This window comes from Salarias fasciatus, chromosome 11 (assembly GCF_902148845.1).
Source record: "Salarias fasciatus chromosome 11, fSalaFa1.1, whole genome shotgun sequence".
Classification (NCBI taxonomy): Eukaryota; Metazoa; Chordata; class Actinopteri; order Blenniiformes; family Blenniidae; genus Salarias; species Salarias fasciatus.
This window is the reverse complement of record NC_043755.1, coordinates 28,215,940-28,359,136: the sequence shown is the minus strand read 5'-3', so window position 1 is coordinate 28,359,136 and position 143,197 is coordinate 28,215,940. Positions and strand designations below refer to the sequence as shown.

The 143,197-nt window shown below is 47.9% G+C and overlaps 4 protein-coding genes across 6 annotated transcripts; 3 read left to right on the top strand and 1 right to left on the bottom strand.

Annotated features, from left to right (window-relative positions):
* The first annotated feature begins 11,206 nt into the window (after positions 1–11,206).
* cnot10 (CCR4-NOT transcription complex, subunit 10) lies at positions 11,207–40,931 on the top strand. Its single transcript, XM_030103519.1, is given in 20 exon segments — positions 11,207–11,395; positions 11,821–11,912; positions 12,417–12,578; positions 15,602–15,752; positions 27,627–27,763; positions 27,851–27,925; positions 28,024–28,107; positions 29,075–29,192; positions 30,443–30,592; positions 30,685–30,887; positions 32,889–33,010; positions 33,304–33,486; positions 36,605–36,685; positions 36,780–36,893; positions 37,006–37,136; positions 39,453–39,485; positions 40,022–40,149; positions 40,441–40,489; positions 40,492–40,515; positions 40,727–40,931. Coding segments are annotated over 20 exon segments (2,214 nt in total). The 5' UTR covers positions 11,207–11,379; the 3' UTR covers positions 40,888–40,931.
* A 3,835-nt stretch (positions 40,932–44,766) lies between these two features.
* tcaim (T cell activation inhibitor, mitochondrial) lies at positions 44,767–54,000 on the bottom strand. Of its 2 annotated transcripts, XR_003932449.1 has the most exons (12): positions 53,674–54,000; positions 53,348–53,458; positions 53,094–53,226; positions 51,269–51,398; positions 50,867–51,104; positions 50,585–50,707; positions 49,476–49,573; positions 46,307–46,398; positions 45,877–46,109; positions 45,620–45,751; positions 44,969–45,381; positions 44,767–44,822 (listed from the first exon to the last, which is right to left on the bottom strand). XR_003932449.1 is itself a non-coding variant. In XM_030103537.1 (11 exons), exons 2-11 carry the CDS (start codon positions 53,380–53,382, stop codon positions 45,156–45,158), a joined length of 1,440 nt encoding a protein of 479 aa, XP_029959397.1. In that variant the 5' UTR covers positions 53,383–53,458; positions 53,674–54,000; the 3' UTR covers positions 44,864–45,155. The 2 variants fall into 2 exon arrangements, 1 of the variants encoding a protein (XP_029959397.1); XM_030103537.1 differs by lacking the exon at positions 44,767–44,822 and having other exon boundaries at positions 44,864–45,381.
* LOC115397304 (glycerol-3-phosphate dehydrogenase 1-like protein) lies at positions 53,876–112,117 on the top strand. Its single transcript, XM_030103548.1, has 9 exons — positions 53,876–54,092; positions 71,520–71,665; positions 71,754–71,931; positions 72,021–72,161; positions 74,195–74,333; positions 109,941–110,053; positions 110,271–110,507; positions 110,735–110,841; positions 111,068–112,117. The coding sequence occupies exons 2-9, from the start codon at positions 71,622–71,624 to the stop codon at positions 111,162–111,164; spliced, it is 1,056 nt and encodes a 351-aa protein (XP_029959408.1). The 5' UTR covers positions 53,876–54,092; positions 71,520–71,621; the 3' UTR covers positions 111,165–112,117.
* A 10,687-nt stretch (positions 112,118–122,804) lies between these two features.
* On the top strand, positions 122,805–132,114 carry rwdd1 (RWD domain containing 1). 2 transcript variants are annotated; one of them, XM_030103551.1, is made up of 7 exons: positions 122,805–123,201; positions 126,679–126,744; positions 128,908–129,038; positions 129,270–129,413; positions 130,049–130,181; positions 130,281–130,343; positions 131,883–132,114. In XM_030103551.1, exons 1-7 carry the CDS (start codon positions 123,093–123,095, stop codon positions 131,993–131,995), a joined length of 759 nt encoding a protein of 252 aa, XP_029959411.1. In that variant the 5' UTR covers positions 122,805–123,092; the 3' UTR covers positions 131,996–132,114. The 2 variants fall into 2 exon arrangements, with proteins under 2 accessions (XP_029959411.1, XP_029959412.1); XM_030103552.1 differs by having other exon boundaries at positions 122,808–123,165.
* Positions 132,115–143,197: the final 11,083 nt, after the last annotated feature.

Sequence of the window (143,197 nt, the reverse complement as noted above, 5' to 3'; positions counted from 1 at the left end):
GCCGGCCCTGAATGGCACAATTACGCACGGGTCTGACGACGCATTGGTGAAGTGGGAGACACGGCTGGAGCGCTGCATTAATGCAGATGGAGATTATTTTGAAGGTGACGGTGATGTTTTATTTGAAATGTTAGAAATAAAAAGTTACAGTCAAATTCCGGGAACTTTTGGGTACACCCTCGTACAAATACGGTTTTAACCTGCATTTTCAACCGAGATGGCGGTTTAGGCTGCTTTCTATTGAGTAAAACGGGTTTCATATTGTCTACGGGGGATTATGACAGATCTTGCAACCTTCTCCAGCAGACTGCAGAGACACCGCAGGCGGTATGAATCACAGTGCTGCGGTGTACCGGACCGGAGCCGGACCGCATCCAGTGTGCATCGGGGGTAGTTGTCTTGCAAGTACAGTGGACTACCTGCAAAACACTCTCAGAGGCAGGATTTGTACATCCTCACTGTGCCAGCCCACTGCCACACGTTTTACCAGTCAGACAATGTTTCATAATTGCTCTGGTAGTGTGCTCTCCTGCAGTGTCGGTCCAGGGCATCACTTGTTGGGGGAATGGAGAGTTCTGGCAAGGCTGGCGAGGTCATACGGAAAGATTTGTATCTTGCATTATTTACATTTTTGGAAAATAACAGTGGCAACAGGTTTGTTTTGCCATGATGAGCACAAAAGACCTCTCTCTCTCTGGCACAGCCATCAATCTGGGCTGGGCTGGCAATAGTGACCTGTTGACCTGAAAGCCCTGCATTCACTCTTATCAGCAACCTCCCCCCCACTTCTTCTCTATAGGGCTCGAAAGGACACGCGATATCTCGCAATGCATTTTGGTCAATACAGGACAGTGCGTCCTCGTTCACAGTGTTTACTGCGTATGATCCCGTATCGTGCTGCGACAGACTGAATTAAACAAAAATGGACCGAAACAGAAAGGCGACGGACCGTACCGAGACCAGCTGGACAGGGTGTGTCAAAATTGGCACACCCTGGAGATGAGGCCGATACAAAGAGATGAACTGTCATCCTGTACTCCTGTGGTTCCTTTTCTAAATCTCCATTTTTCCACCAGAGAAATTTCAAATAATTGCGAGATTCAGGAGTGACAGAGAATTGATACAACATTGTCTTGATATCGCATATAATGGCTGCAATCTCTTTTTCTGAAGCGACAAAGAACTCCTACTAAAGGATTAATTTAATCAGGCCCAGTAAGCAGAGTGTTGTTCAGAGAAACACCATGGAATTTGGCTGAACAGTCGAATACTACTCTCAGTTTGGCTGGTTTTCTGGGATGATAGATGCCGTGATGTGGAAGGTTCTTTCTCTCCTTCAGTTGTTGCTGGAGCAGGTTCTGCGTAACCATTTTTAATTTGTTTCCTCCATGAGGGGCTGATGGGGCAGATTGGCAGCCTCATTTCCGTCACTCTGCCCCAGGGCAGCTGTGGCTACAATAGTAGCTTATCACTATCTAGTATGGAGTGAATGAATAATGCAATGTGAAGCGTCTTTGAGTGTCCAGAAAAGCGCTATATAAAACCAGTGCATTATTATTATGAATGTTTTGTATTGTTCATAATATTGTTTGTTGGCCTTCAATTTTTTCTTGACAGACTGCAGGCAAAGTGTAGCTAAACTCTTGTTGTTTGGTAAAATTGGGTGGACTGTTGCCCTTGAAAGGTAGAGGCATCTCATCATGGCCATCCTCTTTCTGTAGGATGTGGTTGCTGAGGAACTGTATGAACCGAACATCATCTTGGGTCACATAAGTAAGTTCTCTCAGTGAAGTCTAATTCGAGGGCCTTTAAAACATCTGACGTTGAAGGAGTTGGCAGCTCTTTTACTGTGAGCCGATGCACAAAGCTCTGACCTCGTCTGTCTAGGTGGGGATATGATGAACCTATGATACTCCATTCTAGTTCTGATCTCTGTGCAAATGGTTGATTTTTGTCACCAACGATAACCTCAAGAGGAACTAGTGCTGACGAACAGTCATATCCAATCAGGAGTCCAACATCACAGTTCTGAAGGGGTGGTAGTTTATCTGCTAAGTGTTTGAGATGAGGCCATTGCATTGCAGTTTCCATTGTTGGGACATATGACTTGTCGACTGGAATGAAGTCACGACTGTAGGCCTGATGCAGCTGGTTGTGGTTCTCGGAGTGGAACTCTCGAACTTGTAAATCACAGACATTCTTACTTGATATGATTGAGTCAATAGCTGTCATCGTGCTAAGTTTCAGTTTTACTGGTTGGGTATCAACATTTAGTTTGTCAAGTACATCTTCTAAGCCAAATGTTGAGTCACTCTGTGTGTCCAGTATTGCATATGTAAGTACTTCTCTGTGTGGCTCTTGCACTGTAGAAACAAAGACCGGAACAATGCTTGAGGTAGCGGAAGCACTTCGTGTTGCTGCATGGGACATGACTCTGTGTGTTTCCTGACTTGTACGATCTTCTGTGGGAGAGGAGCCACTGATTGTTGTTTCTACAGGCCTTTGTTTCCTGTCATCATGTAAGCAGGTTGGGTGACGACAACTGCATGTGTTGCATGTGTGTCGCCTCTTGCAGTCTTTGGTCATGTGACCCTTTGTCAGGCATCCAAAGCAGAGCCGATTTTCAATTATAAATGCTCTTTTGTCTTCACCACTTTTTGCTGCAAATGTGAGACATTTTGTAATGTTAGGAGTTTCACTTTTACATACAGAGCAAGGTGATTTTAGTTTACTGCTGCTTGTGTCTTGTTTTTCCTGAGTCAAACTCTTTGTTTGTGTATTTGTCTTGATGGATTTCACTTTTCTAGGCAATTTTTCATTTGTGGCCTTAAATCCTTTGATAATGAAGAAGCAATTGCGTTACAAACGATACGCGCTTCTTTGCTCAGGAACTCTGTGAAGCATGCAAATTCTGCATAGTTTCCAGTTGTGTCAAGTTCATCAACAACAATTCGACTCCACTTGCGCACAATCCAATCTGGTAGGTTTTGGAGCAACTTGTGGTTTTCCTCGCAATCATTTAGGATGGCCAGACCTTTCACGTGTTGGATCGCTTCAGCGCAACCTTGGAGGAAGTCAGTGAACTCTCTAGTGGGTCATTTGCATTGATTTTTGGCCATTTCATGAGCTTGTCTCGGAAAGCTTTTTGAATGATGAATAGGTTCCCATATCTGTCTTGTAAGACTTTCCATGTTCCTTTGTAAGCGTTCTCTGAATCCCTATAGAAGAAACCTTCCACAGCTTTGCGTGCTTCTCCAACAAGATAATTTTTGAGATAAAACATTTTTTCGCTCGGTGGGAGGGGTTTGCTGTCGATGAGGGTTATAAATGACATCTTCCAATCTGTAAAACTTAATGGGTCACCACTGAATGTTATTGGTTGAGGAACTGGCATGCGGTTCATGCTTAATGAGTTGCCAATTGCTTGGGCTAGACTGACAGATTCTTGGGTCATTGTCATTTCAGGAGCTGCACGGTGAGGTTGGAATGAGGCAGCATCTGGATTCAATTGAGGTTTGGTTTCCATTCTATTGTGAAAAGAGTTAGTTACATCATTAATGTCCTCAACATAGTTTTTGAAACCTTCAAAATTGCCATATGCTCTCACATGACCTGCTGCTATAGCAATATCCTTTTCTGCTTGCAACTGTTGCAACTTTGCTCTCTCTTGTTCCAACTTTTGTTGCATTTCAACCTCCTTTTGTTTCATTTCTGACAACATTTTTGCCTCCTTAAGTTTCCATTCACTTTCTAACTTGTGGAGATGTGCTTGCTGTGCTTGAATTTCTTTCATGGCCTTAGAATGTTCCAGCTTAGCAGCAAGTTCTGCTTGTGCATCTCTGCTGCTGTGGGTACTTGCTAAGCTGGAGTGGCTGCTTGATCTCTCTGATGACTCCGATGAACTTACAGTTTCAGTTCTGGTGTGGCCAAAGACAGATCCATACTCATCTTTGTTGAGTGTTTCTCCTACTCTTTCCTTTTCAAGTTGGTCATTAAAGTTGGTCGTGAGTTTGACCTGAGTGATGTGCCTGTAGGATTGTCTGTCTTTTCTATTGGAAGTGACATTTCTGTTTGTTTGTTTCACTGTTTTGAGTTGAGTGTGGGGTGGCTGTGGGTCAGTGGGGTGAGCGGTCGTCCCACAATCGGGAGGTTGTGATTTCAGTCCCTGTCTGCATGTCGAAGTGTCCTTGGGCAAGACACTGAACTTTGAATTGCCCCCAGTACTGACCGTCGCTTTGGATAAAAGCGTCTGCTAAATAAAATTGTAAATTGAATGTGCCCTTTGATTGATCTGTGCCTTAATTCACACTTGTAAGCTGTAGTTATCCTTTACCACAGAGTAATATTATGTCAGGCATTCATAGAATATGAACATTCAAAGGAATTTTTAGCATCAACAGTGACACCAAGCATTAATATTTAAAGCACTTCATCCTTCAACCTTTTCATAAACAGACATCTTATCAATGATTCCTTCACAGACACATGTACCAGTTTTTTCTGAATATTCAACAGTTTTTTTTTTGTTTGTTTTTTTTTTCCCCCTTGTCCTGTTCGGCAGCTGGGGCGTGCAATATTGTCTGATTGTAGCCTTTTACTTTCCGAACAGATTTTAATGTTAGCAGCAGGACGAGAACGAATCTCCTCCTGCTGCTGCCTTTATTTAAAGCTGGCATCCGGCATGGCTGAGGACAGGACCGGGACGGAGACGCTCAGAGAGCGAGAGACAGAAAGAGAGAGAGATAAAGAGAGGGAGAACGGGGGGGGGGGGGGGGGGGGGGGGGGGGGGGGGCACAACCTATATACAAATTCACAATACAAAACAGTGTTGTCGACGCACCACACGCAACCAAGAACCATCCCAAACCCCCAATCTAGACAACACCACAACAGAGCCGACAACCAACACAAACACTGACAGAACCATACATATATATAATTTTTTTATAATTTTTTTTTTTTTTCCCCCGTGATGAACCATAGTAGTGAACAGACTAGTAACTAGTAGTAAACTCGGGGCGTGCATCAAGAGAGGGCTACTACAGATCACCATTATTCTAACCACCACAAGAAGACAAGGTAACCCAGTATGTGAAGAGTGATTAAAGATCAGCGTGATCATGCAAATATGATGGTGATAGTGATGGTGATAGTGATCATGCATATATGACCTCTGAACCCTGAGAAGGCCAGAAGCAGGCCAGAGAGGCCCTCAGAGCCCAGACAGCCGGCGGTCATCACAGAGCCCGGATCCAAGCCGCCCCCCCAGGCAGACGCCCCCGCTCCAGTCCAGAAACGGGGCAGAGGAAAGCCCCGGCCGGGGACCCCGGCAGCCCCGGGGCCCGGGCCCCGCGGAGCCACGACCGGCAGGAGCCGGTCCACCCCGGGCGCCGGACGCCCGGGGCGGGCAGAGCCGAGAGCCCAAGGCCCAAGAGCCCAGGAGCCGACCCCCCACCCAGGCGGAGGGCCATGACCCCCCCGGGAGAACCGGCCCACACGGGCGGCTACCCACCCCAGGCCAGTACCCCCCCCAGCGCTCCGGCCACGCACCCCAAGATCCAGGGCATCACCCTCCCCCCCCCCCGCCCACCCCCCCGTCCACCCCCCGACCCACCCCTCCCACCCTGTCCTCTCCCACCTCACTCCCCCCGCCCCAACCCAACACTTACACCCACTCACTCACACTGACACACACAATCGCATGCACACACACACACACACACCACACACACACACACACACACCACACCACACACACACACACACACACACCACCACACACCCACACACACACACACACACACACAACCACTCATCCCTAAACCAAACACACTCACATTCTGACACACTCACACACACACGCCAGCAAGCACGCACAGTCTTGTATTTCTATCCTTGTGGGGACCGTCCATTGACTCCCATTCATGTCTAGCCCCTAACCCTGACCCTTACCCTAACCCTAACCCACACCACAACAAAGCCTAACCCTAAAGAAATGTTTTTGCACTTTTACTTTTTTCAGTAACAACAACATGGTCAAGAAAACACTGTTTCTCCTACTTAGGACCGGAAAAAGGTCCCCACAAGGCACGTCGTTCCACGTTTTGCTATCCTTGTGGGGACATTTGGCCCCGACAAGGATAGAAATACAAGAACATACACACACACACACACACACACACACACACCACACACACACACACACACACCCACACACACAAACACACACACACACACAGACACACACACACACACACACACACACACACACACACACACACACACACACACACACACACACACACACAGAGTCAACCCTAACCCAAACACACTCACATTCCCACGTCATCCAACCATCATGTCCTGTGGGAGACCCCCCCCGGAAGGCAAGGGAACACCGAACCCCACATCCAGGCCCCCCCGCCACCCACAACCGCCGCCCCCACCCCCAAACCCCACCGCTGCAGACAGGTATGCACCCCCCAGAGCCAGCAGCCCCCCCAAACCACAGCCGGTCCAAACCCCAGGCCCGTGGGGAAAACAACAGCCCCCACCCCCCGCCCCCCACTAGAAGGAATCTGGAAATGGGGGCGCAGAAGACCCCATTGCCCACCCCCATCCCCCTCCGCCCCCCTGGCTCGTGAGTGTAGATGGGGTATATGTTGTTTGTGATTAAATTTGAGGGGCAGAAACCACACCGTGCCGCGAGTGAGGCCAAACGAGCAGTCCCATCTACCTGAACAGCCCCCCCCCCCCCCGACACACCCAACCTGATAAGCCCGCCTCCCAAAGCCCTACATGTGTGTGCATGAGAGCGGGGGGAGAGGGGGGTCCGGGGATGCTGCAGCACCCCCGGAGCCCAGGAGCCCCCGGATGAAGGACAGGGCCCCCCCCCCCCCCCACCCACCCCTCCAGGACCAGGGCGGACAGCGACCATAGCCAGAGAGCCACCGACCCAAGAAGCACACACCCATCATGCATCAGGAGGAGTGGAGGTGAGGACAGACAGGGGGCAGCGGAAGGACCCAGACCCAGGGCCCACCACCCCCAGGCCCACTGGGGGCCCCCCCCACAGGGCACCACGCTCTCTCCTCACATACATAGCTCCAATCGCCCACACATATACACCCACACATACAGACATACATACTTACTTACAGATACACACCCACACACACATACATACACGCTCCCAGAAACACACCCACACATACAAACACACTTACACATACACAGTAACACACATACACATACATATCCAGATACACACCCACACACTCACGTACACATACATACACACCCACTCATACAAAAACATACATACATACTCACTCATACACACCCACACACATATACACATGCACGTACACAAACACCCACCTTCCCCCACCCCCTAACCCCCACAGCCCACCACCACCACCCCCCTATCTACCCCCCATCCGCCACCCCCCCACCCATCCACCCCACCCCCCTGTCCCCCACCCCGATGCCCTGGATTCCGGGGCAGCAACCAGACCCCAGGGCGCGCACCGAGCCAGAGAGTGGCAGCACGCCCGAGCCGACCGGCCCCCACAGCCAGGACGACCCCCCCACCCCAATGGAAGGGGACAGCCCCCAGGCACCAGGGCCCAGGGCCCCCAGCCACACCCGCCCCAGGACACGCCGGCTACCCGGACATGAACCGGCACCCACCGACCCCGGCCCCCCGGAGCCCCGGCCCCACTGCCGCCAGACAGCCCCAACAACCGGCGGCCCCCCCACCCCCAATCCAAACCAAACACGAAGACAGCCCCCAGCGAAGCAGCCCAGATCCCGACCCCAAGACAGCGCCAACCACCCGCAGCCATCAGGCCCCCCCCACCAACAACCGACCCTCAAAGAGGAGAGGCCCTCATCTTCCCCTTACATGAAGTGATGGAGCTGATCACAGGGGACCAGAGGGAACCAGATTCAGCTGATTGATCCTCTGAACAGACAGACATCGTCTCCAAGCTGATATGATCTAATAAAAGACTCTTAAACTGCCCGTTACTCAGATTACTTCTGGATTTCCAATTTACAAGGATAGTTTTCTTTGCGATGCACAAGATGGTGAGAACCATGTAGACAGAGTTTATCGACATGTTAGTTTCACCCAGATCACCTAAAAGGCACAGTGTGGGAGTTGCAGGGATGTTGCAGTGAACCATGTTGACAGGTCTTCACACACCTGAAGCCAGAACCTCTGCACTGGTGAGCAGGACCACAAGGCATGGAGGGAGCTGTCAGTCATGTTATCATTGCAATGTGAACAGATATCAGACTGTGATAGACCCATCTGGAACATCCTTCGTCCTGTGTAATGAATTCTATGCAGAATTTTGAATTGTATTAGTTGTATATTTGAATTCTTTGTCATTTTGAAAGTATTTAAACATATTTGTGACCACGCATTTTGGTCAAAGCTGTTAGATAAGTCAGCCTCCCATTTTAAGGTCGGAAGGAAGATTTCATCTTCTACCTTTGATAATATTTTATATATCTTTGATAGCAACTTTGGGGAGCTGAGGTTTAAGAATTCTTCGACCCCGAGAGGTAGCTGTCCCTGCAGTTGATTAAAGGTATACTTTTTGCCTATGATAGATTTAAGTTGATGATATTCTAAAAATGCTGTGCTGCTGATTCCATATTGTGAGATGAGAGTATTGAATGATAAAAAGTTGCCGTTTTCAATGATATGTTCAAGCTGGCTGATTCCTTTATTTCTCCACTGAGTGAAGTTTATCATCTTTTTGTTTTGCAGGATGTCCGGGTTGTTCCAGATGGGTGTGAGTTTACACGGGATCAGAGAAGATTTGGTTAGCTTTAGAAAGTCCCACCAAGCCATTAAAGAGGAACTGATGTTGACACTTTTAAAACAGCGATGGGATTTGATGGTGGGACTGAGGAATGGCAGGTCAGAGATGACTAGATCCTCACATAATGCTGCTCTACGTCCAGCCATGGCTCATCTAGATTGTTAGGTTTAAACCATTTGGAGATATATTGCAGCTTGCTGGCTATGAAGTAATTACTGAAGTTAGGCAAGTCTAGTCCACCTCTGTCTTTAGTCTGTTGTAGCGTCTTTAAACTGATACGTGATGGTTTATTTTTCCAGAGAAATTTAGATATGTATGAGTCCAGTGATTTGAACCAGCCAGACGATGGTTTGGTTGGTATCATTGAAAATAAATAGTTAACCGTAGGTAAAGTCATCATTTTAATGGTGGCAACCCTCCCCATAAGAGATATAGGTAAGCGTCTCCACCGTAAGAGGTCATCCTCTGTTGATTTCAGTAACGGAACATAATTTAATTTTGAAAGTTCTGATATCCTTGGAGAAATGTTTATGCCTAAATATCTAATGTTTCCAGACTGGATTGTAGCATTGGGTATACTTTGTAAATCACAGTTTATAGGCATGGCTGTAGTCTTAGACCAGTTGATAGAATAGTCAGATATTAGTGAAAATTTGTCAATAAGTGTGATTGTCTGGGAGATAGAAGATGGAGAGTTCCGCAGGAAAAGCAATACATCATCTGCATAAAGACTTGTTTTATGTTCTATCTTATTGTTAGCCAGGATCCCTCTGATGTCTTTATTTTGTCTTATAGCAGCTGCCAGAGGTTCGATAAAGATGGCAAACAGTGAGGAGAGAGTGGACAGCCCTGTCTGGTTCCTCGCTGCAGACAGAAGCTTGGAGAAGTCTGCTCGTTAGTCTTCACACATGCAGCTGGGTTGTTATAGAAGATTTTAATCCAGTCTATGAAAGACGTTCCAAACCCAAATTTGTTTAATATTCCAAATAAAAATTTCCAATTTACTCGATCAAAAGCTTTTTCAGCATCTAAAGAGATAATTATGGATTCTAGATTATGTATTGTAGAGTAATCTATTATATTAATTAATCTGCGCATGTTAGTGGATGAATGTCTACCTTTAATGAACCGTGTTTGGTCGGGATGTATTATGAGAGAGGTTATCGTTTCTATTCTCCTGGATAGGGCTTTGCTGATTATTTTGAGATCTACATTTATTAATGAAATAGGAAGATAACTGGATAGAAGTGTGGGGTCTTTCCCTGGTTTAAGTATTAAAGTTATTTTGGCTAAGTTCATATTTGAGGGTCCTGTTCGTTTGTTTTTTATTTCCATTACCATTTTATGAAAAGTGGAATATTCAACAGTTTGAAAAGTGCTCGGAACTGGTTGTCTCACGAATTTTGTTGACCTCACAATATTGTTGATATCAAAGTGCCGTAAGTTTGCATGTATGTGTAATGGTCCTTTTATCATCCTCTTCTTTTCTTGGCATCAAGAGTCTCTTTGCCGTCTGTAGTTGCACCTCAAAGTTGCAGACAAGGATGGCAGGGCTGGTGTAGAGACGAGTTTTCTCTGTAGCGGCCCCCTTGGAATCTCCCAGACGACATCGATGAGCAGAGAGTTTCAAGAGATGTTTTTTTTATTTCTTCACAAGGAGGAATTACAATGAAACCCATGAACACCGTGAAATCTACAAGAAAGAATAAAACAAACCAACACCTCTTTTTAGTTTCACAAAAATAATATACAACTGATTTTTACACAAATCCAAACAATCCATACAACTAGATACATTTTCCAGGGTTTTACCAACTCAATATATGCATGGCCATACCAACAAATAAAAAAACAACGACACCCCCAAGCAAAACACCTCCCCATTCACCCACAATAGGTGATATACACTTTTCACACCTCGTTTCTGCTTTTCCAGGCGCCGGTTTTTCAGCCGTTTGTTAATTATTTTCGGATGTTTCAGATTCTTAGGTCGATCTCTTCCGAGCAAGCGCCTCCGCGGAGCCATAGCAACTGACGCTTTACAAAAAAGAAAAAGAAAAAGCTCAACGGAAGAGAAACGGTGCCCTTCAAAATAAAGGCATTTACAACTACCATAGAACCACGAGACTGCATAATATGCCAGCGATTTCTAGTCTGCCTGATTCACAGAAGAAGAAGAAAAAAATGTGGTCAATAGAATTAAGGTGTAAGGATGGAAATCAGTGGTATTAAAACAAAAAGCAATCTGTCATTGTGTCTGTTTACTCGTGAATTATAAAGTGGGGGGATTAGTAAGGGAGGCGGAAGTGAATGTTGGATCCCAGTCCAGACCAGCAGGTGGCGGTAATCCTCCGGAAAGCTGCCCACAGCCGCCATTAAACCAAAGAAGAAGGAACTGCGGAGCGGACACATTTCAAATCATCATTTTCTGTCTCCATCTGTTCTCATTCCGTCTCTTCGTCTCTTCGTCTCAACTCCTACCCATCGAGTTTTGTCTTCAGCCGGCCCTCCAAACTGTTTCCTTGTTGAAAATCCAGAAGAAATGGCTGAAAACACCGGTGAGTAGCCGTTAGAGCTAGCTGCTCGAGCTAGCTTCAGCCCCGACACACTCTGAGACACAACAGTCTGCAAATGAACTTCAAATGCTGGACTCCGGTGGTCTCCGCTGTCCTCCGTGGACCGTCTGCAGTCCACTGTGGACCGTCTGCAGTCCACTGTGGACCGTCTGCAGTCCACTGTGGACCGTCTGCAGTCCACTGTGGACCGTCTGCAGTCCACTGTGGACCGTCTGCAGTCCACTGTGGACCCTGTTCTGTCCTCCATGAGTTGTCTTCTAACCTCTGTGATTCCGGTTCTGGTCTCTGCGGACCAGGTCCTGGTCTCAGGAAACCACACATCTTCATCCTGTCTCTGTTTTTCAGTGGAGGTCCTTCTGTCTGTGAAGCAGATGGGAGGAAGTGTTCAAACAGTGTTTTCATTCCAGAGCCCAATGAGGGGAAGCAGGACAGCTCCACGTCTCCCAGGATGAGTGACCAGGTGAAGGAGCTGGCAGCCAGCGCACACCAAGCCTTCCAGGTAATTCCTCCTTCTCAACATGATGGTTCACTTCATTAAAGCTGAAACAGCGTCCCAATGTGGGAGGAGAGGAACTGATCGAACAGACAGGAAACATTTTATCTGTAGTTCTTCAAGTTTGACAAATCAACCAAAGTTACAGTTTTGGTGAATAGAGATACATTCTGAACCTTTCCCATGTTCAAGATGTTCTCATTGTCCAGAAGAAAATATTACCTGGAACCCAGTGTGCCATCAAACTCGTGAGAATGTTTAGTTTTTAATACACACACACACACACACACACATTCAGACCCACACACAGCATGAGAGCAGTGCGCAGATTTACCAAGTGTTCTAGTTTTGTTTTTTTTTTTTGTTTTTTTTGTTGTTGTTTTTTAACCACATTTGGTACCGAGTGTGTGCACTGTCATACACTCACATCTGGCATTCAGGCTTTTTCTCCCATATTGTGTCAGCTGCCATGAGAGAAACATGCAGAGACAGGTGATGGTGTATTTCCAGGCTGGAAACTACCAGGAGTCTCTGAAGCACCTGGACGCCCTGCAGGAGCTCCACAAAGACGACTATAAGATTGTCCTGAACAGAGCCGTGGTGGAGTTTTACCACAGTGGACAGACCACCACAGGCACGCTGAAACAGGCCCTCACATCCATCAACAGCCAGGTGAGTGGCACACAGTGAGCCTGTGTTGTCTCAATCTCTCATCTGCTGTGTCTGCTGTATGTCGTCCTGCTCTACCTGCTCTACATCATCTCTGTCTACCTGCTCTACATCATCTCTGTCTACCTGCTCTAAATCATCTCTGTCTACCTGCTCTACATCATCTCTGTCTACCTGCTCTACATCGCCTGTCTACCTGCTCTACATCATCTCTGTCTACCTGCTCTACATCATCTCTGTCTACCTGCTCTACATCATCTCTGTCTACCTGCTCTACATCGCCTGTCTACCTGCTCTACATCGTCTGTCTACCTGCTCTACATCATCTCTGTCTACCTGCTCTACATCGCCTGTCTACCTGCTCTACATCATCTCTGTCTACCTGCTCTACATCGCCTGTCTACCTGCTCTACATCGTCTGTCTACCTGCTCTACATCATCTCTGTCTACCTGCTCTACATCGCCTGTCTACCTGCTCTACATCGCCTGTCTACCTGCTCTACATCGCCTGTCTACCTGCTCTACATCGTCTGTCTACCTGCTCTACATCGCCTGTCTACCTGCTCTACATCATCTCTGTCTACCTGCTCTACATCATCTCTGTCTACCTGCTCTACATCATCTCTGTCTACCTGCTCTACATCGCCTGTCTACCTGCTCTACATCGCCTGTCTACCTGCTCTACATCGTCTGTCTACCTGCTCTACATCATCTCTGTCTACCTGCTCTACATTGCCTGTCTACCTGCTCTACATCGCCTGTCTACCTGCTCTACATCATCTCTGTCTACCTGCTCTACATCGCCTGTCTACCTGCTCTACATCGCCTGTCTACCTGCTCTACATCGCCTGTCTACCTGCTCTACATCGTCTGTCTACCTGCTCTACATCGCCTGTCTACCTGCTCTACATCATCTCTGTCTACCTGCTCTACATCATCTCTGTCTACCTGCTCTACATCGTCTGTCTACCTGCTCTACATCATCTCTGTCTACCTGCTCTACATCGTCTGTCTACCTGCTCTACATCGTCTGTCTACCTGCTCTACATCGTCTGTCTACCTGCTCTACATCATCTCTGTCTACCTGCTCTACATCATCTCTGTCTACCTGCTCTACATCGTCTGTCTACCTGCTCTACATCGCCTGTCTACATGCTCTACATCGCCTGTGTACCTGCTCTACATCGCCTGTCTACATGCTCTACATCGCCTGTCTACATGCTCTACATCGTCTGTCTACATGCTCTACATCGCCTGTCTACCTGCTCTACATCATCTCTGTCTACCTGTTCTACATCGCCTGTCTACCTGCTCTACATCGCCTGTCTACCTGCTCTACATCGTCTGTCTACCTGCTCTACATCGCCTGTCTACCTGCTCTACATCATCTCTGTCTACCTGCTCTACATCATCTCTGTCTACCTGCTCTACATCATCTCTGTCTACCTGCTCTACATCGTCTGTCTACCTGCTCTACATCATCTCTGTCTACCTGCTCTACATCGTCTGTCTACCTGCTCTACATCGCCTGTCTACCTGCTCTACATCATCTCTGTCTACCTGCTCTACATCGCCTGTCTACCTGCTCTACATCGTCTGTCTACCTGCTCTACATCGTCTGTCTACCTGCTCTACATCATCTCTGTCTACCTGCTCTACATCATCTCTGTCTACCTGCTCTACATCATCTCTGTCTACCTGCTCTACATCATCTCTGTCTACCTGCTCTACATCGCCTGTCTACCTGCTCTACATCGCCTGTCTACATGCTCTACATCGCCTGTCTACCTGCTCTACATCGCCTGTCTACATGCTCTACATCGCCTGTCTACATGCTCTACATCGTCTGTCTACATGCTCTACATCGCCTGTCTACCTGCTCTACATCGCCTGTCTACATGCTCTACATCGTCTGTCTACATGCTCTACATCGCCTGTCTACCTGCTCTACATCGCCTGTCTACATGCTCTACATCGCCTGTCTACCTGCTCTACATCGCCTGTCTACCTGCTCTACATCATCTCTGTCTACCTGTTCTACATCGCCTGTCTACCTGCTCTACATCGCCTGTCTACCTGCTCTACATCGTCTGTCTACCTGCTCTACGTCATCTCTGTCTACCTGCTCTACATCGTCTGTCTACCTGCTCTACATCGTCTGTCTACCTGCTCTACGTCATCTCTGTCTACCTGCTCTACATCGTCTGTCTACCTGCTCTACATCGTCTGTCTACCTGCTCTACATCGCCTGTCTACCTGCTCTACATCGTCTGTCTACCTGCTCTACATCGTCTGTCTACCTGCTCTACATCATCTCTGTCTACCTGCTCTACATTGTCTGTCTACCTGCTCTACATCGCCTGTCTACCTGCTCTTTATTGTCTGTCTACCTGCTCTACATCGCCTGTCTACCTGCTCTACATCATCTCTGTCTACCTGCTCTACATCGCCTGTCTACCTGCTCTACATCGCCTGTCTACCTGCTCTACGTCATCTCTGTCTACCTGCTCTACATCGTCTGTCTACCTGCTCTACATCGTCTGTCTACCTGCTCTACATCATCTCTATCTACCTGCTCTACATCGTCTGTCTACCTGCTCTACATCGCCTGTCTACCTGCTCTACATCATCTCTGTCTACCTGCTCTACATCGCCTGTCTACCTGCTCTACATCGTCTGTCTACCTGTTCCATGTCTTCTCACTCTCCCGTACGTCATCCGACTCTACCTGCTCTACGTTGTGTCACTCTACCTACTGCCTGACGGCCGTTTCACCGTACCAGCCGCTTGTCATCTCACTCCACCTGCTGCCCAACTTTCGTCTCACTGTACGTGCTGCTCATCATCTCACTCTATCTGCCACATGTCGTCTCACTCTACCTGCCGCACGCCGTCTCACTCTCCCTGCCGCCCGCCGACCGTCTCACTCCACCTGCCGCACGCCGTCTCACTCTCCCTGCTGCCTGCCGGCTGTCTCACTTAAGCTGCCGCACGCCGGCCGTCTCACTCCGGGTGTTGTGCTGCAGGTTCACTCCTCGTCGGAGGACGTGGACGGCCTGGACGACGTGGAGAACAGCGTGCTGTACTACAATCAGGCCGTGGTCCACTTCCACCTGCGGCAGTACTCCGAGGCCATCTCCATCGGGGAGAAGCTCTACCAGTTCCTGGAGCCGTTCGGTACGTCCCGTCGTCCTCGGACCGGGAACACGCCTCTGTCTTTTGCTGGCCGCCGGGGCTGGAGAGGCGCTGGCGTGTTCATATCAGAGACGACAGACGTGTGCTGTGTGGACATTGTTTGAAGTGGTCTCATGAGGAGGCTCACTTGCTGGTCCTGGCCCACGCAGTGTGGCCTGTGAACGGCTGTTAGGCGTCAAAGACCAGAAGATGAGGGGTGTCAAACATGAGGGCTGTGGCCCAAAACTGGCCTGCAACAGGCTCCACTCCAGCCTGCCTCTCTGCACCACAACAGTTCAGCGATGAAGGTTATTGTGGACATGGTCCGGGTCTGTTGGCCTCCAAGTAGAACATACTTGATGTCGATGGTTCAGATCAGTGGTTCCCAACTGGTCTGGCTCCCGGACCCATCATCAGCATTCTGACAAGCCGTGACCCAAATCAAGGAACATTTTCAACTTCACAAATGTATTGGATTACATGATGGTGTAGTTTGAACCAGAATATCACAGAATGCAAAACAAAAAGATGAACCAAAATGACTAAAAATACCAAAATGACTTCAAGTGGTGATAATAGAGAGGGAAACATTCCCTTTAATGCTCAATTAGCTGCATTTTAATTAAATCCAAAACGCTTCACTTCAGTAACATCAGCTTTTTTTCCACAGACTTAACATACACAATGATGAAATAAAAAGTGCAAGCACTGAGCAGCAGTTTCAAAGAGAACTCAAAATATAGTTCAGTTGTAATAGCCACTCACTGAATATATAACAGTTTCCTTTTAAAACCAGCCAGTCTCTTATTCAAGTACTAATCATAAGGTTGACATAACAATCAGAACATTTTAGTAACAATCATCTTTAACAGACTGATATACAGTATATATTAAAACAACTCAAATTATGTAGTCTTAAAGCGGATCTATTTTGCTATTTTTCAGTCACGTCATATAGGTCACAGAAGCCCAAAAGCATAGTGTATAAGCAGACCTGCCAACCTGTACGCATTTTGCGTAGCAGGTACGCAATTTGACATAAAAATACGCTGGTACGCTCCGCCTCATTAAACTACGCAAAAAGCTGCAGACGTCTGTGAGCGCTGTTACAAATGCGGACCGTGGACACGATGCAGCAGCAGGGCTCTGAAGTGTCACGCATTTCGGTGTGTTGTCACGCAGTCACGGCACACATTGTATTTGTCACGCTGAAAAAAATACCGGTAAATTAGGCTGGTGCGCTGCAGATATGAAACCGGGAGGAAACACGTGTGCTACCCTGTAGCGCTGCGACGTTCAATGAACGAGCTCTTTTAAGTGAACGACGAGGGCCGGTTCACAGCTGTCTGACAGCTGTTCCTTTGTGCAAATTGTCCACGCTTCCTTCCCGTGTCCCTCCTGAGTCCAGCTGTCACCGCTGCTTTCGTGTAAACGACCGAGTTTCAGTTTTCCGCAGCAGCTCCAGTCACCTGAACGCAGCAGCTAGCTAGCGGAGGAGGAGTGTCGTGTAACCGGAGAGGAGCCGGTGTTTAGGAATAACTGATTCCCTATTAACTGGCGACTGGGTTTCTTTCACGTCCCTTGTTGCTGATAGATGTTAAAAACCAGACAAAAAGCCGTGTCAGACCTTAATGAGTCTGATTTCAACATCTGCTGCTACTAGCAGCAGCAGCAGGAAGCGCTAAAGGAAGTCAGTCACCAGGTAACAAGGAAACCAGTTCATTTGAAACACTGTATTGACCGCTTTATCAGAGGTTTTAGCAATGAAACACACACACCATAAAATGGTCGGTTAAAGGACACGTATTTTGAAGCTGTTTTCTGGGGACAATGTGCAAGGTAAGCGACAATGTAATGTGTATCAGAAAAACATCTCTTAAATCTGTCATTAACCAAATTTAAGAACCACATGGACACTTATAACTGACAGTGACACCCACCCAACCCAACACGCCCCCCCCAGACGACGACTGTCCCCAGCAAGTGGTGCTCAAAAAAATGTCACTAAGGTTGGCAGGTCTATATAAGTTTATTTGCCCCAAATTGATCCAAAGTTCGGAGTTTGAGCGGTCTAAAAAGTGACTCTGAGGGTCAGAACCGCCTGTTTTTCATCACCTACTTACCGGGATGCACTTGAATGCATCTGGCCACGCCCGCTCTATGGTGGGGGCACAGTCAGAGGCACGTCCCCTCCACCGTTTCAGCTTAAGTTTCAGTTTCATTTTCAAAAATGTGGTGTAGCAATACAAGGAGGAAACAGACAGTTTTCAAATTCGAACGTCTTAATTAGAGGTCGACCGATATGGGATTTTCAAAGGCCGATACCGATTTTTAAAAAAATAAACATTCAGCCGATGGCCGATATCTAAGGATGATTTTAGAAGCCAATATTCAAGGATATGCTTGTATATAGTGCTGCACGATTTGGGGAAAAGGTGCGATTGGCGATTAGGTGGACAATATTGCGATTGTGCTGCGATTTAATAAAAAAAGTTGGTTCATCATGAGTCTACAGACTTGCTTGGTTATCACGGGGAATAAATCAAGGAAAAAGCAGAGATGGATTACTGAGGATTTTAATTGTGTGATAATTTTCAAAATATCCAAACTTACTGTAAACAAACAACAGTGTCCAGCACAACAGAACGGTTCTGTTTTTATTCAAAATAGCAGAATTATGCATTGTAAAAACTAAAAAGGCACATCTCTGTAAACTGAAAACAGTGAAGTATCTTCTGTGTGATACACACACTGGAATGATAACACAGACCTTCACCACAGAGAGGGCTGGGCGCTACCACAAAGTCTTATATCACGGTATCAGAAATTTCACATCACGGTAACGGTATCTATCACGGTATGTATTTTTCCTCTGTAAATTCAAATAATTGCTTAAAAATAACCAAACTGTCACATTTGCTCCTGAAAACTCAGCTCTGTTTTTCTTTCATGTTGTGATTTTTTTTAATAATTGAAGTTATATAAACCGGAGTTTAAAAAACAAAACGGGACAATCGTCTTGTCTCTGCGTCCGCCATGATGGCTCCACCTCTCCTGGATACGCTGGTGTTGTTCGCGAGCGCACCCTGTGCTGACCTGACCAATGAAACGCAGCGAACAAACCCCGCACCACGTCGGGACACGCTGTGAAAATGCACAAACGCACCCAAACAACTGCGCTCCAGCTGTCCTGTTAGCGAGTGCAGACGACTTGCAGCAGACCTCTGCTCTCTCTCCAGGTTAGGGTTTCTTTTTTTGTTTTTTTACACTTTTTTTAATAAATGCACAATTGCACCCCTCTTGCGATTACGTAATTGCACGTGCTGACATTGCAATTGCAATCGTGATTGCGATAATCGTGCAGCACTACTTATATATATATATGAAAAAAAAAAACGATTATGAAAGACAAGTGAGCCACTAAAAGTGTAAACATGTGTATGTTAGAAATTAAATACTACTATTACAATAGTAGAACTCCTTAACATTTATTTAACTTTAAACTGAACACAAAGAGTACAATAATATCAAAAAAGTAACCTGAGTGACATTTTGTTTCAGTGCAAATACCTAAACAATTTAAAGTTTTTTTTTTTTCTAAAACACTTAAACTTTATAAAATAAATATATAGAATCACAAAGTAACCTGAAAAGTGATTTCAGTGCAAATTGTTGATTCAAGCATCTTGACTTCAGGTATCGACCACAGTGTAAAGCACACTACCCAAATAAACTGTAAACTGAAAAGTGGTTTTAATGCAAATTGCTCATTCAAGTATCAAAGATAAACAGGTTTGATGTGTTCATTTCCTTTGTAGCATCTGCTGCTCCCATGCTGATTGTGTTGCTACAGATATTGCACTTGGCCTTCCCCGGCGTTGGCTGGGTAAAATGAGCCCATATAGGGTTTTGTTTGTGCAGCCATTGCTTGCAAGAAGAAAAAAAAGCAAAAAACAAATGATTAAAATGAAAAAAAACAACATTTAGCTCGTGCCATCAGTTTTTCCAAGTCAATGGACAACTGTGTGAAAAAATAATGAATTTAAACATTTAAATGACTGTTTAATTTGATGTCCTATATTACTATTCCTACATTAAAATTATAATATAGATAATATAATATAGTCAATATTAAGCTTTTTTACCCCACTCAGTATGTGAATGTGAGTAATCTTACACAACATGCGTTTTTCACACAGATTTTCTTAACTACTATATTCCATTTCAGGATCAAACCAAGACTAATAAGTAGTGCTGATATGAATCTTAGTTTCCATCACTGTTCTGAATTAAAGTTTATGAACTGATTGGGAAGAAACGGAGGACACCGCTAAAGGTGTGACTGGATACTTGCAGCTGGCTAATTATGACTAATTATGAATATGCAAGGAGGTCTCGATGCATAATCTACACACAGATAACTTTAGCAAATTATAGTGGACATATTTTTAATCCAGGTACTAAGATGCAACAAGTGGATCTGATATAATGTACATATTCTCAAAAATGTTTTTGCAGTACTCAGTCATGCTCTTTGTATGTCAGTGCCAATAAACATATCGTCAGTCTTTTTGTTGTTAAAGCCTTGCTATGTAGTTAAGTTATATGCTGACAAACTTGCATGCATGATGCAGCTTGAGCCTGACGCTGAAAGTCAAATGGCTAACTTTTGCAGTTTGATAATCACCCAGTAAAGACTTTAATGGACTAAATCAACATTGCATATTCTTTCTTGCCAAGACAAAGCTCTTACCATTTGTTTTAGTGAGCAGATTGGGAACGCAGTCTAGCTGGGGCTCGCTCCCCTCAGCTTGGCTCCGCTCCACAGTTCCACTCTGAACCCGAGGTCCTTCCATCAGGACCGGCAGCTGGCCATATGGGTGCCTGATCAAAAATCGGCTTTTTATTTATAAACATCGGCCGATGCCGATGTTGAAAAAAATCCATCTACCGGCCCAAAATATCGACCGATCTATCGGTCGACCTCTAGTCTTAATGAGGCTATGGCAACGCATACTAATAGTAGTAGTTTCAACCACCTATCCACCCCCCCCTCTTGATGTTCCTCTTGATGACGTAGACAAAGTAAGATTTCAGAATCGCGTGTTTGAGTGTATATTTCCTTAAAAGTGGAGTGCGCAATTGAGGGAGGTGACTGAATGTTTCACTTCTGGGGGATCATACAGAGGCTCTGGGAGGCAATGTGACTGTAAAGACTCCTTTTTAAAGTGAATTTTGCATAATATGACTCCTTTAACAGAGGACCCTCCCTCTCGGAACCCACACAATCAACACTGCAGCACTGTGAGAAAAAATAAATTTCCTCAGTAGCAATTTTTAATCCAGAAACTCATAATAAACAAAAAGTGCAATTCGAAATGATTCAGGTTCTCAAATGAACTTTTCTTCTGATTACCTTATCAGTAGGTAAATACTAAAAAGCAATTGAAATAAACTAAGCAGCACTTGTTTCCACCATAGGTGTAACACTGATGTGACAGAGCTGAGTTTGGAGGAATTAATGGGGGAGCTGGGCATGTTTTCTGCTCCTGACAGGAGTCTCAGTCTGGAGCTCCAGTGGACCAGTGGACACAGCAGCTCTGAGGTCCTGCTCAGTGTCCAGTGTGTTTCCTGCTCTGTCTTCAGCTGAACCAGAGCTGAGAAGCCACACTCACAGAGAGGCAGTGCTGGACGGCAGGAGAGTGATCCTCGCTCATCACAGCGCTGCAGCAGAATAGCAGAGGCTGGCCTCCGCAGGACAGCGCCACCACCAGGCTCTCTTCCTTGCTTGGCAACGTGACGCTTTCCAAGTCAATTCCGAAGGGCTCGCGTATCCAGTCATCCCTCCGTTTCTCGGAAACGTAGTGATTCAGCCGCTCCAGAGGTTTATACAGATGTGTCCTGATCGTTTTGCACACCACATCTTCTCCTCCCGTGTCCATTTGCTGTCCCTCAGGACAGGCGTTTGGGAACATGTCGGGCCGTTTTGTAGGAACAGGACTTGCCCGTAAGGAGATCTTTTTTTTTGAAAGCTTCGATTTTGTCATGTTGTTCAAAAAAGTTGTGCCGTCTCCCTACACAGACACATTTAATGGATTTACCTGTTCAAACACATCAGCGACATGAGCAGCGTGTGTGAGCCACACACTGTCACTGAACAGGTCTGCAAGAGGCCAAGAGAGGCTGCCATTTCAGCTCGTGGTTCTAAAAACGGGACAATACCTTTCCCCTCGAAGGCCAGCGCATCGCGGCATGATACTACAGCTGTACATGCTCACTACCAAGATCCTGGCACAGTTTTTGAAAACATCAGGTGTTCTTTGCACTCCATGTACCATGAAGCAGGGTGCCATGTCCTCTGCCGCTCGTGCCTCCCGATGCAGAAAACACTGGTTCCATGTTGCATTGGGAGCTTTCTCGAGGTTTTTCCTGTCATGGAGGCAGCACCATCAGTTGTGATAGCGACGCCCACTGAACTCAAACACAAGTCCACAGAGCCCAAAATGTCTTCTGCAGCCGTAGTAGTAAGGAGCTCTCTTACACAGAGAAATTGTTCAAGTAAGTCCCCGTCCCACACCTGTCTCACTGCTTTGCCTTCATGCCAGCTGTGGTCTGTTGTTTGATGTCCTCCGACATGTCTTCAGTTTGCCTACTTATGCTGTCATTTGACAGAGGTGTAGTTTTAAGTTTATCAACTGCAGATTGATCCAGAACCTCTCGGACCATGTCCGTGGCTGCAGGGAGGATGAGGTCCTCTGGTGTGGTGTGGGGCTTTTTTAACTTGGTGGTCCGATGTGCCACCTGGTAAGATGCACGCAACGCCTGTTGTTGCTTCCAGCACGAAGCAGTAAGACACTTTTGTGATGTCCTCAGGTCTTGAAGTCGTCTTCTGAAGTAGTCCACAGGTTTGTCTTTGAGAGCGGGGTGTTTTGTTCCCAAATGCCGCCTCAGTTTTGAAGGCTTCGTGCTTTCATATACCAGCATCTCGCTGCACAAAACACTGTGTTGTGTGTCCTCCTTTGTCTTCAAGATGTGAAAAACCATATCTCATATATTCTTTGTTGTACCGCCGTTTCGCCACGGTCAACGTATGTAAACATATTTCGCCGGTCTTTTTCCATGGTGTGGAATGGCGGGTGTATACTCGCATTACAGAGCATTATCGCCACCCACTGTTCAAGAGTATGAATCACACTCAATGTTTTTCCTGGCATTTTTTTCCCCAGGCAAAGGCCTGCAACCCACTGAAAACGGGTCTGCGATCCACCAGTTGAGAAACACTGGTATAGATGGAACCTCAGCCTCTCCTCGTGGAGTAGCAGGATGGTGCACGGCCTTTTTCTGGACATCCTCAGCACGAGCGTCTTTGGCTGGAGCTCTGATATGTGTATGAGTCTGCTCTCGGGCTTCAGCTGACGTTTCTATTTCTAAGCCTCATTTAACCACACGGGTTCACTTTCATGAAGCTGATACAAGAGTGTGAATCAGCTGGAGCCCACACTCTCCCAGTTGTTCACTCAGGCATGGGGACTGCTTTAGGATGCCTTCATAATTCCCTCAGCCACAAATGGTGAACAGTTATCTGAAGAAAGCGTCAGTGCCTTTCATATTCCATCAATCAATCAATCAATTTATTTTTGTATAGCCTAGTATCACAACAGCTCAAGCTTCAAGATGTTACATTGGTCGGTAAAAGTAAAAACAGTGAATAAGCATAATGGTAATATGTCAATATTTACAGTAACGAGACAGAACGAAGCAACCACCGCCTTCGACCCTCACATCCGGCAAGAAAAAACTCCAGAAACCCAGTGGGAAAAGAAGAAATCTTGGGGAGAACCACAGTATGGAGGGATCCCTCTCCCAGGGACGGACAGCTTTGGCAACAGCTAGCATGAGACAATAAGAAGTAAAGCCTAGGACTATGTTGAGGACAGTCCGTTGGACGGTCCAGCACAAGAACCATGGATCCCAGCAGTAGAACCGAAGCCAGTCCGCGGGCAGGACCGACAGGACTATCCTCCCGGTCCGGACGGAGCTTGTTCGTAGGCCCTCGTAATAGTGGAGTCAGCAACTGAAACTGGAGAAGACTCCCCCTCGAAGGGGGGGACAGCAGGTGAAAAGCAATGAACGGACTAAAGGGAAGAACATTCAGACATTAGAGGACAGGGCTCAGTGCACCGTACTTCCCACAGCATTCTAGCTCCTAGGGCAGCTTTGTGGATACTTGACTGTTTAAACTAGTATTTAGTTAGTATAGTTTGGTTTAGTTTGGTTTAGTTTGGTTTGGTTTAGTTTAGTTTGGTTTAGTTTGGTTTAGTTTAGTTTGGTTTAGTTTGGTTTAGTTTAGTTTGGCTTGGTTTAGTTTAGTTTAGTTTAGTTTAGTTTAGTTTGGTTTGGTTTACTATAGTTTGGTTTGGTTTGGTTTAGTTTAGTTTTATTGCCCGAATGTTCTGAGAACCTTAAAGAGGACGTTGATCGGCCGGTTTTGCTCATTCGTATTTAATTTCTAGCCCCCCCTAGAGGGCTTATACAGGATAACCGGCACTGAAAGCTTCTTAGATCTGTGTCTTTTACTGCGCCGCTTCCTTGCTTTTCCTCCTTCCTCCGAAAACGCTCTGTTCAGTTGACTCCATCCCAGTCTCATCATGTGCGCATTCCACTCGCTGTGATTGGTCAAACCCACTTTGCTGGTATGGAAGTCAAGATAACTGACAAGCGTTGCCATATCAGCTGTTTGTGAAATGGAACATTCCTCAGAAATCCAGCCTGAACTTTTGAACATGTTGTGCCTCTTCTGTGGAATCACTTCCATTTAATTTCGCGTTGCGTTCAAGAACCTCCTCGGCGGTGTGGCGCATTCAAAGACAGTTGGTGACGACTGCTGGCTCTCCTCTGGGACTCAGGCGTGTAAACAGCTGATTGTAAAAATATTTATTTGCGTCTACAGTGTTTCCTGCAGGATAAAAGTTTAGCCAGGGGGGAATGTGTGTGTGTCGGGGGGGAGCGATGCCGAGCAGCGCGCTGCTCACACGGAGTGTCCAAGCGGCCGCCGCTGCTGCTCCACAGTGCGCAACTGCTAATTAGCCGCAAACGTGGCGCTATTTCTTTTTTTTTCCTGTCCGTTGTCCGGGTGCTGCAGAATTTAGCGCGGGCCGGGCGCCCGGACTGAAAAGGTCTGGCAGAAACCCTCATGGGACGATTGTATTTTCACTGACCTGCTGCAGTGACGCTGCTCTGATAATAAACCTGCTACGTCTTGGTGTAGCACACGATGTGCTGTTATGCTAGGATAACTCCGATGCACCACAGACATGCTGCACTGTGTTTTCGTTTCAACTTGCAGTGATCCCACACTTTGCATCCCAAAACGCTTACTATCATTATTATTATGGTAGAAAACATTCACCCCTTGCCCCGTGTGGCAGATAACCCCGCTATCTACTCGCCAAACAGAAAATTCATCTGCCGTTGCAGACAGAGACTGGAGTAAGGATCGACTGATATGGCTTTTTTAGGGCCGATGCCAATTATTGGTACTTATGGAAACCGATAACCGATATGTTGAACCGATATTCATTTGCAGCAAAAATGAACATTTTGGCATCAAAATGTAGCTGTGGGTGGGACATTGTTCCACAGCCCAGAGTAGTGACTTAGTAGTGAAGTGACTAGTGAAGAGAGATGTGATGTGCTCAGTGGAAAACACTTCTTCTACATTCTTTATACTCAGGCCTTTTGTTTTCGTTCAGTTTATAATTGTGTGATTACTTTATTATTATTGTTATTATTATTATTACTGATACATGTAATTATATTTATCACACACACACACACACACACACACACACACACACACACACACACAATAATGCAGTCATCTCATCCATAACTTCCCCAAAACTCCAATATTCAGCTGTCTGTCGCTGCTGATGACACAACTCTTTCCTTCATTTTCTTGTGTTTTGTCCCTTGTATGTCCTGTACTGTAGGAATAAAAAATAATAATAAAATAAACAATGGAGAATCCTGGTTGAACTAAAGTTGTAGGCTACTGTAACGCTAAAAAATATGTTAAAATCAATGTTATCACTAATCGATGCGCGCCCCCGTGGGGGGAGTCATTTTTCGGCAGGCAGTCTGTTCTCGGCACGGTAACCAGTCAACCCCCGGTCGCCCCGACCGACTCGGCCCCACGCGTCTTCTGTCACGCACTCACGCCACACATTGAAAACTGGGGGAAAAAAATCAGCGGTCGGTCTGTGACAGGCGTGTTTGATTCCTCCCGGTTCCACAGCAGCACCAGACACATTTACCGGTAATTTTTTTTTCAGTTTTCAATGTGTGGCGTGAGTGCGTGACGGAAGATGCGTGGGGCCGACTTGACTGTAATCCGCTGCCGGTTGACTGCTGCCGGCCGACCGCTCCCAGCGTCCCAGCAAGCGGGCCGTCCGCCGGCGTCGGGCTGTGCAGCCGCGTGCCGTGCTCTCCGGTTGGGAGACTTGAGGACAAACTGTGTGATTCTGGTGACTGACGGGTCAGAGGCGGAGAATCTGCCTCAAGCTTCATATTTGCCGTTCTTTGGAAATGGCTAGCTTAGCTACAAGCAAGCAGAAGTTGTTTGCTCATGTGATCACATCACAATGCATTATGGGAGCCGTAGTCAAGACAACTGACTGACAACCGAGTGGTCTTTATTACCGTATTTTCTGAAAAAAAGGCGCACCGAAATATAAGGCAGACAGTTGGGCTTTGAGACAATTAGAGGCTTTTAGGTGCGCCTTATAGTGCGGGAAATACGGTAAAAAAAAAATTTTTTTATCGGATATTGGTGGGAAAAAAAGGCCGATGCTGATTATTAGAAAAATGCCCAATATCGGCCGATATTATCGGCCAGGCCAATAATTGGTCGATCCTTAGACTGGAGTATTTGTCTTCTTCTGACCCGGAAAAAGAAATAATTTCCACTGCTGCCTGGTGACTTCGTCTTCAGGAAAGCCAAATAAAACTGCCTTTCCAGGATATCCAAATAAACATTTTCTAGGAGCCAAGTTCTCTGGATCTAACACCAACACACACACCAGGCACAGAGAACCAGGGCCGGGTCTCAGTATGACCATATAAGGAAGCCGGATCACATCTACATCACAACGGTCCGGCTAGAAAACCCTCAGTGAACCAGAGCCTTCACAGCCAGGCAGAACTGTTTTCAGGGCTTGTGGGCAAAGACATGAACCGCATTACTGGACACTTTGGTGTCGTTTCACATTGGTATCAGACTATTTAATAGTGTTTACAGGTTTAAAAAAGGAAGTCCACTGATCAACGTCCCCTTTAAAGTGTTGAGTGTTTTCTTGAAAAATGTTTCAATAATAAATGTGCTTTACTCGCATTAGTTTTCTGATTGTGGTTAGTGAGCTGCTCCGGAACAGCCTCATCAGCAGGTTGCTGAAAGCACTATGATTAATTCAGCTGTGATTTAACACCAGTGTTCAGGATTTCCTTCTTTATTTTGAAGTTTGGCCATATTGGAGCTCTTTCTCCACTTCTGTGGAGATTCCCTCAGATTTCAGCTCAACCTCCCCCAAAACAGAAAGGCCCCGGCCCAAGCCGGTATTCGAACAGAGGACCTTGTTACTGTGAGGTGAGAGCTCTAATCACTACAGACTCGGCGTCTGAACCGTCCATGGCAAACCACGCTGCCAAACGCCTGGAACTGAAGAGGACAGAACTGCACTTCTGCTGCAGGTGGAACGTCTTCGCCAGAGTCTGTCTGTCTCTCTCTCTCTGTGTCTCTCTGTGTCTCTCTCTGTCTCTCTGTGTCTCTGTCTCTGTCTCTGTCTCAGTGTGTCCTCTGTCCGTCCCCTGTCCCTGCAGAGAGGTTTGCCCAGGCCGTGTGCTTCCTGCTGGTGGACCTGTACCTGGTCACGTTCCAGCCTGAGAAGGCGCTTCACCTGCTGGCTGTGCTGGACAAGCTGTCCGTCCAGGGGAGCAACAAGAACGGCAAAGGAGAGGTAGTGTTGGCGTGCTGACCGACTCCCGTCCGTCCAGCTGAACAGGCTGCACAGTTCAGGAAGATCTCATGTGACTGTTTCCCTCAGAGCAACAGCTCAAACAAAGACCAGAAAGCCGAGTTTGCTGCCATGATGGAAGCGGCTAAATCCAGAATGCACCAGGTGAGAGGGGCTGCTGCTCTGGCTGCTCTGGCTGCTCTGGCTGCTCTGGCTGATGCTGTCGGCCTCTGCTTTGCTCTCACCGCCTGTCTCCTTCACAGTTCAGAGTGCGAGCCTACATCCAGATGAAGTCCTCCAAGGCCTGTAAGAGAGAGATCAAGTCGGTGATGAACACAGCAGGGAACGTGAGTCTGAGGCGGGCTCCTGGCTGCTGCTCCAGCCCCACCGCTGTCCACACACTGCCGGCATTCATGTCATTGAAAGTTACACATGCATAAATGATGAGGATGTTCCCAGAAAGCCCTGATTTGGTCTCTGGTGTGCCGTGAAAGGCTCCTGAGGCGTCAGTGGTGATTTAATGGAGCCTGTCTGGTGAGAATTGATTGATGGCATGATATGCTCAAGACGGCGAGCCAAGAGTGTTTGAAACATTTCCAGTAAGTTGTAGAAATTTCCATTGAAAACATTAGGCACAAGAGAGCTGTTTTCCTCAAATTCAGTTCTAGATTAGTGATGACCTTTCTACTCACATCGTCTATCATGTCAGTGCTCTGATTGGCCGTCTCACTGCTTGGCCACGCCTGTACACAATGCTGTCATGTGGAATCACGTGTGCTTTCAGCAAATGGGCATCAGTGCAGAAACCGACGACACGAGAAAATCAGCAATGTGGCGAGGCTGGGTGGGGACCTGAGAGCGAGGCTGCCTTTGTCCGGCTGACCTGGTGACCCAAGGGTCTTGTTTGAAGTGGAGGTGAACCTCTCATGTGCCCTGAGCACGGTTCACATTTCAAGAGTCAAGAAGCCTTTATATCCCCCAGAGATGAGTGGCTTTTGTTCTGTCAGTCAGCTGACGGAGCGGTTATTGCCTGCTCCACTTCTCAGTGACGTGTTGAGCTCAGGATTCAGAAGGTCACTTCATGTTGAGGAAGACAGAACTGTGATCCAGGTAAAACTAACTTTGAGACAGAGCAGTCTGTTCTGGAAGGATCTTCAGACGTGAGTGCAGGTTCAGTGTGTCGGCCATCTTGGATGAGGACCCTCGGTGTGTTTCCACTTGGCTGGGTTGATGACAGACAGCAGCATGTTGAGATGTAGCAGTGGACAGCAGGTAGTGTCTACTCTGCTGACCTCTGCTTTCTGCCTTCTCCAGTCTGCCTCTTCACTGTTCCTCAAGAGTAACTTTGAATATCTGAGAGGAAACTACAGGAAAGCTGTGAAGCTGTTGAACAGCTCCAACATGGCAGAGCACGCTGGACCTCTGAAGACTGGTAAAACTTCCCCTTCCTCTCGGCATGCTTCACACAGCAGAGTTACTCTGATCATCATGTACCAGATGAACCCAGCTATTTGACTCTCACAGTTCCTGTTTTGTGCATGAGTTGGCAGTTAAATGTCTGATCTGCAGCTTGCAATGTGAATGCTGAACTCCACTCACAGTCTGACTGGAAAAACTCAGGCTGAAGTGGAGCTTAGGGCTGGTCCCAAATATCCTAATATTCGGTCACTATGATGACATTTGGCGAATAATTTTGTGATCCGAGTATTCCCCCCAACACACACACACACACACACACACACACACACGCGCAGTCTTGTATTTCTATCCTTGTGGGGACCGTCCATTGACTCCCATTCATGTCTAGCCCCTAACCCTGACCCTTACCCTAACCCTAACCCACACCACAACAAAGCCTAACCCTAAAGAAATGTTTTTGCACTTTTACTTTTTTCAGTAACAACAACATGGTCAAGAAAACACTGTTTCTCCTACTTAGGACCGGAAAAAGGTCCCCACAAGGCACGTCGTTCCACGTTTTGCTATCCTTGTGGGGACATTTGGCCCCAACAAGGATAGAAATACGAGAACGCGCACACACGCGCGCGCGCGCACACACACACACACACACACACACACGGTGTGCGTCCCATGCATGCACACACAGAACTGCACGTTCTCGGGGAGCTTTTCCGTTGCTCCAGACAGTTGATCTACCCCTTTATTACAAATTATTTACAGAAAATGAGGCACATACATTGTCAGTCTGTTATCATTTAGTATATTTAGACTTTTTTTTCTGTTTCTGAATTGCGTGGCGGCGCTGGAGCGATACATTCACTTCTGTCAGCAGCCTTCTCCTCCCTCCAGACAGTCTGCTCTCTCCATCCAGCAGTGTCTCACTCTCTGGGTGTCTTTGTAGATGGAGCTACAGCCTGATGGCTTCACACAGTCTCTCTTCAAAGTAGCGTCCGAAGTGTCTTGTTTGCTGCGGCGCTCTGGACCATGCGTATACCGGCGGCTCACGCCCAACATTCGGATAATTGTCATTACTTAGGCCTTGGGCCAAATATTCAGAGGGCAAAAACAGCTACTGGGACCAGCCCTAGTTGAGCTTCAGTGTTTTGCTGCAGCTGATCACATATGGCTTCAAGTAGTGTAAGGTCAGAACCATGTCTGAGATGAGGTCAAATGTCATAAATGTCTGCCTTCTGTTGATGTGTCCTGGCTTTTGTCCTGCAGGTGAATGTGTTCGCTGCATGTTCTGGAACAATCTGGGCTGCATTCACTTTGCAATGGGGAAACATAACTTAGGCATTTTCTACTTCAAGAAAGCCCTGCAGGAGAACGACAATACGTGCGCACAGCTGGGAGACGGCAGCAGCGGGCAGTGTAGGTCACCTTATAAATCAGAACAGGCTGACCACGGGCCTTTGGGAATCTTCACTGATCAGTCCTACTTCTCCTCTCTTCTTTTCCTACAGCTAAGAAATTTACAGGCATCCCTATGTGTGCTTTACTAGCCAACAAACGCTACGAGCTGCTGTATAACTGCGGCATCCAGCTGCTGCACATCGGCCGGCCTCTGGCTGCCTTCGAGTGTCTGATGGAGGCGGTGCAGGTCTACCACTCCAACCCCCGACTGTGGCTCCGTCTGGCTGAGTGCTGCATCTCTGCTAACAAAGGGGTACGTGGACATTAGTGCAAGCTCCTCCTGCAGACTGGTTCTGGCCCTTGGACCATAATAAGAGGTTCTGTGGGGGAACAAAAATTGTGTGTGATGACTGTAAACCAGATGTGTCGAACTCCAGTCCTAGGGAGCCGGTGACCCTGCATGGTTAGGTCTCTCCTAGTTGTAACACAGCTGATGGCAGTGAAGGCCTCCTGATTGGGCTTTTCTACAACCCTGAGGACCACGCCAACGTCAGAGGTGCACTGCAGCAGAAAGAGAGCAGCAACATGCAGGGTGCCGGCCTTTTAGGATTCAGTTTGGTACCCCTGCTGTAGACCCTGTCATGGGTCTACCAAGATGAAGAGGCTATCGTGGTACCACTAAAATGGTAAAGCTGGCAATGTGAACCAGTCTTACTGACTCTACAGCTGCTCTATAGTGGCTCTACAGCTCCTCTATAGTGGCTCTACAGCTCCTCTATAGCGGCTCTACAGCTCCTCTATAGCGGCTCTACAGCTCCTCTATAGCGGCTCTACAGCTCCTCTATAGCGGCTCTACAGCTCCTCTATAGCGGCTCTACAGCTGTTCTATAGTGGCTCTACAGCTGCTCTATAGTGGCTCTACAGCTCCTCTATAGTGGCTCTACAGCTCCTCTATAGCGGCTCTACAGCTCCTCTATAGCGGCTCTACAGCTGTTCTATAGTGGCTCTACAGCTGCTCTATAGTGGCTCTACAGCTCCTCTATAGCGGCCCTACAGCTGCTCTATAGTGGCTCTACAGCTGTTCTATAGTGGCTCTACAGCTGCTCTATAGCGACTCTACAGCTCCTCTATAGCGACTCTACAGCTGCTCTATAGTGGCTCTACAGCTGCTCTATAGTGGCTCTACAGCTGCTCTATAGTGGCTCTACAGCTGCTCTATAGTGGCTCTACAGCTCCTCTATAGCGGCTCTACAGCTCCTCTATAGTGATTCTACAGCTCTATAGTGGCTCTACAGCTCTATAGTGGCCCTACAGCTGCTCTATAGTGGCTCTACAGCTGCTCTATAGTGGCTCTACAGCTCTATAGTGGCTCTACAGCTGCTCTATAGTGGCTCTACAGCTCCTCTATAGTGGCTCTACAGCTCCTCTATAGTGGCTCTACAGCTCCTCTATAGTGGCTCTACAGCTGCTCTATAGTGGCTCTACAGCTGCTGTATAGTGGCCCTACAGCTCCTCTATAGTGGCTCTACAGCTGTTCTATAGTGGCTCTACAGCTGCTCTATAGTGGCTCTACAGCTCCTCTATAGCGACTCTACAGCTCCTCTATAGCGACTCTACAGCTGCTCTATAGCGGCTCTACAGCTCCTCTATAGTGGCTCTACAGCTCTGTAGTGGCTCTACAGCTGCTGTATAGTGGCCCTACAGCTGCTCTATAGTGGCTCTACAGCTGCTCTATAGTGGCTCTACAGCTGCTCTATAGTGGCTCTACAGCTCTATAGTGGCTCTACAGCTGCTCTATAGTGGCTCTACAGCTCCTCTATAGTGGCTCTACAGCTCCTCTATAGTGGCTCTACAGCTGCTCTATAGTGGCTCTACAGCTGCTCTATAGTGGCTCTACAGCTGCTCTATAGCGGCTCTACAGCTGCTCTATAGCGGCTCTACAGCTCCTCTATAGTGGCTCTACAGCTGCTCTATAGTGGCTCTACAGCTGCTCTATAGCGGCTCTACAGCTGCTCTATAGTGGCTCTACAGCTGCTCTATAGTGGCTCTACAGCTGCTCTATAGTGGCTCTACAGCTGCTCTATAGCGGCTCTACAGCTGCTCTATAGTGGCTCTACAGCTCCTCTATAGTGGCTCTACAGCTCCTCTATAGCAGCTCTACAGCTCCTCTATAGTGGCTCTACAGCTGCTCTATAGCGGCTCTACAGCTGCTCTATAGCGGTTCTACAGCTACTCTATAGTGGCTCTACAGCTCCTCCTAGTCCTCTGGAGTCCACGAGACATGATATGAAAGTAGTTGGTGTTTCATCTGCAGGGCTCAGAGCAGGAAACTAAAGGTTTGCCGTGTAAGAAAGGCATCGTTCAGTCTATCGTGGGCCAGGGATACCATCGCAAGATCATCCTGGCTTCTCCGTCCACTCAGAACTCTGTGTACAGGTCAGACACACACACACACACACACACACACACACACACACACACCTCATTGATCTGAAAGAGATGTATTTTACAGCACATCTTAAGTCAAATAATTGAGTTTAAATTAATGTAACATTTAATCAGTACATTTAATCATAAACTGATTCTGTGTGTGTGTGTGTGTGTGTGTGTGTGTGTGTGTGTGTGTGTGTGTGTGTGTGTGTGTGTGTGTGTGTGTGTGTGTGTGTGTGTGTGTGTGTGTGTGTGTGTGTGTGTGTGTGTGTGTGTGTGTGTGTGTGTGTGTGTGTCAGTGAGGGTCAGTCTGCTGCCATTCCAGTAGCCAGCATGGAGTTTGCAGCCATTTGCCTGAGGAACGCTCTGCTGCTGCTTCCTGATCTCCAGGCCGCCGACAATAAGACTGAGAACGGATCCAAACTCTCCAGCAGCCAGTCTGGAAGCACCGAGAGCGGCAGTGAGAACAGTGATGCCTGCAGGTCTGGCCGTCTTTGTCTGTCTCTGTCTCTCTCTCTCTCTCTCTCTCTGTCTCTCTCTGGTGCATGCTGGGAGTGAGGGCTGCACAGTGACTGAGCAGAGTTTCTCCAGGCAAAGTGAGTTTACAGACTTGTCTCACCTGTTCCAAGTGTTCCAGCCCTCCTGCAGCTCAGTGGGCTGTGTGGAGTGAGGTTTGGCGGCTGAGAGCTTTCTGGACCGGTTCCTGCTCTGGAGGGTCTGTGGTGCTGCTAGCAGTGTTTTCTGTAAGCACCATGGACTACACCAGGCTAACCAGGAAGCACGGTTTCAGGATGGAACTGGATTTTTCTTGCTCAGTGGAGGAGTGTGTCCAGGCAGTGGCAGGGATTACTGGAGCAGCCAGCATGGTGTCAGCTGCCGGGATGGACGGAGCTGTAGTGATGTTAGCTGCTGAGGAGGAACAAGCGAACACCGTCACCTCAGCTGGTGGAGATCAGAGACCAGCTGGTTCCTGTCCTCCTCTGACCACACCGGCTGGAAAAGTTCCTCCACACATCAGAGATGTGGACATCATTAACGCCATGTCCAGGTTTGGAAAGGTGGTGTCTCCTCTGAGGACGCTGTCCTCCGGCTGGACGGACCCTGAAGTCCCACGTGAGCTGCAGCAGGAGCTCTCCATGGTGCTGAAGAACAACAACCAGGATCTGAACCTGGTCCAGAGTCACCTTGGAGGGACTGGGCCACACTGTTTGACACTATGGACAACATGAGACGCTTCAGATGTGGACAGGAGGGACACTAGAGGAGAAGCTGATGGAGGAGGGGAGTGGAGGAGGTGAAGAGGGAGAGAAGAGCTGAGGAGGAGGTGACAGAGAGGAAAGAGGTGGTGGAGGAGGCAGAGAAGATGAAAGGAGCGGAGGAGGAAGGACTGGAGTGGAGGAGGAGGTGACAGAGGGTTAAGAGGTGGTGGAGGAGGCAGAGAAGACAAAAAGGAGCATAAGTGGAGGTGAACAGGAACAAAGGCGTGGAGAGAGTACTGAAGGTGGAGGTGGAGGTGGAGCAGAGGTGGAGCAGCCTCTCTCTCTCTCAGGAGGGTCCTGTGGGTGGAGCTGCTGGTCTGGACTCTCTGGAAGGTGGAGTTCTGACTGGAGGACAGGAGGAGGCGGAGCAACCTGTGACCAATGGAGTGAGGGTGGAGGTGGAGATGGAGGAGGAGGGGAGCAGCAGGATGGTGCTGCCAGATAAAAGGAAACAGGAAGAAGTGGGTGGAGCTAAAGAAAAGAGTCAAGCTAAATTAAAGGAGGTTGATGAGACTGATCAGAGTTCAGCTGAGGAGGGTGGAGGAGGGACCAGAGACTCTGGAGGAGGGTGGAGGAGGTCCAGGCTGGTGTTTATGGGACAATAGAAATCAAACCATTCTTGGAAAGAAGCAAGAATAAAAAAGGTGTGAAGGCGGAGGATGACTTCCCAGATCTTGAGGATTTTCCATACTTTATTTTTTATTTTATTTAACCTTTATTTAGCCAGGAAAGTCCCATTGAGATTAAAAACCTCTTTTAGAAGAGAGTCCTGGGAAAGTGAACATAAAGGAAAATGAAGGGTGGAGCTGACGGAGCAGGAGATATACAGAATGAAAAAAAACTGGTGCAGAAAGTGAGAAAAGAGAAAAAACAAAAAGAACAGAGCAGTTCCTGTGACAGCTTCATGTAGAGGATTCCACCTGCTGTGGAGGCTTTGAACCACGGAGGGAATCTGACATGAGAACTGATTTAACAGCTTGTGAACATGACAGTGGTTTTGGAAATGTGAAAGAATATTAAAGTGTGTTTGAAAAGTCTCTTTCCCTCTGCCTCTCTCTCTCTCTCACTCGCTCACTGTCTCTCTGGATCTGGTCTTGGCTGGTGTTGACTGATGTTGTCTGGTTGGTGGTGTTGGGTGGTGTTTGGGTGGTGTTGGATGGTTTTGGGTGGTGTTGGGAGGGTGGTGTTGGGTGGTGTTGGATGGTTTTGGGTGGTGTTGGGTGGTGTTGGATGGTGTTGGGTGGTGTTGGATGGTTTTGGGTGGTGTTGGGTGGGTGGTGTTGGGTAGATGGTGTTGGGTGGTGGTGTTGGGTAGATTGTGTTGGGTGGGTGGTGTCGGGTGGTGGTGTTGGGTGGGTGGTGTTGGGTAGTGGTGTTGGGTGGGTGGTGGTGGTGGGTGGTGGTTGAATGTTGTTGGGTGGTGTTGGGTGGGTGGTGGTTGAATGGTGTTGGGTGGTGGTTTTGGGTGGTGTTGGGTGGGTGGTGTTGGGTAGATGGTGTTGGGTGGTGTTGGATGGTTTTGGGTGGTGTTGGGTAGATTGTGTTGGGTGGTGGTGTTGGGTGGTGTTGGGTAGATTGTGTTGGGTGGGTGGTGGTGGTGGGTGGTGGTTGAATGTTGTTGGTTGGTGTTGGGTGGGTGGTGGTTGAATGGTGTTGGGTGGTGGTTTTGGGTGGTGTTGGGTAGTGGTGTTGGGTGGGTGGTGGTGGTGGGTGGTGGTTGAATGTTGTTGGGTGGTGTTGGGTGGGTGGTGGTTGAATGGTGTTGGGTGGGTGGTGGTTGAATGGTGTTGGGTGGTGGTTTTGGGTGGTGTTGGGTGGGTGGTGTTGGGTGGTGTTGGATGGTTTTGGGTGGTGTTGGGTAGATTGTGTTGGGTGATGGTGTTGGGTGGTGTTGGGTAGATTGTGTTGGGTGGGTGGTGTCGGGTGGTGGTGTTGGGTAGTGGTGTTGGGTGGGTGGTGGTGGTGGGTGGTGGTTGAATGTTGTTGGGTGGTGTTGGGTGGGTGGTGGTTGAATGGTGTTGGGTGGTGGTTTTGGGTGGTGTTGGGTAGATGGTGTTGGGTGGTGTTGGATGGTTTTGGGTGGTGTTGGGTAGATTGTGTTGGATGGTGGTGTTGGGTGGTGTTGGGTAGATTGTGTTGGGTGGGTGGTGTCGGGTGGTGGTGTTGGGTAGATTGTGTTGGGTGGGTGGTGGTGGTGGGTGGTGGTTGAATGTTGTTGGGTGGTGTTGGGTGGGTGGTGGTTGAATGGTGTTGGGTGGTGGTTTTGGGTGGTGTTGGGTGGCGGCTGTGTTCCGGCTGTGTTGCCTGACTGACCTGGTGGATGCTGTGCTCTGTCTGGCAGTGGGAAAGGCCAAGAGGCCGACAAGTTTCTGTCTGCGGCTCCATCGGCTCCTCTCAGGAAGCAGGAGCTGGAGAACCTCAGGTAACCTCACTGCTGCTCCGCCTCCTCCGCCTGCTGCCCCGCCCCGTGTCACCTCCTGTGTGACCTCCTGTGTGACCTGCTGTGTGACCTGCAGGTGCTCCATCCTGGCCTGCAGCGCCTACGTGGCGCTGGCTCTGGGGGACAACCTGATGGCTCTAAACCACGCTGACAAGCTGCTGCTTCAGAGCAAAGTTTCCGGATCCCTCAGGTCAGACCTGCAGCAGCCTCGTCCGTTCCACATCCTCTGGATGGAGCCCAGCCCAGTACCGCCCCCCACCGTCAACCTGGCGTTCTCATCCAGTCCGTCACTCTGTGGTCAGGTTTCTAGGTCACCTCTACGCTGCTGAAGCCCTCATCTCATTGGACAGAATCTCTGATGCCATCGCCCACCTCAACCCAGAGAACGTGGTGGATGTTTCCATGGGAGTTCTCCCCAGTGAGCAGGACCAAGGTCAGTGGAGTCTGGAGTCCCTTTCGCCCTGGAAAACCCCAATATAGAAATGTGTTAGAGGTCGACCGATATGGGTTTTTTGGGGGCCGATGCCGATGTTAAAGTGGAAATAAAAGTATTTTCAACATTCTTATGTTCTAGTAAGGTTTTAGGAACAAGTTATGTGAGGGCCACATTGGGTTTGGAGGGTGCAACATTCTGCACGTTGTTTTCTCTTTTAAATGAAGCTTTAGGGGACGTCTGAATGGCACAGTGAAGGGCTTCCCAAAAATGTGTGTTTAGTGAGTTTTTAGGATGTGGTGTAATTTTGCAACTTCGGGCAGAATGTGTCTATAATCAGGCTGTTTCACTGGGGCCCGGCCGCTAGGGCTTTTTTGAGGCCAGTGCCGATTCCGATATTTGACAGAAAAAACTTCCGATGTCTGATTTATCCACCGATTTGGAATATATGGTCACAAATAGTCCGACATTCCGATTACTGCATAACAACACACACAGTGAGATGCTGTAACAGCCTGTCACGTTGCAGTTTCTGCCAAAGTAAAACTCCGAGTGGCATGACAGCAGGACGGTTGCTGCCCACAGACAGTAATGGTCATCATAATTAACCCCCCACCCCCGCCGTTCACATTGCACTGCATTAAAGCGCCGCAGTCAGGACACAGTTGGTGAAGTGACAAACGGTCGTTCTGTACTTTGAAGCATTTTACGTTATTTCTGCAGTTGCTTACTGGCTTTAGCCTCTGACCTAATGCTCTGCTACGCTGGCGTAAGTATAGCGATGTTGCTGCTAACACAGCCGGGGTGCAGGCTAACTTCAGCCAGGTCAGCGCAACTTTAGCGATGCAACGTAAATAAAAACCATGAACACGGCACGCCACTCGCCATGACACATGGCAAAGGGAGTGAAACTGAAACAGAGACAAGAGTCTTTACCTGTGAGCACGCCCCGCCCCCCCACTCTGGCAGTGCTTCCTGACTGTAGCAGCGGTAGTAGGCAGGTGAGGACGAAGGCAATGAATGGAGTCAGAGCTCCTTCTGGTGGGCAAACGGTGCAAGGACATTATTCTGCACGACTCCGACGCTTCACACATTTACTGTTTTATGAGAAATGAAGAATATATCGGCGGTCAGTCGGCAAAATCCCGGCCGATGAGAATTATTTTGAAAAGGGCTGATATCAGCCGACGTAATCGACCGGCCGATGAATCTAGTTTGAACAAATACAAAACGACCAGAGGGTCATTTGCAGAATTGAGAACTTGTTACCCAGTAATAATCAATATCAGGAATAAGAAGCTCAAAACAGTCACAATTTTGATGCCATTTATTTAGACAAAAAAATCTCAAAAAAACTATTTCCAAAACTCAGACTAATTCTCTCTCAGAGTCCCTCTCCCATCAGTGATGGAGCAGAGAACAGCTGTCCTGGTGGCATTCTCCAGAGACTAAAACTAGAATGAGTACCTGTCGTCTCCAGACTGGTTTCTGTTGAAATACATCCTCCTCTCACTTATCCGTTCACCCGGATTCACACAGTCATGTCTGGACAGCCTGTTCCTCTCTCTGCTTGCTGATCATTGTCAGCTGTCCCTGAAAAATGCAGTGAGCCTCCCCGAAGACACGCAGAACCGGTTCCTGACTTTCTGCCAGCTGCAAATGCAACGAGCCGCTGGTTGGTCAAAGAACTAAATCCTGAAAACAGGAGCAGACTCGGCGGAAAGGCCTTTTTTCCCACAGTTAACTGATAAATACTAATACAGAAAAAAGCAACCATAAATCATTTATTCAGTATTTAACTTTTTTTTTTTTTTTTTTCATAGAAAACATCCAAGATCATTTCTGTCAGTATATCTGTTCATATGTGGGCATGTGAAGAGCAGCGTCTCCATGGAACATGCCGGGCACAGCTTGAATTTCTGCTCTGACACACCCAGTGCTGTACGGCTGCAGCAGAGAATAACACTCCAGATCACAGGAAGGCCCGCCTCTCAGAGTCCATACACATCCTGGATCATCATTACAACCATACGAGTCATTTTACTCACTTTAAAGCTGAGAAATCCAGTCAGAGAAGACAGCGGGATGGGTCTGAAGAAAGGTTTGCGTTCATGGCCTCAGGCAGTGATTCTGTGGGGCTGGACCACATGTTCACCCACTGACCGTCAACATGTGGTCTTCTGGGAAAGAAACATGTGCTGCTGGCTTTTCTGTCCCAGGACACCCTGGGTCTCCCGGGGTCCGGGCCTTTGGCAGTCTCTGTGGAGTCTCTGGCGTTTCCTGTCCGTGTCTGAACTGAGCTCTGTTTGTCGACAGGCTCAGACAAAGGAGACGAACCTGCAGAGTCCTGTGAGTCTGACCCCTGACCCCTGACCCCCCTCCAGCTGGACCTGGACGTCAAGGAAAGGCTCTGATGCACTGTGTGTGTGTGCTGTGTGTGGTGCGTGCTGCGTGCGTCCGTGCGTGTGTGTGTGCTGTGTGTGCGCTGTGTGTGTGGTGTGTGCATGTGTGTGGTGTGTGTGTACGCGTGTGTGTGCTGTGTGTGCGTGTGGTGTGCGTGTGTGTGTGTGTGTGTGTGTGTGTGTGTGCGGGTGTGTGGTGTGTGCGTGCGTGTGCTGCGTGTGGTGTGCGTGTGTGTGTGTGTGTGTGTGTGTGTGTGTGTGTGTTTGTGTGTGTGTGTGTGTGTGTGTGTGTGTGTGGTGTGTGGTGTGTGGTGTGTGCGTGCATGTGCTGCGTGTGCGTGCGTGCGTGCGTGCGTGCGTGCGTGCGTGCGTGCGTGCGTGCGTGCGTGCGTGCGTGCGTGCGTGCGTGCGTGCGTGTGTGTGTGTGCTGTGTGCTGTGTGCTGTGTGGTGTGTGGTGTGTGGTGTGTGTGTGTGTGTGGCAGCAGGGAAGCAGCCCCCCCTGTGTTACCCCAGCAGCGTGACATCTGCTCGGGCCATGATGCTCTTCAACCTGGGCAGCTCCTACTGTCTCCGGAGTGAGTACGACAAGGCTCGCAAGTGTCTCCATCAGGTAACCGTGGAAACCTCGTCTCAGCTCCCTCTAAGGCAGGGGTGTCCACAGCGGGTCCTGGAGGGCCACAGTGCCCCCCCCCCCCCCCCCCCCCCCGCTTCAACACAGCTGACTCTCATGAGCAGAAAGCCAGATATCGAGCCTCACCGCCCCCAGCTGTGTTGAAACACTGAGAACACGGAGAACAGCAGGGCTCGGCCTCCTCCAGGACCCGCTCTGCCCCCCCACCCCCCCACCCCCCCCCCGGGTTCAAGGCTTCACATCAACACTGCAGGGTTTGTTTCCCACCAGGCTGCTTCCATGGTGAACACCAAGGAGATCCCCCCGGAGGCCATCCTGCTGGGGTGTACCTGGAGCTGCAGAACGGTACACACTGCACTCTCACACTCCAGAGGGAGGGTCTTCAGGTACACCCCCTGCTGGGGGGTGTACCTGGAGCTGCAGAACGGTACACACTCCAGAGGGGGGGTCTTCAGATACACCCCCTGCTGGGGGGTGTATCTGAAGCTGCAGAACGGTACACACTCCAGAGGGAGGGTCTTCAGGTTGAGCTGAGCCGGCCTCCATGTGTCCTCAGGCAACACTCAGCTGGCTCTGCAGATCATCAAGAGGAACCAGCTGCTGCCCCCCCCCCTGCAGAGGCTCTCCCCCGACTCCCGCAAGAAGACCCTGCAGACCTTCCAGCTGGTGCAGCCCATCCAGCTCCCTTCACCTTTCACACAGGTGCAGAGGAAGTGAACACACACATTGAGGAATCGTCTCAATAAATGTTTTCTGCACCACCTTGAGTTTGTCTCGTGTGTCAGACTGAAGGCCTGCAGTGGTCTTCTTCTCAGTCCGGGTGGCAGGCTGTTGGAGCAGGTCCAGGGTCCAGGACAGGGTCCAGGTCCTTCTCCCGCTCTCACTGCAGGTCCACTGCTTCCTTCAGGAGTCCTATCAGGGTCCACCGGAGCTCCGGGGAGCAAGGCACATGTTTCTCCACTTGGACAGGAGAACGGCAACACAATGCCCGGTGTAACCCTGGAGGACAGAGCGTCTGGAGAACGGTGTGTGTGAGCCCGACCCTGGAGGACAGAGCGTCTGGAGAACGGTGTGTGTGTGAGCCTGACCCTGGAGGACAGAGCGTCTGGAGAACGGTGTGTGTGAGCCTGACCCTGGAGGACAGAGCGTCTGGAGAACGGTGTGTGTGAGCCCGACCCTGGAGGACAGAGCGTCTGGAGAACGGTGTGTGTGAGCCTGACCCTGGAGGACAGAGCGTCTGGAGAACGTTGTGTGTGAGCCCGACCCTGGAGGACAGAGCGTCTGGAGAACGGTGTGTGTGAGCCTGAATCCAGGACAGAAGGACCAGCTGAGCCTGATGGGAGCAGGCACGCTCTGCTGGCCTTCACAGTCCCAGCTGGGAAAGCTGGATGACTGCACTTCCTGTGCAGTGATCAGGGTCTGATTGCTGAAGTGTTGGGAGGGTTACTTTAAAGTTGTAATCTGGTACAATTACAAGTTGTCAAATGTAATCAGTAACTTTAATTACAGTGCTATTGTAATTCTGGTATATTCTCTGATTTTCAAAAGGTTCTCTGGGAAACATGGAGAACTTGAGGTGTACTAACTCCAGGGTTCTCTGGAGAACCTGGAGTGTCCTGACACCGCGGTTCTCTGGAGAACACGGAGAACCTGCAGTGTCCTGAAGCTGATTAGAAAAGCTTCATCAAACCTTGAAGCCTTAGCCTGATGGAATGACATGCATGCGGTCAGTCTGGCTCAGAGTCCTGCACCCGCTGCTCCGTGGGTTCTCCAGGGTTAAAGTTGGCGTACTGGTGCCTAGGGGTGTAACGATACACAAAAATCTGGGTTTGACAAGACCCTCGGTTCTGAGGTCACAGTTCGGTTTCGACACAGTACGGGAACAAAATGCAAAAGCTAAATGTTCCCGTTGTTTATTTGTAAACAAATTACTGTAACGACTTCCTGTTTTATACAAACAGGAAAATGAAATAAATGCAAAGTGCTACCTGGTAAGAAGTTAAATTAAAGTCGCAAGCGGCGTCAAAAGGCCCTCGCCCGCTGCTTACCTGACCCGCCTCATCAAAAAGTGTTTAAGCTTTGGTTTGGATTGGAGTCATTATGTAGGAGTGGCAGCCATTCATCATGCACCAAAAAGGGCAAAATTTGACATCAATTTTGCAGCGTTGCCACGCGGAAACCGTGGACTAAAGATTTGTGATTTGGATAACTTTTAATTGTCTACTTGTGTAGATGGTGTCCACCAAATTTCAGCTCATTTGGAGAAGCGCGCGATCAAAACGAACATTCTGTACGTCGTCCTGGAAAATGATGACTCCGCATTTTTTAAAATTCAATTCCAGATAGCTGCTTTCCTGCTGTTCTGAGCGCGGGGTCACAATAATATTTTTTGTTTGTCCCGACAAGGCGCATGTGTATACCGAATTTTGTGGCTGTACGACAAAGTTTATTGCGGACCCCCTCCCATTGACGCAATGCATTTTGATGTTTGCAGGTGGCGCTGTAGAGATCCCAATATTGAAACACATGTTAACAAAAAATTTTCGCCGAAACTGAATTTTGTGCAAAATTTGGTGAGTTTTCGAGCATGTTCAGAGGGTCAAATTCCAGTTTAAAGAGCAGAAGAAGAAGAAAGAATAATGTTTTTTGCAAAAACAATATGCGTTTTTTTTTTTCCGCCGTTATTTCGCCCACATGTTATATATTTTCGGAAAGGTCTCGACAAGCCCGACGCGTCTATGAGGTGTTTGAGAGTGTGAATGTCTGTGGTCGAGCGCTACGCGCTCGACAAGTCATGTTTGTGTGTGAGAGTGTGTGTGTGTGTGTGTGTTTTTGTGTATGTGTATGTGTGAGTGCATGTCGGTGTGTGTGTTTGGACATGTTGGCCTATGTCTTGTCATTGTAGTGTCTTGAGTGCGTGAAAGTCGTCGTCTATGTTGCAGAAACAAAAGGCCCTGTGCCCTTGGCTGGCCAGGGGCTCGGGCCTGATAAAATTCTCAAACAACAAATGTATGAAACATTAAAAAAATAAGTTCCTTGTAAAGACTTTTTACAAGGAAAAGCCCTCTGCTGGTTCAAATCCTATTTATCTAATAGGTACCAATTTGTTCACGTTAACCAACAGTCCTCACCGTGCTCCCAGGTCAGTTATGGGGTTCCTCAAGGGTCCGTGCTCGGGCCAATTTTATTTCTGTTATATATGCTTCCTTTAGGGAACATAATTAGAAGTCACAATATCAATTTTCATTGTTATGCAGATGACACACAATTGTATTTATCTATGAAACCTGATCAAACTAATCAAATAGACAGACTCAGTGACTGTATCAGAGAAATTAAATCCTGGATGACTACGAACTATCTCCGTCTGAATCCTGGCAAAACAGAGGTCATTATACTAGGCCCCCATAAACTGAGAGAGTGTCTATCTGAAGAGATTATCACCTTAGATAACGTCAGTATATCCTCCTCCTCTACTGTGAGGAACCTCGGGGTCTTATTTGATCAGGATATCTCCTTTAAAGCACACATCAACCTGGCTTGTAAAACAACATATTTCCACTTGCGCAACATAGCTAAAATAAGAAACATTTTACCTAGAAGCGATGCAGAAAAACTCATCCATGCATTTGTTTCTACTAGACTGGACTACTGCAACTCCCTTCTCGCAGCCTGCCCAAAAAGTGCATTAAAAAACTTTCAGTTGGTTCAAAATGCGGCCGCCAGATTATTAACAGGAACTAGAAGAGGTGAACACATTACTCCCGTTCTAAAATCTCTTCACTGGCTTCCTGTCGAGTTTAGAGTTAGATTTAAAATCCTTCTCCTCACTTACAAAATCCTAAATGGGATGGCTCCAACCTATCTCCAAGATGCTTTAACGCCTTATCAACCAATCAGAGCACTTCGCTCTCAAAATGCAGGGTTACTGGTGACTCCTAGAGTCTCTAAATGGACACTAGGTGGAAGAGCCTTTAGCTATCAGGCACCGTTTTTATGGAACCAGCTTCCAAGTGGTGTCAAAGAGGCAGACACAGTCTCCACATTTAAGGTTAGGCTCAAGACGTTTCTCTTCGATGCAGCCTATGATCAGGTCAGCTAGGGATTCTAAACTAAACTAAACTAAACTATCTAAACTATACTAAGTAAATACTAGTTTAAATACTAAACTATCCACAAAGCTGCCCGAGGAGCTAGAATGCTGTGGGAAGTACGGTGCACTGAGCCCTGTCCTCTAATGTCTGAATGTTCTTCCCTTTAGTCCGTTCATTGCTTTTCACCTGCTGTCCCCCCCTTCGAGGGGGAGTCTTCTCCAGTTTCAGTTGCTGACTCCACTATTACGAAGGCCTACGAACAAGCTCCGTCCGGACCGGGAGGACACTCCTGTCGGTCCTGCCTGACTGGCTTCGGTTCTACTTCTGGGATCCGTGGTTCTTGTGCTGGACCGTCCAACGGACTGTCCTCAACATTGTCCTAGGCTTTACTTCTTATTGTCTCATGCTAGCTGTTGCCAAAGCTGTCCGTCCCTGGGAGAGGGATCCCTCCATACTGTGGTTCTCCCCAAGATCTCTTCTTCTCCCACTGGGTTTCTGGAGTTTTTTCTTGCCGGATGTGAGGGTCGAAGGCGGTGGTTGCTTCGTTTTGCCTCGTTACTGTGAAATTGACATATTAACATTATGCTTATTCACTGTTTTTATTTTTACCAACCAATGTAACATCTTGAAGCCTCTGAGGCAGCTGTTGTTGTGATACTGGGCTGTACAAAAATAAATTGACTGATTGATTGATTGACACACACACTCTTCAGTCTTGGCTGGCTTCAGATCCCACCGCCCATTCTCTGAAGTCTGGATGAGGGGAATCTCTGGAGGTGCTGGGTTCTGTCACATCACTTCTGGAAAAAACACAATGCTCCCAGTGGAACCACCACTGGTCCTGGAGCAGGTCCGCTTGGACCCGGCCCACCCGCGGCCGGCCCTGGACCCTCAGCTCTTCCAGTCCCAGGGGATGCACAGGTCCCCGTCCTGCATGACGGAGTAGAAGTGGGACACGCAGACCTGCAGCCCCTGCAGCAGCGGGCTGCGCTGGTCCAGCAGCCTCCGGCAGCAGCTCAGCATCTGGACCGGACCAACGCTGGGGTCTTTGGACAGACTGCCCAGGGACAGGGACCGGAGACACAGCTGGACTGCAGCGTCCTCCTCTGCCTGGAGCCTGGACACAGGAACCACAGGAACCAGACAGTGAGAACCCTGCTCCCATATGCACACACACACACACACACACACACACACACACACACACACACACACACACACACACACACACACACACACACACACACACACACACACACACACACACACACACACACACACACACACACACACACACACACACACACACACACACACACACACACACACACACAGACTTGGAGATGTGAACCCACCGCTTGTGGCGCTGCGTGCGCTGCCGGGCCTCGGGGGCGTGGCTCTGCAGGAAGAGCTGCAGCCTGGAGGGGTCAGAGGTCGTGGGGATGATGAAGTGCCCCATCTCGTGAAGGCTGCTGGTGGAGCGGTGGCTGAAACACACACACAGATGTAGTGTGTGTGTGTGTGTGTGTGTGTGTGTGCGTGTGTGCGTGCGTGTGGCATTTGTGTGGGTGCGCGTGTGCGTGTGTGCGTGTGTGTGTGTGTGTGCAGTTACTTGTCCAGCATCACAGAAAGGCCCTGCAGGCTGCGTGGGTGCAGGCGGAGTGGGGGGCCCAGCAGCTTGCTGTGGAATGTTCTCAAGGTTCTGTAGTGTTCTGCGATGGGCTGCACCGGGCCCTGCCACTCGGACTGCAGCACCACGGCTCCGCCCAGCAGCAGGCTGATCCGCTCCGTCAGCCAATCCAGCTCCTGCTGCAGGCGGAGCAGGCCGGGCAGCTGCTGGAACAGCTGCAGCGCAGGGGTCAGAGGGCACGGGGTCAGAGGTCATGGGGGTCAGAGGGCAAGGGGGTCAGAGGTCATGGGGTCAGAGGGCACGGGGTCAGAGGTCATGGGGGTCAGAGGGCATGGGGACAAGAGGGTACAAGGCGTGGAGTCAGAGGGCACAGGGCGGGTCAAGGGTCAGAGTGACCACCGAGGCTGCATACTTTGCTCCACTGGTGGTGGACGTCCATGGTTCCCAACAGAACGTGTCCCGAGGCGTTCATCCCTGACTGGTCAGCAAACACCAGCGTGAGTCCTGCAGGAGAACCAGGAGCACATTTCGAACAGGAAGCTTCTTTCACCAGAAAAACACAGAACAAAGACCCAAGAACCATTAAACATAGAACCATAGACTCGGGCAGGGGTCGGCAATTAGATTTGGCGGCGGGCCACTTTTTTGGGGGGGGGGACTTCAATCGCAGGCCGAGGGGTCTCCGGCCCGTGCGCGCATCCATCTGCGGACTGACATGTCTGCCTCTTACGAAGTGTTTCCACCTGACGTGTTTAACGTGACTGCATTCGCGTGACAAATGACACGGCGCCGCGCTAAACACACGAGTTTTATCGCTGCTGTGTGAATTCATTTGCGGGACGCGTCACGCTGGAACAAATATGCAACACGGAACATCCAGCAGAAACATCACAGCTCCTCATCACGTCTCCTGCAGCAGCAGTGGACAGGACTCTTCTGTCCACAGTCCTGTGTGCGCCCGGCTCTGTGTGTGTGTGCGCACGCATACTGATCGATGGTGTGGGTTTTGTTCTTTTTCATTTTTATGACTGTTTTTACTGTTCAGCACTTTTATGAATATGAGAGGTGTTTTCACAAATAAAGATTGCGGTGGAATGGCTCCGCCTGCCACCGTCGCTGCTCTGTATCTGGCCTGAGGAAGTCAGCTCCGGCTGCAGCGAGGCGCCGGATCGCTTCAGGCTGCCTGCTGCCCTCCGGAGGCGGTCTGAGCTCGGTGAGTTCCACCGTCTGCAGGAGCTGCGCCCGGACGGCCGGTTCCAGCGCTGCTTCAGGCTGACGCTCGGTTTCCACCAGAAGCGGTGAACAAGTGAGATCGAGCACGCCGCTCGCCTTGGCATCACGCCAACAGTTCTGCGTGGTCGAAGCCCTGCTGCCCTCCGTCAGCACGTCCGTGACGACCTCCACGCTGACAGGCTGTCCTGGCGCCAATCCGCTTGAAAGGTTCAATTATTTCAACTCTTGCCACAAGCGTGGAGCGGTGGAGCGGCGGGCTTCGGGCGGTGAGACGAGCAGGACAGAAGACGCGTGCGTGCATGCGTGCGTGCATGCGTGCGTGCATGCGTGCGTCCGCTCGAGGGCCCGGCGTAATGCGTGCGTTTGTGCGCACGTGTGTTGGAATCCTCTCGCGGGCCGGATTGGACGGTTCAGCGGGTCACTTTTGGCCCACGGGCCAAAAATTGCCGACCCCTGGTCTAGAGCATAAACAGAACCGTCGACTCCCGTCGCACAAGCCGACGTAAATTTGGAGGAGTCGTAGGATATTCCTTCTCTCACGCGAAGCCCTGACGGCGCACAGCCTTCATCCAGCATGTGGATGTTCCGTTTTTCTCCGTGAAAACATGGAGCGTTGTCTGGTTTCATGGAGGTAACGCGCTCTCTTCCCAGACTGACCGGGACACGCATGGCGGCGTCGGGGCTGCCGCTGCCTGAAGCTTTTTGCACTTTATGTTGTGAAGTTAAATTTAACGGAAACTCGAGGTGTTAGCCTTTGTCTTGTTCAGGAGGACTGTTGGTGCTTTTGTCTTGCTTACGTCTGCGTTGGAGCGTCTGCACACCACACGCTTTCTCCCATGGTACATCTGGGCTCAGCGTTCTATGCATGCGCACTGATCCACACATCCTCCAGAAGCTTTTCCGGCTCCAGACTGTTTATCTAATCACCCGGCGCCCGGGCGATTAGATACCTTCACTTCTGTCGGCAGACCTTCTCCTCCCTCCAGACAGTCTGCTGTCTCCGTCCCCCAGCGTCTCTCTCTGGGTGTCTTTGGAGCCTGCTGCCTTCACACTTTTCAGAGTGAACGTCCGCCTCGTTTTGTTAGCTGTGGCGCTCTGGCGCGACCTGCACCTACGCAGCGAAGTCTGGGTGCAGCGCGGACGTCCGGATCGATCCGCGCTGACTGTAGCGGACTGGAATTCATGACGATTTTTACGCGACAGGGCCGAATGGGGACACGTGAAGCCTGGACCAGGCTGGACGTCGCAGGGAACTTTAATGCAAGCTGCTGACTGCTGGACAGCTGTGTGGTCGACTCCACCAACACTTCACTGACCGATGAGTCGACCAGAGTGAACTGAAGAGGTTAAAGTCCAAGGAGAGACCCAAGAGTCCTGGAACCAGGAGACATCCAGAACCAGAGAACCAAGAACCACACAACTCAGTGTGTGGCCCCTGATCACAGGGCTGCTGGTCTGAGAGGTCTCTGGTGTGGGGGGGCTCGTGGTGTGGGGGGGTCTCCTGGTCGGGGTGGTCTCTGGTGTGGGGGGGCTCCTGGTCTGAGTGGTCTCTGGTGTGGGGGGGCTCCTGGTCGGGGTGGTCTCTGGTGTGGGGGGGCTCCTGGTCGGGGTGGTCTCTGGTGTGGTGGGGGGGCTCTGGGTTGGGGTGGTCTCTGGTGTGGGGGGGCTCCTGGTCTGAGTGGTCTCTGGTGTGGGGGGGGGGGCTCCTGGTCGGGGTGGTCTCTGGTGTGGGGGGGCTCCTGGTCGGGGTGGTCTCTGGTGTGGGGGGGCTCGTGGTCGGGGTGGTCTCTGGTGTGGGGGGGCTCGTGGTGTGGGGGGGGCTCCTGGTCGGGGTGGTCTCTGGTGTGGGGGGGCTCGTGGTCGGGGTGGTCTCTGGTGTGGGGGGGGACTCCTGGTCGGGGTGGTCTCTGGTGTGGTGGGGGGGCTCTGGGTTGGGGTGGTCTCTGGTGTGGGGGGGCTCCTGGTCTGAGTGGTCTCTGGTGTGGGGGGGGCTCCTGGTCGGGGTGGTCTCTGGTGTGGGGGGGGGCTCTGGGTCGGGGTGGTCTCTGGTGTGGGGGGGGGCTCCTGGTCGGGGTGGTCTCTGGTGTGGGGGGGGGCTCCTGGTCCAGGTGGTCTCTGGGTCGGGGTGGTCTCTGGTGTGGGGGGGCTCCTGGTCTGAGTGGTCTCTGGTGTGGGGGGCTCCTGGTCTGAGTGGTCTCTGGTGTGGGGGGGGGGCTCTGGGTCGGGGTGGTCTCTGGTGTGGGGGGGGCTCCTGGTCGGGGTGGTCTCTGGTGTGGGGGGGCTCCTGGTCTGAGTGGTCTCTGGTGTGGGGGGGCTCTGGGTCAGAGTGTTTCCTGTATGATCAGTACCTTGTAAGTTAATCATGTTATCAGGGTTCTGCTGAGACAGTCTGCTGAGACTCTGAAGCTGGCAACATCTGTGAGACACTCCCCAGCTCCTCTGCCACCTGGAACAGAGAGTGAGACACTGGCCAGAGAGTGAGAGGGAGTGAGACACTAACTAGAGAGTGAGACACTGGCCAGAGAGTGAGAGGGAGTGAGACACTGACCAGAGAGTGAGATGGACTGAGACACTGACCAGAGAGTGAAACACTGGCCAGAGTGAGACGGAGTGAGACACTGGCCAGAGAGTGAGAGGGAGTGAGACACTGGCCAGAGAGTGAGACACTGACCAGAGAGTGAGATGGACTGAGACACTGACCAAAGAGTGAGACACTGGCCAGAGAGTGAGAGGGAGTGAGACACTGACCAGAGAGTGAGGCAGAGTGAGACACTGGCCAGAGAGTGAGACACCAACCAGGGAGTGAGACACTGACCAGAGAGTGAGACACTGGCCAGACAGTGAGGTGGAGTGAGACACTGACCAGAGAGTGAGAGGGATTGAGACACTACACTGACCAGAGAGTGAGACACTGGCCATACAGTGAGGTGGAGTGAGACACTGACCAGAGAGTGAGACACTGGCCAGACAGTGAGGTGGAGTGAGACACTGACCAGAGAGTGAGACACTGGCCAGACAGTGAGGTGGAGTGAGACACTGGCCAGAGAGTGAGGCACTGGCCAGACAGTAAGGTGGAGCGAGACACTGGCCAGAGAGTGAGACACCGACCAGAGAGTGAGAGGGAGTGAGACACTAACCAGAGAGTGAGAGGGAGTGAGACACTGGTCAGAGAGTGAGACACTGACCAGAGAGTGAGAGGAAGTGAGACACTGGCCAGAGAGTGGGACACTGGCCAGACAGTGAGGTGGAGTGAGACACTGGCCAGAGAGTGAGACACTGGCCAGTAAGTGAGAGGCAGTGAGACACTGACCAGAGAGTGAGACACTGACCAGAGAGTGAGAGGGAGTGAGACACTGAACAGAGAGTGAGGCAGAGTGAGACACTCCCGAGTTCCTCAACACACACATCGGAACGTGCCGCTGTGACTGCCTGCTGCCGATGAAGATGATAAAGATACCTGATGTCTTCCAGCTGGAATGTCTCCATCAGCTGCGTCTTCAGCCGGCTCAGCTCCTCTCTGCGAGGGACGCTGTCCCGCAGCTTCCGGGACGCTTCGGCCTCGTTGCTCCTCAGCCAGCAGCTGGAGGACCAGGGTCACCCAGTCAGAACCAGGTTCTGATCCTTCATCCTGCATCAATTCTGCCCACGTGTCTGTCGTCACCCCCCCACTATGAAACTTGTTCCTCCGTCCCCCCCTTGTCCCCGTCACCCAAAACCCCCGCACCCCTGACCTCCTGACCTGAGGGTGGGCTCCACTCTCCTGGTCTGCTGCAGCTCCTGCTCAGGGTCTCTGAACCCAGTGAAGGTGTAGTAGCTCTTGTCCCACTTGATGGGTCTGTAGAAGGGTGTCCCCCCCCGGGGGGGTCTCTCACTGGGACTCTTCATGTGGTCCACCGGGAGGCTGCAGAATGTCAGGACGTTCTTCACCGTGCTGTGGACATCCTGCGAGCGCAGCGTGAAGCTCACAGCGCGAAAACCTGAGGACAACTGACAGGTCAGAGGACAGAGACACAGGAGGGGACAGATGCTACCTGAGGACAACTGACAGGTCAGAGGACAGAGACACAGTGAGGGGACAGATGCTACCCGAGGACAACTGACAGGTCAGAGGACAGAGACACAGGGAGGGGACAGACGCTACCTGAGGACAGGACGCTCTCTGTGTCTCTGACATAGAACGTGAGCTTCATGGGCTGAACAGACCCAGAAGAGTTCTTCTGCAGGTTCTCCAGGTACCCATTCAGCCTCTTCAGGGAGTTCTCATTGACCTCCTGGGACACAGAGGGACACAGAGGGACATGAAGACCTGCACAGCTCCACACAGCAGCACTTCAAACGTTTGTAACCAAGTTCTCCAAATGGATGCAATCATTTACACTGACCCCGCTGCTTCACCTATTGCCAGTCCGGATCCTTCCAGCTGAAGGTGGGACGGCCATCATGAGGCCAAACCTCTCTCGTTCAAACGCATGCTCAGAAACACCTCGTCCTTGATCCACAAACATCCAAAACTCCTCTTTTCACTTTGACTGATGAGTTTATCAGCCTCTCAGTTTTTCTGGTTACTTGGATAAAAGTCTACTGCTGCCTGTTTCCCCAGGGACTCATCCTGCATACTTGCTTTGTCCATTCCATTTAAGGTTTCTCAATCAACGTGCATCCACGCAGACATGTGAAGCATGGACGGCCCTTTAGGCCTCATTCCCACGTACGCGGTCACGGCGCGGGGCGGACGCGTAGACGGCGTGGGCGCTGGAGCAGCGTGTTCAGGCATCCCTTTCTCACCAGTGCGGTCTGCGTGAGCGGGTTGTCCGCGGCAACGGGCTACTAGTGTAATATGTCTGAAGTAACTCCAGAGGCGTTTCGGGAGCAAAAGGATGTTTATTCCCAAGAGCAGCATCCAAAAACGTGCATCAGCATCGGCAGTCAAAAACACACAACACAATGCGGCTTCCGTAGCTCCGGCTTAGACTGCATAGACCTATAGATATAGATCTCTAGATATATGTATCTAGACACGCGCTCCTCTCAACTCTGCCAAATAGTAAATTGAAACGGAACATATATCTGCATATATGACAACTAGGACCTGTCTTCATTGTTTTCAATGGGACCCGCTCCAAGCCGAGTGGAAAACCAGACGGAGCAGAGCTGGAAGCCTCTGGTGAGACGGTCTGTGGGACAGGAGCTCAGTGCTGCAGGGGAAGCCTGGTTGACACGAGATGTGTGTTTATGCCGCTGGTTTCAACGGGACGCCGCGCACAGCCCGCTCAAGTCCGCGCAGAAAAATAGACTTGATTTCTATTTAGAAATCGCCGCGCGGATTTGAACGGGCCACGCGCGTGGAGTGTGAAAGGACTGATCTGTCTGCATGCAGTTCTGACTTTAAAGCGCAGACGCCGTGCAAACCGGACAGATCGGCGCCGCACAGCCACGGATGTGTGAATCAGGCCTTAGAGTCAGCCGTGGCGAGAAGCCCTGTGAAAGATTTTAAATGATATCAGGTGGAATCTAAATAATAAAAAGCTCACAGTGTTGGTTCTGCTGGACCTGAGTGCCGCTTTCCACAGTAGACCATCATATTTTAATAAATAGACTGAGCTACCTGGTGGGCCTCTCTGGTACCGTTCTTCACTGGTTCAGTTCTTTTCTCACAGATCCATGTTTTAACGCAAGTATGGGAACGTGTTCCTCAGGAACCCATGAAATTAGGTGTGGGGTTCCCCAAGGCTCAGTTTTAGGTCCCATTCTTTTTAACCTCTACATGCTTCCTCTTGGGGACGGCATCAGTTTCCATAGCACCCCACTGGTGGTGTTTCCCATGATGCTCAGTGCCATGCCATGTCTCCCAAATGTAAGTGACGAATATGTGTGTGTGTGTGTGTGTGTGTGTGTGTGTGTGTGTGTGTGTGTGTGTGTGTGTGTTGGGACCCCTACCCCCCAACCCGTTCTCAGGAGACCCCTACCCGTTCTCTGGGGTGTTGACCGAAGAAATCCGGATGAACTGCAAAGTAAAAAGGCCGCAGAGCGTTGACAGCCTCCGCTCCAGAGATCGCCCTCTGCAGGACAGAAGACAGAACCACATGGTCCCTCTGCAGCCTGCAGAACAAAAACACAATGTTTCATGACAACACACACACACACACACACACACACACACACACACACACACACACACACACACACACACACACACACACACACACACACACACACTTACCGAGCAGTGCAGCGCAGCAGCATGTGGGCAGACATGTCTGCTCAGGAGCCAGGAGCTTTAATCCAACTCAGTCCATGAGTGTAATCCCAGACAGACGGTCCTTCTGCTCACCTGTACAGGTAATATGCTCGGGTCAGACATGATGTGTCAGAGAGACAGCGTGGACACCGAATAAAGACAGTGTGGACACATAGTGAAGACAGATGGGTTTCAGGGTGAACAAGGTGATCTCCGTCTGATCAGCTGATCGTTCAGATAGTGATCGCAGCGCTCCAGAGACACACCGAGCTTCCTACATATCGCCAGATCCGTGATTCACAGCTCACCTTTCTGAATGAAGGTTTTCCCATGGTGCTTTCTTCTTTACTGTTATTTAATAGGTCGCTCCGTTACCTGCAGGATGTTTGTGGACTTCCGGTTGCGTTTCCGCCAGAACTCTGGCTCCCCTTGTGGTGTGGAGGACATGCTGCACTTTGAAAAGCAAGACCTGAACACCGCACGAGCCGCCGCTGTGATGGACACGTCCTACAACTCCCAGCAGGCCCCGCGCGGACCTACGTCACCACGAGGAGACGCTGCTACGCAACTCCCGATGGTCCCGGTCGAACGAGCAGAGCCGAGAAGTCTCCTGCAGGGTCCTCCGTCCTCCTCCGGCCTCCTCCGTCCTCCTCCGTCCTCCTCCGGCCTCCTCCGTCCTCCTCCGTCCTCCTCCGTCCTCCTCCGGCCTCCCCCGCCTCTCCAGTAGGTAATGATCAAATGCTGCAAGAACACAAGAAAGAGCACGAAAACAACTTTGAAAAGAGCCACGAACAATCAGAATAGCTCCAATATTAAATGTTTCTTCACTGTCACACTTTTGTCAGTTCATCTGTAGTTCTAAACATATTTAGGGTGTTTTTAGCTCACTTTTTGCTTCTCCTACGACGTTATTCCTCTCCTACAGCGTCCATTACAATTACATGCAAATTGCCAATTATGCAAATAAGGTGATGGCGTCATCTAGCGACTTTTAGGACAGCCAATAGCGACTTTCCTTACTGGGGAGTTGGCAACACTGCGTCGTGAAAAGTGACTGCCTGCCGAAAAGCGACTGTCCCCGACGGGAACGCACTGTTGTGTTATCGAATAAAGCTCGCGAGTCCCACTGTGTTTTTGCGTCTTGTTTTATTGGCCGTAACCACGACAACAACAATACAAACTCCCGCTTGGGGTCCTAATGCTATTCGCCCGCGTCGCATAACTGACTCATTAGAGGCTTTTGTAGTTTCTTAACACAAACCATAAACAATGCAATAACACCACATCTCCCTTTTCTAGAATCAATGGGTAGACCGCCATTGATTCAAACACACCTTGAGGATGATTCTGCCTCGTGGTTGAAAGGTCTGTTTCCTATTTAACCTGAAGAAAACAACACCATAATATTGAATAAACATTTTTTTTTTCACTTTAACAGACTGTAGCAAAATGTTTAGCAGACACATCTTATGTAAAATAAGACTTCTTCATAACAAAGTATTCTCACAAGAATAAGAACTTTTTTTTTCCTTCTTCATCTTTTCATCTTTTTATTTATTTATTTATTTATTTATTTATTTTTTTTTTTGTAAGTCCAAGCGTGTTGGTTTTACCACAGCTCTCCCAAACCGAGTTCTGTGAGTGCGTGGCAGTTCTGAAGAGTCTTGTGAGTTCTGGGGTGGATCTGATGAGAACAGTTCTGAAACACACCCTGAAGTGTGCTCCATCGTTCTGCTCTCACTCTGCTCCGGTGGAGACTTCATGGCAACAAGATGACGACGGTTTCTCCTTACAGTACCATGAGGTCCATCCACGATGTATGAACGTGGGGCTGTGTGACTGTTGATTACAGTCCCACTAGCGCTTTGATCCGTGAGCCACACTTCTTGTCCTGGGGGGTATTGCACAAAAGTCGGATAAATACATCCAGGATAAATGAAAATGCGGAGCTTGAGGCAGCCTAGTCGGTGTTTTTTCGGATTAATCGGTTGCACGTTTGCCGAGCCAGGATGAAAAGACGCAGCTTACTCCAGCCAGGTGAGGAGCATCAGGATCAGTGGCGTTCACGGCGTTCTTCAGAAGACCACGAGATCGATCACAGAATCACAGATTGAAAATGGAACAAGGACGAGCGTCTTCCTTCACCGGGAAGAGCAGCAGTGTGCGGAATGTACCGCGGCTGTCGGGGGGGCTCACTTAAAGGGACTTAAGGCAAGATTTGTGAAAAACTACACATGCATTTCCACTTTATTCAATGCTAATGGGTCGTGAAGCATTAAAAACCTAAAATAACAGGCCAATCCGCGTATCTGTCTGCTGCCTTATACAGGCTGTGTGCAAAATAATTTGTTGCTGTTCGGGGTCCGAATTTCCCGCGCAATCGTGGGGATGTGACGTAAATTGACGCTGTATGTGCGCTGCCGAACAGGAAGAACATGGCCGCCGTGGACAAGGACTCAGACACTGCTGGGATCAGGGGCGGGCAGTGTTGCCAACTTGGTGACTTTCTCGCTAAATCTGGCGACTTTCCAAAGCCTCTTTTCGACTTTTTTTGTCAAAAGTAACTAGCGACAAATTTAGCGGCTTTTTCTGGTGCTCTGGAGACGTGACAGGACGTCTCCGCTGTCCTCAGCAAGCAGCGGTGCTGCGTGAGCCCCTCCCCCGTCCCAAAGCACTCACAGGCGGCCAGTCTCAGCAGCGCCCCCTGCTGAGTTGGGGCTGATTGGGTAAACGGCCCGGAGCTGCTCCACGGCGGCGACGGGAGAGCTCCAGCAGCCGCGGCCTGCTTCACGCGCCTCCGTGGTTATGCGGCGGGTCCCCGCGCGCTCCGCGGCCGGCACGGAGCGCGTCTCCGCCCGGGAGCGGAGATCCGGAGCTGCCGCGCCGCGGCTTGCTCCACGGAGGCGCCTGAAGCAGGCGGCGGCTTCCAGGGGCCGAGTGGAGCTGCCCCACGGAGGCTGACGGGAGAGCTCCGGATCTCTGCTCCCGGGCGGAGACGCAGGGACCCGCCGCATAACCACGGAGGCGGAGAGGAGCTCCGCGACGGATTTAAAAATGAATCGTTAGATTAATCAATGCATCGAAGAACTAGTTCCTAGATTAATCGATTACAAAAGTAATCGTTTAACGCAGCCCTGTTATCAGCGTTATCTTGTGAGTCAAAAAAACAAAAAATAAAAACATGACCGAAGCCGGGCAGGCACCCGAATAAATATTGGATATGCGTTTGATTCATGGAGGAACTTCAGCTGCATTTGGGAGTGAAAATGGATGCTTACAAAAATCACATAATATACACTGTGGTCCTGCAGTAATCCGCGACGTAGTAAACAGCAGGAGCATCCCTGGTGCAGCGCTGTGAAGACGGACATTCTGTAAAATGTTTGTGCGCGCTCCCGTGCCGCCTTGGCTGGTGGCTGCAGTTCCCCACAGCGCCTATCGCGGCAGCACTGAGGTAAATTTTGAAAAGTTGCCTTAAGTCCCTTTAAACAGAGGGCTGCCCCAGAGCGAGGACTTTACACAAAACACGTCCATTAATTTCACTCCATATATTACAGCCTGTACGTCTGCTTTAAGTGACGTTTTTGGCATAGCGCCCCCACGCTTCAATGGTGAGGACAAGTACTGCATGCAGGCCTGCAGCTTTGTTAAAGTGAAATAGTGATGAGCAAATCATCCACTAAAAATGGCCTAATTCTGGGACCCACGAGTTCTATATCTGGGGTTGATCCCAGAAGGAGTTATCAAGAAAGAAGACAGGTATCTCTTCAAAATAATGATTGTTGCCTATAAGAAGGCTATCACTAGAAACTGGTTAAAAAGTGATGCCCCACAAACAAGGCACTGGACGGCCATTATGGAGGAGATCTATGCAATGGAGAAAATGACTTTTCATCTGCGAATCAAAGCAGGTGACTTCGCACAAAAATGGAGGAAATGGACAACTTTCAGAAACAAAGATAGTGCTCACTCAACTGACTGAGAACTGGGGTCACGTGATGGCGGCGAAGTGAAAACAGCGTTTAGGTAGAGGCTCCGTGCCACTTGGCTTTATTTCTTCTAATATCCTGACAATCTCCTGAGTTATTCTCTGATATTTAGGTGGACAACACGGGCTATGTCCCTAGAAACATTTTGGCCACAATCTTTTGACAGCATGGGGAAACCTCGGAGGGTAAAGGACAAAAACGGCGCACCTTCGGCTGACGGTGACTCGCACCAAGATGGCGATGGGCCCGCTAGCCCCGATGCTAATGATGCTACGGCGGACCTCGATCCTGCTATGGCCAAGGCGTTTGAGCTAATGACCGCTAACATCACTAAAGTTATTGACGAGAAGCTCGGACCTCTGACCGAAACTGTGCGCCAGAATGCGGAGGATATTAAGTCCGCCAACTCACGTCTTGACCAGGCGGAGGCTCGGATGGTAGCCTCCGAAGACTCCATTCTGGCGTATGAAACAAGAATCGGACAACTCGAGAAGCAGGTCGGTGTCTTGTCGGAAAAGGCGGATATGGCTGAAAACTACAGCAGGCGTTTGAATATTCGCCTCTTGGGACTAGCTGAAGGAACTGAGACGAGTCAGCCGGTGACGTTTTTTGAGTCGTGGTTGCCGCAGTTTTTAAAGCTACCAGCGGATACTGGGCGCATCCCGCTGGAGAGAGCGCATCGGATCCCTGGACCAAAATCACCTGTGGGCAACAAACCCCGGCCGCTGCTCTTACGCTTCCACGCTTTCCAGGATAAACAACGAGTAATGGAGGCGGCTCGCCGGGCCGGCAATAATAACGCTCTGGTTTTCAATGGATCCCGACTTTTTTTCTTTAATGACTTCTCCGCGGATTTGGCGAAGAAACGCAAGGCGTTTGATGCCGTTAAACGCAAACTACGGGACCGAGGAATAACCTACGGACTGTATTACCCAGCTACTCTGCAAATCTCCCACGACGGTGCTAAGAAGAGGTGCAGTTGTCCGGAGGAGGTCGAAGCCTTCTTGAACTCCATGACTGACTCATAAAAGTACCGGTACATGCCTCCGTTTTTTATGCCCGTGGTTATTATGTTGCATTTTGATTGACTAAAAATATCTTCATTGATTAAGCCAAGTGGTGCAAATGCAAATTGTTTAGTTGTACAGTTATACACTGTTTGATAACAGTAGGATATGAGAATGGTGTCCCTTCTTTTTTAGGGAATGACCCTTTTATTTTCTTTGCTCTGTTACGTTTTTGTTCTAATGTTATGTGGTTTTCACACTTGTTCTTTGTTGCTCAGATAGGGGATATTGCTTATTCTTTTCATCCATTTCTTGAATACATTTTTGGTCCACATTTATTTGCATATTTTATCTGCTATGTCAGCGCCTGTACTTCTACTGACTGTTGTTTATGGTTGGTTCTAATGTGAAAATTAAAATATGTTCGTGGAACGTGAGAGGTTTACAAAAATCTGCCAAAAGAGCAGCGATTTATTCCTTTTTGAAGAGGGAGGAGATTTCTGTTGCATTCCTTCAGGAAACTCATACTATGAGCAAGGACTTCTCCAAACTTTGTAAGGGGTGGGCTGGTCAAGTTTTTGCTTCTTCATACTCATCTTATGCCAGGGGGGTGGCTATTTTAGTTAATAAAAAAATCCCTTTCATAGCTACAGATTATTTTAAAGATCCTTTAGGACGTTTTGTTAGGGTTTCAGGGACACTTTTTGGTCAGACTGTTTCATTTTTAAATCTATATTGCCCTCCTGGGTATTCTCCTGACTTTATTTCAAAGGTTTTTTCAGATTTTGCCAATTTAACCTCAGACCATTTTTTTGTAGGGGGCGATTTTAATTGTATTCTTGACCCCTCTATTGATAGACTCCCAGCTCATAAAAACTTTTTTGTCTCCAAACAAGCCAACATGCTCTCTTCTTTGTGCAAAGATATAGGTTACGTTGACGTTTGGAGATGTTTTCATCCCACAAACTTGGAGTTCACATTTTTCTCTGCTCCCCATAAAAGTTACTCCAGACTGGACTACTTTTTTGTCCCCTCAACTAATATTTCTCAAGTTCTATCATGCTCAATTGGCAATATTATACTTTCTGATCATGCTCCAGTCTTTATGGTCTATAATTTTACCAGTAACTGTGCTCTATCTAAATTTTGGAGATTGCCCACCTTTCTTCTTAAGGATGACCGTTTTATTTCTTATTTAACCTCTGAATTGAAAATGTTTTTGTCCATTAATTCATCACCGGCAGGAAATCCCTCGATTCTTTGGGAGACTTGTAAGGCCTACAGTAGGGGCCTGATTATCTCCTATGTGGCATCCAGGAGGCGTCAGAGAAGAGAATATATTAATGATCTTCAGTGTGGCCTTGCTGATTTGGAGAAGAGATACATATCCACAAATGATCCTGAATTACTCACTGAAATTTCAGCTTCTAAAACAGCTCTGAATACACTACTTATAGAACAAGCAGAATACTCTTTGAAATTTGCTCAGCAAAAACTCTATGAATCAGGAGACAAACCTGGAAAATATCTTGCAAATCTGGTTAAAAGGCGATATGCTGCCCAAACTATTGTTTCTATTACTGGCTCAGATGGCTCCAGGCTTCTCGATACAAAATCCATTAATGCCGAATTTGCAGCTTTTTATTCAAACTTGTACAAATCAGAGCAACCTCACAATGCCTTAGATCTTATGCACACTTTCTTTTCAGAGATCACACTTCCACGCATCACAGATGTCCAGAGACAGAGGCTGGATGCCCCAATTACCAGAGAGGAGGCCCTTTTTGCATTGAAATCCATGCCATCAGGAAAGGCACCAGGACCAGATGGATTTGGATCTGAATTTTATAAAACTTTTGGGGAGACAGTCATAGACTCCGTTCTAGCTATGCTAGACCATTCATTTACTCTAGGTGTACTTCCTCCCTCTCTGAGAGAAGCTAATATTTCTGTTATTCTTAAAAAAGGAAAAGACCCAGAAAAGTGTACCTCTTATAGACCAATATCTCTACTCAATTCAGATCAAAAATTACTTTCTAAAATACTTGCCTTACGGTTAGAAAAAGTACTCCCTGATGTTATTCACAATGATCAGACTGGTTTTATTAAGGGCCGAAACTCGAGTGATAATGTGCGACGACTACTTAATATTATTCAACTTCTTCATGGCTCCAATGATCCAGCCTTAGTAGTTTCTCTCGACGCAGAAAAAGCTTTTGACCGCGTGGAATGGACCTATTTATTTTTTGTTCTTTCTAGATTTGGTTTCGGTGATACTTTTCTTAAGTGGATTCAAATTCTCTACAACTCTCCCACTGCATTTGTCATTACGAATGGTTTTAAATCTGATTGTTTTTCCCTTTTCAGAGGCAACCGGCAGGGCGACCCTTTGAGTCCTCTGCTCTTTGATCTGGCTATTGAGCCACTAGCCCAAGTAATTAGACAGAACAAATCAATAACTGGCATATCCGTGAATGATAAAGAACACAAAATTTCTCTTTATGCGGACGATGTGCTAATTTTTCTGTCCGATCCTCAATCGTCCATTTTGACTCTCACTCGTGTTATTTCTTTGTTTAGTGAATTTTCTGGCTATAGAATTAACTTCTCCAAGTCAGAGGCTATGCCACTTGGGTCCTTAGTATCTGTTCCTACATTACCTTCTGCATTTCCTTTCCGCTGGTCTCCTTCAGGATTTGTTTATCTAGGTATTTCTATAACCCCTTCTTTTGAACTTTTGTATAAAGCCAATTATCCGCCTCTTCTGGATGCCATAAAAGCAGATTTAGATCGGTGGGGAACTCTGCCTTTGTCTTGGCTGGGCAGGGTCTCTCTGGTGAAAATGTTTATTCTACCGAGATTACTGTATCCTATCCGGATGATACCACTTTTACTGACAAATAAGGTTATTAAGTTGCTTGAGGGATGGCTGAGTTCTTTTATCTGGAGCAAGAGAAAACCAAGGCTGAAATTGTCTAAACTCCAAAGACCTGGTTCTGATGGGGGCCTTGATGTGCCCAACTTCAGACATTACCAGCTAGCTGTACATTTATGCACGATTATGCACTGGTGTAAGAATGATGCCACTTCAGTGTGGTTAGATATTGAATCCGCTCAGTGCACCTGCCCTCTCTGGAACCTTCTTTTTGTAAAACAATCAGTTAAAGAACTGTGTTCCAACCCAATTTCCATAAATACTGTTAAAGCTTGGAAAATGATTTGTAAGTTGGAAGGTCGCAGTAATATTACGTCCTCTCTGGTTCCAATTGTAGATAATCCTGACTTCCTTCCCGGCTGTAAAGATGACGGATTTAAACTTTGGGTAAACAAGGGGGTCACAAAACTAGGTGACCTGTTTGTAAACCAAGAAGTGTTACCATTTGTTCAGCTACAGCAAAAATTTGGCCTTCAGAAAACAGATTTTTTTAGATATTTACAACTCAGACATTTTATCACCAGTGGCACAAAATTAATAAATGACTTATCTGTGGTGGAAAACTTACTCTGCTCCCACAGTGGTAAGAAGTCAATTTCAATATTTTATAAAACGATAGTCTCTACTACTCTCCCAGTCTCCATGTCTGTAAAACTAGATTGGGAAAAGGATATGGGAATATTAATTGATCCAGAGGTTTGGTATGATGTTTGGGAAAAAGCTTCCAAAATATCCATCTGTAATCGAACTAAGTCAATTCAATTTAGGATCTTGCATCGTATACACATAACACCTGTTCTTAAACATAAGATGGACTCAAATTTTTGTCCGCTGTGTTGGAAATGCAAATCTGAGGTTGGTGACTATTTCCATTGCGTGTGGTCCTGTGTCAAAATGCAGAATTATTGGTCTGGTGTGGTGAAAGACTTGTCTTTTATATTTAATACCATAATACCCCTGGATCCCAAACATCTTCTACTCGGCCTTCCGGACCCTCGTATTCATTCTAAGCAGCACAAACGACTGTTTAATTTGTTGACTTTTGCTGCCAGGAAAAATATTTTGTGTTTTTGGATCAAAGACTCGGCTCCTACCAAGAGAACTTGGCACAATCTTGTAATGGAATGTATTCCTAGTGAATTCATTACTTGTATGTTCACTTCCTCATCTGATGCTTTTTATTCCACCTGGAACCTGTATTTGACATTTATAGGCCCATCGAAATCATCTTACTTGCTTAAGGGATTCCCCTCACGCTGACTGTTTTGTTTCTGTCTTATGCTGGCTGACATATTGCAGTGCTAATTTGTACTTTTTGTTTTGACTATGTGTATGTGTATCCCCCTTTTGTGTTCTGAGTAACTGTTGTGTGTTTGAAATTGGATTAATAATTAAAAAAAAAAAAACAAAAAAAAAACTGACTGAGAACTTGTATGCCCCCTTTTGTATTACTTTACGTCTTTTGTTTATTTTTGTTCCTGTTGTATCAGTATAAACAAAACTAAATAAAAAGTTAAAAAAATGGCCTAATTCTGCATATGATCCATGATTATGATCATACAAAAGTGAAAATAATAAAATACAGGAAATACATGGGGGAAACAGCATTTTGCCAATATTTAGGATATGTATTTAAGAATATTTCAACTCTGTGTCGTGTTCTCTAATTGAATCAATTGTCCTCATGCTGTGTTCTGTTTCATCCCTCATCTGTCATGAAGAACAAACCTGTCCGGCCAGAAAAGAACCTGCAGCAGGTGAAAACCTAACATAAAAAATATTCTGCAGTCTGGTGAGTTACTTAAGTGCAGCCCAAAGAGCAATTATCAAATGAAGTGATAAATCTGTTTCTTCTGAGAAAGAATTTCTGTCTGATTTTAGCCGTTAAAAGAGTGGAGTCAGAATGATGTGGGACTGTTCACTCCTAAAGCTGGAGTCCTGAAACAGGACGATTTTCCTATTTTCAGGAGACAATTAAGACAAAATGATGCTGTCTGTTATATTGTGTCCATTTCAGTGGTGTGAGACATTTATCTTTCCTTTGTTTCTCATTTTACTCATTGTGTAGCTTCAGGGTTGTTTTATTTTATTTTGTATTATTCTTTATTTGTTACATCAGTGTGGTTTAGCACCAGTTTCATTAAGGTTTTTTTTCCATTGTCTTTACAATAATTGTGAACCTTTTATTGTAGGACTTGTATTAATAAAGAAAGGATTCTGAAACGTCTGTGCTGAAAGTTATGTTGGTCTTCATATAATCTGAGCAACAAAATAATACTAGAGTCAACCAGACCATGCAGATAGCAGCGAGCTGCAGAGAATAAATCACCATGGTGACTGGTCCGGGATAAACTTGGCAGCTTTTGTGCAACCGACTAGAGGCTAACTTCATCCAGGATCACCACAGGATCACCACAGGATCACCACAGGATCACCACAGGATCACCACAGGATAACAACAGTTTGCCGGCTTAATCCCTCATCCTGGTTTTGTGCAATACCCCCCTGGAGTAAGCTGGTTGAGATTCTGTGCTCGATGACGCAGATTGTATTGCTGTGCATCTCTCATCCTCTTCTCCTTTTCTTTTTGAGCCACCGCAGCCATGTCTGGAAGAGCAGGATCCAGCAGGGCAGGAAGTGTCGGCGCCGCGGTGCGAAGCCGTCTCCCCATCAGAAGCTGGGCGGGGCTGTACCCGCTCTGCAGCGGGGTGTTCCTGTATGCCAGCAGTGCAAGATAGGGATCAGCAGCTTTTTTCAGTAGGCTTTTCACTGTCTTGACTGCGCTCTGCTTCACCGTTGCTCTGGGGATATTTCGGGCTGCTGGTGACATGGTGAAAACCGTAGGACTGTGCGAACGCAGCAAAAGCAGCTCCAGAAAACTGCGGTCCGTTGTCTGTCTCCGACTGCTCGGGGATGCCATGGCGACCAAAAATTGATTTTAAGTGGTGGATCACATCCGTTGACTTTGAGGGTGTAAGCAGAGCCAGCTCCACAAATCTCGATGCATAATCCACGACCAGCAGGTCGGTTTTGTTTCCCAGCAGAAACAAATCTGCTCCCAGCCGCTGCCGTGGCCGGCCAGGGTAATGCGTGGGCGTCAGCGGCTCTGTCGATTCTGTCTCTCCTTCCTGCATGTCCGACAGTTGAGGACTCTTTGGTTTAGCTGCTGGCTTAGCCCAGGCCACCACACTGACTGTCGTGCACGCTCTCTGCACTTCACCGCTCCCTGGTGACCTTCGTGGAGTCTGGTGAGCACGTCATTTCTCATCGTTGCAGGAATGACGAGCCTGTCTCCTTTGAGCAGCAGTCCGTCGTGAACCGTGAGAGAAGCTCGGTCTGCCCAGTACAGTCTGATTGGGGGTTCACTGTTGCATGTTCACAAGCTGCATCACACGTGCACAAACGCTGTCAGTCTTCAACTCCTGCTTCAGCTGCTCCAGGTAGACCACTGCTGGCAGAGTTTCCATGACCATGTCCACATATATATTTGTATCCTCCAGCAGCTCCTTGTCTTCTGCTGTTTCCACCTGTTGTACTGGAGCGCGGGGCAGGGTGTCAGCTGTCCACAGACATTTGCCAGGTACATGAGAGATGGAGTAAGAATAGCGCTTGAGACACATCCTGAATCTTTGGATCCGAGGAGGAAGGGCGTCGAGTGGCTGAGACCCCAGCAGACTCGGGAGCGGTTTGTGGTCCGTCTCCATCTGGAAATGCTTCCAATGAGAAAGTTGCGGAATCGTTCACAAGCCCAGGTCAGGCCTCAGGCCTCTTTCTCCACTTGAGCGTATCTCTGCTCTGTTTGTGAGGGATCGTGATACGTAGGCCACTGGTCTACACTCCTCCTCCCATTTCTGGAGCAGCAAGCTTCCCAGGCCGTACGAAGATGCGTCAGCTGAGACTTTGCATTCACGATTTGGATCGTACATGGCGAGGACTGGAGGTGAAACCAGAGCATCTTTCAGGTCTTGGAACGCTCTGACCTGGTCCACTCCCCACAGCCAGTGGTTTCGCTTTGAAAGAAGATCTCTCAGTGGCTTGTGTCTTTCTGCCAGCTGAGGGATGAATTTCCCAGCTGGTTAACCGTCCCGAGGAAACTCCTCAGCTCGGTGACGTTTGTAGGCTCCTTCATTTTTCTCACCGCTTCTGTTTTGCTCGGGTCAGGGCTGATTCCACTGGTGGAGATCACGTGACCTAAGAAGGTCACCTCCTGCTTTGACAGGTCGCACTTGTCGATGTTCAGCGTGATGCCCGCCTCCTGCATGCGCCTGAGCACTGCATGCAGACGAGCGTCGTGCTCTTCTTGAGTTCTGCCCCAGACTAGAACGTCGTCCACGTGGCAGACGACTCCTTCCATGCCACACGTGGCCTCGGTTGCCATCCTGTTCTGGAAGTGCTCGGGGGCAGAAGCTATGCCGAAAGGCAGTCGCTTGAAGTAACAGCGGCCGAAGGGGGTGATGAAGGTGGTATATTTTGCTGAATCTTCTGTCAGGGATATCTGCCAGAACCCCATATTGGCATCCAGCTTACTGAAAATTCTGGCTCCAGCCAGTCTGCCCAGCGATTCCTCCACCGATGGCAGGATGTATTTTTCTCTACACACAGAGAGGTTGAGGTGTGTGAGATTGACACAGATGCAAACTTTTTCTGTGTTCTTTTTCGGGACCAGCACCATGCCTGAACACCAGTCGGTAGGCTCCTCTATTCTGCTGATCACGCCAGGTTCTCCATGCCAGACAGTTCCTGCCTGACTTTGTCCATGAGTGGCAGCGGGATCCTGCGAGGTGTTTTGAGCGAGAATGGTTGAGCATCTGGTTTTAGCTTGATGGCATACGGCTGCCGCACCTCTCCGAGACCCCCGCATAGCCTTGGATAGCTGGTTTTAAGGGTCTCCATGGTGATCTGTCTAAGCGAGCCACGAGCTCCAGCTTGCGGATCGCAGGCCTCCCCAGCAGCGCAGTGTGAAGGAGCTTTAGGATGTACACATCCTCCCTTGCTTCCTTGTCACCTTTCCTTAGCACCATTTCTGTAACTCCCACAACCTTGAACGGGCTCCTCCCGGGTCCCAGCAGAGGCTTGCTTGCTCTCTGGAGAGCAGGTGGGCTGCTGCCGAAGATCTCTTCAAACTCCTTCTGCAGCAGCGCTGCAACATCAGCACCCGTGTCTATTTTAAATGACACCTGCTTGTCATTTATTCCAATATTTATCATCCATGGCTCTCTATTGCTGGTAACACTGCCAAGGAATAAAGCATCAACATCCTCTTCCACCTCATGCACTGTCTTTTTGGCTTTGCACACTCGCCCGTAATGTCCCTTTTTCCCACTTGAGTGACATTTTACTTCGTTTGCTGGACAGTCTCGCTTTGCATGCGACTGAGAGCTGCCGCATTTGTGACACTGAGCACTTGGTTTGCTGTGCTTAAAACTCTGCAGTTTATTTTGGTGACTGGGAGCTTGGCGTGGTTTAGCTTTGGCAAACTTATCACTGCTTTTAAACACTCTGCCCACACATTTCGCCTCTCCTGCCTGTGTCCTGGTGTTTTACATGCTGCATTTGTCAATATCTACAGATTGCATTGACTGATGATACCTGCATGGAAAAAAAGTAGTGTGTTCATACGTTTTGCTTAATGTGGAGTGTTTTATTTTCTTAATTTTTATTATTGATATGGTCTCCATGCACTTTATTACACTTTCATTTCATTGTATGATCCATCCATCCATCCATTTTCTACCGCTTATCCGGGGCCGGGTTGCGGGGGCAGCAGTCTCAGCAGGGATGCCCAGACTTCCCTGTCCCCAGACACTTCCTCCAGCTCCTCTGGGAGGATCCCAAGGCATTCCCAGGCCAGCCAAGAGACATCGTCTCTCCAGCGTGTCCTGGGTCTTCCCCGGGGTCTCCTCCCAGTGGGACATGCCCGGAACACCTCCCTAGGGAGGCGTCCAGGAGGCATCCTAAACAGATGTCCGAGCCACCTCAGCTGGTTCCTCTCGATGTGGAGGAGTAGCGGCTCTACTCCGAGCTCCTCCCTGGTGACTGAGCTCCTCACCCTATCTCTAAGGGAGCGCCCAGCCACCCTACGGAGGAAGCTCATTTCGGCCGCTTGTATCCGGGATCTTGTCCTTTCGGTCATGACCCAAAGCTCATGACCATAGGTGAGGGTGGGAACGTAGATTGACCGGTAAATCGAGAGCTTCGCCTTTCGGCTCAGCTCCTTCTTCACCACGACGGACCGACACAACGACTGCATCACTGCAGCCGCTGCACCGATCCGCCTGTCAATCTCACGCTCCATCCGTCCCCCACTCGTGAACAAGACCCCAAGATACTTGAACTCCTCCACTTGGGCCAGAGTCTCTCCACCGACCTGGAGGGGGCAAGCCACCTTCCTCCGGTCGAGGACCATGGCCTCGGATTTGGAGGTGCTGATCCTCATCCCTGCCGCTTCACACTCGGCTGCGAACCGCCCCAGTGCATGCTGTAGGTCCGGGTTCGATGAAGCCAACAGGACAACATCATCTGCAAAAAGCAGAGATGAAATCCTGTGGTTCCCGAACCGGACCCCCTCCGGCCCCTGGCTGCACCTAGAAATTCTGTCCATGAAGATTATGAACAGAACCGGTGACAAAGGGCAGCCCTGCCGGAGTCCAACATGCACCGGGAACAGGTCCGACTTACTGCCGGCAATGCGGACCAGACTCCTACTCCGGTCATACAAAGACCGGACGGCCCTTAACAAGGGGCCCCGGACTCCGTATTCCCAGAGCACCCCCCACAAGACACCACAAGGGACACGGTCGAATGCCTTCTCCAAATCCACAAAACACATGTGGACTGGTTGGGCAAACTCCCACGAACCCTCGAGCACCCTATGGAGGGTATAGAGCTGGTCCACTGTTCCACGGCCAGGACGAAAACCGCATTGTTCCTCCTGGATCCGAGGTTCGACTATCGGTCGGATCCTCCTCTCCAGTACCCTGGAATAGACTTTCCCGGGGAGGCTGAGGAGTGTAATCCCCCTATAGTTGGAGCACACCCTCCGGTCCCCCTTTTTAAACAGGGGGACCACCACCCCGGTCTGCCAATCCAGAGGCACCGTCCCCGACAGCCACGCGATGTTGCAGAGACGTGTCAACCAAGACAGTCCCTGCACATCCAGAGACTTAAGGTACTCAGGCCGAATCTCGTCCACCCCCGGTGCCTTGCCACCGAGGAGCTTGCCAACCACCTCAGTGACTTCAGCTTGGGTGATGGACGAGTCCACCTCTGAGACCTCAGCCTCTGCTTCCTCCACGGAAGACGTGGCGACGGGATTGAGGAGGTCCTCAAAGTATTCCTTCCACCGTCCAACAATATCCCCAGTTGAGGTCAGCAGCTCCCCACCTCCACTGTAAACAGTGTTGGCGGAGACCTGCTTTCCCCTCCTGAGGCGCCGGACGGTTTGCCAGAATTTCTTCGAGGCCGACCGATAGTCCTCCTCCATGGCCTCCCCGAACTCCTCCCAGACCCGAGTTTTTGCCTCCACAACTGCTCGGGCTGCAGTCCGCTTGGCCTGCCGGTACCCGTCAGCTGCTTCGGGAGTCCCATGAGCCAGCAAGGCTCGATAGGACTCCTTCTTCAGCTTGACGGCAGCCCTTACTTCCGGTGTCCACCACCGGGTTCGGGGGTTGCCGCCACGACAGGCACCGGAGACCTTACGACCACAGCTCCGAGCAGCTGCTTCGACAATGGAGGTGGAGAACATGGTCCACTCGGACTCAATGTCCCCAGCCTCCCTCGGGACATGAGAGAAGCTCTCCCGGAGGTGGGAGTTGAAAGCCATGCTGACAGAGGGTTCCGCCAGACGTTCCCAGCAGACCCTCACAACACGTTTGGGTCTGCCAAGTCTGTCCGGTTTCCTGCTCCGCCAGCGAATCCAACTCACCACCAGGTGGTGATCGGTCGACAGCTCTGCCCCTCTCTTCACCCGAGTGTCCAAAACACGCGGCCGGAGGTCAGATGACACGACAAAAAAGTCGATCATCGACCTCCGACCTAGGGTGTCCTGGTGCCAAGTGCACTTATGGACACCCCTGTGCTCGAACATGGTGTTCGTTATGGACAAACTGTGACTAGCACAGAAGTCCAATAACAGAACACCACTCGGGTTCAGATCGGGGAGGCCGTGCGATCCAATCACCCCCTTCCAGGTCTCACTGTCGCTGCCCACGTGGGCGTTGAAGTCCCCCAGTAGAACAATGGAGTCCCCAGTCGGAGCACTGTCCAGCACCCCTCCCAGGGACTCCAAGAAGGCCGGGTACTCTGCACTGCTGTTCGGCCCGTAAGCCGAGACAACAGTGAGGCACCTATCCCCGACCCGAAGGCGCAGGGATGCAACCCTCTCGTTCACTGGGGTGAACTCCAACACATGGCGGCTGAGCTGTGGGGCTATAAGCAAACCCACACCAGCCCGCCGCCTCTCACCGCGGGCAACGCCAGAAAAGTGGAGAGTCCAGCCCTTCTCGAGAGGTTGGGTTCCAGAGCCCAGGCTATGTGTGGAGGTGAGCCCGACTATATCTAGCGGGTACCTCTCAACCTCCCTCACAAGCTCAGGCTCCTTCCCCGCCAACGAGGTGACATTCCATGTCCCTAGAGCCAGTCTCTGTGTCCGGGGATCGGGTCGCCGGGCACCCTGCCGTCGGCTGCCACCCAATCCACACTGCACCCGGCCCCTACGGTTCCCTCGGTGGGTGGTGAGCCCACCGAGGGAACCGTAGGGGCCGGGTTCATTGTATGATTTCTGTATATTTATTTTAATCATCATTTAACTACTGCCTTTTAAAAAATAATGGACAGAAAACTGAGGATGTGTCAGTTTAGGTATTCTAATGTTGGGTTGTATCATTTGCACTATACTGTGGTCAAGCATTGTACTGTTTCAATTTTAGGATGCTGGCGGCATTTAAAATAAAGTCGAGTTCTACATTAAAGGTTGAATTTGTGAGTAATTAGAAATAAGATTTAATTGATGTAATTAAATAAATTCAAATAATGCACTGATTAATTTAGATGATTATTACTAAATTATATATCATTGACGTGTAGAATTAAATTCATTTTATAAATACTGTTAAATCATTTCTAAGTTTCAGTTTATTTCAATTCAAATTAATATTTTAGTTTAGTTATCAGTTAATTCACTTTTGTTTTAATCAGAATTTACTCATTTTAAATGGGGAATTATGACATGCCTTATTTCACTTGAATTTACGCAATACCAAACATAGTTGAATTTTATTAATAATATTGCTTGTAATGTGTTGCCTTAATTTTATTGAGTAGATAGGGAGTACTTTTTCTCACAGTATATTTGGAGTCCAGACATACCTGTTCCATATACCATACCTACCTGTATAGCACAGTAGCAGACCTATACCACAGTAAGGCCCAGTCCCCTCTCTCTCTAGCCCTCCCCCTTTGAAACGGAGTGCTAAGTGGTAGGGCCGAAAGTAAACCCCTCCAAATTGGAACACCCCTCCAACAATCGCGTACGTCATCAGTAGTCACCGCTGCCGATGACGGAGGCAGATGCGACAGTTGTTTGCTGAAGAAGAATGTTTTTCTAACATTTTAAAACTTTATTAATTGACAAAATACTGACATTTATGAACTTCTTTCGTTGCGGACGCCGCCATCTTGCCGATCTTGGAAGGATTTCTGAGAATTCTGTCATCCAGTGGCGGCCGGTGGCAAGGGGTGCTTGTTTTGTTCACCTAGACCGTGACTAGCGGGCGGGGTTAGTTCACTTCCGCATTGGCGGGAGCGCTCGTTTCCCACCTGCGCATTCCAGGCGGGCGGTGTTGAAGAAATCAGTTTATTGAAAAATAATCGTCTATTTGTTGTGTTTGGAATGCGCGGGTGTGAAAACGAGCGCTCCCGCCAATGCGGAAGTAAATTAACCCCGCCCGCCAGTCATGGTCTAGGCTGACAGAACAAGCGCCCCTCGCCACCGGCCGCCACTGGCTCATACCCCTCCGTTTGAAGTGTGCCTCTCGAGAATCTCCTTTTGGAGGGGTGACTGGCCCTCCCTCTTGGCCCTACCCCTCCATCATAATGACAATCGGGACACCCTACCCTCCACGTGAACGCGCAAGACGGAGGGGTGGGGCCAAGCGGGAGGGCTAAGGGGTGAAATGGGATTCAGCATAACATACCTGTTCACAGGTCTTCTCTGTCCTCCTCAGAGGTTCTCCTCTGAGGTTCTCCTCTGAGGTTCTCCTCTGGGGTTCTCCTCTGGGGTTCTCCTCCGGGGTTCTCCTCAATAACCACACCCAGCAGCACCGCTGATGGCGACCCCACTCAAAGTCTGCATCGTTGGCTCTGGGAACTGGTGAGTTCCTGCTGAGGAATAGAAGCTGAGAGAACGGACTGGGTGTTTATGCCATGCTTCAAAAGTGTTCTGTGTTTTCGCTCTTCAGGGGTTCTGCTGTCGCCCGGATCGTTGGCAGGAACGTTCAGTTGCTGCAGCGCTTTGCGCCCATGGTGAAGATGTGGGTGAAAGAGGAACATGTTGACTGCAGGAAGCTGACGGACATCATCAACACGGAGCACGAGAACATCAAGTACCTTCCTGGATACAAGCTTCCGGAGAACGTGGTGAGAACCGGATGAGAGCTGGAGAACGTGGTGAGAACCGGATGAGAGCTGGAGAATGTCATGATCAATAACACATCACACCCCCCCAGGTGGCCGTGCCCCAGCTGCTGGAGGCTGCCGGTGGAGCAGACCTGCTGGTGTTTGTGGTTCCTCATCAGTTCATCCAGAAGCTCTGTGACGACCTGTCAGGATGTGTCTCCAGCAACGCTCTGGGAATCTCCCTCATCAAGGTCCTCACTCACTCATCCAGGTCTTCACTCACTCATCACTCCCTCATCAAGGTCCTCACTCACTCATCCAGGTCTTCACTCACTCATCACTCATCACTCACTCATCCAGGTCTTCAGTCACTCATCACTCCCTCATCAAGGTCCTCACTCACTCATCCAGGTCTTCACTCACTCATCACTCACTCATCCAGGTCTTCAGTCACTCATCACTCCCTCATCAAGGTCCTCACTCATTAACATCAATTTTCTGTTCAGTGTCAAATACAACACAGTCATGTCCAGAACCAGGCTCAGAGGAGCAGAACCCTGCAGAACCAGGCTCAGAGGAGCAGAACCCTGCAGAACCAGGCTCAGAGGAGGAAAACCCTGCAGAACCAGATTTTTTTCCCAAGTACCTAATAAATCTTTAAATCTTTACTTTTAGTTTTCAAAAAGAAAAAAAAAATTCAGCTGTTGTCTCATTTTGAAGAAATGTATTTTCACTTTTGCTGAAAATTTGTATAGAGAAAATTCAGTTAAAGCGATACTTCACCATTTTGGCAAATTGGCCCATTTAGCGCAATTCCTTAGTCATTAGAACAGCATACTTACTTTTTCTGTGAGGGCGAGCTGTTGTTTATTCAGAGGTGAGTCGGGGAAGGTTTTCAGGACGGACACAATGGAAGTGGACGGTATTTTTGTTCCCCTCGTCAAACTCATCAAATACACAATCCAACAACCCCAAAACACTTTGGTGGACACGTTATAATCCACACATTCACTACGCTGTGGAACACCAACAAATAATATTGTAGAGTTACTGAAGCAAATACTGGGAACCACTTTTGCTTTTGAGATCACTACACCCAGACGCCATGTTTAGTAAGTAGTTCCGTCTTAGCAATCTTCGCAAAAACAACTCAATGTCGTAATTTTGCATTAAAGCTAGGGTAGACGATGTTGTCCAAAAGCTCTTCTTGTCATACTGAGTGAAATGCTCCCTGCCCCCTGGAGAAGTCAATACATTATGTGGACGGAAAAAGATGCGGAAAAAATCTGACAACTGTAGCGGCCAAAGGACAGTAAAAACTCCGACCAATCGTATCGCGCGGACCGCTCTTAAGAAACCAATCAAATCCCTTCGCCGTTCTACCAGCCCCCTGCGTGTACATTTCAGTGGCGTGCACTGGCCCTGGTTCAGTGCGTGCGCCTTGCCAAGACGCTCCCTCTGAGAGCCTCTCGGCGCTCGCGGCTCGCGTTAAAAATAGAACGAAGCGGAGCGGCGCGCTGCGCTCCTATGCGCGTTGTGTGCGGGCAGTCAGAAAGGTTAATAACATTGGAGGCCATCACAAACTCAGTGCGCGTGGTGCTTCCGTGTGCGTCCAGTGCGTTCGCTCCCAACGGGAGCTCCTCCAATGGGGTGAGAGCTGGGCGGAGCCTTGGGAGATGCTACATTCGTGCTACATGCTAGTTTTCCAAGATCGCCAACCCCAGCTTTAATATTTCACAGCGTAGTGAATGTGCGGATTATAACGTGTCCACCAAAGTGTTTTGGGGTTGTTGGATTGTGTATTTGATGAGTTTGACGAGGGGAACCAAAAATACCATCCACCTCCATTGTGTCGTCCCGAAAACCTTCCCCGACTCACCTCTGGATAAACAACAGCTCGCCCTCACAGAAAAAGTAAGTATGCTGTTCGAAATGACTAAGGAATTGCGCTAAATGGGCCAATTTGCCAAAATGTTGAAGTATCGCTTTAAAGCTAGGGTCGACGTTACAGTGTGTTTGAAAAAATGAAAACATTTATAAAGAACCAAAGTGACATCCTGCATGTTATGTTCCACTCATATTCTAACACCCTCTACCCCATCTCCTTCACCCAGACACCGGCAGGCCTTGTTTTGGCTGTACGGTTGGTATAAAAGTCAAATAATAATCAAACATTGTTGAAAAACCATGCAGTTGCAAAACCTTGTCTGAGTGAGTAACAGAAACCAGGCAGGGGGGCGGGGCTTAGCCAAAGGTCCATTATGTCTTGTATCTGACACCCCAGGGGATCGATGAGGGTCCCGGAGGTCTGCAGTTAATCTCCGACGTCATACGACACAAGCTGGGGATCGACGTCAGTGTTCTGATGGGACCCAACATTGCCAACGAGGTGGCAGCTGACGAGTTCTGCGAGAGCACCATAGGTGAGAACTGGCGGTCCATTCTGATTGGCAGACCGTTACACATGACCAGCAACTTTTCCCATCAGGCCAGGGGTCCTTTTCAAAACGCAAATTCAACAAACTCTGAGGATCCCTGAACTGATGTACTCCTGTGCTTTCACTAGGACATTCTGCGACAGTAACTGTGTCTCAGCCTGAAAGAAACTGTCCAGCCTCAAAGAGCCACAACTTTCCTGGGTCATGGTGGCGTATGTATGTACCATAGTGCAGATCTAATGATCGTAAGCATCTGGTAGTATTCCTGGTTGTGATCTTCAGTAGTTAAAGTCCATTTTGTTGTTGTTCTTATATTATCGCTCGAGTGTTTTCGAAAAAATTCTAAATTGACTCTCTCTCCCTAACCTGCCACCTTAAATTGGTGCTGGAGTTTGAGCACCCGCATGATCCCATGATCTATGTTGTTGGGGGGTTTTATGACCCTGGTTGGCTCTCCCATGGTGACCAGGTCTCGGGTGATGGGCCAGACTAAGAGCAGGTCAGATGGCCCCATGAGAAACATGAAACCGAGGACTGTGACGTTGCTCAGTATGGCGCAGCCAGGGCCCCACCCTGGAGCCAAGCCCGGGGTTGGGGTTTGCAAGCGAGCGCCTGGTGGCCGGGCCTTTGCCCACGAGGCCCAGCCAGGCTCAGCCCGAAGGGACGATGTGGGCCAGACCTCCGATGGGCTCACCACCCACCGAGGGCAAGATAGGGGCCAGGTATAAGATTGAATGGGTGACAGCCAACGGCAAGGCACCTGCCGACCCAATCCCCGGACACAGAGACTGGCTCTAGGGACATGGAATGTTACCTTTTTAGCGGGTAGGAGCCTGAGCTGGTGAGGGAGGTTGAGAGGTACCAGCTAGATATGGTCGGCTCACCTCCACACAGAGCCTGGGCTCTGGAACCCAACCTCTGGAGAAGGGCTGGACTCTCCACTTCTCTGGCGTTGCCCGCGGTGAGAGGCGGCGGGCTGGTGTGGGTTTGCTTATAGCCCGCAGCTCAGCGCCAGGTGTTGGAGTTCACCCCAGTGAACCAGAGGGTCGCATCCCTGCGCCTTCGGGTCGGGGATAGGTGCCTCACTGTTGTTTCAGCTTACGGGCCGAACAGCAGTGCAGAGTACCCGGCCTTCTTGGAGTCCCTGGGAGGGGTGCTGGACAGTGCTCCGACTGGGGATTCCATGGTTCTACTGGGGGACTTCAACGCCCACGTGGGCAGCAACAGTGAGACCTGGTGCGGCGGCGGAGGTCAGACACTCGGGTGAAGAGAGGAGCAGAGCTGTGGACCGATCACCACCTGGTGGTGAGTTGGATTCGCTGGCGGAGGAGGAAACCGGACAGACTTGGCAGACCCAAACATGTTGTGAGGGTCTGCTGGGAACGTCTGGTGGAACCCTCTGTCAGCAGGGTTTTCAACTCCCACCTCCAGGAGAGCTTCTCTCAGATCCTGATGGAGGCTGGTGACATTGAGTCCCAGTGGACCATGTTCTCCATGTCCTCCACCTCCATTGTCGAAGCAGCTGCTCTGAGCTGTGGTCTCCAGGTCTCCGGTGCCTGTCGTGGTGGAAATGGAGGAGGACTACCTGTCAGTCTCAGAGAATCAGAATCAGAATTCCTTTATTGTCATGTTCAAAACAGAGTGCAATGAAATTATGAGCAGCAGCTCTTGTGGGCAGTGCAAACAGACAAAAATAATGCAAAGTAGTGCAAAAAACAGTTTAAAATAAAATAAAGGTTTGTGTGGCTCGTAATATATATATAAAAAAAAAAAAAAAACTGTTCTCGCCATCCAGCGGTATTGTGTCTGTCTCCTTCCAGCTCGGGTCCTCTACCAGAGGCCTGGCAGCTGGAGGGTTCTGCAGGATCTTAGCTGTTCCTAGGATTGTGCTCTTTTGAACAGAGCTCTCAGATGTTGTTCCTGGTGGGAGGTCACGTGACCTGCAGGCAAGATGGCTGCTTAGAGCAAGTGGTTTTCCTCCTATCTCTCAAACAGATCCTTCACGGTACATATAAATGAGTTTGCGTCTTCTGTTGCTCCTCTCTCGTCTGGAGTGCCTCAAGGCTCTATTCTTGGTCCCATTCTGTTTTCATTATATATGCTACCGCTTGGTCGACTTATCTCCAGTCACAACATCCAATTTCACTTTTATGCAGACGATCTCCAGATTTATCTTCCAGTTATCTATAATGATCGCTCTGCGTTAGATCCCCTCAATAACTGTCTCCACACCATCAAACAGTGGTTGTCACAGAATTTCCTTCATTTGAATGGGGAAAAGACTGAATATATCCACTTCAGTTCTGACCCAACCCACAGTTCCCCAGATTTTGGTTCATCCACCCCACAATTTGCTTCTGCTGTGAGGAATCTGGGTGTGATTTTTGACAATGAACTTAACTTTGAAAAGCAAATCAGTTCTGTTGTGAGGGCGGGCTTTTTCCAACTAAGGCTTCTGAGCAGAGTTAAGCCATTCTTGTCTCGGGCAGATTTAGAGAAGGCCGCTCATGCTCTCATCAGCTCAAGACTTGACTATTGTAACGCCCTTTACGCTGGACTGAATCTCTCACTCCTCCATAAACTTCAGTTGGTTCAGAACGCAGCAGCTCGTCTCATCTCCAACTCCTCAAAATACTCACACATGACTCCGGTCCTTCAAGCTCTCCACTGGCTTCCGGTGCGGTTCCGAGTCCAGTACAAGATTCTGGTGTTTGTGTTTATGGCTACTAATGGGTATGCCCCCCCTTACATCTCAGAGCTGTTGCAAATTTATCAACCTGCCAGGACTCTACGCTCGTCATGCCACACCTCCTTGGTTGTCCCCAGGGCGAGATATAGAAAGTTTGGTGACCGCTCTTTTGCTGTTCTTGGCCCGAAGCTCTGGAACTCTCTTCCTCTGGATTTAAAGTCTATCACTGCACTTAATGTTTTTAAATGTCATCTGAAAACGCACCTTTTTCATTTAGCGTTTGATGTTTAGCCCCTTTTAGTACTTTGTGTCTTAAAGTGTTTTTACTTATTTATTTTGTTTTACTCTGTTAAGCGCCTTGTGCTCCGTTTGGCAGTTGGAAGGCGCTTTAGAAATAAAATTTGATTGATTGATTGATTGATTAGAGCATTTGCTCCTGCCCCTTCTCCCGTTTTATTTGGGAAACTAACCATAACCTGACTTTCATTGTGCATTTTTGACTCAATTATCATTGCCCAACAATGCCGAAAGGAAAAGGGAAAATTAAAGGCAAGCTACAGGAGGAGGGAGACGAATCCGACGATTCTTAACACCACAAAGCTGACGGTGAGGCGACTAGCAAGTTAGCTACCATGATTGCTGAAGCAATGAAGGGCCAGCGTCTTTTCATCGAAAAGCAGTTCACCAGCTTGAATGAAAAACTAGATGACATGAAGACCGATTTGGCAAAATGTACCAGCGATATCCAGAGTCTCCGCAGTGACTACAGCAAACTTAGCAAGAGGATGGATGATGCAGAGAAGAACACGGCGGACTACAAGGCTAAGTTTGAAGCTAAGTTAGCCGATATGGAGGACCGCAGCCGACGTGACAACCTGCGCATCATAGGAATACCCGAGGGAAGTGAAGGCTCAAACGCAGTCCAATATATCACCTCTAACATCCCTAAATGGTTTCCTGACCTGAGTCATAGGATAGAAATCACGAGGGCTCACCGGATCTCTCTTCCTCATAACGCCAATACCAGCAGCCCACGTACTCTCATTTACAAACTACTGCGCTTCACTGACCATGAGAGGATCCTCAAGGCAGCTCGGCAAACACCTCTCGCACTCGGGGATAGAGCCGTCCGCTTCTCCGCTGATTACAGCCAACACACCGTCGCACAGCGCCGACTCTTCTCCCGTGCGATGGATATCGCCAAGACGCGGGGGTTCCAGGCTTTTCTCATCTACCCAGCCAGGCTCAAGGTGATTCGTGGAAACATACAGCGTGTTTTTGACTCGCATGAAGAGGCAGAGGATTTTCTTAACGAGCAGATGCAGCCCGGGACCGGGAATGTCTGAACGTGCTCCGGTGATTTGCTCCGACTCAGGGACGCGTCACAGGTTGAGTGGCTTTAAATCACTGATGATTAACAGTAGGCATGACCAGACAACTTGCTTATTTTCTTCTTCTATTATTTGGTCATAGCATACAGTAAATGAGAACTTCGTAGAAGTTATTGATTTTTGTCAAAATGACTTAAGAGTCCCTTATGTCAATTTTATGTGAGAGTGAAATGTTTATTCTTATTAACGTTATGGGTTATTTATTTAAAGTGCCTGTTTAGGCACTGCAACGGTTCCAAGAAGGAGGAGAGGCGTTTGTTTGATAGCCTCCTTTCTCAGTGCCAGGTGTCTATACTTCTTCTTTGGGGATTTATTTTGTTTTTGTTTCATATGTCATGTGTTCCTTGATGACATTTTTGGGTGTTTATCTTTTTGGCGACAATGTATGGGGATTTAATTATTTTCCTTTTTTTACAATATTGATACTTTGATTACTTGCCTTGGTTTACTCAGGCTGTTTATCTGTAGAGAGAGGGTAGACCTACTTTTTTTCCGCTTTTCCACTTCCACAGCCTCATACTCATTCACTATGACAAAGTTACAACTAGCCAGTTGGAATGTGACTGGTTTAAATAATCCGGCCAAGCATGCAGCATGCTTGGATTACTTTCACAGAAAGAGAGTTGACATTGCTTTTGTTACAGAATCACATCTTCAGACAGCTGATGTGCATCGTTTTGCCAATAAACACTACTGTTTATTGGCATCAGCCTCATACGATTCTAAATCTCGTGGGTCTCTCATTGTGGCTAAACGCTCCCTGTCTATTAATATTTTAGAGAAATGTGGCAGCTCTGATGGGAGGGTCTGTTTGGTGAAAACCATAATTGCCGGACGACGGCTAGCATTCTTATCAGTTTGCGCCCCGAATCCTTTTGATAAAGATTTTTTTCCAGCACCTATCAGAGATACTGTGTGAGTTGCAAGATTTTTCTTTGATCATGGGTGGTGACATGAATGCAGTTTTGGACCCTGATTTAGATCACTCACACCCTCATGAACAGCATTCTCATGCCCAAAAATCAGCCTCGGCCCTTCTCTCACGCTTGATATCCGATTTTAACCTGCTGGATACTTTCAGAGTTGTTAACCCCTAAGCCCAACAATATAGTTTTTTCTCGAGCAGGCATAGAACATACTCGCGTATCGACCATATATTTATCTCCCCAGATATTTCAGAGATCCACTCTGCAATATTATCTCCTTATCCATTATCCGACCATTCGATCGTATTGGTTGTACTCACACTAGCTAACACACCCTCAAGGGCGCCACGTTGGCGCTTTAATACAACTCTTTTGAATGATACTGGATTCCACTCATATTTTAGGGCTGAGCTTGACAAATTTATAACTGAGAATGTCTTTTCGGTTGACGACTCCCGTATTTTTTGGTACGCGTTGAAGGGATTTATTAGGAACACTTAGGCAAAATTAATGAAATGGAAGATAATCTCACAGAATTGGTTAAACAGCAGCAATTATCCTTTTCACAAACCAGGGACCAAATCATTTGTAGTTTACGTATAGAACTGAATTCTCTTCTCAGGAGGCGAGCTGAATTTTTGATTCTGAAGACTAGACGTAATTATTATTTTAATGGCCCTAGACCCAGCCATCTTCTAGCACTTACACAGCAAACTCAGCGTACCCAATTTAACACTGGCAGATTTGATTTTAACACTTTAACAGTGTCTATATGGGTCCACACTCATAGTGTTACTTCAACTCTTTTTTGAGTGTTGGCACTTTAACACTCATTTAGTGTAACTTTTGACTCTGTCTGGAGTTAAAATTTAACACTTCTTCACACTGTTAAGAGTTAGTTTTTAGAAGACTCTTTTAGAAGGTGTTAAACATTAACTCTCACTTAGGTCTTATGTCAACTCTTCAAGTGTTACCCCTATATTAACTCTATCGGATGTAAAAAGATTTTCTGAAAATAACAAGGCCATTTTTATTTGAAACATGTTTATTTAACTGCTGCACCACAGAAAACAGTTAAACATATGACAGTATGGAACAATGCATCCATTTTCATTTTCATTTGAGAACTTTTTGTCAAACGGCTTAAAGTAAATAAGTTTGTCAATAGAAATCACATCATATTCATTATTTTGCTCTTCAATACAGTATGCATGAAAATGTTCATTAAAGTACAAAGTCTGAGCAGTAGAACCTATGATGAATGCACGCTGTTCATGAATTATAATACAACATATCTTCTTGAATTCTGGTAGATCAGAAACTCCAGTGCATACAAATAGACCAATCTGGTACTCAATGCCATAATTTCTCACCCAACTTGTTGTTGAAACTTCTGAACATGCGTCTAAATGCAATGTCTGACACAGTAATTCTCCACCTTTCAAGCCATCGATTGTTTTCATTTTTAAAGGGCCAAACTCAAATCTTTTGAAACAATAATTTTCATAGTAAAAAGCAATTGACGCTGGTGTTGCTTTACTAAAGATTTTGTAACGTTTTTGAAATTTTTAACTGACTTTTTAAAAAAATTATGTTTTGCTTCAAATCGCATACACCACATATGGATAAGAGGACCAATTTTTTTAATACATCTTGGATAGTGTATCATCAAATGATGTTTGGGAATCAATTTTTCACCGGGGAACAAATTTTTAAACATTTTACGATGATCACAAATCAAATGTTTTAGGTAACATATCATACCATCGGTAAAGACTGGGGAGAACACTATATTAACTATCTGTCAATCAATCAATTTCAATCAATTTATTTTTGTATAGCCCAGTATCTCAACAACAGTTGCCTCAGAGGCTTCAAGATGTTACATTGGTCGATAAAAGTAAAAACAGTGAATAAGCATAATGGTAATATGTCAATATTTACAGTAACGAGACAGAACGAAGCAACCACCGCCTTCCACCCTCACATCTGGCAAGAAAAAACTCCAGAAACCCCGTGGGAAAAGAAGAAATCTTGGGGAGAACCACAGTATGGAGGGATCCCTCTCCCAGGGACGGACAGCTTTGGCAACAGCTAGCATGAGACAATAAGAAGTAAAGCCTAGGACAATGTTGAGGACAGTCCGTTGGACGGTCCAGCACAAGAACCACGGATCCCAGCAGTAGAACCGAAGCCAGTCCACGGGCAGGACCGACAGGGGTGTCCTCCCGGTCCGGACGGAGCTTGTTCGTAGGCCCTCGTAATAGTGGAGTCAGCAACTGAAACTGGAGAAGACTCCCCCTCGAAGGGGGGGACAGCAGGTGAAAAGCAATGAACGGACTAAAGGGAAGAACATTCAGACATTAGAGGACAGGGCTCAGTGCACCGTACTTCCCACAGCATTCTAGCTCCTAGGGCAGCTTTGTGGATATTTAACTGTTTAAACTAGTATTTAGTTAGTATAGTTTAGTTTAGTTTAATTTAGTTTGGTTTGGTTTAATTTTGTTTAGTGTAATTTGGTTTGGTTTGGTTTAGTTTAGTTTGGTTTAGTTTGGTTTAGTTTAGTTTGGTTTACTGTAGTTTGGTTTGGTTTACTTTAGTTTGGTTTGGTTTGTTTTAGTTTAGTTTAGTTTAGTTTAGTTTAGTTTAGTTTAGAATCCCTAGCTGACCTGATCATAGGCTGCATCGAAGAGAAACGTCTTGAGCCTAACCTTAAATGTGGAGACTGTGTCTGCCTCTTTGACACCACTTGGAAGCTGGTTCCATAAAAATGGTGCCTGATAGCTAAAGGCTCTTCCACCTAGTGTCCATTTAGAGACTCTAGGAGTCACCAGTAACCCTGCATTTTGAGAGCGAAGTGCTCTGATTGGTTGATAAGGCGTTAAAGCATCTTGGAGATAGGTTGGAGCCATCCCATTTAGGATTTTGTAAGTGAGGAGAAGGATTTTAAATCTAACTCTAAACTCGACTGGAAGCCAGTGAAGAGATTTTAGAACGGGAGTAATATGTTCACGTCTTCTAGTTCCGGTTAATAATCTGGCGGCCGCATTTTGAACCAACTGAAAGTTTTTTAATACACTTTTTGGGCAGGCTGCGAGAAGGGAGTTGCAGTAGTCCAGTCTAGTAGAAACAAATGCATGGATGAGTTTTTCTGCATCGCTTCTAGGTAGAATGTTTCTTATTTTAGCTATGTTGCGCAAGTGGAAATATGCTGTTTTACAAGCCAGGTTGATGTGTGCTTTAAAGGAGATATCCTGATCAAATAAGACCCCGAGGTTCCTCACAGTAGAGGAGGAGGATACACTGACGTTATCTAAGGTGATAATCTGTTCAGATAGACACTCTCTCAGTTTATGGGGGCCTAGTATAATGACCTCTGTTTTGCCAGGATTCAGATGGAGATAGTTCGTAGTCATCCAGGATTTAATTTCTCTGATACAGTCACTGAGTCTGTCTATTTGATTAGTTTGATCAGGTTTCATAGATAAATACAGTTGTGTGTCACCTGCATAGCAATGAAAATTGATACCGTGACTTCTAATTATGTTCCCTAAAGGAAGCATATATAACAGAAATAAAATTGGCCCGAGCACGGACCCTTGAGGAACCCCATAACTGACCTGGGAGCACGGTGAGGACTGTTGGTTAACGTGAACAAATTGGTACCTATTAGATAAATAGGATTTGAACCAGCAGAGGGCTTTTCCTCTGATGCCAACCTCACATTCTAACCTCTGCAGGAGAATATTGTGGTCGATTGTATCAAAAGCTGCACTGAGGTCTAGGAGAACCAGGACTGAGACTAGACCTGCGTCAGCCGCCAATAGCAAGTCATTAGTGACTTTAACTAACGCAGTCTCAGTGCTGTGATAAGCTCTATATCCTGACTGAAATTTCTCAAATAAACTATTGTCCTGTAGGTGGCGGCAAAGCTGTTTAACCACGACTTTTTCCAGGACTTTTGAAATAAAAGGCAGATTTGATATTGGTCTGTAGTTAGCTAGAATATCAGGATCAAGATTAGGTTTTTTCAGCAGTGGTTTGATTACTGCGAATTTAAATGACTGTGGCACATAGCCATTTTCTAGAGAGGTATTTATTATAGTTATGATCGTATTTAAGATAACTGGAAGAATATCTTTGAAAAGCTTAGTTGGAATTGGATCGAGGAGACAGGTTGAGGTTTTAGAAGACATTACAATTGAAGTAATCTCAGCCCCATTTACTAATGAGAAACTATCTAGTATTTCAGGTATTTCAGGTGGAGGCAGTGGCTGGATTCCCTGAGCTTCAACAGTGTTGAACAGAAACCAAGGGTTATTTTTGTTTATTTCTATTAAACAAGAGTAATATAATGTCTTGGCTTTAAAAAGAGTTTGTTTATGGATTAGGAAGCTACATTTCCAAGCCTTCAGAGATTGTTCCGCTTTAGATTTACGCCACAGTCTTTCTAATTGCCGAGTTTTTTGTTTGAGAACACGGGTTTCAGAATTAAACCATGGAGCAACGCGCCTGGGTCGATTGGTTTTCAGCTGCAATGGAGCCACTACGTCAAGGGCAGATTTTAGTGAGTGCATAGCACTGTCAATTAACTGATCACTATTATCACCACTGGTCAATAAGCTCATTTCTGTGAGTTCACAAGATAATGCAGCAAATGCAGGCTGGATCAATTCTTTGTACCGAGCCACAGATTTTTCAGATAATGTCCGTATCAGCTGAATTTTATCTTTTTGAGCAATCAAAACCTGAAAAGTAATCAAAAAATGGTCTGAGAGTATGGGGTTCTGAGGGAGAACATTTAGGTCACTGACTTCTATCCCATATGTTAAGACCAGATCCAGGGTGTGCTTGTGACTATGAGTGGATTCATCAACATTTTGAGTGAAACCGATACTATCTAATACTGCAATAAACGCATTACTCAAACTATCACCAGAATCATCCACATGGATGTTAAAGTCACCTATTATAAGGATCTTGTTATGAGTCAATACTATATTGCTTAAAAACTCTGAGAACTCAGTTAAAAAGTCAGAGTAAGGAGCAGGAGGTCGATACACAATAATTAATAGCACAGCTTTTTGATTCTTCCAATTTGGACAAGTAAGCGTTAGTATTAAGCTTTCAAAAGAGTTGAATTTAACATTAGTTTTGGGTTTAAGAAGAAGACTGGAGTGGGAAATCACTGCCACACCTCCACCTCGACCTGTTGATCTAGCTGTTTGGAAATTAACATAGGTTGGAGGGGTACATTCATTGAGCCTCACATAATCATCTTGCTGAAGCCAAGTTTCTGTTAGAGCAAGGAGATCAATGTTATTGTCACCGATAAGGTCATTAACTAACAGAGATTTAGTGGAGATTGCTCTAATGTTTAGTAGACCACATTTTATGTATTTCCTACTGGAAAAGTTATTCTGTCTCGTACAGGTGTTAAGCTTTTTACCCATTGACTTTTTTCTAATGCTTTGAGCACTATGGACAGACACAGTCTCTGTTAGCCTAGGTAAACCTCCATGCTTGACTTGTAAAAATCCGGGAGCAGGATTAGTGACGGGATCAACAAGATCAACAGAGGAGTGTTCTACACGACTGCTCTGCACCCGGGGCTCATAGCTGGATTGTCAATTTAGAGTACGAAGCCGATCAGCCATATTGTGAGCTAAAAGGGCTGCACCATCCAAAGTTGGGTGGATGCCGTCCCTGCGGATGAGCCCAGGCTTTCCCCAGAAGGTGCACCAGTTGTTTAGAAAAATAACTCAGTTTTCCTCACTCCATCTACACAACTAGCGATTGAATGATGAAAGTCGGCTATACATTTCATCATTGACCAAATTGGGCAGGGGACCAGAGAATATTACGGCATCAGACATCGACTTAGCCAATTCACACACCGAGGCTACTTGTAATTTGAGCACCTCTGATTGTCTCCGCCGGGCATCATTACCGCCTGCGTGAATCACGACTCGACGGAATCTCCTACCTTCCTGTTTTAAAAGCCTAAGGTTCCCCTCGATGTCCCCCACTCTGGCCCCCGGGTAACACCTAACCTTCACCGCTGGCAGCTTCACGTCTCTAACTATAGAGCTGCCAATCACCAGCATGTCCAGTTCAGCCGGCGTGTCGTTGCTGAGGGGAGAGAACCTATTGCAGACGTGAAGCGGTTCTTGGAGTGCTACGTGGCGGTGCTTAGCACTAGCCTTCCTCCGGACTGTCACAAACCGGTCCTGGTCTTGTCCCGGCTGCTCGGGACATGCTGCGGGGCTAGGCTTGCTAACACTCTTCTCACTGCGGGAACGGGCTGCGAGCCCTGCCGCTACCTCGCTGTAGCTAGCGCTGCCCTGCCCCTCACATCTGCGCAGCCGCTCCTCTAACTCGGTTACCCTGGCCTCCAGCGCTGTCAATACACTGCACTTTACGCAAATACCCCTATCGTCAAGGGAGGCAGGGTTCTGACTCAACATACGGCACACTGAGCAGGAAAGAAAAGAAGACAGAGGGGAGGACGCCATAGCGGTCCCGGCGGACCAAGCTAGTTAGCACGCTAAGCTAGTTAGCACGCCGGTGGCGCTAACGGCGGAGAAGAAATGTAATTCACGAGAGATCGCTTGGTCAATCGGGGGCGAAGTAACCCCGATTTTTTATTGCTTCGTGAATTAACAGTAATAGCAAGAGAGAGACAGCAAGCACTTCAGTCGCTCGCAGGCTTCAGCAAGCTTCACCAACACGGAAAACACTCACCGGAGTGACGTCAGACGCTCACGCTGAAAGTCCTCTCTGGGTTGCATTAGTTGCATTAATGCCTGTCTGTAACAAAAGAAGAACAAAGTTCCAGTATTTATTGTCTCTTTCAACCACATCACCAAAGATAAGTGGAGTATTGCGGAGGATGCACAGAGACTGAATAGCATTTAAACCTAAGTGCTTACCTTTACCATCCATTTTTAACCCACTTGGTTTGTTTTTACGTTCTAAGAAACCATAATTAAAACTCTGTATCCTGTCTGAAAGTAAGTTCAAAGAGGTATAACCATTTTTTATCATATAATGAAAAAACAGCTTCAGCTCGTATTGCACAATGCCTTCTAACAAATCATGCATGATATCAACTGCATAATTGTCAGTACTATGAAAATACTGAAGTGAATTAAGTACACAAGATTTTTTAACACCATAAATGGAAGGCAGAGCAGGATCCTCAGTTAGTGCGTTACAGTGTTCAATATAAAGCTCTTTGGAGAGGACTGTCCTCTGTAAAAACAGACTGAATTTCTTCTTTATTTATTAGACAGAACCTACACCAGTGTATTGCACTGAAACTTTCAACAAAACCTAGTAAGCTATTCAATGCAAGATTATCTCCTGTGACTTGAATTACAGAGCCAAACAATGGTTCATCGATAAATGGCAGCTGGATTCCTTCTGTTTCTAAAATTTTCAGATCATCAATTAGAGGCTTTAAAATTGCATCAAAACCATATGTCTTTAAATCTTCTGTGTAGAAAAGGGCTGCAAGATGTACATTCACTAGCACAGAGTTCCACCTTTCTGGTAGGTTTTTAAGAGTAAAATAAACACATCCAAGCTTGTGGATCCCCTTTTTAGACCCTAATGGGTTAGCCGTTTCAAAGTCATCATAGTAGACCAAAATTTGTAAAGCACGCTTGTGTTGTGAGAAGAGAGGATGGTTTTGGAAATATATCCCATCATTAATGTCTTTATATGTACCCTTTTTATGGTGTTTCTCTTGCAAGAAGCACTCTCTTATATCTCTGCTTTTGAAAATGGATTTTAGTGTACCTAAGATGGGTACGTATGTATACTTGTCTGTAACTGGAACCTGAGTATAGACACCTGGAGTTCTGTCTCTTCGCGTATCCAATCTCACACCAAGGACAAATTCTTTAGGCTCAACTATTTCTCATTTTTCATCATAATATTTTTGTCGCTTTGTCTCTGTATTTAATGTTGAAAAGGGGTTATGTAATTGATTCAAACTGTTCTCTATTTTTGTATAAATTTCAGACTCTTTAGCTTCAGGAGAAAATGTTTGGAGAACTGCTTCTCCTGCTTGATTTTGAATATCACCAGCAACTTCCTCCATTGAACAAACTATTGTTTGGACTGTGTTTTCAGAAAGACCAGAGGCCTGTAAATGTGCAACAATTGAGCCACACATTGCATCAAGAGAATTCTGTTTGACAACTGGGGGAACCTGCAATATGGATGCAGAAGTTGTTGGCTCATTACTTGATAACTCAACTTCAAAATGTTCTTGCATGTCTGCTTCCTGGTTAGTATCAACCTCTTCACCATGATAATAACTATGTACAGTATTAAGGTGCTTTCTGAAACCACTGTATGTACAAAACGATGACAGACATCCTTGCTCTCCACACTTCAAACGTACATTTTTGGCAGGATACAAACCATGTTGAAACTTCAAATGTTGACAAAGAAGTGAACAATTTCTGTGGTGAGTTTTACAAACAAAACATGTGAACATACTCAGTGAAAAGATTTTTTACAACGCTGACCTTTGTGCAATGATGCCATTTTAATGCTCCCGCAGAAGTCGGGCTCTCAGTTCCTTGACCCGTGGGCTCTTCTTTGTATTTCCCACATCGATGTTGTAGACTGTGGTTTGAATGAATGTGAAGAAACTGGAGAGAGCTTCATCATAAGACAGACTAAAAACAAAGTGAGCTTTGAATAGTCCATCAAAAGCAGCCACTGATGTTAGAGCGCTGCTTGGGAGAGCTTTCTGGTCGACAACGATGAAGAATTTTTGGATTTTCTTCTTTTGCTCACCAACGCAGAGGAGGAAGGGTTGTGTGGCACCAATTTTCTCCATGAACGTTGTGAGGCTGGCTCCTTGCTGTAGGTAGAAAGACACAAATACATTTACACAGTACAGTTAGCAGAACATAACTGATAAGTAGAGCTCATTTTAGTTCTCTATCAATCTGCATCCCATAGTTCTTCACATTAAAAAATTGTTATTTTAGATGTACAAAAATCGGATGGTACATACCTTAACGAATCTTAAAAGATGGTTGGCTGCCTGTGCAGAGCTGATCTTGGCTGTTTTCTTGTGGCCTTTTGATGTAGGGGGCAGGAGGTGCAACAGCAACAGGAGAGCCGACATATCACTGTCCCAGCCTTTGAGATAACAAAAAAAAAAAAAAAAAAAAGACAAGAGAGAAAGAATTAGGGAAAAAAATACCAAGTTTTCTTAATGTGGCTGTTATTTAGTTTCAGAGCCTTTTAATAATGATTAAAAAAGCTGAAATGTATTTCTATATGGTTGGAACAGTTTTTAATAGTTGTCGGTTGAACTTCTTAGTAAATCTGAAGCTACAGTCAAGATTAAAACGGCAATAAAGATGAATACATTCATTTAAGTTTTTTTCAATTTTGATTTTAAAGCAACACTAAGGAACTTTCAGGTTTCGTTGATTTTGGCGGCACCAGTGGACAAAAGCGGTAGTGTTTTGCCTGAAGGAATACTACAGTTCCCATGAGGCCTAGCGCGTGGCGTCGTAAAATGCTGCTCCCGGTGGCGTGCTGTCGGACTGAACTCGCCTTCATTTGTTTCCAGGGGCTGTGAGAAGGACGGATAGCGACAAGGTCATGAATCTAAATGAATCTAATGGCGGCTAAACAATGTTATATCATGATGTGACGCATGCTGTAAAGCAGTCCGCACATTTGGAGTTTCTTAGTGTGGAGGGTTCCTACCACCCTCCTCACAGCTGCTCAGTCCAAGTGAAAGCAATACTGACGCCCTCAGCCCGTGACAGAGGGTCATTCAGCTAGTTGTAAGTCGAAGTATCATCACAAAATATATTAAAATGTTTTATTAAGGTTGAAAAAAGTTCCTTAGTGTAGGTTTAACATTGTGGAATCATTAAAACAAGCTCAAGTATATTTTGGAATCAGAAAAACTGTCCATATTTACCATAATCATCCTCAGTCTCTGGGTCAAATGCTGCCCGCAATTCCTCGACATAGGGAGTGGAGGGAAGAGACTGGCTTTCCGTGATGATTCTGGGCTTGAAGTATGAAGGCCACTTGGCGAGAAACTTTCCAGACACTTCATCCCCAAACATCATGGAAAAATCTTGGTCAATCTTTAAACAGACAAAATGACCACATACAGACTATTAACATTTATAATGACTCAGTTTTCAAATATATCAAACATTCTGTAGATATCCTCACCAATCCAGGAATGTCAAGGAAACGAGTGAAAACATCCAGGACTGAAGATGATGCATCCTGGCTATGAATCAGCTTCTGTCTGTACTCAAAGGTGGCTCTCATCTTCTGCTTGACTATGGATTCATCTGTTGAGTGTCTGATTATGGACAGCGCCTCTCTGCATTCCTCACCCAGGAGCTGGTCACCAACCAGCAGGGATTCTCGTGGGGTTGTTGGACCATTTCTGAGATTTGACTTGGAATGCCCGCCAAAGCCATCGTGGGTGTGGCGTTGAACTGTTTTGAGTCTCCAAGCAAGATAGCCTGTATTTGCCTCAGGATCATAGTAATGTTCCTGTTCAAACATGCATGCAGACAAACATACACACAAACACAAACATTACAAACACTAGGCAGAAATATGGACTCAAGACTGAGTACATTTTTAGATTTCAAAGACACATTAAAACGTACAAATCCATTCTTTGAGTATGGATCTTGGAGATATGGAAAAAGAGTCACAATTCCAAGAGCATAACTGCTCCGCACACTTCTGGGTGGAATCCTCCTGTTGACACAAAAAATGTATTAGATATATTCCATTCAAGGGTTTCCCTCAGTCATTAGAAGGGATTTCTTACCCATATGATTCTACCATTTCTGCAACCAGAATGTTGACCATCTGTCTACGTGCTGCATCGGACAATGTCTTAATTCTGTCATACTCTTTGAAGATCTCTTCACCGTTTGGGTGGGACCTCAGAGCAGTCTCAACTTTCTGCAAGAAAAAAAGAAAAAAAAACTAGATTCTTTTTCTTCTAAAGCATTAAATAAATTAACTATTTGATTTTTGACAGCAAGCTTTGTTAAATTTAATGTACTACAATAAAGTGACATGAGTAACAACAATTCATGTGATGACACTAATAAGCTAAAAAAATGTAGATGGTTTCAAGGTTTACCTGTCTTGCTTCAGAGCGATCCAGCTCTCTCAACCCTCTCTTCCTATTGTTTGTAGATGGGAGAATAATAGTTGAATCTGATGAAATGGAAGAAGCTGGTGATGCTGAGGGGACGAGTAGTGAAGCTGGTGGGTCTGGCAAAACTGATGACTCCAATTCATCCTCCACCACATTGATCTCAAGATCTGAAACACAGTCAAAGGAGGAGTTTAATTTATTTATTTAGTAGATTTAACACGTTAATTTCCCTTTTCGAAGCCACATCCAAAAAAACAAAGCTGAAGACATCAGCATGATGTAAAATGTATCAAATTGGTATGATAACTTATTAAAAACTATTTCCTAAAACAATCTGACATTACAAAGTATTGGCTTAATATTAGGGGAAATACTGATGCATGCATATCAAACTGAGTCATCCCTTTCACATACTGAATATCCTTACCAGTAAGTGGGTGCTGGTGGGATCCAATCTTGAAGTTTTGGACCCCTGACTTTATCAGCTCATCAAATACGTCTGCATCAATCTCAGTATTTGATGTGTCAGTCAAGGTCAACACCCCATCAGACAGGAGTTTATCCTGCAGACTAAACTTCTCTGTAACTGGGAGAAATCAAAAAGAAACTCATTAACATTTCAACCAATCAATTTCAGCTTATTTTTTTATTTATAATACACATGGATACTGACCTTCTTGAAGAAACTGATGGAAATTGAAGTTTTCACCGGTTTGAGGAACTTTTATGTATTTTTGTACTCCTCCATATTCCACCTTCGCCAGCATTTTCTGCATGCATATTACAAATGAGATGAGAGGATAGCTTTCTGTGCTAATGGGATAAATGTAGTTTAATTAATAGTCAGTTTGAGCCAGGATCACTTTAAGCACATATACTTTACCACAAGAAGTGTCAGAAGAGGATATTATTGAAGCATCCGTTTTTGAGAAGAACCAAAGACACAGACAGGTTTTGGTTATTTTTTTATTATACAGGTCACCTACATTTATAGTGCCACAGTAAAAATCACTCATAACTGTAAAGCTACAATGAATGCAAATAAAGTACAAAAACGGCAGTACATCAACAATGAAATTAATTAAAAACTGCCTTAAATTTTAAATTATATTGTAACTTGTACTTTATGAATAACAGTGAATTCTGATGGAAACTGAAGATATGTGGAGAAAACACAGAACAAATGAATGTCGGCGGGCCACTTCTCTCTTTTTAAATGTAGTTTGGAATCTAAGAGACAGGCCTTATTTTAAATGTGAATTGTATGAAATAAAGTTGATGACATCGTCTGACCGATTAAAAAGAGAAAGCGCTATCGGCGTGGTTAGCATCATGTCCGCGGTCTTAGCATCAGCCAAGATTTATGAGCAAGAAAGTCAAGGTTTGAGCACACCGAGCGCTCGCTCGTGGTTGGCGGTCACCATGTTCAGACTGCTGGGTTTTCATTCCACAAGGTTTAGCTTTAGCTACTGCTGACACGAGCTCCCGACACCGCTCAATTCATGTTAGCTTGCTTCTCAGCATAAACAGCGCAGCAGGAAAAGTGTCTCAAGCCTTTATCTCAACAGATACAATCTTTAAGAATAAATATAAAGCTTGAAGTGGGAAGGCTAACGAGGAAACAGCCCATTGACATGGCAGTGTAGCAGCGGCTGCGCCTTTGGAAACAGACCACGTGCCAAACATAACGTTGTCAGAAGTTTTATTTACTTACCGAACAATGTGGACTCAAAACCAAGCAATCTGCAGGTTTCTTGAAGCTCTTCAGTCCGTGTCTGACCGCTGAAGCTGCTGCTGGCACAGTAGGGGCACTGGGTGGGCGGGGCCAATTAATTAACACCTGAAGTGTCATGTGCAGGTTTGGAGTTTGGCGTTCAATGGTTCAGAGTTGATATTAGTGCAATAACACTGACTGATTTGATTTGAAATAACTTTGATTTGACTCTCTGTTTTGACACCAACTTTTTTTACACTTGGAGTTAAATGCAACTGATCTGACTCTGTTCAGAGTAGAATTAACTCTGCTTTTCCACAAATTTCATTAACACCGAAAATATAACTCCCCTCAATTTGCTGTGTAGATTGAAACAGGATGAAAAATTTAAAACCATGCCAGCCTTAAAGGTGCATTGAGGAGTTTGCATGTTTTATGCGAAACAGCGCCCCCTGCAGGCCTTGGGCATAACAGTTTAGTGAAAAACTCGTCCCTGTGGCTCGCATGCCCGGAAGAGGGGAACTCCGTCTTCGCTCGTTTAGAAGCGCTCAAGTAAGATTTAAGTTTCTTCTGCCTGGTGGAGTCTGTGTGGAGCTGTGGCAGTGCTAGAAGCCAGTCTGTTCTGACTTTCTGGAAGATCCTGCTCAGTTGTTGCTCACTAAGCATCTGGCGGAGTAATGGCGGACAAAATGAAACCTAACCAGCCGGAGCGTGCATTACGTCATTCCTTTCAAATTCTCCCCCAAAAAAATGCTGGAGCCGGACCGGCACTGTGACTTTCAAGTGACAATTTAGCCTGTTAGAGGTTCTGGTAATGAATATGTCAGGGCACATTGTACACATCATTAAAAATGTGGAACATATTTATGGTGGAAAATAAGTGTTTTTAAGGTTGTAAAACTCCTTAATGCACCTTTAAGGCTGAGCAACCCTGTGGATGTTACCTCAGACCCTAGAATAATTAATGCTGAATTTCGTAAATTTTACTCCCAACTATATGCTTCTGAAATTAATTTAGATAGGAATAAATGCAGTACATTCTTACAGAATTTGGACCTGCCCTCCCTGGACGATGAGGACTCTAGCTTGCTGCAAATTCCAATAACTTTGACTGAATTGAAAGATGCAGTGCAAAAGATGAGAAGGGGGAGATCACCGGGTTGGGACGGCATACCTCCCGAGTTCTACTTAACCTTTTGGGATGTTCTAGGCCACTTCATGTTAGATATGATAAATACTTCCATTGATGAGGGCTGCTTAAAGATGCTAATTCAGCCATTATAACAGTCCTTCCTAAACCTAACAAAGATCCCACTCTGTGTGGAAGCTATAGACCACTGTCACTCCTCAATGCTGATATTAAAATATACGCAAAGACTCTAGCCACTCGTATCGACACTTACATGACTAAACTTGTTCATCACGACCAATCCGGGTTCATAAAGACACGCCAAGCCTCAGATAATATGCGCAGATTGCTTCATGTTCTGCATTTCTCCAGGGATATTTCTTCTCCATGCGCAGTCTTATCACTAGACGCAGAGAAGGCTTCTGATAGGCTGGAGTGGGAGTGTCTTTGGATGGTGCTTGACCAGTTTGGCTTAGGTCCGACTTTCATTAACATGATTAAGGTTCTATACTCAAACCCATCAGCTATGGTTATGACTGCAAATATTATTTCACCCTCTTTTGAAATTGCAAGGGGCTCGAGACGAGGTTGCCCACTTTCACCGCTCCTATTTGCTCTTTCACTTTAGCCACTTGCCCAAACCATAAGGCGGCACCCACTTATCTCCCCTGTAGAGTTTTGTAACACATCCCACCGTATCTCCTTATTTGCTGATAATATTCTTTTGTACATAGATAAGGTTCTGACATCCATACCACACGTGTTGAGCACATTTGGGGAGTTCAGTGGTCTGTCAGGTTATCAAATTAACTGGTCCAAGTCCTCATTAATGGCACTTAATTCATATCTCGACCCATCCTCTCTGCCTGCCCACATCCCGGTGGTTAAGTCATTTAAATATCTAGGAATAGATGTTTTTGCCTCCTTACACTCAGTTGTCACCAAGAACTTCCAGGGTATTTTGAATAGAATAGAGGCAGACATGAGTAGATGGTCCCTTCTCCCACTTTCTATGCAAACACGTGTCTCCACTGTTAAATTGGATGTTTTGCCCAGGGTGAATTTTTTCTCAAGTATGCTGCCACTCTCACCACCCAAGGGTTATTGGGACAAGATTCATGGGCTCGTAACAAAGTTTATCTGGAAAAGCAAGCGTCCCTGCAGCGCGGCAGGGAAAACGGAGGTTTAGCTGTCCCCAATTTTAAGTTTTATTTTTGGGCATATGTGTTGCGTCCATTGTCAATCTGGCTTGACCCTAATATCTCGGTGTCCTGGCGGGCAATAGAGGAAAATCTGGCTTCCCCTCATCATCTGCAAGACCTGGTGCATTCTGGTCTGTCTTCTAAGCATGCTAAAGCTAAGCTGGGCCTTATTTTGTCCTCTCTTCTCTCAGTATGGCTTTTGGTAGAGAAAGCTACACGCTCACATCTAAAGTGGCACACCCACAGTCCTGTTTTTCATAACTTTGCTCTTTTAATTGGGAAAGTACCTTTTTCTTATCATCAATGGAGGAACAAAGGTATACATGTTTTATCTGACATTTGTAACAATGAAGGTCTCAGATCCTTTACAGACTTACGGGCAATCTACAACCTGCCAGGGTTTTCATTTTTTCTTTACTTACAACTTTGGTCTTCCATGCGCATGTATGGTGTCCCTTGGGGGCAACCTCTGGACGTACATGGTATGGTATGGTTTTATTTATACAGGGACAGTGTACAAAATAACATTAACCACAAAGGAGAGATGCTTTGTACCAGGTTATAGCAAAAATGCTAATTTCCACCAGTAGTCCCTGGGCAGGTTGATGTTACAAGCTGTAAAAACTGATTCTAAATGTAGATGGAACATGATGATAACCATATCTTACAAAACTGGTATCCTAAGATCATTTCATAACATTTAATTTGAGAGACATTTACCTTAAAAAACACATCGTCACCCATTTCTACACACAAGCTCTTTCACTCACTCGTCACACCACAGTTTAAAAGTGGCTACAAACCTGTTTTTTTATCAGCCATTCTTTTGTTAAACGTGCAAATGTTTTAAAACTGGTCCACGCAAGAATCTCAGTTGGTAGTGAGTTCCACCAATTCATTGAAGTTATAGAGAAGACTGATCGAGCAAACACAGTTTCACACTTAGGAACGCTGCATTCTCCTCTGGCTGTAGATCGAGTTGTTCGGTTCATTTTTTCAGAACACAGGGCTACAAATGTTCTCAGTGGAGGTGCTGCGAGACCTTTAATTATTTTGAAAAGAAGGCATACATTTGAGTAGAATATTTGATTTTCCAAGTTCAAAATTTGATATTTAGTTAGAATAGAACAATGATGGTAACACCTGGGTTTTCTATCATGGATCTTAAGCGCATATTTATACATTGATTTAAGAGGTCTCAGAGCAGTACCACAACCCTGTGACCAACTCGATATACGATATAGAAAACGCGACAAGATCATGGAGTTTAGGTAGAGATGGGAAGCCTCAGTGGTCAAAGATCCCCGTATGTACTTAAAGTTTGACAAGCTGAACTTTAGAGTATTTCGAAGTTTCATTGTATGTTTCTTAAAAGTTAAAGTTTGGTCCAAGGTCACACCCAAATAGGTAAATTCATCTACATGTTTGATTTTTTTTTACCATCAATAAAAATATTTGGAATATTTAAGTGTTTAACTTTGTTTGTAAAGTACATAACGACTGTTTTGTCAGTGTTTAATGTTAACCAATTTTGACACAGCCAGTCAGACACCCCCTGCATCTGCTCTGTTAATATGGTTGGCACATCCATTTCATTTTTGCCATGGACACATACCACAGTGTCGTCTGCGTACATGATGACATTTGCAGTGCAGACAGAGGGGAGATCATTGATGTAGAGGCTGAAAAGCAAGGGCCCCAAGATGGAGCCCTGCGGTACTCCCGTTGTGCAGTTTTTAAGTGAAGAAGAGATGTTTTTAATCCTTACACTTTGTTTTCTGTCACTGAGGTACGTCTTGATCCAGTTTATAGTTTGATTAGAGAGCTGGAAGTTGGTCAGCTTGCGCAGGAGTATGTCATGGCTGACCGTCATGAGCTCCATACATTAGTGGATGTGGGTGCAAGGACAACAGGCTTAGTTTCCCAATTATATAATCAATTAGTAGGAGCATCATGCAAGCCCCTTGCTATTAACCAGATTTGGGAGAGAGAACTCGATTTCTCAGATGGAGTCATTGATTGGATGACAGTTTGGGACAATATGGAGATCACATCATAAAACCCCAATCACACATTTTAATTTAATACATAGATTATACCTCACCCCAAGGAAACTTCATCTTATGAAACTTGTACCCTCTCCATCATGTGATCTATGTTCACTGGGTCAAATGGGCTCTTTTTTTGGATATGTACTGGGAGTGTCCAGGGGTGGTTGCATTCTGGAAACTTGTATCATCTGTCTTGTCAGACCTAACTGGTGAAAATATACCCTATTGTCCAAAATCATTGCTTCTAAATGATACTTCATCATTGGAACTATCAGCTCCTATATCTTGTGTCCTTTTTGCTGGCCTCACAGCGGCCAAAAAGATGTTGGCACTACAGTGGAAACCCCCACATACCCTCAACCAGACACAGTGGTTGCTGTCATATCTGGACATTCTTTACATGGAACGATCTGTCGCCAGGATGCATGGAGCGAAGGCAAAGACTGTTCGAATGTGGTCTTTGGCAATTTCAGAGATGAAAAAGATGTTGGTCTGATGTATTTGCTGCTTGTTCCTTCTCCTTCTTTGTTTTAATTGTTTTGTGATGTGATGTATAACCTGTAATATTTAGATTATGGTCTAATCAAAGTATCATGTGAAACTATCCAAGGTAAGGGGGGACATTGTCGCCACAGGGTGGGGATGGGGGGTTAAGGATTGTTTTTCTTTTTTCTTTTTTTTTTTTTGGGGGGGGGGTTGTTTTTCCATTTGTTTGTTTGCGTGAACTACAGAGTTTTCTTAAAATATTTTTCAATGTTCTTATAATTGTGCACTCTGCACCTTTTTCAAATAAACAGTTGATTCTAAAAAAAAAAAAAGATGTTGTTCCTGGTCTCTGCTGGAGCCATCCTCCCAGCTTGGGGGTTCCTGCTCCCAGTGTCCCGATCACTACTGGTATCACTGTTGTCTTCACGCCCCACACTCTCTCTATCTCTTCCCTCAGCCCTTGGTATTTCTCCAGCTTCTCCTGCTCCTTTTTCCTGATGTTCCATCACTTGGGATTGCTACATCTATCACCACAGCTGTCTTCTGCTGTTTATCCACCACCACTATGTCAGGTTGATTGGCCGTCACCTGCTGGTCAGTCTGGATCTGGAAGTCCCACAGGATCTTGGCTCAATTGTTCTGGACCACCTTTGGAGGTGTCTCCCATCTTGACCCTGGGACCTCCAGTCCATACTCAGTACATATGTTCCTGTACACGATGCCCACTACCTGGTTGTGCCGTTCCATGTATGCCTTGCCTGCCAGCATCTGACCCCCTGCTGTGATGGTCTGTACTGTCTCTGGGGCTTCTTTGCACAGTCTGCACCTGGGGTCTTGTTTGGTGTGGTAGATCCCGGCCTCTACTGATCTTGTGTTCAGGGCCTGTTCTTGTGCAGCCATGATTAGTGCCTCTGTGCTGTCCTTCAGTCCAGCCTTTTCCAGCCACTGGGATGTTTTTCCAATGTCAGCCACTTCTTCAATGTGTCGGTGGTCCATGCCATGCAGGGCTTTGTCTGTCCATGATAGCTCCTCTGGCTCCTCCTTACTGGGCTTTTGATGTCTGAGGCATTCACTTAGCAGATCATCACTGGGGCCATCTTCTTGGTATACTCATGGAGGCTCTTGGTTTCCTCCTGGATAGTGGCTCTGACACTCACTAGTCCTCGGCCTCCCTCCTTTCTCTTGGTGTACAGCCTCAGTATGCTGGACTTAGGGTGGAACCCTCCGTGCATTGTAAGGAGCTTTCTTGTCTTGATATCAGTGGCTTGCATTTCTTCCAGTGGCCAGGATATTATGCCAGCAGGGTATCTGATTACAGGTAGGGCGTAGGTGTTTATGGCCTGGATCTTATTTTTGCCATTCAGCTGGCTCTTCAGGACCTGTCTTACTCTCTGTAGGTATTTGGCTGTGGCTGACTTTCCAGCTGCCTCCTCATGGTTACCATTTACCTGTGGGATCCCCAGGTACTTGTAGCTGTCCTGCACATCTGTTATGTTCCCTTCAGGCAATTCAACTCCTTCAGTTGTGATCACCTTCCCTCTTCTAGATACCATTCATCCACACTTGTCCAGTCCGAATGACATCCCGATGTCATTGCTGTATATCCTGGTGAGGTGAATCAGGGAGTCCATGTCACGCTCATTCTTGGCATACAGTTGTTCCGCTCTTGAACCGGTATCCAAAGCTGCTCTTGGTAGTGATCTGGCTGAGGGGGTTCAGGCCAATGCAGAACAGCAGGGGGGACAGGGCATCACCTTGGTATATGCCGCATTTGATGCTCACCTGTGCCACTGGCTTTGAGTTGGCCTCTAGACTGGTCTTCCACAGCCCCGTTGAGTTCTGAATGAAGCTCCTTGGAGTCCTGTTGATGTTGTACAGTTTCAAGCACTCCAGTATCCACGTGTGTGGCATTGAGTCAGAGGCTTTCTTGTAATCAATCCAGGCAGTGCACAGGTTGATGCTGCGAGCCTTGCAGTCTTGGGCGATTGCCCTGTCAACCAGTAGCTGGTGTTTGGCCCCCCTGGTGTTATTGCCAATCCCTTTTTGTGCTTTACTCATGTGACGTTGGTGGTTCATGTTTTTTGTTCTTTGTTATGTTGCAGCGTTCAGGGTAATGACTAGCCTGGTAAACCAGCCCCACCCACTCCTCATCCACATTTGGATTTGGGCTCAGTCTGGATAGGAGCCCATAGAAACTTCTTGCAGGGGTTGTCGGTTACTCCTTTGACTGACAGCGTACTTCAGCCAATCAGTGCTTCAAAACAAATACGCCATCAAAATGCGTTCGCTTCTCTAAGGGTTAGCATTAGTTCATTAGCTCTAGCTTCTCTACATGCAAAGACCCGCGAAAACGTCTTTTCCTGTTAGAAACTCACCAGGTGCAGACTCTGGCTCTTGCTTGATTGTTGTAATTCTTGGAATTTTGGCTCTAACTTTACTTATTGCAGCTTTGAGACGATGGTTGAAGTTCATCTCTGTAATCTCTGCTACGCGCAGGGATGGTGTCTCTTCCGGTTTAGCCACCGAAATTCACCAAAAAATTTTGAAAATAAAAAGCGGCAACACTGATTGACCCGGCCTTTTCACGACTGTGAGAAATCCTCTTCTATGGGCTCCTATCCAGACTGAGCCCAACTCCAAATCCAACCTGGATGAGGAGTGGGCGGGGCTGGTTTACGAGGCAAGGTAATGACAGCTCTTGGATAGAAGCTGTTTTTGAGTTTGTTTTTGTCCTTACTGCCCTGAAACGCCTCCCTGAGGGTGGGAGTTGGGAGAGGTGGTGGATGGGCTGTTGGTGAGATAGCTCGATCTCGGTGGGCTGGAAAAAACTATATGGTGCTGAAACGTATTTACAGCTGCCACTACCCTGGAGTGTCGGCCAGAACACTGCTTTAAGGCCAGGATGAATATTCAGGTGGAACTTGGGACACCGATCAGGACTGAGGTCAATGATGAGGCAGACTGAAGTTTAAGTCTTTGTATTAAAGGTTTGTTTGGTTCAGGTTTAGGTTTGGTTTTCTGCAAATTACAAACAAGGTGTACTCAGTACCCATACATGCAGTATAACAGTAACAAAATCACCAGCTGAAGTATATCTTGACAATGCACACATATCTCTAACACACACATTTATACACATCTACAAAGCAATAAACACAGGCCTGCACAGACCCTAGCATGTAGCATGAACTTAGCTCAGGTTACCAGCATGCAGACTCAGGCTGCTAAACTAGATAACTATCCCACAGCAAACTGACTCTATAAGGCACAAACAACACCCCCAGAAGTCTCCAACTTACTTCTTATGTACGCAAACCCTTCTTGGTCAGTCCTTAGGTGTAATAGCAGCAGGCAAAGATTAGCTTCACAGAGCATATTTTCCTCCAAGTTCTTCTTCTCCCCACAGCTACACCTATACTAGGTTGGAGTGCCCTCTAGTGGACAACTGAGCTATGACCCTGAATATCAGAACCATACAAACATTACACATCAATAGGGCCTTTTGAACAGCCGCCCCCAAATGTATGAAGTACATTTGCTCAAACAAAAGGCAACTGTATCAACAACTTAAGGTGACTGTACTTCGTCTTCATCCGGGAGGGCCGGCAGGATCACCAGCCGTGCCACAGGTCGGGTGAAAGTTCTGTCCTTCACTTTGATGTCAGCAGACCTGATGTGGCCATCAGGACTGAGGTGGACCTTGGAAATCTGACCGATGAGCCAGGAAGCCCGAGGCAGCTGTGGATCCACGATCATCGCCACAGAATCTTCAGTGATGTCAGCAGAGGCTGTCTGCCACTTCTGTCGGGACTGCAAACCAGGAAGATACAGCCGGATGAAACTCGACCAGAAGTGGTCAGCGAGCACCTGGGAGTGCTTCCACCTCCGGCGACTCAGGAGTTCATTCTTTAGGTAGACCACTTGGGGAAGTGATCCATCTGGCCGCCCCATCAAGAGGCAGTTGGGGGTTACTGGATCAGGATCACTGATGTCAGATGGGACGTAACCCAGTGGCTTCGAGTTCAAGATGCCCTCCACCTCCACGAGGACAGTGCGAAGGACTTCTTCTTGCAGGGGTTGGGCTCCAACTGTGGTGTACAGTGCTGTCTTGACTGATCGAATCTCCTGCTCCCACACTCCCCCAAAATGAGGAGCTGCTGGAGGATTAAAACGGAAGAGGATCTTCTGTGGAGCAAGGATCCTTTGGAGGTCAGAGGTCATGGAGGTAAAAGCTGCCTGGAGTTCATTCTCTCCACCACGGAAGTTGGTGCCTTGGTCCGAATACAGCTCTGCAGGGGTTCCTCTCCGAGCAATGAACCGTCGGAGCGCCATGAGGAAAGCGTCAGCATCGAGGGAGGTGAGGACATCAAGGTGGACAGCTCGGATGGTAAGGCACTTAAAGATGATGCCCCACCTCTTCTCCACACGGCGTCCTAACTTGACTTCAAAGGGTCCGAAGCAGTCCAAACCCATTGAATAAAAGGCAGGCTTGTAAAGGCGGAGACGAGCAACTGGCAGGTCGGCCATCTTGGGAACTGTGGGTTTTGATCTCCATCGGCGACACTCAGGACAGGTTCTCTGGAAGCGCCGAACTGCTTCCCTGCCTCTCAGGACCCAATAGGAACGTCGGATCTCCGCGAAGACTCTTTCTGGTCCTGGGTGACAGAGACGACTGTCGATGTCCTGTATGAGCAGACGAGTGACTGGGTGTGCTGGATCCAAGACCAATGGATGGAGGCTGGAATAGGGGAGATCTTCTGAGCGACGAAGACGCCCTCCTACTCGGATGACCTCATTCTCTGAGTCGAACTCAGGGGCGAGTGCAATGAGACGACTGCTGCGGCTGATGGGTCTGTTGGCCTTGAGAAGACCGTATTCCTCAGCAAAACTCTCCTGCTGAGCTCTTCTCAGGGCCCAGAGTTCCGCTTGACGGTAGTCCTCAGCAGAGAAGGTTTCACCTCTGGTGGCCGCCCCATGCAACTGTGAGATAGTTGCGTCCAGCAGCTGTGTCCAGGTGTTGTAATCACTGGTGTTTGGGGTGGCAGAGTTGGTTGTGGTAGAAACTCCACAGAAGGTGTCTTTGCGGAGCTCAGTAGGGTCTGGAGGCTCAATGCTGGCACCACTCGGCTCTTCAGGCCACTAGTCTGGTGATTGGATCAGGAAAGGGGGACCTTGACTCCACCTGTTGGGTCTGCTCAATTCCAGAAGCGACTTTCCCCTGGTTATGTCATCAGCTGGGTTCTGAGCTGAATCCACATAGCGCCAGGTGTGAAGATGGGTCAGTTCCTGGATCTCAGCTATGCGGGTGCCAACAAAAACTTTGAAGCGGCACGATTCAGAGCTCAGCCAGGTAAGTACTGTGGTAGAATCACACCATAGCACAGTTCTCTTGATGGTGAGGGTGAGCTCCTTAGCGAGGACACTGGAGAGTTGAGCTCCTGAGAGGGCGCCACACAGCTCGAGTCTGGGCATGGAGAGCACACGCTTGGGAGAAACTCTTGAACGAGCCATCAGGAATGCCAGATGTGAGCTGCCATCATTCATCACTGTTCGCAGGTAGGCCACTGCACCGTAGGCTTGTTCAGATGCGTCACAAAATATGTGTATCTCCCTTTCTCTGACGAACTCCGTGAGGTGTGGCGGCAGGTAAGGACGGGGCAGCAGGACTTGAGGGAGAAACTGCAACTCTTCTTCCCAGGTTTTCCACTGCTGTAATAGCTCTGGGGGTAGCTGAGGGTCATCCCAGCCTCTCTGTTGGTCCCAAAGGTGTCTCACCAGCATCTTGGCCCGGGTGGTGTATGGCAGGATGAAGCCTAAAGGGTCATACTGGCTTGCAAGAACTTTGTAAATGTTTCGCATGGTGGGAGTGCTGTAGCTGATGGGGCGGTGCTTGTAGCCCAAGGTGTCGGTAGGGAAATGCCAGCTCAGGCCCAGAGTGGATTCAGCAGCATCAGTTTGATCTTGAGTAAGCCACAGTTCTGTACTGGTGGATCTGAGGTCTGCAGGGAGGTGACTGATAGCACTGGATTCGTTGCTGGCCCACTGACGAAGGATGAATCCAGCAGATGATAAGAGGGCTCTCAGCTTGTCCACCAGGTCCTGTGCTTCTTCTGGGGTGGGCACACTCTGGAGTAGGTTATCCACGTAGAAGCATTGTTCCACAGAGTGGCGGAGCTGTTCGTCACCTTGAACGTTGTCTCGGGTGTGACGCTGCAGAGCATAGGTTGCACAACATGGGCTACAAGTTGTGCCGAAGGGGAGAACTTGCCACTCATAGATTGAAACAAGTTCCTTGGGGTGCAGGTCACGCCACACGAAGCGCAAGAGGGATCGATCCTCAGGGAGAAGACGAATCTGGTGGAACATGCCCTTTATGTCACCGCTGACTGCCACCGCATGCTCCCGGAATCTGAGGAGGACACCAAGGAGGGATGCTCCCAAGGTTTGCCCAGGGAGAAGCTGTTCATTGAGGGTCTGGCCCTGAAACTGGAATGAACAGTTAAACACAAGACGATGTTTTCCATTATGGCTGACAAGGTGGTGTGGTATGTACCACGACTCATTTGCGTCAGTGATCTCGGAAGGGGACAACTTCACCACAGAGCCAGCCTGGACCAACTTCTCTATCTCAGCGCTGTAGATCTGAGCTCGTTCTGGATCTTTCTGGAGGCGTCTCTCGATACCTCTCAGACTGGGCAGGACTGCGGCGGGGGCAGCCTTAAGGGTTGGCATGTTCTTGCGGCGGAGAAGAGGGGTAGCATAGCGGTGGACACCTTCCACCTCAACACGAACTGTCTTCAGGTCAAGCAGGTCAACAGCGTAGTTATCTTCTCGCGAGCGTGTAACTACCTTGCCTTCCTTGGCGGGAATAACATCTGCCTGCCATAACTTCTCAACGTGTTTCAGTAGCTCACTGACCTGAGGGGTGGTGGTGGTGGTGAAAAGGCACTGCTGTGATGAAGATGATGAGCAGATGAGACTGGAGGGGCCCTGTAGGGTCCAACCTAACCTGGTGTGCATTGCTGCTGGGCCACCTGGGGGACCGAGCTGTACGGCTTCAGTTGGGGTGATGAGGTGAGGGTGGTCACTGCCAATGAGTAGCAGGGGTTTGACCTTCTTGAATGACTGGAGGGGGAGGCCCCGGAGATGCTTGTACCTCTGTTGAAGCAACTTGGTTGGGTAGCTGTACTCTGCCAGGTCGATGCGGGTAGCGGTAAAGGCGTTGTTGACCCTGAACTTCAGTTTGGAGCTGCCACTCGGGGAGACATCAAATGAAACACAAGCACCATGGAGAGTTTGCAGATCTTGTCTGATGGTGCGCAGGGGAAGCGTCTCTGGGATACCCTGGAGGTTGAGCTTCTGGGCGGCAGCATGCAGCAGCATGGTTCTCTCTGATCCATCGTCTAATACAGCATGAGTGCTCAGAGCTTTACCATTGTGGTGAAGGATGACTGGTACGACTTTCAACAGGACTCTGCTGCTCTCTGTGGGACGGTCAAGGTACAGCACCCCGGTGGAATTCTCACCTTCCTGGGCAGCAGAGGCAGGAGCTGATCCAGGTGGCCTATGAGACTTGGAGTTCACTTGGTGAAGGACCTGCAGGTGGCGACCTTGACACAGATTACAGGGCTTCTTGAGGGTGCACTGTGCTGCCTGATGAGACCGGGCGCAGCGCCAGCACCTCTTGTTTACCTTGATCCAGTCAGTCAGTTGCTCTTGGCTTAGCTTGATGATGTCTGGACACTGACTGAGGTGGTGGGCACGGTTGTCACAGTAAGCACAGTAGGGCTGCTGCTTTGGTTTGGTAGGGCTGTGACCTGGTGGCTTGGGTGTACTTTCCGCACCATGGAGCACAGTGGTGGAGCGCTTGAAGAGTCTTGCATCAGGCTTTTCTTTAGTAGCTCTTGGAGTGGACAGGCCGTCAAAATCCTGACACCATGACTCATACTTCAGCCATGTGGCCAGGTCCTCGAGGGTGTAAACCTGGCTGGAGTGGTTGAACATGCAGCGACGGAACTCAGCTCTCTGCTCAGGGGGAAGCTTGCTCAGGAGTCGAGCCACGTGGGAGCCACACTGAAGTTCCGCCTCGCCATGGGGGCCCAAAGTCTTTAACATGCCCACCAGCGACTGTATCTGGAGAGAAAACCGCTCAAATGCTGCCACATCCCCTCTGCGGATGTCAGGTGAGTTCATCACGGCTGCGATTCTTTTTAGGGCAAGCTGGTGGGGCTGGCCCAGCTTCTCATTGAGAGCCTGCATAGTGTCACTGTAGGGTGTGGAAGAGTGAAGATAGGCATCCGCTATTAACTTTGCCTCCTCCAGGTCCAGGTGGTCTAATAAGACTTGATATTTGAATAACTCTGAGCTCTCAGGGGGCAGTAAGTTATCCAGTGCCATCTTCAGGCGGGCAAATTCCCCAGGATCCCTGTGAGTGAGCTTAGGAATGCTCGGACGAGGCCCCCTGTAGGTGAACTCTGGAGTTACAACTGGGCTGGGGAGTGTCTGGACTGTTGGTGGCCTCCATGATGAGTCAGGAGGGGGTGGAGGAGGTGGCAATGATGCAACCGGTGTGGGGTGTGCTCGGGGAGGTGGCACTGAGGGATGAGCCTTGGACTGGGGTGTGACCGCCGGATACGGTAGGTTAGGATGACTCTGCTGTGTGGCCAAAAACTCCCTCTTTAGGTGATGACTGGAAACTGGTTCCTCTATGAACACAACTGGGGGTGGGGGTTGAAGGCCAATCCTCTTCTTCTTCAACAGGATCTGGGTAGTGGTGGATGGCAGCAACTGCTGGTGCAGGGGTGAGCTGCAGATTCTCAACTCGGTTCAGCATCTGCTGCATACTGGCATGAAGAACTTGGATATCAGCTAGTCCTGCCCTCATATTCTCCTGGGACTGCTGAAGCAGAAGCCGCTCACGTTTTATCTCTTTTAGCTCTGCTCTTATAGGTGTAGCATAGCTTGGGGAGGGCTCTCTGTAACGCTCAAAAAAGGGGGAAGGGTCATAGGTAGCGCCAGCTAGTGGTGCGGTTTCCTCATCCTCCATGTAGTGCGCACCACACCTGGGTTAGATCAGTCTCATAATCTTCATAACGAATAGGTCGACGTGTGTTACGTCGAGGGCGTGCACCAAGCGCTGAGAAGTTCTGAATATCATCCATCTTGATAGGGCAGAGACAGCTCATCCGGCTCGAAGGACCATTAATGTTGGTGAGATAGCTCGATCTCGGTGGGCTGGAAAAGTGCTGGAAAGTATTTACAGCTGCCACTACCCTGGAGTGTCGGCCAGAACACTGCTTTAAGGCCAGGATGAATATTCAGGTGGAACTTGGGACACCGATCAGGACTGAGGTCAATGATGAGGCAGACTGAAGTTTAAGTCTTTGTATTAAAGGTTTGTTTGGTTCAGGTTTAGGTTTGGTTTTCTGCAAATCACAAACAAGGTGTACTCAGTACCCATACATGCAGTATAACAGTAACAAAATCACCAGCTGAAGTATATCTTGACAATGCACACATATCTCTAACACACACATTTATACACATCTACAAAGCAATAAACACAGGCCTGCACAGACCCTAGCATGTAGCATGAACTTAGCTCAGGTTACCAGCATGCAGACTCAGGCTGCTAAACTAGATAACTATCCCACAGCAAACTGACTCTATAAGGCACAAACAACACCCCCAGAAGTCTCCAACTTACTTCTTATGTACGCAAACCCTTCTTGGTCAGTCCTTAGGTGTAATAGCAGCAGGCAAAGATTAGCTTCACAGAGCATATTTTCCTCCAAGTTCTTCTTCTCCCCACAGCTACACCTATACTAGGTTGGAGTGCCCTCTAGTGGACAACTGAGCTATGACCCTGAATGTCAGAACCATACAAACATTACACATCAATAGGGCCTTTTGAACAGTACCCGTTGATGCGCCAGGCTCTCCGAAGGCAGCGGGTCTGATAAATCTCCTCCAGAGATGGAAGAGGGCAGCCAGTCAGTTTCTGGGCAGTAGAGATGTATGGATTGTGGTTGGACCCTCGGAGCCCGCGGAAAACCGCGGATCGGGTGGATGACGTTTCGAAAAATCACAATTTTAATGACGGGTTGCGGTTACCAGAGTGATGGCCTAGTGGTACTCAGGGCGAATCTGAGTACCAGATTCGCCCTGAGTACCTCAAGTCTCTGGATGTTCAGGACTGTCTTGGTTGACACGTCTCTGCAACATCGCGTGGCGGTCGGGAACAGTGCCTCTGGATTGGCAGACCGGGGTGGTGGTCCCCCTGTTTAAAAAGGGGGACCGGAGGATGTGCTCCAACTATAGGGGGATCACACTTCTCAGCCTCCCCGGGAAATTCTATTCCAGGGTACTGGAAAGGAGGATCCGACCGATAGTCGAACCTCGGATTCAGGAGGAACAATGCGGTTTTCGTCCTGGTCGTGGAACAGTGGACCAGCTCTACACCCTCCATAGGGTGCTCGAGGGCTCATGAGAGTTTGCCCAACCAGTCCACATGTGTTTTGTGGACCTGGAGAAGGCGTTCGACCGCGTCCCTCGTGGTGTCTTGTGGGGGGTGCCCCGGGAATACGGAGTCCGGGGCCCCTTGTTAAGGGCCGTCCATTCTCTGTATGACCGGAGTAGGAGTCTGGTCCACATTGCCGGCAGTAAGTCGTACCTGTTCCCAGTGCATGTTGGACTCGGGCAGGGCTGCCCTTTGTCACCGGTTCTGTTCATTATTTTTATGGGCAGAATTTCTAGGTGCAGCCAGGGGCCGGAGGGGGTCCAGTTTGGGGACCACAGGATTTCATCTCTGCTTTTTGCAGATGATGTTGTACTGTTGGCTCCGTCGAACCCGGACCTACAGCATGCACTGGGGCGGTTCGCAGCCGAGTGTGAAGCGACAGGAATGAGGATCAGCACCTCCAAATCCAAGGGCATGGTCCTCAACCGGAACAAGGTGGCTTGCCCTGTCCAGGTCGGTGGAGAGACTCTGGCCCAAGCGGAGGAGTTTAAGTATCTTGAGGTCTTGTTCACAGTGGGGGACGGATGGAGGTGAGATTGACAGGCGGATCGGTGCAGCAGCTGCAGTGATGCGGTCGTTGTATCGATCCGTTGTGGTGAAGAAGGAGCTGAGCCGAAAGGCAAAGCTCTCGATTTACCGGTCAGTCTACGTTCCCACCCTCACCTATGGTCATGAGCTTTGGGTCATGACCGAAAGGACAAGATCCCGGATACAAGCGGCTGAAATGAGCTTCCTCCATAGGGGGGCTGGGCTCCCTTAGAGACAGGGGGAGGAGCTCAGTCACCAGGGAGGAGCTCGGAGTAGAGCCACTACTCCTCCACATCGAGAGGAACCAGCTGAGGTGGCTCGGGCATCTGTTTAGGATCCCTCCTGGACGCCTCCCTGGGGAGGTTTTCTGGGCATGTCCCACCGGGAGGAGACCCCGGGGAAGACCCAGGACACACTGGAGAGACTTTGTCTCTCGGCTGGCCTGGGAATGCCTTGGGATCTTCTCGGAAGAGCTGGAGGAAGTGTCTGGGGACAGGGAAGTCTGGGCATCTCTGCTGAGACTGCTGACCCCGCGACCCGGCCCCGGATAAGCGGTTGAAGATGGATGGATGGATGGATGGTCTAGTGGTAGAGCATCCGCCTCACAACCAGGAGGTCGTGGATTTGCATCCCGGCCGGGTCATACCAAAGACCTTAAAAATTGCACCTACTGCCTTCTGGCCAGGTACTCGGCATATATAGAATGGGGTAGGGGCTCGAACACACAGAGCTACCAGAGGTCTAACCCCCCCTACTGTAGCTTCCACTACTCACAGTAGCTGTGTGGCCTGGGAAACGGAGATAGGCGCTGCCTGACTCAATCGTGCATAGGGAGACTTTGACTTGATTTGGGTTGCGGTTGAAGCACTCAAATACAAAAAAAGCAACATTTTAAATATTATTCCAAACGTAAAGAAACCAACGAAAACGATAAAAAAACACTTTTTGAGCAGGCGATCAGCGTCTCCCTGTTGGCCTTTTCAAGGGCGATCGGCGTCTCGCTGCAGGGTAGAACACAAGTGTCGGCCGGCAGGTGAGACGCGCCGCATGCAGGCAGTGGATCTGCCGCTGTGGAGGTCTGAGGTGATGCTGGTCCCTCTCTGGCTGCTGGGGCCTCACCGGACTCTCGACAGACCCTCGTCTGCCGTCACCTCGAGCCCCCCTTCCCCCCCGCCCTGCCGATGCGCTTCCTCCATGTTTCCCAATGCTCTGCTGGCGCTGCTCCCTTTCTGTGTCCCGGCCAGTACCAACAGCATCTTCCTAAAAACCTAAAAACTATTCTGTGGATGGCGGTCGGGTTCAGTTTTGAAAACTGATAAAAAGTCGTTGGTGCGGGCGGATAGCAGGTGGATGGAGATTTTAAGAAGCGGTTGCAGATGGAAAAAAAAAGTCATCCGCGCATCTCTATTGGGCAGTTTTGATGATCCTCTGAAAGAAATTCTGGCAAAACTGTCCAGCGCCTCAGGAGGGGAAAGCAGGTCTCCACCTCCACTGTTTACAGTCGAGGAGGGGAGCTGCTGTCCTCAACTGGGGACGTTATGCTGTGTATATCATGTCAGGCTTGGGAAATCTTCCACTCCCTCACAGTCACAAGGATGTGATTAGGTCCCGAAACATGGTACTGTTTACTTTATGTGAACTGGTACTCAGTAGTACCAACGAAATTTGATTGAGACCTATAAAAGTAGTGAATTCGGATCGGCACCCATCCCTCGTGCTGCAGCACCTCCGGAGACAAAGAGACGTCTCACAGGTCAAATGACTGTTTGCAGGCAGCAGAGTGGTGGAGAACGGGCTTCTCTTTAAACAACTGCTTCAGACGCCAAACTTCAGGATCAAAGTGGTAGATGACACCGACACAGTGGAGCTGTGTGGAGCCCTGAAGGTACACACACACACACACACACACACACACACACACACACACACACACACACACACACACACACACACACACACAGTGTGGAGCTCTGAAGCTACACACACGTTGCAGATATGTGGATCTGTGGAGCAGACCGACTCCGAGAATGCTGAAAGGAGCCGATGAGGCGGTGTGGTTGTTCTTTCCTGAGGTGACTGTGGTCGTCTCTGTGCCGGAGCAGAACATCGTGGCGGTTGGTGCAGGCTTCTGTGACGGGCTTCAGTGTGGCGATAACACCAAGGCGGCGGTGATTCGTCTGGGACTGATGGAGATGATTGCCTTCGCTAAGCTCTTCTCTAACAAGGTCAGCATTTCCACGGACACCTTCCTGGAGAGCTGTGGCGTGGCCGACCTCATCGCCACCTGCTACGCTGGACGCAACCGACGAGTGGCTGAGGCCTTCACCAAGACCGGAAAGGTAGGTGCACCAACAGCACTTCAGGTGGAACACCGTGCTGTCTCTCACTTCTGAGAGAATCATCCAAACATGTGGCACGTCTTGATAGTATGAGCAACAATAGATGTCTTTGCCTAAAAAATGCTGATTTCTGGGCCACCGGCCGAAGTTCCGCCTCCGGCCGAGGTTCTGCCCTATGTTTGAAGTGCTTTTGAATTCTTGGTCCCATTCCTGGTTCCATTTCTCAGAGCATTGTGGATCTGGAGACGGAGATGTTGAATGGACAGAAGCTCCAAGGTCCGGCCACCTCGGCTCAGGTCTTCCACATCCTGCAGCAGAGAGGCCTGCTCAGCAAGTGCGTACACTTTCTCAACACTCCTACTCTGTCATTCTGTCTTTGGATGGCCTGAAAGGGAAGCCACTCTGAGCTCTTCTCCTCCTGTTTTCATCAGCTGATCCTCATGGTGTGTTGATCAGCTGATCCTCATGGTGTGTTGATCAGCTGATCCTCCTCGTTTGTGGAACAGCTGATGCTCTCCCCTGTGATGTGCCTTACTGGACATGTTTTGTGTCGCTTGCAGGTTTCCTCTGTTCACTGCCGTCTATCAGATCTGCTTCCAGGGCCGCCCGGTTTCAGAGCTGGTGTCCTGCCTGCAGATCCACCCTGAGTACCGATAATTGACTCTCCACGACTCTGCCCAGCAGCTGCTCCACCCGATGACTCTGTTTCAGTTCAACCACCATTCAAATCCAGGTGGTTTCAGTATCTAGGTGACAACTAACATTGTGCAAAGTCCTTTTCATCTTTTTGGATATCCTGGACATACGCTGGGTGCCTGAAGGCCTGAACAGCTGCCCGATAATCTGATCCTTTCATCTTGTCTCTGAGGTACAGGCCCCTGTATCACCACATGATACAGCTGTTTGGATGGGACAGCTGTTTCGTGAGATTCATCGTGACGATATTTCTCGTTTAAGTGAAAAGCTGACTCGCGGGTTCAGGGCAGAAGCCTATTGGACTGTAGGCACACAGCTAACAGAACACACACCTTGCCAAACGGGGACAACAGACTCATTTTTCTGGCAAATTCCAGTCGGAGCGGGCAGGAAAACGGCCAAAATGTGGTCAGAATAAAGTTTAGAAGTCTGTCTTCCCTGAGCCCTGCAGAAGATACTGATGTTTCTTGGTTTACAGTTTTTCTCCATTGGTTTGGCTCATTTCTTAAAACAGAAATTATATTCTCAAAACAACATGGACAAACTACTCTGCAACTGCTCACAACATAACAGTATTTCTCATCCATTTTATCACATCTCAACTGTCTTTGTCCACGTCTCAATGTCTCAGAACATGCTTTACTATCATGCTTTACTCTCACAGTATAGATGTATCCTTCTCCAAATGAATATATCACGTCTATCTACTCCCTCTCTACTCCCCCTCATATCAGCCATCATCCACTCCTCCTCGTCCTCTGGAACTGTTCCCGCTCTTTTTAAATCTGCAGCTGTCAGCCCCGTCCTGAAGAAACCTGGTTTAGGTTCTGTCCACACGGAGCCAAAACGGTCATATTTTACAAAACGAATTGCGTAAAGACGGAGTCAGCAAAAAAAAAAAAAAAGCGTCCACATTAGTGAACTGAAGACGCATGTAAACGCTGTAATACATATGCCAAGCCCACTGGCGGCGCTGCAGTGCAACACAAAAGATGGCGACCTCCGGAGCAAAAGTTAAGGAAAGTTTGGTGTGGACGGACGATCGTCGGTGGTGGTGTAGCAGACGGAGATTCTGCATCAATAGCCATAAAAGCGAAGTGAGCGTCTGAAGCACGTACACGATACTGTAGAGCGCCATTGTTGTTGTGGTTCTGCCAGACTTCCGCGCATGCGTCCTGTTGTGCGGCGGGGCAATGACGCAATCCTCTCAATAAATATATGCGGCAAAGGCGTAACAGCGGAGACGTCTCAGGCGCGTCTTCAGATTTTTCCACTCTGGGACCCGGCTTCAAACTTTGTTGTTTTCAGAGCCCTGAGACGCCGGCTCCGTGAGGACGACGGGTGACTTAGAACAGACATTTGTGCGGATTTGTCTGAGCTTGGCTCCGTGTGGACAGGGCCTTAGATTCCAACAACTTCAATAAGCTCCGCCCCATTTCTCACCTTCCCTTCATCTCCTCTCAACTCCACTCCCATCTCACCCTCAACAGTCTTTATGAACATTTCCAGTCCGGTTTCCGTCCCGCCACAGCACTGAGACAGCATTATTAAAGATCACAGACGACCTCCTAATGGCAGCTGACCACGGTTTGGTCTCCATCCTCATCCTCCTCCATCGGAGGCGGCCTTCCACACTGTTTCTCCCTCCATCCTGCTCAATAGACTCTCCTCCACTGGCATCACACACTCCCCCCTTCTCTGGTTTCACTCCTCCCTCACTGGAGCTCTCAGTCCTTCACCTCTCACCCTCCCCTGTTTCTTCTGGAGTGCCCCAGGGCTCTGTCCTGGGGCCCCTCCTCCTCTTCCTCTTCATCATATACCTCCCTCCCCTCAGCAACATTTTCCGGAAACATGGCATTAACTTTCCCTGCTACGCGGAGACACCCAGCTCTCTCTCTCCAGTAAAGCTGACTGCTCTCTCCTCCTCCTCCCTCACCCTCTGCATCTCTGAAATCAAATCCTGGTTCACCTCAAATTAAACAGTGATAAAACAGAACTCCTTGTTGGTACCAAGTCCACACTGTCCAAATCTAACAGGTTGTCCCTCACAGTGGACACACAGTGTCCCCTCCCCTCAGGTTAGAGTCTGGGTGTCGTCCTCCACAGCTCACTCTCTTTCCACTCTCACATTAATAACATCACTCGGTCTGCACACTTCCACCTACATAATATAGACCGCCTCCGCTCCTCTCTCACCCCTGTCTCACCCCTCTCTCACCCCTGTCTCGCACCTCTCTCACCCCTCCCTCTCCCCTCCCTGACCCCTCCCTGACCCCTCAGACCACTGCCGTCCTGGTCCACAGCCTGGTCACCTCCCGCCTCCACTACTGCGACTCTCTCCTCTTTGGTGTCCCCCACAAACCCCTCCATCAGCTCCACCTGGTCCAGAACTCAGCAAAACCCCTTCCTCTCACCACATCCCCCGTCCTCCAGCAGCTCCACTGGCTCCTGGTCAAATTCCGGATCATCTTCAAGATATTTCTGTTTACATTTAAAGCCATCCACAACCCCCCCCCCAACCTATCTGATGGATTACAGTCCAGTCGGCACCAACCCAAGTCGGCCCCGGCCAACTCGGCACCGCCCCCGGGATACAGTCAAGTTGGCATCCAGCCAAGTCGGCCTCAAGTGGCCGAGTTGGTCGGTGCCGACTTGACTGTAAGCTGCTTACCAACTCGGCCAAAAGCCTCTTTTTTTTTTTAATCACGATGCGGCTGCGGCGCCACGATTTGCACAGTTTTTTCACGATCTGTTTGAACCGAGTAGCCGAGCGCGCAGCGCTTAGCGGCTGTCTGGTCATGTGACTGGTCCCCAAGGCATTCTGGGAATCGTAGTGCAACGATGCCAGCTACAGTGTGACAATTTGCACGTTTTTTTTTTCGTGCCGGCTGCGCCGCTTCTCCTCACGTAGCAGGCGGGAGACTGGAGGACAAACTGTGATGATGGTGACTGACAGGTTAGAGGTGGAGAATGGACCTGGAGCTTCATGTTTGACGTCTTGTTTGAACCGAGTAGCTTAGCTACGAGCGCGCAGCGCGAGCGGCTGTCTGGTCATGTGACCAGATCATGTGACCAGGCGGTGTTTGATCAAAACAGTCACCTGCATTATAATTCTAACTGTGCAAATCCTGGAGCTGATGCCGACTGCGGCGCGACGATTTGCACAGTTATAATTACCGACCAACTCGGCCACTTGAGCCCCCCCCCCCCCCCCCCCCCCCCCCCCCCCCCCCCCGGTGAGGCCGACTTGGCTGGATGCCAACTTGACTGTATCCCGGGGCCGGTGCTGAGTTGGCCGGGGCCGACTTGGGTTGATGCCGACCTGACTGTATCCCCTATCTGATCTCCTACACGTTGCCCCCCCCTCCCCCCCCCCCCCCCCCCCCCCAAGGTCTTCCTCCTCTCTCCACCTCTCTCTGCCCTCTGCCCTCCTCAGCTCCATGGAGAGCAGAGCTTTCAGCTGCTCTGCCCCTCCACTCTGGACCTCTCTCCTCCTGACATCCACAACATTGATTCTCTGCCTCAATTCAAATCCAGACTCAAAACCCTTCTGTTTCAGTCTGCATATCATCTGTAACTTCAATTCTTCTTTTCTTTTAACTCATTTTGTTATCTTGTCTGTTGTTTTATTTGTAATGTGTTTTTAATTCCTTTTGTAAAGCGACGTTGAGTGTCAAGACAGGCGCTATGAAATAAAATGTATTAATATTATTATCATTATTATTATTATTATCTAAACTAGTCGATTGATTCTCAGTCTCGTGGTTGTTCTCTCCAAAACGATGAGGAGGGTGAGGAGGGTGAGGAGGGTGAGGGGGGAGGGTGAGGAGGATGAGGAGGGTGGGGAGGGTGGGGAGGGTGAAGAGGATGAGGAGGGTGAGGAGGGTGAGGAGGGTGAGGAGGGTGAGGAGGGTGAGGAGGATGAGGAGGGTGAGGAGGGTGAGGAGGATGAGGAGGATGAGGAGGGTGAGGAGGGTGAGGAGGGTGAGGAGGATGAGGAGGGTGGGGAGGGTGAGGAGGGTGAGGAGGATGAGGAGGATGAGGAGGATGAGGAGGGTGAGGAGGGTAAGGAGGGTGGGGAGGATGAGGAGGGTGGGGAGGGTGAGGAGGATGAGGAGGATGAGGAGGGTGACCAGTGAAACTCCAGCTTCACCTACAGCACTGTGGGCTTCATACAACTATCCTTTTTGTTTCTTTGTGTTTATTTTACAGTAAGTTGAACTCTGATGGATGGAAGCTACTTTGTGTGTGAATAAAATGAGTTTCCTTGGAAGCATGAGAGCAATATGTGAATCGAAACCTGAAGGTTCTTCTTAATAAAATGTTTTTCTTTTTTAAATTTTCTTATCCAAAATATATTCTGTTAGCTAAACAGCACAAAAAAGAAAAAAAAACTATCACAGGAACCATTGTGAATGAAGCACTGGGCTCAGAGAGGAAGGTTGAGGGGGAGTATTTCAATGATCCTCTGCCTTAATGTTAAAACATTAACATTCTTTTGCCAAAGGGACAAAACATTTTGAGGGCATTGACCATTTCTTTGAGAGAGAAATGTAGTTCTTCTCCTGAGTGAACCGCTTTGGAAGAGAGGTGATCTCTGACAGGAGAGCCATGTGGTTCTGCTGAACTGTCCAGGCTGTTTTGACATAACCTTTCCGACAAGCTGAATTCTCGCGGTATTTGTTCTCACGCACCTCGAGAATCCACCTTGTACCGCTCCAGCCTTATGAGTTCGGGATCAGACTTTTTTCAGCCGACCAATCACGCTCAGATTTTTTTCAGCCGGATCAATCAGGCGTCGTTTAGGGCGGGACATGAAGCTTTGACGGAAGCAGGAAGTGACGGACTGCTAATGATATTAGCATGGCTAGTGAAAACAATGGATGTCCCGACAGCAATTAAATCTGTTTTGGATGAATCCTCTATTGCGTCTTTGAAAAACGATCAGCAAGAGGTTTTCTCTTTGCAGTGATTGGCTGAAACCAAACATGGTTAGGCAGTGCACTGTGTCCTTCATCCAATGAACGCAAAGAGTTCTGCAGCAAGTCCCTCCTTCCCCGAACGGATTCACCCAGTGAAATCCCAGATTGACATGAGAAGCAGTTCCTTGCTGCTCATGTCAAGATGGCTTCTGCCAGGTTAGTTTTGACAAGAGAACCAAGAGAACTGAGAACCCATACATCAGGGGCGTCACAGAGAAAGTACAAAGAGCAATGAAAAAACATAACATCAATACTCCAGTAAAACCATTTAGAAAACTCAGACAAATACTAGCACACCCCAAAGACAGAATACAACCGGAACAAAAATGCAATATTATCTACGAAATCCCATTTAAGTTATGTAACAAAACATACATTGGAGAGACAGGGAGGACTTTCAGCACACGAAAAAAGGAACACAAGACAGAATGTGAGAAAGAAACCAGCACAGCACTAACACGAGCAACAAAAAGAAAAGCTGAACAGGAACAACTCAAGTCGGCCATTTCAGATCATTGTAAGAGAGAAAATCACATTCTGGATTGGGACGGAGCGAGAGTCATCGGGACAGAAGAGAACAAACACCGACGCTGGATAAAAGAGGCTATTGAAATTCAGAAACGTGCCCCCGAGACAGTGAACCGGGATGAGGGGGCCTTTCTGCTTTCACACACCTGGGATGCTGTACTCAAGAAGTCGGACTGCAGATGGCGCTGTTCTCCCGCTTCCACTAGAGGGAGAATAGCGCCAAAACCTGTATAAATCAGCTGACAAGATACGTCACAACAACATCACGTGACTCTCTGAAGAAGACAGCTGACCGCTGCCGAAACGTCAGGTAAACAACAAAATACCTCCCTGGTCTTTGGAAAAGAACCTCTGTTTTGGATTATAACTTGGAAGACCAATGAACCTTTTTGGACCACGAGAACTGAGAACGTCTGGTCTGCCTGGAGAAATGAGCCCAAGCTGTTGAGAAGGAGATTTGCATTTTGGAGACTCTACTGTTTATATGGGAAAGAAATGAAGCTTTGAAACATGAGACAGCAGTTGTGGGAGGGAGAAGAGCTTTAGTAAGGTGAGCTGAACTGTGAGACCGTTTTGACAAATGGTCTTAGAGTTTTGAGAATTTAATCTGATTCAAGAAATGAGCCAAGCCACTGGAGAAAAACTGTATTAAAGCCTCTTCTTCTTGTGTTGGGTCTGTTGACAAGGCTTTTTTTTTTTTTTAATTGAACTCAGGCAACATCAACAGTCGTGCAAAGAGGTACGAAAAGTAACACAAAAAGTCATACAAGATAGAAAGAAGAGAGCAAATAAAATAAAACTAATAAAATAAGAGGGGTCCGTCCACATGAATGTCCAATGGGTTAGGGGTTGTCCATGAGTTTGATATCTTCAATCATGTTAGAAAGTTTCACAGCAGTCCGTTTTTTCACATGTTTCAATGATGAGAAGAATAGAGTCATTTCTTTATGAAACACATTAAAAATAGGCTTAGATTTCAGAAATCTGCATTTGTGTATGAAAAATGTTCCTAGTATTACAATCACATTCACTAACATGTCTAGCAAGAAGTTATTCATTACAAATCCATACAAAATATTTTCACATTCAAAAGCAGGAAGTGGTACATACTTAGATAACCAGTGATGTAGGTCATCCCAAAAGGCTTCAGAATACACACATTCATAAAACAAACCAGCTGGAGTTTCAGTGTGTTCATTACAAAGGGAGCAGTTGTCATTCTCAAAACCTAATCGTTTGCTTAAGAAATCAGCTGAGAGATAGATTCTATTCAAAATTTTGAAATGATTTTCTTTCATTTTGGGGGGAATTGGAAACTTGAAGAATTTAGATCTTAAAATGTGAGCTTCTTTTTTGGAGAAAAAAATTTAGGATTGAATTTCTCGATGATGGATTTGGGAAAATTTCTTTATTAAAGCAACACTAAGGAACTTTCAGTTTCCGTTGATTTCGGCGGCGCCAGTGGACAAAGCGGTAGTGTTTTGCCTGAAGGAATACTACAGTTCCCATGAGGCCTAGCGCGTGGCGTGGTAAAATGCTGCTCCCGGTGGCGTGCTGTCGGACTGAACTCGCCTTCATTTGTTTCCAGCGGCTGTGTGAAGGACGGATAGCGACGAGGTCATGAATCTAATGGATAAACAATGTTCTATCATGATGTGACGCATGCCGTAAAGCAGTCCGCACATGTGGAGTGTTTCAGTGAGCAGGGTTCCTACCACCCTCCTCACAGCTGCTCAGTCCAAGTGAAGCAAGGCTGACGCCCTCAGGCTGACAGAGGGTCATTCAGCTGGCTGTAAGTCGATGTATCATCACAAAAGATATTAAAATGTTTTATTAAGGTTGAAAAGTTCCTTAGTGTTGGTTTAAATATATTTCTAAGAGCAAAGTTGGTAAGTTTGGAATCATTTAGCCTGTAGCCATTCAGCATGAGCAATGGGAGACTTGCCTGGATTTTGTTTTTATGCAAGTCCGATGCCGTTAACAGGACTGCCTGAGGTATTGCTTGAACTACTTGATTATACTGGCGCTTGTCAGTTATATTAAATTTGGTACTTACATTTTCAAAAGTTAGCATTTGTCCAGAGCAGTCCAGTAGATGCATTACAGACCAAATTCCTTTAACAAACCAATTTTGTAGAAATATAGATTTGTGTTTATTTAGAACATATGTACAATTCCAAATTGGGGTCATATGGGGGCTGAAATTATGCTTGTAAATTAATCTCCAGTATAGTAGAGTCTGCTGATGAAATGAAGACATTTTGATTGGGAGCTTATTTAGGTCATAATCACATTTAAGTAGGAACTCTATTCCTCCTAATTTTGTGAAAATGTCATTTGGGATGTGAAACCAGAATTGTTTGGGTTGTTTAAGAAACTGTCTCGACCAGTTTATTTTGATAGTTCTATTGATTCATTCAAAGTCTGTGGCTTTTACACCCCCTCCTCATATTCCTTAACCATAGTACCTTTTTTAATGTAATGTGTTTTCCCTTTCCAAATGAAGCTGAAGATAGTTTGAATAATTGCTTTGATAGCATCTGCAGGCACAGATACGGAGTGAGTGGGTACATGAATCTGGAAATACATTCCATTTTAGTGAGAAAAGTTCTTCCTACAATAGAGATGTCTCTCTGAGACCATTAATTTAGATGAGTTTTAGATTTTTCTACACAATCCCATATATTAAAGGACCTATATCATGCAAAATCTACTTTTTTAAGGTTTTCAGCATGCCACAAAGTGGATTTCCCTTTCAAACCACCCCAAAATGTTATTTCCTTTCATCCACTCATGTCTGAGTAATCTCTCTCAGTCTGCTGCTCTCTACAGCAGCCCCTCCCTTCAGGTAGAAAACAGCTCGTTTGAAATTCTTCAAACCTAAGTACGTCACAAAGTTGAACTCCTCCCACCACTCTTCTCCCCCCCCACCCCCGCCAGACAACACCCCACTCTCCTCTGACCAGCAGCAGCTGATTCTCATTTTCCACTGAGGAGACCCCCCCCCCCCCCCCCCCCCCCCCCCGCAGGCCCTCGGCAATCAGCGTTGCTGCTTTTTGTATCTCAGATTACGGATATAAACTTTAACCATCGTCTGAAAGCAACAATGAAGCAAGAGCAAGAGTCTGAAGAGTCTGAAGGGTCTGGAGGGTCTGGAGGGTCTGAAGAGTCTGAAGAGTCTGAAGAGTCTGAAGGGTCTGGAGGGTCTGAAGGGTCTGAAGAGTCTGGAGGGTCTGAAGGGTCTGGAGGGTCTGAAGGGTCTGAAGAGTCTGGAGGGTCTGGAGGGTCTGAAGAGTCTGAAGAGTCTGGAGGGTCTGAAGGGTCTGAAGAGTCTGAAGAGTCTGAAGAGTCTGGAGGGTCTGGAGGGTCTGAAGAGTCTGAAGAGTCTGGAGGGTCTGAAGAGTCTGAAGAGTCTGAAGGGTCTGGAGGGTCTGAAGAGTCTGGAGGGTCTGAAGGGTCTGAAGAGTCTGAAGAGTCTGAAGGGTCTGGAGGGTCTGAAGGGTCTGAAGAGTCTGAAGAGTCTGAAGGGTCTGGAGAGTCTGAAGAGTCTGAATAGTCTGGAGGGTCTGGAGGGTCTGAAGAGTCTGAAGAGTCTGGAGGGTCTGAAGGGTCTGAAGAGTCTGAAGAGTCTGAAGAGTCTGAAGGGTCTGGAGGGTCTGAAGGGTCTGAAGAGTCTGAAGGGTCTGGAGGGTCTGAAGAGTCTGAAGAGTCTGGAGGGTCTGAAGGGTCTGAAGAGTCTGAAGAGTCTGAAGGGTCTGGAGGGTCTGAAGGGTCTGAAGAGTCTGGAGGGTCTGGAGGGTCTGAAGAGTCTGAAGAGTCTGGAGGGTCTGAAGGGTCTGAAGAGTCTGAAGAGTCTGAAGGGTCTGGAGGGTCTGGAGGGTCTGAAGGGTCTGAAGAGTCTGAAGGGTCTGAAGAGTCTGAAGGGTCTGGAGGGTCTGAAGGGTCTGAAGAGTCTGGAGGGTCTGAAGGGTCTGGAGGGTCTGAAGTTTGGGGATTAAGGTGATAACACCTTGTTTCATAGTAAAATTAAAGTTGTTAAGATCTCTTGTAGCAGATTGAAAAATAAGTCTTTTAGATTAAGCCAGAAGTGTCTGTAAAAATGAGTTGTTAAGCAGCCTGGTGATTTATCAAGTGATAAGTATTTTAGAGCTTCTTCAACTTCATCCATTTGAATCTCTGCATCACATATTTTTCTAAAGTATTCATCAACCTCAGGGATTTGTTCGGCAATAGATTAAAAAAAAATTTCTGCGTCACTCTGTGAGAAGGAAGAGGAGTACAATCGGCTATAAAATTGAAAATTTTTGGGAGATCTTAACAGGATCATTACATTCTTCACCATCAATGACTAAAGCTTTGATTGTATTTCTTTCTTGTCTTCTTTTCTCTAGTCTGCAGAAATATGCTGAACTTCTCTCTCCTTCCTCGATCCACTTTGCTCTGGACCTGACATAGGCTCCTTTTGCTTTGTTGATGTAAATTTTGTCTAAGGAAGTGCAGTAAGATTATTTTTTGTTTTTCTTGCTCATTCAAAGAATGTTTATTGCAACTATTATGGATTTCTAGTATAATATCAAATTCTTTTTGTTTATTTTCCTCGGCTTATAGTTTTGCTGTGTGATATGGATATCTGGTGTACTTTGTATTTTAGAAATTCCCATTTTTCACTGTAAGATTGAAACGCAGTATCTTTGGAAATATCTTCTATAGTCCTTATTACATCCTGACAATAGTGTTCATTTTTTAAAAGATTTGAGTTAAATTTCCAATAGCCTTTATTCCTCCTACTAATATTTATGGGGGAAATAGTTAGTTTAACCATACAATGATCCGTAAGCTGTGCAGCAGTAATTGAGCAGTTGATGTCAAGAGCAGGTGTAAAGTCTAATCTGGATTTGATGGTTCCATCTGGTTTGAACCACGTAAAGATTTGTTTGTCTGGATTTTGTGTACGCCATATGTCATTTAGTTGGAGATCATTACAGAATTGTGACAACGTGCAATTAAATTGATGATGGGTCTGTGACAAGGCGGAGCTGGGCTCCTGGCTTCTTCTCCGTTTTGGTGTGTTTCTGTGGCTGAGTTAGAGCTACAGCGCCCCCTATCGTTTTGAGGCATTTTCACAGTGTCGTGTGGATGCAGACACACTGCAGCTCGAAATTATTAATATTCCAGGAAAATTTAAGCTCAAAATTACTTTTATGAATTTTTTTTTAAAATTCTATTTACCAGAAATAATACAGGAATTTTCCAAAAGTTGAGATGGTGTGCCAGAAGCACCAATTTGGGGGAAAAAAAATCTGCTTTTATTTACATTTGAACAAAAAGTGTCATGTGCAGAATTACTTGTAGCCTTCACGATAATTGATAGAAAAGCCTTCATTAGCTATTACAACAATCAAACTCTTCCTATAACTAAGGAGCAGTTTTTTGCAAGTCTCCAGGGTATATGGGCGGTGATGCAATTATTACATGAATCAGGGAAATTTACTCATTTTGATCATTTTTGTTCAAAATTCAGTTTAACCAGTAGATGTCAATATAAAAATATTACCAATGCAATCCCGCAATCTGCAATTAGGATGTCTTATAGTGTATTAAAAAGTAATATAAACCCAGTTCTCCCTTCGCTTTTCCTGAATGGTCACAAGTCCAAATAATATTACAAACAGACAAGCCTTCATTAAAGAATTAAATCCATCCATCTTCCACTGCTTATCCGGGACTGGGTGGCGGTTTATGCATACATTTTAATTGTTTAATTTTTTTCCTTTTATCCTTCTTTATTCCTTTTTATTAGGTGTCTATCTTTCTCGATTATATTTAATGCCTGTTGTTTTTTGTTTGGGGGTACAGCTTGCTCTTCACTGTACAATGCCATTTGTTTACAAATTTGTGAAAAAAAGACTCCTGTCAGCAGACTCTACAAGTAGATGGCAGATAAGTGACATGAGTTTTTGAAACGAGTGAAACGTTTTTCTTCTTTTTATTCTGTTCAGACAACATTAATCCATAACTTTAAACCGTGTAACGCAACATATATCTGTAATCTCAGTAACTTCGGGAATCAATAATTCTCGCAGCAGCAGCAGACCAAACGGTCTGAGCCTGATGTGATCGATCAGCCATCCAAGACGCGTGGAAGTGAGACTTCAGTCTTCATTCAGTTGACATTACGGATTCTGGAGTTTCCTATCTGCCAATGTGTAGTAGTCTGTCTCCAGTCTGCAGGGATCCGAGTGAAGGCGGCAGCATTTTAGAGCGCCTCAGAGCAGTTTAGCTCAGTTATCGAGCCTCCGTTAGCTTAGCCTCCGTTAGCTTGACACTAGCCTCCATTAGCGTGAGTGAAGCGGGTGATGATCCGAGGCGCTGCGGAAACATGACGGACTACGGAGAAGAGCAGAGGAACGAGCTGGAGGCTCTTCAGTCCATTTATCCGGACTCCTTCACAGGTCAGAACCTTCAGAACCACGTGGAGTCCGTGTCAGGTCAGAACCGTCAGAACCATGTGGAGTCCGTGTCAGGTCAGAACCGTCAGAACCATGTGGAGCCCCAGGGAGCAGAACCTGTCCCCTGTCCCTCGGCCAGGGGGAGGTTCCCTGATGTGGACTCCAGCAGCCTCTGGTCTGCAGCTCCTGTGGTCTGGTTTCAGTTCCTGTTCATGCTGGGAACCGTGGCAGAGAACCTGACTGGACCACTGTTGAGGACCACAGTGGTTCTACAGTGACGTTCTCTACTCTGTGCTCAGTGCCATCGGCCCCCCGGCAGCTGGTTACTGAGGGATCAAACCAGCAACCTTAACTGAAGGTTCCTGGAGCTCCACATGAGGGTGAGAGCAGAGGACAGAGCAGGACACGAAGACAGAGGGACACGTCCCCACAGCAAGCAGGAGCTGCTGCAGCGCCTGGACTCGCGTGCGTGCGTGCGTGCGTGCGTGTGGCTGTTCTTCTAATCCCTCCGTTCTCAAACTGTGGTACGCGTACCACTGGTGGTACGTGAGCTCCCTCTAGTGGTACGCGGGGGAATCACAGAAATGTATGTCTTCTTTGAAGATTAGTTAAAAGTCAGAACTTAATACCACCAAAATACATAATAATTTCAAATTAAAACACGTCAAATCCACTGCAAGTATTGGAATCTAAGTTAGAATCTAATCTGTCTTCATTCATTTTTGTTGTAACTAGTGGTGTGTATCGCCTAGTATCTGGCGATATGATTCGTGTCACGATTCATGGGTCACGATTCGATATATCCCGATACCAATGTTTATGACGATTATTGCGATTCTTTAGGAACAACTAATTTGTAAACTAGTCGTACTTCATGAGAAAACTTGTATGAAACATTTTATTTATCACAAATGCAGCAGCAGCACTCGAGCAACTATATTTAACAGCAAACAAGTTGCAGGCTACTTTTTCGTTTGAACAGTAAATAAAAATAAAGGCTAAATATTCCTTCAATAATGTAACATGTTTTGAGAAAATAAAGTGCAATCATTGTCAAACATTGAACTGAATTGAAAGTCCTTTATTTGTCCCACAGGGGGAAATTGAAATGTTAAGCAGCACAGAGAAAAGAAATAGAAAAGAAATGCAAAATATAAGAATTTACAAGGTCCAACCATACATAGAAAAATTAACTATAAATTTAAAATAGATATAATTAAATAACAGATACAAGCTAAACAACATCATTTAAAATATGGTTTAAATATAAGTTTCAGACAGATATAAAGAAATAAGATATACACTAGCAGATATAAAATAAATATAATTGACATAAATCGAGACATATTTCTAGTTATATAAATAACAGATATACACTAACAGATATAAATTAAATATAATTTAAAAATACATTTGAGACAGAACACATATGTAAACTATAATATTAATAACAGATATGAGTTACATATTATTTAAATATACATATAGGACAGACATATGTACAATATTATAGAACAATGTGAGAGACATGAGAAGACAAACACACAGGAGTGTCATTTAGAACAGTGTGTGGTGTGTGTTTGGACTGGTTGGAGCAGTGCTGGCTGTAGAGTCTGATAGCAGCAGGGAGGAAGGACCTGCTGAGGAGGCAACGCTCCTTCTCACTCCTGGGGGGACGCAGCCTGTCCCTCACACAGCTGTCCAGGTCCCTCAGGGTGTCCTGCATGGGGACATCCTGCTCAAATGCATGTGGGTTGGCGGTATTTCCGCGGTATTTGACTTTTGCAAAGCACATTTTACAAATGGCGTGGCTCTTATCTGTCCCTCCGTCCTGGTTGTAAAAGCCACAGTGCGTCCAGATTCCGGCTTTATAAATATTCCTCGGAGCGTCTCCCACTTCCTCCGCCACGGGAGACTGTTGTGTGATCCAGTTACCGCGAGACGGTAGTGTAAAGAAACCACCGGGAGAGCTCTCGTGAGATGCTGTTCTTCCTCTGGCGGACTGGAGGCTCTGCAAAGCTCTTGGTGTGGTGTGCTGCCAACTAGTGGCCAGGAGTAAAAGTGCAGCACACAAAAAGACGCCGCAATGGATATTTGCCGGATAAATACATAATTAAAAATCGATATGGACGTATTTTGAATCGATGCGAGAATCCCGTGACGTCATATCGCGATATATCACCGAATCTTTTTTTTTTTAAACACCCATAGTTGTAACGCTGTAAAGCTCTTTCTGTTGTCTCATAGGAAAAGTGCTTTATTTATGAGGGGGTACCCAAAAGAAACCGGAATTTGGTCAGAAAACAATAATAATGAGTTTCTACTTCTGGCCTTCAGATGTGCTGCAGGTAAGCCTCGTGCACATCTGTGAGAAATCTGAGCTCCCAGAGTGACACTGACGCCTGTCAGGCGCTATTTATAGCAACAGAGTGCAGAGGCGGTCTGCGATTTTTTCCAAAATGGCGACATTGACTGTGAAGCCAGAGCAGCGTAAACATTAAATTCTGCTTTTTGCTGTAAAAACAGCAGCAGAAACACTCAGCTTGTTGCAGCAAGCCTACAAGGATGCTGCTCTGGGGAAGACTCAGGTCCATGAGTGGTCCGGGGGTTTGAGAAGGGCCAGATGTCAGCGCGTCAGGTCCGCTCAGCCGTGAAAACAATGCTGAGCTGCTTCTTGGCTGTCCAGGGTCTCGTCCACAGCGAGTCTGTCCCTCCAGGTCAGACTGTAAACCAGGACTACTACAGGAAGTCCTCAGACGCTCCGTGAGGATGTGAGGAGGAAGCAGAGCGTCGTGGCGGAGTGGAGCCGGTTGATCCACCACCACAGAGCGCCAGCGGACACGGCGCTGCGCCTCACGCAGTTTCTGGAGAAGAATGAGATGAATCTCCTCTCCCATCCGCCTGATTCTCCAGATGAAGCCTCCAGTGACTTTTTCTTGTTCCCCAGGTTGAAGAAGCAGCTGAAGGGACAGCGGTTTGCAGATGTGGAGGAGGGGACAGACAAATCACAGCCGGCCCTGAATGATACAATTACACACGGGTCTGACGACGCATTGGTGAAGTGGGAGACACGGCTGGAGCGCTGCATTAATGCAGATGGAGATTATTTTGAAGGCGACGGTGGTGTTTTATTTTGAAATGTCAGAAATAAAAAGTTACAGTCAAATTCCGGATTCTTTTGGGTACACCCTCGTATAAAGTTGATTTGATGAACTCAGAAGAAAAGAAGTCACTTGCCCTCCACCTCTCCCCACTATCTGACCCCCCCGGGGGCCGTGCAGCAGTGTGCGAGGGGGCGGGCGGCGGCCATGATGGAAATGCACTCTGTCTTTCTGCTGTTTGCCGTTTCAGTTACTCATTGGTTCCATGTTTCAGTCAGTAACAGATGTGAATCTTAGTTTTAGCGTGTTTGATGTCTTGCTTTAATCCTGTTTCTGTGTGTGTGTGTGTGTGTGTGTGTGTGTGTGTGTGTGTGTGTGTGTGTGTGTGTGTGTGTGTGTGTGTGTGTGTTTGCAGTGCTGTCAGAGAATCCGTCCTGCTTCACCATCACCGTGACGTCTGATGCTGGTCAAGATGGAGAGAGTGAGTATGAGGATGAAGAGGGTTAGGGTCAGAGGGTCAGAGGGCTGGGGTTAGAGGGTCAGGGGGTCAGAGGGTCAGAGTGCTGGGGTCAGAGGGTCAGGGGGTCAGAGGGTCAGAGGGCTGGGGTTAGAGGGTCAGGGGGTCAGAGGACTGGGGTCAGGGGTCAGAGGGCTGGGGTCAGGGGGTCAGAGGGCTGGGTCAGAGGACTGGGGTTAGAGGGTCAGAGGGCTGGGGTCAGAGGGTCAGGGGTCAGAGGACTGGGGTCAGGGGTCAGAGGGCTGGGGTCAGGGGGTCAGAGGGCTGGGTCAGAGGACTGGGGTTAGAGGGTCAGAGGGTCAGAGGGCTGGGGTCAGAGGGTCAGAGGGCTGGGTCAGAGGGTCAGAGGGCTGGGGTCAGGGGGTCAGAGGGCTGGGTCAGAGGGTCAGGGGGCTGGGTCAGGGGGTCAGAGGGCTGGGGTCAGAGGGTCAGAGGGCTGGGGTCAGAGGGTCAGAGGGCTGGGGTCAGGGGGCTGGGTCAGAGGGCTGGGTCAGAGGGCTGGGTCAGAGGGTCAGAGGGCTGGGGTCAGAGGGTCAGAGGGCTGGGTCAGGGGGTCAGAGGGTCAGAGGGCTGGGTCAGAGGGTCAGAGGGCTGGGGTCAGAGGGTCAGAGGGCTGGGGTCAGGGGGTCAGAGGGTCAGAGGGCTGGGTCAGAGGGTCAGAGGGCTGGGGTTAGAGGGTCAGGGGGTCAGAGGGTCAGAGGGCTGGGGTTAGAGGGTCAGGGGGTCAGAGGACTGGGGTCAGGGGTCAGAGGGCTGGGGTCAGGGGGTCAGAGGGCTGGGTCAGAGGACTGGGGTTAGAGGGTCAGAGGGCTGGGGTCAGAGGGTCAGGGGTCAGAGGACTGGGGTCAGGGGTCAGAGGGCTGGGGTCAGGGGGTCAGAGGGCTGGGTCAGAGGACTGGGGTTAGAGGGTCAGAGGGTCAGAGGGCTGGGTCAGGGGGTCAGAGGGCTGGGGTCAGAGGGTCAGAGGGCTGGGGTCAGAGGGTCAGAGGGCTGGGTCAGGGGGTCAGAGGGCTGGGTCAGAGGACTGGGGTTAGAGGGTCAGAGGGCTGGGGTCAGAGGGTCAGGGGTCAGAGGACTGGGGTCAGGGGTCAGAGGGCTGGGTCAGAGGACTGGGGTTAGAGGGTCAGAGGGTCAGAGGGCTGGGTCAGGGGGTCAGAGGGCTGGGGTCAGAGGGTCAGAGGGCTGGGGTCAGGGGGTCAGAGGGCTGGGGTCAGAGGGCTGGGGTCAGAGGGTCAGAGGGCTGGGTCAGAGGGTCAGAGGGCTGGGGTCAGAGGGTCAGAGGGCTGGGTCAGAGGGTCAGAGGGCTGGGTCAGAGGGCTGGGTCAGGGGGTCAGAGGGCTGGGTCAGGGGGTCAGAGGGCTGGGGTCAGAGGGCTGGGTCAGAGGGCTGGGTCAGAGGGTCAGAGGGCTGGGGTTAGGGGGTCAGAGGGCTGGGGTCAGAGGGTCAGGGGGCTGGGTCAGAGGGTCAGAGGGCTGGGTCAGAGGGCTGGGTCAGAGGGCTGGGTCAGGGGGTCAGAGGGCTGGGGTCAGAGGGTCAGAGGGCTGGCTCAGAGGGTCAGAGGGCTGGGTCAGGGGGTCAGAGGGCTGGGGTCAGAGGGCTGGGTCAGAGGGCTGGGTCAGAGGGTCAGAGGGCTGGGGTCAGGGGGTCAGAGGGCTGGGGTCAGAGGGTCAGAGGGCTGGGTCAGGGGGTCAGAGGGCTGGGTCAGGGGGTCAGAGGGCTGGGTCAGAGGGTCAGAGGGCTGGGTCAGGGGGTCAGAGGGTCAGAGGGCTGGGTCAGGGGGTCAGAGGGCTGGGGTCAGGGGGTCAGAGGGCTGGGGTCAGGGGGTCAGAGGGCTGGGGTCAGAGGGTCAGAGGGCTGGGTCAGAGGGTCAGAGGGCTGGGGTCAGAGGGTCAGAGGGCTGGGTCAGAGGGTCAGAGGGCTGGGTCAGAGGGTCAGAGGGCTGGGTCAGGGGGTCAGAGGGCTGGGTCAGGGGGTCAGAGGGTCAGAGGGCTGGGTCAGAGGGTCAGAGGGCTGGGGTCAACGGGTCAGAGGGCTGGGGTCAGGGGGTCAGAGGGTCAGAGGGCTGGGTCAGAGGGCTGGGGTCAGGGGATGAGGAGGTGAGCTGACTGGACTGCCGGTTGTTGCCAGTCGTGGAGACGACGCTCAGGTTCACCTACACAGAGGAGTATCCTGACCAGGCTCCGCTGTACGAGATCCAGTCCCAGGAGAACCTGGAGGACGGGGACATGCAGGAAGTTCTCACTCTGCTGCAGCAGCAGGTCAGATAATGTGCCCCGGTGTCTCCGTCCCCCGGTGTGTGTGTCCTACATGTGTTAAATGTCTCAGTCTAATGATGTCGTCATGAAAGCCCAACAAGGAGCTCCTCATTGTAACCAGGAGAACCGGGAACCTGCAGGATCCTTTATTCATCTGTGTGTGTGTGTGTGTGTGTGTGTGTGTGCGTGTGCGTGTGCGTGTGCGTCTGCGTGTGCGTGTGCGTGCGTGCGCAGGCGGAGGAGAACCTGGGCATGGTGATGATCTTCACTCTGGTCACGGCGGTGCAGGAGAAGCTGAACCAGATGGTGGATCTGATGAAGAACAGGAAGGAAGAAGAGAAGCTGCGGAAAGAGAGAGAGGCTGAGGAGGCTGAGAAGGTGGGACGAGCTGCAGCTTTGGTTTGATTATTGCTGATGTTGCAGAGTTGAAAGACATCCTGACCTCCGACCTTCCTGCCTGAGGCTGGACTGCTCCCCGCTGTTCTCACACTGAGCTCTGGCTGCTGGACTGACCCGGACATCCATTTCACTTATTTTGATGATTTTATATTTACTAGTACATTTTGTAAAAAGAAAACAAATCTGTTTGTGATTTGCCCCCACGCACCACTAGAGGGAGCAGGAGTACCACAGTCTGACAATCATGGCTGTAAAGAGCTCAGAGTAGAGATGGTCAGACCCCCGGTGTGAGGGGGTGAGGGCTGAGACCCCCGGGGTGAGGGGGTGAGGGGGTGAGACCCCCGGGGTGAGGGGGTGAGGGCTGAGACCCCCGGGGTGAGGGGGTGAGGGCTGAGACCCCCGGGGTGAGGGGGTGAGGGGGTGAGACCCCCGGGGTGAGGGGGTGAGGACTGAGAGAGAGAACACCACTACAAGATGCTGAGCTAGCAGCTCTGCTGATCCGGAGTGTCAGGGAGGCAGGAAGATCCGTCAGCAGCACCACCAGGTGTGAACAAGCGCTCTCCCCCCCCCCACCCCCCCCCACCCCCCACCCCCCACCCCCCACCCCCCACCAGGTGCTGTTCCAGGGAACTGTGGTCACCATTGAGAACTTCCTGTCCTGGAAAGCTGCTTTTGATTTGGACATGGCCGAACTGAGGAGGAGGAGACAGAAGGAGGAGGAGCAGGGAGGGAGGTCCAAGCTGACAGGTGGTGTCTGGGGGGGCGGGGGGGCGGGGGGGGGGGGGGGGGGGGGGGGGGGGGGGGTCTCTCTGAGATGTTGGTCTTCAACAGTTTTTCTCTGAACAGGTAAACAGCTGTTTGAACGAGATCACAACCTGGACACCTCAGATATCCAGTTCCTGGAAGAAGGTAAAACCACAGACTCAGTGGAACACAACCAGAACCCAGCGGCTCACATGTCCAACCAGAACCAGAACCCGAACCAGAACCCAGTAACTTTTAGTGTCTGTTACTACACAGTGGGCTCTGTGGAACAGGTTCTGTCGCAGAGCGAGTCAGTAATGTGTGGATTAAATGTACAAACCCAAAACCAGTGAAGTTGGCACGTTGTGTAAATGGTAAATAAAAACAGTACAATGATTTTCAAATCCTTTTCAACTTAGATTCAATTGAACACACTGCAAAGACAAGATTTTTAACGTTCGAACTGAGAAACTTTTTCTTTTGTAAATAATCATCATCTTAGAATCTAATGGCAGCAACACGTAGAAAACAGTTGTCCCAGGGGCGTTTTGGCCCCGGGGCTCCACGGCCGCTCCTCTAACACTCCGGGAGCCTCTGGGAACTGAGGAGAACAACTTTTGAAGCTTTCGGGAGGAATTCTTCCCCATTCTTGATGTAAAGCTTCAGCTGTTCAACAGTCCGGGGGCTCCGTTGTTGTATCTTACGCCTCAAAACGCGCCACACATTTCAGTGAGGGACAGGTCTGCAGGTCTGGACTCCAGGAAGGCCAGTCTGGAACCCGCACCCTCTTACTGCAAAGCCACGCTGCTGGAACTCGTGCAGAACGAGGCTTGGCATCGTCTTGCTGGAATCCGCAGGGCGTCCATGAGCGAGACGCTGCTTGGATGGCAGCATACTGCTCCAAAACCTGTACCTTCAGCATTGATGGTTCCTTCACAGAAGTGCCAGCTGCCCGTGCCCCGGGCTCTAATACCCCCAGACCACCACACTTGCTGGCTTCTGAACTCTGCGCCTCTAACAGTCCGGCTGGTTCTCCTCCTCTCTGGTCCGGAGGACTCAACGACACGCTTTCCAAAAACAATTTGAAATGTGGACTCGCCAGACCACAGAGCTCTTCTCCACTTTGCATCAGTCCATCTTAGATGGTCCGGCGAAGCCGGCGGCCTTTCTGGGTGTTGTTGTTAAGTGGCTTTCACTTTGCATAGCAGAGTTTAACTTGCACTTGTGCTTTGATCATGATGTGTCTTGTTGATAGTTTTTATTTCATAATATCATTTGGGAGGAAACCTGCTGCTTGAGTAATGTAACTAAGTCAAAATGTGTCTGCAGTGTGAACGATTCCAGGCTCTATATATTTGAATGTATATGTAAATAAGCCTTTTGGAGAACTTTTGTATTTACATAACTGTGAGCGGGTTAATGCAGAATGTCCACAGAGGTCAGAGGTTGCTGGACCAGGGCTGACCTCCAGGTGGCGCTGGATATCTGTGTTTTGTGCTACACTGTACTTGGAAGCATTCAGCGCTTTCCTCCAGCTATGGACTCACTGATGAACTCACTGCCCCGTAACGTGAGAACAAAGCAGAGTGTTTTCCTTGCTTCATTATTGACCAGTTGTTATGTCTGGGACTGTATTCAGTGTTCTCAGGACTGGGGTTGTCATGGTTACCTATTGACCTGTAGCACGTCTCCGTTGTGTTGCAGCTGGAAACAATGTGGAGGTGGACGAGTCTCTTTTCCAGGAAATGGAGGACTTGGACCTGGATGAGGACGATCCGGACTTCGATCCCCTGGAGCTGGGCAGTGAGGAGGACTGAAGCAAAATCCAGATCCATTAGAACCAGAACCACCAGGACAGGGGCTCCTCAGTGAGCCCAGCAGGGGGCAGCAGAGACTCAACATTCATCTCCTCAATAAAGCCGTGGCTCTCTGTGAACCTTCTGAGTCCAGATCTTCTGATTTCACTTGATCTGGCCGAGATGATCTGTTCTAATCTGATTATATGACACACGCCACTGACGCCATGCTCAGCCCCTCTTGTCAAGGACACTGCACTTCAACACCAAGTCCAGGTCACAGGTCCTCAGTGATTCTACGCCATGGTTCACCTGTCTTTCCCTCACATATGATAACATTGATCAGTGATCAGTTTTCCCACACAGCCTTGTACTGTCTGATCACGTCCTGATATCATGTGAGTTTATGTTCACTGGCTTTAAAGCACCTGGGGGAAAAAAATAAATACAGGAGACGTCTGTCAGAGGACACAGACCAAATTCAAGGAAATGATCCATCAAGACTAACTTCTGTCCATCTGTGGACCCAGTGGACAGCAGCTGTCAGAGTCACTGATTTGCAAGTCAAGACAGGCAAGTCCCGAGTCCAACACTTTCAACTCTGGAGAACCGACCAGAGAATTCAATCAGGGTGCAGGATGGGCAGGATGGGCAGGTTGTCAGGATCCAGCGTCCACAAGGGGAAAAACAAGGGCTGTGTTCGAAACCGCATACTGCCTCCTACATCCTTCCATAGTCATACTATCCATACTCCATCCTGCATACTCAGTCCATCAGACAGTATGCAAAGCGTTTACACTCCAGCATACTACATAATAACCCACGATGCATTGCACTCCTCCGCGAGCCGAAATGGAGCTGCTACAGCTGATTTCACTTTAGCTCTAAACTCTTCAAATGTACAACTTCATCCAGATTTTTTTTTAAATGAGGCGACAAAGTGGTGGTTTAGAGCTGAGTGTGTCGTTTATTTGTCAGAATACCAACCGTTCAGGATTTTGTTCGGACGAATTCGGCGAAATGTGAGCCAGGATCCAGCAGGAGGAGTCAGGGAAGCAGGAGAGAAGCAGAGCACACGAACCCCGGACCCGCCCCGGGGGCCCCCGCCCGGCACGGCACCCGGTGCCGTGGCCGCGGCGGTCGGGTCCCCCCGACCCGGCGGCCCGGCCTCCGGGCCCGGTCGGGCTCTGGCGGCAGGTGACCGCGGATCACACCGCCGGCCGCCCCCGCCTCTCCGACCGGCTCCCCGCCGACCCGCAGCAGGACCGAGACGCCCGGTCTCACCCAGCGGTCCTACGTGTGGTGTTATTGTTGTGAACTACGTTACCCAGCATGCCATGGGGTACAGGAAGCAGAGCCGCATAGCAGGGCCAGTGTGGAGATGTTTCTCATGTAAACAATAAGTGCAGATAGCGTTCGCGCCTCGTCTGATTATTATAAGAATAAATGAAGACAAAACATGGTGTCAGAAGTGGCCGTGAGCAGACATGGATGATAGTTTTGCCACGAGGGAGCCACGGAAAAGACAAAAGCCAAGTCTACAGCTGCGTGAGTGAGAAATGCTAAAGACGCAACATGCTAACAGTCGTAGCTGCGGCGTGGGATGGCTACCAGTAGCAGTAGAAGAGAAACGGGGGAAGAAGGACAGATCGAGCAGTCACAAGGTGATCTCGTGCCCGACTTAGAGGACAACCAGCAACAGGACAGGCCTGTGGAAGTCCCGGTACCCCAACGTGCAGTCATGGACAGGCTAAGTCCACCCTCTTCTATGCAACTGACCGGCAATCTGGCGGACAACTGGAAACGTTTCAAGCAGAGATTCAACATATATCTGGCTGCAAGTGGAGCAGGAGGTAATGATGAAACACTGAAAGCTCATATTCTTTTGCATGTTATTGGAGAAGATGCACTGGACATTTATAATAGCTTTCAGCTGGATGAAGCTAATCTGACTTTAACTGAGCTAATGACAAAGTTTGAAGAATACTTTGTGCCAAGTCAGAATGTGACCTTTGAAAGGTACAAGTTTTTCACCCATGACCAAAAACCAGGAGTACCTTTTGATCAGTACCTGGCAGAGCTTCACACATTAAGCAAAACATGTGAGTTTGGCACACTGAGAGACTCGCTTGTTAGAGATAGGATCGTCTGTGGTACTGTGGACAACACACTGAGAGAAAGACTGCTCCGAGAGACTGGACTTACATTGGATAAGTGTGTCAGTATGTGTAGAGCAGCAGAAACCACTCGAGCACAAGCTAAAGGCCTAAGGAGAGGTGAGACAGCAGTGCACACTGTACAAAAAGAAGCAAGGACAAAGAAAACAGCTACTAAACAAAAAGAGAAACTGAAAGAGTTCAAATGTGGAAAATGTGGAGGCAGCCACAAGCCAAAATCGTGTCCTGCTTTTGGAAAATCCTGCAACAACTGTGGAAAAAGTAACCATTACGCCAAGTGTTGCAGAGCATCAACAAAACAGAAAGTTTACACAGTTGATGAAGATGAAGAAGAAGATGATGGGTTCATTGTGAACATGGTGCAGGCTTGTACTACTGGAAAAGAGGAATGGATTGTGCCAATTGAAGTGAATGAGACTGTAATTCCTTTCAAGTTAGACACAGGTGCCCATGTAAATCTGTTGTCACTGGAGGACTACAAAACACTGACTGTGAAAAGCAAAATTCATCCTGTAAAAACAAAAGTGACGGGATACACTGGAGAACGTGTTCCTGTGAAAGGTGGATGTATTGCGATCTTTAAACACAAAAGTCGACAGATAAGAGCACAGCTACTGGTTGTGGATATGAGTGTACAACCAATCCTGGGACTCAGTGCATGCACAAAGCTAAATCTAGTCAAAAGAGTGTTTGTAGTAACGACACCAGCTAAAGCAAATGATCAAGACTCACTCATGGAAGAGTACAAAGACTGTTTCGAAGGACTAGGATGTCTACCAGGAAAACACAAAATACATGTGGATAAAAATGTCCCTCCTGTTGTGCATCCTTGCAGAAAAGTCCCATTTGCACTGCGGAGAAGACTGAAAGAGGAACTAGCACGGATGGAAAAGCTAGAAGTGATCAAGAAAATTGATGAGCCTAAAGAGTGGGTCAGCTCATTAGTTGTTCTGGAGAAGAAAACAGGTGCCCTGAGAACATGCTTAGATCCAAGAGATTTAAACAGAGCAATCAAGAGAGAACATTTCAAGCTACCAACCAGAGACGAAATAATGGCACAGTTGGCTGGAGCTAAATGGTTCAGTAAACTAGATGCATCGTCAGGTTTCTGGCAGCTGAGCCTCGATGAGGAGAGCTCAAGGCTGTGTACATTCAACACACCAGAAAGATGTACAGATTTCTGCGTCTGCCATATGGAATCTTGTCAGCACCTGAAGTCTACCACAAGACTATTCACATGATTTTTTAGCACATTCCAGGAGTCGAGACAATGATGGATGATGTCATAGTCTGGGGGACTACTCGAGAAGAACATGATGCCAGACTGAGACAAGTACTGGACAAGACAAGAGAGGTGAATCTGAAGCTCAACAAAGACAAATGTGAGTTTGGAGTGAAAACACTTACTTTTGTGGGAGATGTTGTTGGTGAAGAGGGGGTTAAGCCAGACCCGAGAAAAACGTCAGCAATACAGAACATGGAAAGACCAAACAACAAAGATGAGGTCAGACGTTTTTTAGGGATGGTCATGTATCTCGCCAAGTTTGTCCCGCAGTTGTCAACCATCTCAGCACCTCTCAGGAGTCTTCTTGAACAAAAGAATGAATGGATCTGGTCCCATGAGCAAGAACAATGCTTTTTGAAACTGAAAGAAATCCTGACAAAAGAACCTGTCTTAAAGTTCTATGACCCAGAGAAGAGTACCAGAATCTCAGCAGATGCTTCACAGTTTGGCCTGGGAGCTGTGCTGTTACAGCAACATGATGAGCAGTGGCTACCTGTAGCTTATGCATCCAGAGCCTTGACAAGCGCTGAATCAAGGTACGCTCAAATTGAAAAGGAACTTTTAGCCAGCTTGTATGCATGTGAGCGCTTCCATCAGTACATCTATGGTCAAAGCTTTGAGGTGGAAACAGACCACAAACCTCTGGTGTCCATCATGTCCAAACCTCTGATTGACTGTCCAGTTCGAATACAGCGTATGTTAATCAGGCTGCTGAAGTATGATGTGCACATGATGTATACGCAAGGAAAGTACATGTATACGGCTGACACTTTGTCAAGAGCTGTGGATAAGGAAGAACATGAGGACAGCGAGAAAAGTGCAGAAATACAGGCATACGTGGATATGATTGTGACCTCACTACCTGTAACTGCGGGCAGAACAGAACAAATACGGAGAGAGACAAACGCTGATGAAATGATGAAAGAACTCAAGAGCACAATACAGAAAGGATGGCCTCAAAACAAAAAAGACTACCCAATGACAATACAAGAATATTGGAACTGCAGAGCAGAGCTCACTGTGGTGAATGACATTGTAATGAAGGGGAGCAAGTTTGTTATTCCGCCATCACTACACAAACAAATGCTCGAAAAGATTCATGAAGGTCACCTTGGAGAAGTCAAGTGCAAGCGCAGGGCGAGAGAAGTAATGTACTGGCCAAGAATCAATCAACACATCAGCCAGACAACAGCATCCTGTGAACTATGCCGTACTTACAGGCCCAAACAACAAGCTGAGCCGCTGATGACACATCCAGTGCCCCACAGACCTTATTACAAGGTTGGAGCTGATCTATTTGACTTTGAAGGAAAGAGTTACATAGTAGTCACCGACTACTTTTCAAACTATCCTGAAGTTGGAGCACTGCAGTCTACTTCAAGTAAAGCAGTCATCAGTTTCCTCAAAACTGTCTTTGCTAGACACGGCGTCCCATGTGAACTGTTTTCAGACAACGGACCTCAGTTTTCAAGCTGTGAGTTTGCTGCCTTCGCCAAAGAATGGGGATTTCAACACTCAACATCGAGTCCAACCTATCCGAAGTCCAATGGTTTGGCAGAAAGCTCTGTGAAAACAATAAAGAATATGATGAAGAAAGCAAAAGACAGAGATGACTTTCAGAGAAGCTTACTGATCTACCGGAGTGCACCTCTACAGAATGGACTGTCACCAGCCCAGATGCTAATGGGTAGGCGCATTCGCTCTAACTTACCTGTTAGTGAAGACCTGCTGACACCTAAAGGTGCACACAAAGTCAAACAAGCAAAGGAGGAACAAAAGGTGAAACAAAAGAAGCTGCATGATCGCACCGCAAAACAACTCCCTTTACTCAAGCCTGGAGATGTGCGATTAAGAGACATCTCTACTGGCACATGGAGACAACAAGGGCGAGTTGAGGGAGAAGTCGCTCCACGCTCCTACAGGATTCAAACAGACAATGGACTGTCTCTGAGAAGAAATCGCGCAGATCTTCAACTACAACCAATGGAAAAGGACACTGCAGCTCAGGAAATACTTCGTCAAGATTCAGCTGAGTCTGTAGAACAACCAAAAACTGACTCTGATAACACTCACAATGGTCTGACAGCAGAGTCTGCATCACCCAGTGCTGCAGGAGCTAAATCACCAGATGTTGGGAGACTGTCTAGACCTAGGAGAGTTGTTCAGCAACCTAAGCGGTTGATTGAGAGTTGTTAAGGTTCAAAATCACATCTTTAAAAGGAAAAAAAAAAAAAAAAAAAGAAAAAAAAAGAGAGAAGAGAGAAAGAAATGTTGACATAATTAAGTTGTAAGTTACAGTTTGCTATTGCACAACAGTAAATGTGTTTAAATGTGTTAAAAGTTACAGTTTACGATTGCATAGCAGATGAACAGGAAATGTGTAAATGTGTTTGAATGAGTTGATGTTACAGTTTACTATTGCACAGCAGAAAAAATGTGTTTAAATAATATTTTTGTTTAATATTACAAGTCTTGAAAAGCAAAGCTAAAGTTAAAAGAGTGTTTTTTTTATAGGGGGAACGATGTGGTGTTATTGTTGTGAACTACGTTACCCAGCATGCCATGGGGTACAGGAAGCAGAGCCGCATAGCAGGGCCAGTGTGGAGACGTTTCTCATGTAAACAATAAATGCAGATAGCGTTCACGCCTCGTCTGATTATTATAAGAATAAATGAAGACAAAACACTACGGAGCGGGCCCGCCCCGGGCGTCGCACTGAGTGGGTTCCGGAGGTCCGGCGGCGGACCCCCGGGCCCCCGGTGCAGCGCACCAACCCAGCGGCGGGCCCGCCGGCAAACTCAGAGTTCAGAGTTTCTCACACCCAGATTGCGTGGCCAGGGCCCCGCCCCCCCTACCTGAGCCCCCCCCCCCCCCCCCCCCCCCCCCCCCCCCGCCACCACACCGCTCTGTCTGGCGCAACCGCTGTCCGTCGCGTTGCATCTTGGGTAATTTCAGTATGAGTAGTGAACACACGATGTCTACTCAACATTTCTGGCGAATGCAGTATGCATCCAGGAACTTCTCGCATACTCAAAATGGCATACTGCCAGTGTGAACGCACTGTATACTCAATAAGTTAGTATGAGTAGTAGGTAAGTATGCGGTTTCGAACACAGCCAAGGCACTGCACTGCAGGTGTGTCAGTGGCCACGGTTACCTGGGGGTAAAAATTCAGTTAGTTCATTCCAGATTAGGTAATTCAAAATTACATTTATTGGCTTTGTGTTTACATGGGAAAGACAAAGGATTAAGTCCACTTTCATGCTGGGGGTTGAAGTGTTCTGATTGGCCTGAAGTGACCAGATCCCGGCTCCGCAGCTTTTTCTCTTTCTTTCTCGATCAACTTTGATGCTACAGCTGTAAAAATGTATAGATATGCTTCAATACTTTCACTGTTCTCATGATATTTTTCTACTTAGGCTCTTGTTAAATTGTCTCGGAGGAGTTGGCCGCAGGCCGCCATGTTGGAATATTGCATCATTGCGAGCGAACGAGCCCGAATGGGCTGAATAAAATCATGTCTAGTTTACGTATCAGACATGTTAAAGCTTCTCTGGAATGAGAATAAACCGGCAGGTTAATTCCAAATAAAGATTTCAGGTGCTTTCATGATCGTTTTAAAGTGTTTTTTTTTATTGTATTTTTTTTCAGAATTAAAAGTCCCATAGTCATAACCACCACCACCCCCCACCCCGCTAAAATGCTTGGGCTACTCCAGCCCAGGGCGCAAAAACCGCCGAGACCACCACTGTTCCCACTCCCCTGCCTGAACAATGAGGGACAGCATCGGCTTCGTCCAGCTGTCCTGCCTCCGTCTCACCTCGTCCACTGGCGTCTCTCTGGGGACTCGGCCCTCACCGGGGCGGCGCGGCGCGGGGTTCCTCGGTTCGGCCTGACCCCGGAACGTGAGCCTGGAATCGGACCTATGGGCGGGGAGACTCTGTGCCGGCGGGTGAGCCCGGGTGGGGCGGTGGGTTTAACGGAATACTCCAAAGATTTGGACCCACGTCCTATCCCTATCATTGACAAAGTGAGACAAGCTCATCAATACCTTTATTGTGTCTGTGCGTCCAGTGGCTGGATCCCAGCTGTTAGCATCGTAGTTAGCTTAGCTCAATTGCTGGAAGTCAATTGGAAACAGAGCCAGACTGAGAAAGTGGACAAAATCCTCCTTCCAGCGGTCCAGGGGAGGCGTATTAGCACGCGAAGTAAATCCGAATGGTTATAAAGCATTTTAAAAGACATGTTTTCTTTTCAATCCCTTAAAATAGCGTTCTGATCCACACAGACCTGCACAAGCATAGTGTGCTGCGGAAGGATATACCGGAGCACAGCGGCTGCGTCTATGGCTGCTACTGCTGACAAAAACTGCACAAAATGCCTGTTAGACAGAAACATTATCAGTGCACTGAATGGTCAAACTTTTAAGGTAGTAATCATGATCTGATTAGCAATGATAAGCTACACTAGCAGATGCGAGATTGGTTTTGGAAAGTTTCTTAAATTACCTTTTCTGGCACGTTTCTGGCACTACAGACTGTTTATGTGCTCCTTTATTACAGATTATTTAGAGAACATTAAGCACATACATTGTCATACATTGTTTATCCTTTTGCTGGATAAACCCGATGACTGTGCCCTGGATGAACACCATCAGATGCCCTGGATAAACCCCATGATGATGTCCTTCTATATGATGATGGAAACTATGACATGCCCAACCTGCCGACAGAATTGCTGTCATATGTTATTCAGTTAACATTACATGCTGACATGTCAATGCTTGGTGTATTCAACAGGGTTTCTAAACTTTTTCAAGACCTTGCATCACGATTTATTCCTCAAATCTACATCAGGGAATCTTTATCTGAAAGCCTCCAGCTGGAACATGACAGTGACAGTGTCAGTAGCATCATGAGGCTGTATAAATCAGCTGGACGTGGGAGTGGTCTCTCCACCAGATTAAGGGAGCTATTTGGGAAAAATAGCAAATGGATGAGGGCCTGGGTCTTGCTGAGGCACACAAGCTGTGGACATTTCAAAATAAAGGACATTTTTTGGAAAACAGTATGGGAGGGAAGGAAGGAAGGAAGGGAGGGAGGAAGGAGAGATATGATGTAAAGAGTGAATGAATAAAGGAAAGAGTGATAAGAGGAACTTCCAAATGTGGCACAGATCCCATTTAAAGCTGCTGTAGGCAGGATTTTGCTAGTCACTGCTAATTTTTCTGTGTTTTCTTTGGATTAAATGTTAGAGTATCCATTGATAATCCTTTAGGAGTGTAGCATAACTGCACTACCGTGAGGGCGCAGCGTTTCCATCTGTCTCTGTTCTGAGCTGAAGAGGAATCTCCACAGCTCCAGGTATCTTTGACCAATCAGAAGAGCCCCTGAGGCTCTAACCATGATTGGTCGAGGGGCATTCGTCGCACGTTCTTGTGGGAGGAGCTTAACTTGCGTAAGGGCGTGATGTCAGAGAAAACAGGACCGGATTGGCTGTGCTGGGTTTCAAATCGCCATCTTAGATGGGTCAAATCGCCATCTTGCTGAGGTAACCCTAAGCAAGATGGCGGAGATGCGGAATCCTGCCTACAGCACCTTTAACGTTGAACACAATGTATCTGTTGTACCTAGTTCAATCATTTTCTGGGTGATCATCTCTAATCTTAATAAGTGGTGGTTGTTTTGAGAGAAGTTTATGTTGAAGGAAAAAGTATTTAGTATTTCTACTGTTGCTACTAGAGAAATTGCCTTTTTTTCAAGTCTTCAGTAAATGTCTTGGATATTAGATATATTGCAAATCTTTTTGTTAATAGGCAATTGTGGATAGCCCTCTTTTTAATTTTAATAACAGATTAGGAATATCTCATTTTTGTTTTAAAGATTGTTTCGACTGTTTGTAGTAAGCAGGTTTAGTATTGCAACAACACCTCGTCAGCAGGGTAAGACTAACCTGTCTCACGACGGTCTAATCCCAGCTCATGTTCTCTGTTAGTGGAGAACAATCCGACGCTTGGTGAATTCTGCTTCACAATGAGAGGAAGAGCCGACATCGAAGGATCAGGAGATTGGCCGCCACAAGCCAGTTATCCCTGTGGGAACTTTTCTGACACCTTGTAACCAGTATAGAAAAGGACATCTATGTTGCATTAGCACAAATGGAACTGGAGTAAAGTTTATTCTATTCCATATTAGTCTTTGTCTGCTTTCTATCATGTATATATGCATAACATAATCCAGATGTGTGTGTCATCTGACATTTCAGTGCACTGATAATGTCAGTAACATGCATTTAATGTAGTTTTTGTCTCTGAACTTTCAAACACATTCTCTGATTACAATAAACACTTATATTTAAATAAGTGTTGACTAATGAAACATCTTACTAGTTTGTAAAAGTAATTCTTCGTTATGAGTCATGCTAGAATGCTTAAAATTAATGTTGTTCTGACGTTATCATGTTTTATAAAGTAAGTATGCTGTTTGAAGTGACTAAGGAATTGCGCTAAATGGGCCAATTTGCCAAAATGTTGAAGTATCCCTTTAAGAGAGGGATATGTGAAGATTCGCAACAAGAAACTTAAACAACCAAGTGGTGCTCAAGCTGGGAGAATCAAGGATCATAAATATGAAAAAATGATGACCTTTTTAAACCCTTACATTTACAGCTAGAAGGTAAGATATTTATAGTAATGTTTAATATCCAATGTGTTTTGCTATTTTTGTATTTTCATGGGTTTTTTTTGTGTGTGCAGTTCTAAAAGCAACTTGGATGTCACGCCACAAGCACAGGCGGCAGAAAGTGAGATGCCTTCCTGTCCGACACATCAGGAAGACGCTGCATCTCCCACATCCTCCGTCTCTCATCCCTCCACCATCAGTGTTGACAGGCCATCACGCTCGAGGAGCCCAAGAGAGAGGACTGCTGCCACACCAACACCACCTCCACCCCCAACACCGACACCATCGCCGCCACCGCAAATACCAACACCACCCGTCATGGCACCAAGAACAAGGACAATGACTCCTACAACTTCTGCCCCTGCTGGTGCTGCCACTGCAGCAAATACTGGTGCAAGAGGAAGAGCCAAAAAACAACCAGTGGATTTTGGGGACAGACTTTTAAAACATGTTGCAGGAGCCACAGACACCATACATCCCACAGACAGATGCTGATGAAAACTATCACTTTGCACTACACATTGTTCCAATGCTGTGCAGGCTTCATCGTGACACCCAACAGGAGGCCAAAATAGCCATTTTGAATACTTTGCACTCCTTACAACAAAGGTCACAGCGACGGCAAATGCGTCCTCCCTCCTCCTCCTCCTCCTCCTCCTCCTCCTCCCCCTCCTCCAACTTGGTCTCCACACCCGTCCACATCTACAATCCCAACCCCCCCTGCTGCTCCACAGTGAAACCATGGGCCCCTTCATGACTTTGCTCTCTTCAACAGACCACCCTGGGAAGAAGAGGAATTTTCCACTGACTAAAAACACTGACACTGTGACACTGTGTTTCTATTACTAGTTAGTTAGTTATTAGTTAGTTAGATTTATTTGTTGTCCTTATTTCATATTTTAATTTACTTCACTGTTGTTTACATGAAGTGTGCCTTAATTTTATGCCTTTTTTATATATATATATTTGTTTATTTCAGTACTTTTATTTACCTTGATAATCATATATTTTGTTTTTTTCAATCTCCTTTTATTCACTTTGGTTATTACATATATTATGCACATATTTGTTTGCTGTGAAT

What these genes read in the sequence shown, in the direction of transcription:
- tcaim (XM_030103537.1), bottom strand. Translation starts at nt 53,382, where the DNA reads ATGTCTGCCCACATGCTGCTGCGCTGCACTGCTCG. An exon ending in AGAGAGCGTCCTGTCCTCAG is followed by an intron (nt 51,105 to 51,268) that starts GTAGCGTCTGTC and finishes AGTTGTCCTCAG; the next exon opens with GTTTTCGCGCTGTGAGCTTC. An exon ending in TAACATGATTAACTTACAAG is followed by an intron (nt 46,399 to 49,475) that starts GTACTGATCATA and finishes GTTCTCCTGCAG; the next exon opens with GACTCACGCTGGTGTTTGCT.
- LOC115397304 (XM_030103548.1), top strand. Translation starts at nt 71,622, where the DNA reads ATGGCGACCCCACTCAAAGTCTGCATCGTTGGCTCTGGGAACTG. An exon ending in AGCTGTGTGGAGCCCTGAAG is followed by an intron (nt 110,054 to 110,270) that starts GTACACACACAC and finishes GTGCCGGAGCAG; the next exon opens with AACATCGTGGCGGTTGGTGC. An exon ending in CCTTCACCAAGACCGGAAAG is followed by an intron (nt 110,508 to 110,734) that starts GTAGGTGCACCA and finishes TCCATTTCTCAG; the next exon opens with AGCATTGTGGATCTGGAGAC.
- rwdd1 (XM_030103551.1), top strand. Translation starts at nt 123,093, where the DNA reads ATGACGGACTACGGAGAAGAGCAGAGGAACGAGCTGGAGGCTCTTCAG. An exon ending in CCACGTGGAGTCCGTGTCAG is followed by an intron (nt 123,202 to 126,678) that starts GTCAGAACCGTC and finishes GTGTGTTTGCAG; the next exon opens with TGCTGTCAGAGAATCCGTCC. An exon ending in AGGCTGAGGAGGCTGAGAAG is followed by an intron (nt 129,414 to 130,048) that starts GTGGGACGAGCT and finishes ACCCCCCACCAG; the next exon opens with GTGCTGTTCCAGGGAACTGT.